Genomic DNA, 144,179 nt, shown 5'->3' with positions numbered 1-144,179 from the left:
AAATGATATCTCTTATTATCACATCAGAGCCTTACATAGGGGTCAACTTTTCTTAGCTGGCACGGGCCTAATTCCTGCTCTCTCTGGCCCTGGCCTCACCTGGAGTACTGTATTCAGTTCTGGAGCCCATATCTCAAAAAAGAATAGAGACAGGAGGAGGTGGACCAGAGAAGGGCAACCAAAACAGTGTGGGATCTGCATTGAAAGACTTATGAGGAGAGGCTGAAGGCTCTGAGTATATACAGTATATCCTGAAAGAGGTGTATGGGGGGGGATATGATACAGACCTTGAAATATTTGAAAGGTTTGAATGATGCACGAGCTTCAAACCTTTTCCGTTGGAAAGGAAGCACTACACCTAGGGGTCACAATAATAAACTCCAGGGAGGGATGGCTTAGAACCAACATCAGGAAATATTTCTTCACGGAGAGGGTGGTGGATGCCTGGAAGAGGTGGTAAGGATGAAAACGGTAAACAAATTAAAAAAAGGCATAGGATAAACACTTTGCATCCCTAAAGGGTATTTATTCATATATTTATTCATTCATTTATATACACCGTCATTCGGAGGCAGAATCACGGTGGTTTAGAAAATCAATGTGCATAAAATAAAAATAGATCACCAAGCAAAACAGAGAACAAAAACACACTGAGGGGTAAATCCAGTAAGGCAGGGGTGTGTCAGGCGAGGTAGAACATTTACAGGCACAAGACTGACATGCTATTCAAATCTTGGCTGAAAAAAGATTTTGTAACCCTGTATCCCTGAACATACACACGGAGGTTTTTGTAACTTTGTATCTTGGACTGTGCATACGGAGATTTGCTTGTTCTGATATTATTGAAGATCTCTTTGATCTACTGCTCTTTCTATCCAATGCAGCCAGTGCGAAACAAGACCCGTGTCAGGGGGATCCACAATGTTTCTACCATAAACTGTTCCATTGCTCTAATCTGCAAGATACGTCTGCCTGAAAATATTGTTGATCGAATGAAAAACTATCTACTTTAGTACGGCTCTTGTGTCTGTAGATGTTCTACCTCACCTGACTGACACACCCTCGCCTTATTGGGCATAAAATAAAAATAACATACATAAGTAATTAAAGATGTTCAATGACATATAAAATACAATTCCTCTACATAGGCATCTCAAATGCAGTAGAAGGAATTATAGACGTCCTTATAATTCAATAAACTCCATCTCTAAATGGTACCTAAGAAGTTTAATTATTCTCATTTGCCACTTTTGAAAGGATGAGAATGGAAAAGAAAAAAAAGGTGCATGGGGATAACCTACATGGTGTAGCAGATTGGTGAAACCGAATGGCGGTATACAAAACATGTAAACTAACTAACTAACTAACTAACTAAATAAATAAATGGAGGATTACTACTCTTAAACAGTCTTGATGCTTTAGATGCAACTGCAACATCGCTCTCTACTTCAGTGGCGGGGGGAGGAGGGGATTTGGATTCAGACGACAACCAATTAGGCCCATTCAATAAAGTCCGCGGGAGAGCTGGCGCTCCAAGGCGAGTGCCCAGTCTCCCGACGCATGCCCAGGCACCTCTCCTGGGAGCGCGATTCTTTATTTAAATTAGGGCCCACGCAAATAAAGAGGCGCTAGGGACACTAGTGCATCCCTAGCGCCTCCTTATTGGTGGAAGTGGCGGCTGTCAGCGGGATGCATGCTGGGATGTAAAAATCCACGGTGCTCATCAGCCCAAAGTGCAAAAGCCAGCTATAAGAACATAAGAAGTGCCAGGCTGAGTCAGATCAAAGAACATTGAGCCCTGCAACCTGTCTCCCACAGTGGCTAGACCGGGTCACAAGTACCCCGCGTATCCCCCAATACTTGATCTATTTCTTGTATCTCACTCCCAGGGATAAGAGCTGGTTTTCCTCTGTCTGGCTAATAAACTCTCAGCCATCTCAGGTGTGACCGCCTCCTCTCACACATCTATAATTAACCCCACCCTTGGTCCATGTTCTTGTTATATTTGTAAGAAACAACTCTGTCAGTCCATTATTTGAAAAGACGATCTTTATTGGATGTATATGGCCGCAGCATAGGTCATTGCCTGCAACAATTAAATTATATTTATATTTTATATTATATTATTATTTTATTATTATATTATATTTATTTATATTATATTTATATTTATTGATACGTTAAACAGTTAAACTGTCTTTATAAAATATTATATTGCTTTATTTATTTCCAGTTAAACTATTATTACTTTATTTAGCACTATGTTAAATTGTCAATCAGTTATACTGTTCCATATGTTCCTCGGTTCCATGTAAAGCTCCGCTCTCTGTTGAGCAGTTCTTCGTTTTATGTAAACCGGATTGATTTGTAGTCCCTACAGGAACTTCGGTATATAAAAATTAAAAATAAATAAATAAATACAAAACAATTACTAACATTCATTCAATTACAAAAACATCCATTACTAATATGTTCTCAATCCCCAGGGATGACCACGCCCTCACCTGCTGAATTTCAATTCATTAAATGCTCCATGGGATCCTGCCCCTGCAATGCAGCACCATTGTGGACACAGGGCCATTGACACCGTGCTCCAATTAATTTCACAAGTGCTCTATAGTATCATGAAACTGCAATGTAGCACCATTAGGAGACCGAGACACAGGACCATTGAAACCTGATTACAGATGAAGTTCTCTGCAGTGCGATGAAGTCTTGTTCTGTAAAAGAGCAGGAGTCACTCATTAAGCATGCCAACCCAATTTTGGGTGATGCACAGGCCAATCTTGGCTGTCAAAGCTAAAGACTTGACAGTCAATCCCACTGATGCAAAGTAGGTTCAGGAATAGCATGCTGCTTGGTATTCTGTACTCAGCCAGCTTTTCTCATCTTCTTCTACGACGGATCGTCCATCACCCAGAGGCCGTGCCCAAGTCCAGCCGGCCCCGGCACCCAAGGGCTCAACCTGCGGGAAAAGTGGGCTGGTATTGGTGAAGTCCTTGTTGGGCCTCTGCTCCAGCCAGCTCTGCCTGCTGATGGTGAGGACCTGCAGGGCTCCTCCCTGCGGGTAGCGCTAACCTCACCTCGGTCCAAGGCTCCACAAGCGCAACAGTGACTGCTGATGGGCTTTCAGTTTTGTCCGGGGCTAAGTGCGATGTCTTGGCAATGATTTGAAAGGATGCCAGGAGGTGGCTGCACTCGCCTGTGTTTCTGCCAATGAAGAGAAAGAGCGTCCAAGTAGTGAATGATGTTTTGCAACCCTGAAGGTTTTTCAGCAACCTAATGGAGAAAAGCACTGGAGTTCTCAAAGTAGGTGCAAGAAAATGAAAATCCTATGGGTACGCACTTGTAAAAATATTCCCCTCTTCCCTCCCTCCTCTCCCCCCCTTCCCCCTGCGAGGGCTGCCTGTTGTCGCCTATGTTGTGCCCTGCTCCTGTGATGCTGTCCTGTCGTAGGGGGGGGGGGTTTAAATTACTATGATAGTATGTTACATTTACAGTAAAATGACCTCCCTTTGCTTTTCTGCTAGATCCTTGTCCTTACTGAGCAAGCCTTTATTCCCTCGGTCATCTAGCGACCAAACTGACTCTCAGAGGCTTCCTACTTGAACGTAATTGAAAATGTTTTTACAACTTGTTACACAGTACATTTATGACAAACTTCTTTTCAAATTCTCTCAGCCTGCTTAATTACTTTTTTACATATAATTTGCTTTTTTGCTTTCCATTTTTTTGAATGATGCCCTTTTGGCTTTAATTACCTTGTTCACCTCACTATTAATCCATGCTGGCAAGTCGTTTGGTTTTCCTTCCGCTTTTTTTAATGCATGGAATACATTTTGTCTGGGCTGCAAGGATGGTAATTCTAAACAACGTCCACACCTCCTGCAAGATTTTAACCTTGTAAATTGCTGTTTTTAGTTTTTTTTTGTAACAAATTTCCTCATTTTATCATAGTCTCCCTTATTATAGTTAAATGCTACTGCAGAGGTTTTCCTTACTATTTGCCTACAGTGATTATGTCAAATTTAATTACATTTTGATCAATGTTGCCAAGTGATCTACCACGTTTATATCTTGCACTAGGTCCTGTTTTCCACTGAGAACTAGTTTTTTGGTTCCATGACCAACTGCTGCATGAAATAGTCACTGATGGTATCTAGGGACTTAACTGCCCTTGCATGTCCTGATGTGATATTTACCCAATCAATACTCAATAATTTGTCTCCCATTATTATTGTGCAACAGTGATCATAACATGATCAAATTTAAACTAATAAGTGGAAGGGGGACAAAGTAAATCTGCAGCTCTAACACTAAATTTTCAAACGGGAAACTTTGATAAAATGAGGAAAATAGAAAAAAACTGAAAGGTGCAGCTGCAAAGGTTAAAAGTGTTCAACAGGCATGGACATTGTTTAAAAATACAATCTTAGAGGCACAGTCCTTATGTATTCCACACGTTAAGAAAGGTGGAAGGAAGGCAAAACGATTACCGTTACGGTTAAAACGTGAGGTGAAAGAGGCTATTTTAGCCAAAAAATCATCCTTCAAAAATTGGAAGAAAGATCCATCTGAAGAAAATAGGATAAAACATAAGCATTGTCAAGTTAAATGTAAAACATTGATAAGACAGGCGAAGAGAGAATTTGAAATGAAGTTGTCCATAGAGGCAAAAACTCATAACAAAAACTTTTAAAAATATATCCCAAGCAAGAAACCTGTGAGGGAGTCGGTTGGACCATTAGATGACCGAGGGGGTTAAAGGGGTTCTTAGGGAAGATAAGGCCATTGCAGAAAGACTAAATGAATTCTTTGCTTCCGTGTTTACTAATGAGGATGTTGGGGAGATACCAGTTCCGGAGATGGTTTTCAGGGGTGATGAGTCAGACGAACTGAACCTGGAAGATGTAGTAGGCCAGATTGACAAACTAAAGAGTAGGAAATCACCTGGACTGGATGGTATGCATCCTAGGGTACTGAAGTAAATAAAAAATGAAATTTCTGATCTATTAGTTAAAATTTGTAACCTATCATTAAAATCATCCATTGTACCTGAAGACTGGAGGTGGTAACCCAATATTTAAAAAAGGCTCCAGGGGTGATCTGGGTAACTATAGACCAGTGAGCCTGACTTCAGTGCTGGGAAAAATAGTGGAAACTATTCTCAAGATCAAAATCGTAGAGCATATAGAAAGACATGGAACACAGTCAACACGGATTTAACTAAGGGAAGTCTTGCCTAACAAATCTGCTTCATATTTTGAAGGGGTTAATAAACATGTGGATAAAGGTGAACCAATAGATGTAGTGTATTTGGATTTTCAGAAGGCATTTGACAAAGTCCCTCATGAGAGGCTTCTAAGAAAACTAAAAAGTCATGGGATAGGAGATGATGTCCTTTTGTGGATTACAAACTGGTTAAAAGACAGGAAACAGAGAGTAGCATTAAATGGTCAATTTTCTCAGAGGAAAAGGGTAAACAGTGGAGTGCCTCAGGGATCTGTAATTGGACTGGTGCTTTTCAATATATATATAAATGATCTGGAAAGGAATACGACGAGTGAGGTTATCAAATTTGCGGATTATACAACATTATTCAGAGTAGTTAAATCACAAGCGGATTGTGATACATTACAGGAGGACCTTGCAAGACTGGAAGATTGGGCATCCAAATGGCAGATGAAATTTAATGTGGGCAAGTGCAAGGTGTTGCAAATAGGGAAAAATAACCCTTGCTGTAGTTTCACGATGTTAGGTTCCATATTAGGAGCTACCATCCAGGAAAAAGAATCAGGCATCATAGTGGATAATACTTTAAAATCGTTGGCTCAGTGTGCTGCAGCAGTGAAAAAAGCAAACAGGATGTTAGGAATTATTAGGAAGGGAATGGTTAATAAAACAGAAAATGTCATAATGCCTCTGAATCGCTCCATGGTGAGACTGCACCTTGAATACTGTGTACAATTCTGGTCACAGCATCTCAAAAAGGATATAGTTGCGATGGAGAAGGTACAGAGAAGGGCAACCAAAATGATAAAGGGGTGGAACAGCTCCCCTATGAGGAAAGGCTGAAGAGGTTAGGGCTGTTCAGCATGGAGAGGAGACAGCTGAGGGGGGATAAGATAGAGGTCTTTAAGATCATGAGAGATCTTGAACGAGTAGATATGAATCGGTTATTTACACTTTCAGATAATAGAAGGACTAGGGGGCATTCCATGAAGCTAGCAAGTAGCACATTTAAGACTAATCGAATAAAATTCTTTTTCACTCAACGTACAATTAAGCTCTGGAATTTGTTGCCAGAGGATGTGGTTAGTGCAGTTAGTGTAGCTGGGTTCAAAAAAGGTTTGGAATTGTTCTTGGAGGAGAAGTCCATTAACTGCTATTAATCAAGTTTAGTTAGGGAATAGCCACTGCTATTAATTGCATCAGTAGCATGGGATCTTCTTGGTGTTTGGGTAATTGCCAGGTTCTTGTGGCTTGGTTTGGCTTCTGTTGGAAACAGGATGCTGGGCTTGATGGACCCTTGGTCTGACCCAGCATGGCAATTTCTTATGTTCTTATGTCCCCCTAGTGTAGATATTCTAGCATGTAGGAAGGCTGTGGAGGGAGATAGATACTCCAGGAGGCCATACAAGACTTCATTATTTTCTTTAAGAAATTAAATTAATTATTTGGCTGTTTTTGATGTACTAAACAATATTTTATTCTCATTTTCAAATGTCTGATTTGCCGTCTGTTAGTCATATTAATGTTAAATTATCATGTTAATTATAATGATCCAAGCAAAGAAATAAAGAAAGAATATTGGCTTGCTAAGGTCAGTAGACTTACAGCAAATTTTCTGGGAATGGCAGGAGCTGTAGTACCCCGAGCACAAAAGCTGCTGGGAATTCCACAAGAATCTCTGGAATCTCTGGATAGCGGAGGGAAGGGACTCTATTTAAAGCAACGAGTTACTGTTGACTTCTCCCACAGCTGCCCGTGGATCCCTTTAAGCTGGCTTGTGGAAATCCACAGCTGTTTCTAGGTCTGCCCTTCGCTTCATGTCACACTAATTTATTAGGGAACACTCTAGCACTGGCACTTGGATCCTGCCATGCAGCTTTTGCAACCTGTGGTGTTGCTTGACACATAGGTCCACTGCCTCTGCAGCTCCTGCGGAGCAAGGAGTAAATCATCCTGGGACCGTCAGCCCTTTCTGCTGAGGCATGCGGTAAGGAGCCTTTAAGCAACTCTGTAATGCTCCATCTTTAGTTTATTGCAGTGGAGACACAAGGGTAGCCCGACTGGCCGAGTTTCGCCGTTTCATGTTTGCCTTTGCTAGTGGAGTTCTGCTATCGCGAACGCTTCAAGACGCAACATAAGAGATCATACAGCTCTTTATATGATCACACTATATTCTTAGTCGATATATAACTAATGAATTCAAGAAGATTATTGTAAGCCCCTGAGGCAGCTGTTTTGAAACGGCGAAACTCGGCCAGAGTCGGGCTACCCTTGTGTCTCCACTGCAATAAAGGATTGTTTTAAGACTACAGGCATCTATTTCTCTTCTTTCATGCTCCATCTTTAGTGCAGGAATGCCACTAAGCAACTAAATTCTAGGGTGTGAAGGACCTCAAGAATCACGATCATCGTCAAGAAACTTTCTCTGTTCTTTTAAATATGAGCCCGAGGCAGGGTTTATAGTTTTCATGAAAGATATTAATGACTTTTAATCTGGAAAGTCTAGATTGGACATTATAAGGTTCATAACAATGCTTCTGCTTATTTTGAACTTTCTTTATAATGTGTTTTTTGTACTTCATCTTGGGGCTGGCGTTACAGTTTCCAGGAAACCCAGAATGCACAAAAACAAAGCTGGGAAAAGGATTTTTACAACATTAAAGCAATATTAAACTGAGCAGGGCAGGGAGAGGAATGACTTTCAGAAAAGGTTGTGGAGGGGTGGGCGAATAGGGGTGACTGATCTGATCCTCACACTTTGAAAGCGCCATCCAGTGTTCCAGGGCCTCCCTGCAGATGATTCACCTGGAGCTCCGCACCCTCCTAAGGTCAGCCCTGGACTCAAGTTTTAGAAGTTTGACAAGGTCCATAGGCAGCACCACTTGTCAGACTTAGTCAGATAAATTGCAGGGTTTCAAAATCCTGCCATGCTGACTAGTCCTGACACAACCGGATAACTCCTTATCTGGGTAAAAAGTAATCCGGCTAGCTCGGGGCGGGACGGGGTATTCCGGGGTGAAGCGGGCTATCTAGCCAAAGAAGCACTGATTGATTTTCATAGTTATCCAGCTAACTTTAACATAGTCAGGTATACTCCGTGGTGTGTCCATGCCGCTAAATATTGCTACAAAGTTATCCAGATAAGTTTACCCAGCTAACTTTGCTAGCTGGATAGCAGCTGAATAAAGAATGTTTTATATTCTCAGGGTTGCTTTAAGATGTTTTGCAAAAAACAATGGGCCCAATGTTCAAAGACAAACATTTATGTAAATTAACCAGATAAGATTTATCCAGCTAATTTACATGGGATATTCTGCAGCATGGATATGCCACTGAGTATTCTAGTCAAAACTGCCCCTTAGCCGGGATAAGTTAGAGCTACTCTTAGTATAAGAACATAAGAACATGCCATACTGGGTCAGACCGAGGGTCCATCAAGCCCAGCATCCTGTTTCCAACAGTGGCCAATCCAGGCCATAAGAACCTGGCAAGTACCCAAAAACTAAGACTATTCCATGTTACCGTTGCTAGTAATTGTTGCGGTCTCCACCGCTTCCCCCCGCTTAGGGCTCAACCCTGCCTACCTCCGCTTCAGGAATCGCCGCGTTTCGCCCGCTCTGGACCCCGGGGGCTTCTCTCACTCCACGTGGCGGCCGCCATTACGTGCCTGCTTCTCCTCTGTCTCGCGCGCGAGGACGCCCATCTTGAGCGCTCAACTCCCGGAAGCCTGGCCCCGCCCATGCTGCTGACGTCACGCCCAAGTCCCGATATAACCGGCGCTCAAACTCTCTCTCATTGCCTTGCAACGAGATTCACAACTGCATAGTTGTTCTTAGTTGCGTTCCTGATGATCTCCACGTTTCCTGCCTCTGACCCCGGTTTGCTTCCGACTCCGCTTCAGCCTGCTGCCTGCCTCTGACCCCGGTTTGCTTCCGACTCCGCTTCAGCCTGCTGCCTGCCTCTGACCCCGGTTTGCTTCCGACTCCGCTTCAGCCTGCTGCCTGCCTCTGACTCCGGTTTGCTTCCGACTCCGCTTCAGCCTGCAGCCAGCCTCTGACCTCAGCCTGCTTCAGCTCCGGTTTGCCACAGACTCCGCTTCAGCCTACAGCCTGCTCCAGCTCCAGTTTGCTACAGACTCCGCTTCAGCTTACAGCCTGCTTCAGCCTCCGGTTTGCTACAGACTCCGCTTCAGCCTACAGCCTGCTCCAGTTCCGGTTTGCTACAGACCCCGCTTCAGCTTACAGCCTGCTTCAGCGTCCGGTTTGCTACAGATTCTGCTGCCGCCCGCTGCCCTGTCTTCAGCTGGCCCTCGGCCCTGTACAGCCGGTTCCCTGCTTCCCGGGTACCTTGGACTTCCTATCCTTCCTGTTTACTCTGGTCCCGGCCTAAGCCCATCTCTGCCTCTGGACTCTCTGCCTATACTCCAAGTCCCGAGGTCCCAGTGCCCTATGGGCTCCTCCTGGGGGGTTCCTGGTTCCCGGGTGAACACCTCCTGCCTGTGGCTCCGCCTCCCGGCCTACCCCGTCACCCTAGGTAGGCTGGCCCAAGGGTCCACTACCTCGCCAGCAGTGTCCGACTGCAACAAGTAATAGTGGCTATTTTCCAAGTCAACTTAATTAATAGGAGGTAATGGACTTCTCCTCCAAGAACTTATCCAATCCTTTTTTAAACACAGCTATACTAACTGCACTAATCACATCCTCTGGCAACAAATTCCAGAGTTTAATTGTGCGTTGAGTAAAAAAGAACTTTCTCCAATTAGTTTTAAATGTGCCACCTGCTAACTTCATGGAGTGCCCCCTAGTCTTTCTATTATCCGAAAGAGTAAATAACATATATGACAAGAACAACACAATATTCCTCTTCTTTAAACAAGGTTATTTTTTTTTAAGGTTTCCTACTGAACCTGTTCCTTCCACTGAATAGAAGCTTGAATGCTTTGACCAAAAATATAATCCAGTACAGAATTTCCCAGGTCTGTTTCAAGCTACTGCTAACTACTGTGTAAATTCTACATGCATTAACTAACTTCTCTTTTAAATTGATTTTTATTAGGTTCTCCTTTGCAGGTGAACTCATTTATTTTCTCTCTTTTGGCTTTTATAACATTTCACAATCTACAGATATATATAAAATGTAATTGTAAAGCAAAAATACATTGACTTGTAATTGCTTATCACCAACTGCAGCGGTGGAAGAGAAATTCTCACCCCCCCATCTGATTCTCCCAGGGCCATGGCCCTTGTCACAAACTGGTCCGCCAGGGGCTGGAGAGGATTCAATACCTTGACCTCCTCTTCCTCTTGACCTTAAATGGTGATGTGGGACTCTGCTCAGGGGTATTGGAACAAGCCTGCTGAGAACTCGGGCAGAACTGTCTAAACCCACAAATGCCATCTTGGAGCCCAGTGAACTCTTTTCTACTAACTCTCAGAAACTGTTCACAGCAACTTATACATCAGGTACGTTTAATAGCAATTTCAACTTTTCCTTTCTTTCACCCCTCCTCAAGAAGAATATTTAAATGTGATTACTATGGACTCATTAATTCTTATCAGAATTATTATTATTATTGGAGTATTAAGCTCATGTGACACATGAGCTGTCCCTCTGGTCCCTGATGAGCACAGCCAGAATTACCTTTTAAGTTCTCTTAGGCTCAGGAGTGAAGTGTGAGTGTGTGTGGGGCTGGGAGGAAGGGCTCCTCTCTGAGGATGCAGCCAGTGGTGAGCATGGAGGTGAGGGGGTGGTCTTCCTGTGAACATGCATTGCTGAAAAGGATGCCAGCTCTTCTCCTCCTCTCCCTTGCAAGCATTGCTCAGCCAGCCTGATTGGCAATGTGCCATCAGACGCCCTCCCTTGAAGGCACGGGGCAGGCCGATGGAGATTCTCTGAATGCTGCTTTAAAGGGTTGGGTCTGACGGGGCTCTGTGGTGGGTCTGACGGGGCTCTGCAGCACTCAGGCTAAGTGGCACTTGGGAGAAAGTGCCACCGAGGCAGAGGAGGTGGCACCCTTTCAGCCCAGCAGCCCTTGGCAGCTGCCCGTTTCACCTAGTGGGGAAACCCAGGCCTGCTGAGGAGTGACCCTCCTAGTCTGAGAGGTGCTTGAACTTAGTAGAACTTTCCTGCCTACCAAAATGTAGCTGAACCCGTTTGTAAATTGCCCTCCCCATATGCAATATATATATATATCAACTGGTGAATGTGCTTCAACACAATGTTTATGCTTTTCACTGACTTAAAAAAGTGCCTTCAGTGGGTTTTATAGTTTTCAGACAAAATGAGTTTGAAACACAAATTTAAACTGATTATTATAAATAAACATGTATATGAGATTGCCTGAAAGAGCAGAATTTACCAAAAGAAATAATTCATGCTCTTCTAATTTGTCTTTAACAATTCTCCTTGGTTAGGCGAAACATTCTTTTTTATGTTAGAAAGCTTTTCCACTCTTTTCTCCAGCTTAAAATGGTATCCTGCGCGTGTATGCATGGTGCTGGTGTTACTCTATCCTGGGAGTTTATGCATATCGCTGGTGGTATTGCATACTGCTCGTGTATATGTGGTGCTGGTGGTACTGTATCTTGCGCGTGTATTCGTGGCGCTGGTGGTACTGTATCCTGGGCGTGTATATGTGGCGCTGGTGGTACTGTATCCTGCGCATGTATTCGTGGTGCTGGTGGTACTGTATTTTGCATATGTATATGTGGTGCTGGTGGTACTGTATTTTGCGTGTGTATGCGTGCTGCTGATGCTACTGTATCCTGCACATGTATGTGTGGTGCTGGTGGTACTGTATCCTGCGCGTGTATGCGTGCTGCTGGTGGTACTGTATCCTGCACATGTATGTGTGGTGCTGGTGGTACTGTATCCTGCGTGTGTATGCATGGTGCTGGTGGTACAGTATCCTGCACGTGTATGTGTGGTGCTGATGGTACTGTATCCTGCGCGTGTATGCGTGGTGCTGGTGGTACTGTATCCTGCGCGTGTATGCGTGGTGCTGGTGGTACTGTATCCTGTGCGTGTATGTGTGGTGCTGGTGGTACAGTATCCTGCGCGTGTATATGTGGTGGTGGTAGTGTATCCTGCGCATGTATGTGGTACTGTATCCTGCGTGTGTATGTGTGGTGCTGGTAACATGGGTATTACTCTTTTCAGGCAGAAAATAGAACACTTATTGCAGGAACAATATTAAAAGCATGCGTGATCCATCTAATAACAAATGGAAGCTGCTGTTAGCTAAGAGGCGACTCAAAAAGGGATAAAAGGCAGCTGACTAAGGTTTCTGAGACTGGGGAGGGGGGGAAGAAGCGCCCCCTGCCCCCCCCAGGAGCTAAGTAAGGTGCAGAAGAGAAGAGAAAGGTAGGTAGTGAGAGGGAGCTGGGTGAGAGGATAGGTGAAAGATGACGAGGGAGGCCGGGGTGGGGGCAGGGAAGGATCAGGCAGGTGTAAACCTCTCCCCTATTGCTTTCTCAGCCCTGCTCTATAATTACTGCTCTACAGACTAAGGCTACGAAGAAACGCTCCAATCTACATACACGCGCAGGATACTGTACCATCTGCAACTGTATTTTCCTTTGTGGTTGCAGCCATGTGGCTGGGGTAAGAACCTCACCTCATTGCTATGTCCTTCTGTCTTTTCTCGCTCTACTGTCTGATGGTATACAAAAGACAACCTTTCTTTCAAACATAATTAAAAAGGTTCATTAGCAATCAATCCCCTGCTCCTCATTGGCTCTGGTCCGGGATTGCACCCCCAAGAACTGCCATAGGTCCATTCAACTCAAAATGTTCCTTCTGTGGAAGTATCCATTTAATCCTAGCAAGTGTAGCCTGGGCCACTTGGTGTCATTGCAGTTCAGGGGATGATATCACTGGCTTCCAGCCATGGCACCCCCCCCCCTCCTTTGTAATGGAGCCAGAGGGTAATTTAACATATGCATAGGTGTGAAGGACTTCTGCAGGCTTCAAAGGAAAGCATTTGCATTGGCCCCTCTCTGTCTGACCAAGCAAGGTCCTGCCAGTTAATTCACAGGTCACCATTTGCTAGTCAAAGCAAGAACAATATCTTAAGCTTCTCGCTTACACAACAGACGGGCCGATTCAGTAAAGTCCGCGGGAGAGCGGGCGAACGCCTGCTCTCCCGCCGCGCGCAAGGCCACTCGCCTGTGCGCGCGATTCAGTATTTAAATGAGGCCCGATGGTAGAAACGGGCAAAAGGAGGCACTAGGGACACTAGCGCGTCCCTAGCGTCTCCTTTTGGCCCGGAGCGGCGGCTGTCAGCGGGTTTGACAGCCGATGCTCAATTTTGCCGGCGTCGGTTCTCGAGCCCGCTGACAGCCACGGGCTCAGAAACTGGACGCCGGCAAAATTGAGCGTCCGGTTTTCGACCCGACAGCCGCGGGCCGACTTCAAATTTTTTTTTTTAACTTTTTTTTACCCTTCGGGGCCTCCGACTTAATATCGCCATGATATTAAGTCGGAGGGTGCACACTTTCCCGGTGCCCGAAGAAATTAGCGCCGACCTTTGGGTAGGCGCTAATTTCTGAAAGTAAAATGTGTGGCTTGGCTGTACATTTTACTTTCTGTATCACGGGGAATACCTAATAGGGCCATCAACATGCATTTGCATGTTGAGGGCGCTATTAGGTTCGGCGGGTTGGACGCGCGTTTTCCGCCCCTTACTGAATAAGGGGTAAGGGAAAACGCGCGTCCAATGGCAGGAGCGCACTGTGCTGTATCGGCCCAAGAGAGAATAGAAGAGAGGCGGGACCTGCAAGGAAGAAGATGGGACACATTTTGGGTGCTGCAGTGACAGAAGCCCTTTCGTTTATTAGTTTACTGTTTTTAAAACCTTTATTACTTGTGCCCTCCAAAGTTCAGGGCAGGCTATAGCAAAACAGATATAAGATCATCAAATGTACATACAACAGGGAAATCAGTTACAAAATATGTCCTGCACCTCCCGAATTGTCGAAAGTGCTGGTGAAATAAGAGGCAACTTGCAGCCTGCAGAAACTGCTGAATTATTCCAAACCAAAAATCAAAGCAAATGCCAGCTGGAAAACAGCCGAAGAGCTGTGGCTTCTGCTCTGAAGGAAAAGGGGCTGCCAACAAAGATCCTTTCAAAACCGACTCAAAGGTTGAGGATATTGATGAGTGCCATCTATCTACCTATCTATCTATCTCTGTCTATCTGTCTGACTGGCTATGGCTATCTATCTATACGTCCAGCTGTCTATCTATCTTTGGCTTCCAGATGTGTCCTTTTGTTTCTACATGGCATGATTTCCTCAATGAGTGCCGACATACATCTGTACTCTGAATGCTGGTAGCAGGAGGAGTGCAGAGGCAACGTTCAATGTTGCTAGAAGGGCGGAAGGTTGGTGGGAGGGGAACCTTGGAACCAGGGAGGGGGCAGGAGGACAGGGACAGGTTGACCTGTGGACACCAACACATCATTTTAATGAACCTTTGGAGGGGTTTGGTAGGGTGAGGGGTGAGACCATTTGTAAATTATTGGGGGTGGGGGGGGGGTGAGGATGTGGGAATCAGGCCACAGGCCCACACGTCATTTTTTTTTTTTAAAACAAAAAAGTGCCGCTTAATCAACTATATTCTTCCTCCGTTTGAGCTTGAGCGACATACGTTAAACTTCACTTCTCATGTTTGTCATCTTGGTGTGCTTTTAGATCCTAAACTATCATTAAAAATGCATAAGAACATAAGAAATTGCCATGCTGGGTCAGACCAAGGGTCCATCAAGCCCAGCATCCTGTTTCCAACAGAGGCCAAACCATTGATCATCTAATAAAAGTGGGCTATTTTAAACTAAGAATGTTACAATATTTGAAGCCCCTTCTAGCCTGAGGAATTTCATACTGGTCCTTCAAACCTTTTTATTTTCAAGGATGGGTTAATGTAACTTATTGATGCTCGGCCTTTCGGATAGCACTTTAAGCACTTTGCAGATCTTTCAGAATTCTTCCGCTCAGATCCTGACCATCTAACTCCAACTCTGTGTCCCTTCCACCGGTTACCTGTCTGCTGGAGAATTAAATTCAAGGTCTTAATGCTGATTCATAACCTATCATTAGCATGGTTCGGCATTATAATTACATGTGCACATCCCTGCGTGCTCTCTTAGATGGGCTAATGGAAGCCTTCTAGAAATTCCGATCATACATCAACCGCACCTTGTGGAAACCAGGGACTGTGCTTTCTCTGCCTCTGGACCCATTTTATGGAACTTAATGCCTGAACAATTATGGACAATGTCAAATACCAGTGATTTTAAAAAGGCCTCAAAACTTGGCTTTCAAGCAAGCATTTCTGCTTTGATAACTAATACGCTTTTCTTGTGGCAGATTTTATATCTGAGCCCTAATTTATTATTTTTAAATGCTCAGTTCTTATTGTTTTATGTTTTTATCCTTATATAATGTCCATTATGCTATTTAAAAAAAAATGATGTGTGTTTTTAAATACTATAAGCTGCCACAATCTTTTGGAATGTACTGTTGACAAATAATTTTAAATAAATAAATGAATATAGCTGGTTAAGGCTTAAGTTATCCGGTCCCACCTGGCCAGATAAATGTAAAACCTAACTGGTTATTTTCAGACATAGCCAGTTAGGATTTTAAGGTCATCCAGCTCCTTGTAGCTGAATAACAATTGGTGAGTATAATTGCGTGGGACGTTTATCCCACTGAATATCCGGGACAATTTATCTGGCTAACTTTTGCCAGATGTCTTGTCTGCTCACCATTTTTAGTGAATATTGGACTCACAAATGCTGTTATCTATCTTGGCCTTTGCATTTTAACTGTGCAAAGAACTAATATATGCCTTAATCTCCTAAATAATAATACCTTATTCACTCCTTCTAGGCAACAGCACAATATGGTGTCAACGGTGGTATATATCCCTTCAGACCTCTTGCGAGTACAGGATTAACTGGAAGATATCAGATTCGCTTGATGTCTTTTCCCACCCCCCCCCCTTTCCCCTTTCGATCACCTCTTTCCCCTTCACAAATGACAGGAATCTTTGTTTGGAACAATAAAGGCCGCAGTTTATTAACCCTACCCGAGCCCTCAACCCATTAATACAATACAAACCCCCATTCTTACACATGTTATTGTGCCCCCCACCTCTTCCAGTGGTAGAGCTTACACAATCCTCTGAGCATCGGCCCCCCTCCTGCTCATTGACAATCTCGTGTAGCAGCCCCCCCCGCACCACACGAGATTCCCCCTTCTTCCAACTTTTAACCATAACATAACTTCAAAACCTTATGGGCTCGGGTTTACCGCCATAGGAACAATGCTGATTCTCATTTCATTGTTCCCCCCCCCACTGCGGCCTCCTGTTTAATTATCATTTGTTCCAAACCCTCCTGTATGTCATTATTGAACAGATCAATACCTATATCAGATAAATGCACCCCATCCGCCCGGAAGAAACCCGGAATCACCTCCCAAGCCCATTCATGTCGCACCCAAAACCCCCCTTGCTGCACCACCCATTTCCCAATTTGCTTGTTCATCTTCTTAACACACTTGCACCACAACGGTATTCCCATAAATTTGATTCTCACAATGATGTCAGACCATCCCAATTGCGTTTCATGCATCACGTTGAACAACGTACTAAAGTCCTTCTTGATCTTTGCAATCAAGTCCTTGCATGTCCCCCTACCAATATCATTGCCCCCCAGATGTATTAACAACAACTTCGGCATCGTCATCTCCAAAATGCAGTTCTGTAAGAAAGGTAACAGTCCATCCCATGTCATCCCCCGACGACTGAGCCATCTGACTTTCCAATGCCGTCTGTCCAACTCCAAATGTGTTCCATAAGGTCGCTGTTCGGCTCTATGTTGTGCCCAATGAATAAAGGAATGGCCCACAACCCAGGCCCATTCGCAATCCCCCCGACGCTTTGTTGACTCTGCAAGAAACACAGCGATATTAATACCAGCTCACAGAATTGATTTCCAGTTCCCTTTTTCCTTTTTTGATCACCGCTTATTGATCACCCCGGACATAAGTCAAAAATGCATTGGACTTCCAGCGCCCTATCGATTGTATGGCACTGCCAGTAAGACCCCTTTCCGCCGCCGATGTCGCCGCCCCAATCCTAAACAAATGGGAAGTATACCTCTGTTCATCCCATCCTACAAACCGCAACACTTTTTTCAGAACCTGTACAAATTGGTAAACCGTAACCGGCGAACCATCCTGGTGTAACAACAGTAAACCGCCCACCCGAGGCCTTACTGCCACAAAGCGCTGCAGACTCCGTACAGGGCACACCAATTCGTCCACCGCTGGCACTAATGTCACTACTTGCCCTTTTCCTAACTGGTCCACCTTCGAGCGATGAATGCAAATTGTCACTGACGTATGACAAATCCACACGTTCTCAGATAACAATCCCGTTCTAGAATCTCTCCATTTAGACGTGGCAACCAACTCATTCACCCGCATAGCTCCAAAAAACGCTAACACAAACGCGGACTGAAATAGTAGCGCTTCATAACTAGACACACAAACCGCCGACAAACTACCTACCAAAACTCTCAAATCCTCATAACGAATCGGGAGTCTTCTATCTGTCGACCTTCCCTTCTCTCTTTTCCACCCTCTTAACACCCGTTGTAAAAGAAAACTCCCTCCGGGATTCCCCCATCCCTTTAACTTTTGAAAAAATGAAAAACCCGCCAAATATGAATGTACTGCTGCCAACGAATATCCTCTAGCCTTTGCCCATAATACAAATTCCACCATGACCCTCTCGTGTACTGGACCACCCCCCCATCCCCTGCTTTCCAAATATTGACATATCTCTCCACATCCTCTCTGATAAGCTTTCCAAGTAGCTGGAGCCAACGACGTCTCAATCAGCGTCCACGCGGAAACCTTCCCAGCCTCCACCGGTGCTCTGGGAACTGCTCCCCTTCGGACCGAGCTCCCAGCGCTAGCGTTCTGACTACCTGCCACTTGAAACAAGAGAGTGCATCCGCCATTACATTCCGCTCACCCGGCACGTACTGTGCTCTAATCGTGACATGCAAAGTCAAACATTGGAAAACAAATTCCCTCACTAATTCCGATACTCATAAAAGCTCTGCCCATTGGGATCACTCTACAAGCGAAGTTCGATGCCCCTATCAAGGACTGCATCCCACGTAGCGTAACCTCTTTTTTTTTTTTTTATCTTTGCCTCTTATCTCGACGTAAGGCTGCAACTCGAACGGCCCCGCCACTCCCCCTAATCTAATTTCCGTCGCTATTCTACCCGAACTATCGCAGCATATGTTCTGGCAAACCTAGCATTCCTACCCCTACCCCCCAACTCGAACCCGCAAATGGGATCACAAAACCTTCTTTAAACCCTTCCCGTAAAAATTGCCCTACCCTACCCCTGGGATACTTCAACCATGGCCACCTTGCCTTCCATGATACTGGCGAAACGGCCACCCCACTCAAACCCTCAAATCTTTCCAATTTTTCCTGGTAACCCGCTTGCTTGTCCACATCTGAGTGCAGAATGAGCTCCTCCGCAAGTAGCACATACGTGTCTGAACTTGCAGTCTGGGAATAAGCAGGCTGCCCTATTAAATCTCCAGCACACGTCATTCCCACCCGCCTTAAACCTAACTCCCGGCGAGCCTTTCCCTGCCAATCCCCCCGTCTGAAAGGACTGCCCAGCCCCGCTAATACCTCGAAGCTCCTTAACCTCGCTACCGCCGCTATTCCCTAAACCAAACTCCTTCTGACCCCTCATACCCTTATAGGACATTTGTGTTAACCACAAATTAATATCTTGCGATCCCCACGACATTGCCCTATTCCCTGCCATCTTGTCCCGGAATTTCTCATCATAGTTGAGCCAGGCCCAACCTTCATAATCCCGGAACGCTCCCAATATGCTGTCAGCGTAAGCTAACAAAGACCCATACTGGGAAGCATCATAATGCCCCACTACGCTTGCCAACCTTAAGAATCCCCTAACCCAATTAACGATATTCTTCGCCACTTTAACTCCCCCCGACTTCTTTTGTTTCTTTTTATCCTTCTTTTTACTCTTCTTCACACCTCTCCTCCCTTCCAATAACCTAAAAATATTAACATATCTTCTCTTCCGAATCCGTCTCCTCATTTTTCTAGGAATTCCTTCCCACAGCTCCGCTAAAGTCGCACACCCTGTCTGCCCTGCCCCATGTAAGGGCCTTTCTGCCAACGCCGCCTGATATTTCGGACCTGACTCCGAAGACTCCTCAGACGAATCTGATTCACTATTAGACGAACTACTTGAAGCCAGCGCCTTTCTCTTCTTTGCCTTCCCCTTGTTGGACTCTGTCTGTTTTAAAGCCTCACCTGAACCTTGCGCTGCCTCACCCACTCGCTGAGCCATTGTATCCCGACTTCCCCTCTCCGGTCCTGCGCCTCGTCCGGCTTCGTCCTCGTCGAAATCCCTGTCCCTCCATTCTTCTTGCCTCGAAGTCCCTGGTCTTACATCTTCCTCCAGCTCTGAAAGACAAAATACCTCCCTTCCTCTCCAATTACTAGGCCCTGTCACACTCCAACCCTTCACCTCCCTATTACCCCCTCTACTAATGTTAACCTTGAATGACGAGCCTTCCAAACCCTCCTGTGTTGCTAAGCCCACCGGACCACTGCTGGGCACATGTGCCCTAGGCCTTGCGCTATTCTGTTCCCATGCCAGCCAGCCCCCAAAATCGTGTCCTCCATAACTAGTACTATCGTCCTGCGCCTCTACCCCCTGTTCCCCAGACGGAACATCCCCTACCTGACTGTCCTCATAAAATCTTCCCCACCTACTCCTTATTTCCTTCTCCTTCGTTCCTCGTAAGCCAACCCCCGCACTACTCACCAAACGCTTCTTGGGACCAGCTCCCGATAACTAGCTAGAGAGGTATGCCCCCTCCCCCACCCGAGACAGCACAGGTCTGCTGGCCATTCCCCTACCCCTAGGGCTAACCCCGAGCGCCCCGCGGGGCAAGGATGCCGAAGCACCACGGGCGGAACCGCCTCGCCACCCACAGGCAGCGCCCCGAGCTCTCCCCCTCCCCCTACCAACTGAACGGACCCGAAGAGAGACCGGAGGCGCAGGCGCAAGACACGCCGGCGGGAGGCCGGCCCCTGGAGCACGCACAGGCATCGCGCGGGCGGGGCCGAGCGCAGGAACGAGAGCTGCCCCGGCGAGGTGCCTATCCTGGGAGCAGGAAGGCTCCTCGGAATCCAAGAAACTGAACGACAAAGCGGAGGCGTTCAGGGACACCTCCGCTATGTCATCACCCTCAGCAGGCACGGGGGGGCGGGGACAAGTCGGTAGCGGCGGCGCGGACGTCGACGTCCTCGGGCTCGGGACCGCTCTCCCCGGAATCAGCTGCGGCCTTCTGAAAACATTCTATGGAGGAGGCCGGCGGACCGGCAAAGGCAGGCCTAGGGGGAGCATGAAAAGTAAGCAACGCTCGCGGGCACGGGGGGGGGGGGGGGGGGAAGCGGGGGGTGTGCGCAGGCTGGGAAGGGAGGGCTGGGGCGGCAGGCTCAGCTGCCTGGGGGAGGGCACTGGTAGACCGGGGGGAAACCCGACCTCGACCTGGGGCCTTCTTAGGCATGCTACGGGGCGGGGGCAACAGGGGAACGGGGGGGGGGGGGGGGGGAATAAGCTAACTAGCTCTAGAATACTGTATATATATATTTTTCTGAATATTATATCTAATTATTCTTTATTTATTGTTTTAATGTTGACAACACAACACGGGCAGTTCCCTTGTAAATATACTAGAGTTGGAACTCCACAATAGCATAAGGTATCCCCTATAATTATTATTGATTACTTTCAACAAAGGTGCCTACTATCAAATTGCCTCAACGCAGCTCACTACCACAAAAGCCTCTGCCCGCTGCCTCAGCCGTTCCTCTCAGCCTGAGGCGCGAAACCGCTTTCCCCTAATATCCTCCCCCTTCCACCAATCCCTGTCTCGCAATTCAAAATACCCCTCTTCTATTGGCCAGCTTCACATTACCCTTCCTTTATCCCTACCCTGACCTTTTCAACTCAAATTATTAACCCTTCCCGCTCACTTTCCTTCAGTTACTAGCGTGGAGCTAGACGAGCTAACTCCACTTCATGAGGAAGAACCAACAATAAAATCACACCAACCAGATTAGTAAGATTGTGAATATAAATGGGTCACATCAGGAAGTATGTTGATCTTTCCAAAACCCTCAAGGCGTCTCTTCTTTTCTGAAACAAACTAATAACTTTGAACTTTCCAAATGGTCACATTGAAAACTGTGACTTGTCAAACTATTCATCATGGATGAGGCCAGATTTATGTCAGGTGTGCCCCTAGGCATGGGTCAGGGGGGCCCTCTGAAGCTGAAGTACCCTCAGAAGCTGCGTCATCAGCTTGAGGGGGGGGGGGCCACCAAATATGCATTGTGACCAATGGGTGCCACCTCTCGCTTCCTCTGGGCAACCAGACCTCCCCTCTTAAAGGTACACAGTGCCCTTCAGATGCAAGGTACCCCTGGGCAGGTGCCTACTGTCAAGGGATATCTGGCTCTGTTTGTGGCCATCAGGTGTCCACCAAGTCTTTCTTCCTGCATAAAAGCAGAGGGCCGGATTTTCAAAGCTCTACGCACGTAAATCCAGAGGATTTACACGCATTGGAGGGGGGGGGGGGGGGTTACCCATGCCGGGCCTATTTTATAAAGGCCCGGCGACGTGTGTAAAGCCCCAGGACGTGTCTAAGCCCCGGGGCTTCGAAAAAGGAGTGGGGTGGGGCGGTGCGGTCTGGGGGGCGGGGGCGGGTGGGGCCAGAGGCCTCCAATACAGCGGCCATTTGCCGCTGTGTTGGAGGATCGCATGCCGGCAGGCTGCCGGCGCGTGCAAAAGGTACAACAGAGGTCGGGGGGGGGGGGGGGGGTGTTAGAATAGGCCTAGGGGATGGGAAGGTTAGGGGAAGGGGTGGGAAGGATAGAGTAGGGGGGACGGAATGGATGAAGGCTGCGGGTGTCGGCGGGCGCAGTTGCACAATTGTGCACTCCCTTGCGCGCGCCGACCCCTGATTTTATAACATGCGCGCACCTGCTTGCTCATGTTATAAAATCGGACAGCCATGTACGCGCGCCGGGTAGCGCGCGCACACGAACGCCTGCACGCTTCTTTTAAAATCTACCCCTGAAAGCGTAACAGGTGGAATGGAAAAGAAAGCTGTTGCACAAGGTAATTAGAACTGGTTATTATATGCTCATTAGTGTGTCTGGTGTCCTTCACAGTGAAATCCTCTGATGAGACCCTGGCAGTCCTGAAAGCACATTCATTACGTAGGCCATCTGAAATTGTCCAGAGATTATAGTTCAACGCGAGGGATCCATGACTTCATGAAAGTGTTGCGGCTCACATCGCTGAACAACACTGCTGACCGTCGGAACCTCACTGTTTTGGCAATGATTTAGAAGTGAATCTGAAACACTGTCTTGTCTGCGGAGTCGATGCTGCCTCCTCGCTGAGACTGCTGTAATAATATTCTCAGTCGCTCAAGAGCAGGCTGTTGCAGCCGAGGCCGTGTCACAGCCCACAAACGCAAAACATGTGGCCTTATCGGTGGAAATATGTCAAGTTCACTGTGACTGCAGATCAAGTGGAACATCAATCCTCAAACCAAGAGAGCCGACAAATCCATGTACAAACCTGCCCCTCCTCCTCCTCCTCCAGCTTCCCTCCTTCTCACCCATCCTGAATGCAACAATACCAGGCAGAAGCAAGAGACAGAGAGCGAAGGGTTAAAGAGAAGAGGCAGAACAGTAAAGTACAGTGTCAAAACTCTCGACATACATGAGGGCAACACAGCAAGAACTTTAATGACATACATGACAAAACTCTCGACATACATGAGGGCAATACAGCTTTAATTAACAGTAAACACAAAAAGAACTGAAATCGTGTGGCTAAAGAGAAACTCTTCTATAGTTAAACCGCCACCTCTAGACCTGGGTAATTTTCAGATCACACCCTCTGAACAAGTAGGAGACTGATGGATGAGAACATCACAATGAAAAAATCACATAAACTAATTAAAACAGGATACTCCAAGCTGAGAATATTACAGCAACCTTTACTAACATTCCAGGACTTCTGCACTGTTTTACAAACACTAATATTCTCAAACCTAGATTACTGCAACTCCCTATTACTAGGCCTATCTTCAGGATTTTTAAAACCACTACAGTTACTGCAAAATGCCTCAGAAAGACTTTTATTAGGGACTAGGAAATTTGACCACATCACCCCCTCCCCCCCTCACTGATAGATCTGTGCTGGCTGCCAGTACAATCCAAAATCCATTATAAAGTACCAACACTAATTTTTAACATCATCAACAAAAACCCCTGCTTAATAGGTGTGAATCTGCAACCATACAAACCACAGTGAACACTAAGATTGCAAAACAAAGGACCGGCACGCACAGGGACAGGAAGAGGAAAGGGCAGAAGAGTCGCCGAGCCCGTCCGTCCCTCCGCCGCCAGGGACGGGCTCAGGCTGTTAACATGTCGGAGGAGCCGTAGGGACGGCCGGACCGGCACGCACAGGGACAGGAGGAGGAAAGGGCAGAAGAGTCGCCGAGCCCGTCCGTCTCTCCGCCGCCGGGGACGGGCTCAGGCTGTTAACATGTCGGAGGAGCCGTAGGGACGGCCGGACCGGCACGCACAGGGACAGGAAGAGGAAAGGGCAGAAGAGTCGCCGAGCCCGTCCGTCCCTCCGCCGCCGGGGACGGGCTCAGGCTGTTAACATGTCGGAGGAGCCGTAGGGACGGCCGGACCGGCACGCACAGGGACAGGAAGAGGAAAGGGCAGAAGAGTCGCCGAGCCCGTCCGTCCCTCCGCCGCCGGGGGCGGGCTCAGGCTGTTAACATGTCGGAGGAGCCGTAGGGACGGCCGGACCGGCACGCACAGGGACAGGAGGAGGAAAGGGCAGAAGAGTCGCCGAGCCCGTCCGTCCGTCTGCCAACGGGGAAGGGGGGAGGGAGATGGGACGGCTGGAGCAGATCTAAATCTCGCCCGTTTTAACCGTCACGCAAAGGGACAACAGCCGGCCCTGTAGAAGAGAAAAAGAGGGAATGGAGGAGGGCTGAGGGAGAGGGAAGGGGTTGTGGCTGAGGTGAGAGGGGAAGGAAAGGGAAGATGAGAGGAGATGGAAGGAAAAGGGAAGAGGATATGAGTAATTGGGAAGCGTAAGAAGTTGTACAGAAGAGAAAAAGAGGGAGTGGAGGAGGGCTGAGGGAGAGGGAAGGGGTTGTGGATGAGGTGAGAGGGGAAGGAAAGGGAAGATGAGAGGGGATGGAAGGAAAAGGGAAGAGGATATAAGTTCGTAAGTGGGAAGGGTAAGAGGTTCTGGAGAAGAAAGGAGAAGAGAGCGGCTCTGACCGACAGAATCTCGCCCGTTTGAACAGGCCTAGCGGCTTGTGGTATATAAAACGCACAAATAACTAACTAACTAACTAACTAAATAAATAAATAAATAAAGTGAGAAGAAATAAACAAAGATAGAAAACTTTAATTTTGGGCCAACGCAGTGGCTTGGTGACAGTGCTGCATGCTGCTGTGTAGAAGGAATTGAGTTTGAATCCCTGCCCAGATATTTCACTCCCTAGGTTGACCCAGAAGAGGTGGTGAAGACAAGAATGTGAATGGAATTCAAAAGGGCGTGGGATAAACACTGACAATCCCGGATTACTAAAGGATGGAAAAAAAGAAAAGAGGTAACAGAGTGGCAGTTATTACCCTTAGCAAAAGGCGTGGGGGTTAATCTGTATGGAGTGGCACTGACTACCCTAGGCAACTTGCCTGGCAGACTGGGTGGACCACTTTGGGGTTTTTTCTGCCGTTACGTACTATCAGGCCAATACTGAACGGTGCGCTTGGCCGAGCGCACCGTTAGCCGCCGTTTGTACGCACATTTTTGACGTGCTATTATTACCCCTTATACAGTAAGGGGGTAATAGCGCGTGGAAAACGCGGCCAACACCCCCCCCCCCCCCCGAAACTAATAGCACTCATCACATGCAAATGCATGTTGATGAGCCTATTAGGTATTCGGTATTCACCCGCAATACAGAAAGCAAAATGTGCGGCCAAGCCAAGCCGCACATTTTACTTTCAGAAATTCAGACGGCACCAGGCAAGTGTATAGAAAAGCAGAAAAAACTGCTTTTCTGTATACCCTCCGACTTAATATCATAGCGATATTAAGTCAGAGGCTACAAAAAAAAAAAAAAAAAATCTGTCCGCGGCCCGTGGGTTGGAAAACGGATGCTCAATTTTACCGGCGTCCGTTTTCCGAACCCATGGCTGTCAGCGGGTTTGACAATCGATGCCGGTAAAATTAAGCGTTGACTGTCAGACCCGCTGACAGTCGCTGCTTCCGCCAATAAGCGCGTTCCTAGCGCCTCCTAATTAGCACGGGCCCTAATTTAAATAGTGAATCAAGTGCCCAGGAGAGGTGCCTGGGCGCGCGTCAGGAGAGCGGGCACTTTACCGTATGGGCCTGTATATTACTATGTTATATTGTGGTCTGGTATTGTTGCATTCAGGGTGGGTGAGGAGGGAAGCTGGAGGAGGAGGGGCAGGCCACATATTTTGTGTTTGTGGGCCGTGACACGGTCTCGGCTGCAACAGCCTGCTCTTGAGCGACTGGGAATATTATTACAGTAGTCTCAGCGAGGAGGCAGCATTGACTCCACAGAGAAGACAATGTTTCAGATTCACTTCTAAACATTTGCCAAAACTGTGAGGTTCCGACGTCCAGCAACGTTCTTCAGTGATGTGAGCTGCAGGACTATAATAATCTCTGCTCAAATTCTCTGCATTAGAACGAAGAGGGTCACCTTTAAAACTCTGCCTGTCTTTCCCTTGGAGATCTTTAGTTGCTTTAACGTCTGTGTTTGGCAGCTGCATTGCCTGAGTGTGTGTATGTGTGGGAGGTGGCAGAGGTGGGAGTGAGGGCTTGGGTGCTTAGAGCTGAATAAATGGACAGTAACATGCTGGAGCCTGGACAATGGCGTTACTGTTCACAAGCTCAGATGTCCCACGTTCGAATTTTTGACTTCAGGGTGATGGGGGAAGGGGATTGTGTGTTGAAGGGAACAGAAAGAAATACAATTTACTGCATGTGACCCCCCCAGCCGTCTCTGAAAATCCCTGCCAGAAATAGTATTTGGTAAATGTTACAGGAGACAGCTCTGACAAGAGAAAAGCAGTGCAAATATACTTTTAAAAATAAAGTTAAGAATTCATCTAATATGTAATAATTTCAAACTTTCAAAGGTAACATGAGCTAACGTTCAGGGCCTTATTCATTAAGACTTTTCCCATTGTTTTTGTTTTTTTTTAAAGACTTTGATGAAATTAAATGTTAACTTTTTTTTTCTCTTGTTGCCTTTGGACTTCCAGTTCAATTGGGACCAGGCAGGGGTAGGGAATCTTCCGTCCCCATGAACAGCAGTCTGCTTGGGATGGCACGCTGCTTCACAGATATTACCTCCTGCATATTGGTTAGGGATATCCTGACAACCCAAGCAGAGAGATGGTCACTGGGGCTGGAGGCTGGAATACAGCACCATAAACCTTCCTTGGCGAGTAGCTGGGGAGTTTTCACATCCCCTCCCACTTGCTTTGGTAGAGTTTGCAGGGACAGTTCTTGGCGGGGGGGGGGGGGGGGGGGCCAGGCAGCAGTCTCAGTCTGGAACCTTGCAGTCATGCACCCTAAATCCAACCACTAGATGTCACCATTGTGCGATGACGTCCTCTCCCTCCTGCCAGGAGCTGTGAACGCTGCCCCTGCAGTCTCCCTAGCCCCCGCCAACCCAGGGCGTGGAAGACCTGTGCAGGGAATCAAACTCAAACCTTTCTACATGGCAGTACACAGAGCCGCCCCCAAAATTAAGGATACTATTCTTGTTTCCTTTTTGCTCACCCTTTTTTTCTCTAAGTCTCACTTCTATTATCTATTTTTCCTCTCCCTATCTCTGACATATGCTCTATCTTTTATGTAACCTTTTCTCTTCTTTGCCTTTTTTCCTCCATCACCACCTTTTTACTTGACTCTTTCTTTCCTCATATCTCCCTTTCTCAGTTAACCATATCTCCTTCCAGTCCTCCATCACCAGCTCGCCGTCTCTAACTTTCCTCCCAGCCCTCCATTTTCCCTTTCTTCATGTCTCCCTTGTTATTCAGTCTCTTTTAGCCCTCCAGTTCTCCCCTTTATTGTCTCTCATTCTCTTTCCAGGCCCTTCTTTACCTCTTTGTCTCTCACCTTAGCATCCATCTTCTTACATCTTCTGTCTTTCTCCTCTTCCCTCAAACCTATATTTCCCACTCTCCCCATATCCCATCTCCTCTCCATTTTTACCATCTTAGCTTCCCACTGTCTCTCACTTTCCAGAATAGCAGCAAAAACGAGTGCATGGCATAAGGAAAGCCAAAGCGTGAGAGCTCTCTGACCCAGCGCTCGCCCTTCCTCTCTGTGTAGCATGCTGCTTGCCTTTTAGTAGAAGGACGGGGGAGGGGGGTCAGTTGCACAGGTCGGAGCGTGCGCAATGCAGCTTGGCATTGTCATTCCAGGAAGGAAGAGGAGAGGCCGTCATGTGACATGCTGCCGCTGATCTGGATCCTGCAGCGCTAGCGTCTGACCGGAGAGACCCGGGAGCTGGGAATCCAGCAGGGGGGGGGGGACCTTGTAGCCCAGGACACTAAGGCTGCCTCCAAACCTGTGCTATTTGGACAGTTTTTCTTCTGTAGATAGACCGGACTGAAAGGTTACGCGAACCGCACACTGTAGACATTTATAAGAAATGCTTTGCTGCCATCTCGTGGACAATAGACCACATCATTATCGCAACACCTAACAGATTGTGAGAGCTAGGGAAATTACTCCGTTTCAGGTTGACTTTTTTAGTCCAAAAATTGTGACTAAATTCCTAGAACTAAGCAGGCACAGGTAATTATGTAATTATAATTGTGTAAGCCTTAAGTGAAACTGCACCTGGAGCTTTGATTTCTGTCTTTAGCAAGGATGTAGCAGAACTGGAGAAAGTCCAGCAAAGAGAAACTGAGTTAATTAGGGGACTGGAGTATTTACCATATGAGGAAAGTCTTGTCCAGCAAAATATGTTTATCTTGAGTATAAATAGCTAAAGCAGCATGGCACATGTTCTCGTAGTTTGGTTAATTTTGGATAAGGCATAGACTTTCCTTGGTGTACACCAAGCTCCGAATCACAGAGAATAATGTGATTTTATTCTCCTCCCTCCATGCACACAATTTTTTTTTAAACAGTACATGGTGCGGTACTGTAGTGATAACCACCCTTGAGAGTGTTTCATTCTTTTAGTGAGGCTGAAGTACTTAGTTAACCTCTATCTTTCTGCCCCCAAAGTCTGTTTTCATAGCTTACTTCTCAGTTGGGAAGAAGGCTCATGAGATCACCGTATCTCTGTGTTTCTCCATGTGTCCCTCACCCTAATAACTTCTGTATCTAGTGTCCTATCCACACCAAATTTTCAGTGCATGTCAGCGGATCTTAGTGGGGGTTTGTTTTTTTTGGGTCTACTCCTATGTGTGAACATGCGTGTGTGTCTTGGAAGCAGGAACTCCTTGCCGGAGACCTTCCCATGCTAGGTTGTATGGACTCTTACACACACCCCTATGTCACCCTTTGCCCTGCCCTTCCCATTTCTTTTAGTAATTTCCCTTATCTTTTGTCCTTCCCAGGCCAGAGTAGGCAGCTGTTTGCAGCATGTCACAGATTGTTTAGGATTATGGGTAGTAAGAAGCAAGCTGTATAGAACTTAATTTCCATTTCTTTAACCTTTTCCTGAAAACAACATTAAAATGTAAGGGTTATTTGTGGGGGTTCAGGAGGAGTGATGTTAACATGTCTAAATTTGTTGAGTTTCGTAATGCTTATTTCTATTTACCAAAAGTCGTATAAGACAACCGGTAAGTAGGACACTGCAGCTTGTGTGTGCAGGTACCGGATGATTTCGTACACCTCAGCATCAAAGCACTGCAGATGTGATACCTCGATCCAAGGATCTGCTTGACTGAGGCTCTCATCTCATTCTGTGGCAAATTTTCAAAAGGTGTTACTTGTGTAACTGCTTAGTTACCCAGGTAAATCTTACCAGGTGAAGATTGCCCTCCCCCCATCTGCAGATAAAAGTACCTGCATTGTTTCAAAGTGTGGCTTATTTCACCTGCACCGCAAAGGGGCAGTTGGACGGTACGGAGAAGGTGGGGCCAGCAAGCAACGTGCAGAGGGTTTCATTATAAATCTGCTCTTAGGCCACATGGCACCAGCTTTGCATCTGTTGTATGGCACATGCAATGTCCACAGGTGTGGAAAGACCCATTGGTATTGGACATCCCCTGAATTTTCAATGGAAAAATCCTTAGGAAATTTCACTTTGAAAATGTGCTTATAGGACCACTGGTACAAAGCACCTGCTGGCCTGCTGTCACAGCTGTGACATACTGGGGGAGGAGGGTCCTAGGGCTGCAGTGAGGATCCAAGCAGGATATTAAGAATAATAAAATGAAATGAAAATCCAGGGCACAAGACAACCTCCAACGGAGATAGGTAGGCTCTCACAGGTTGCAGCTGATGGGTGGGACCCTGAGACACAGTGCATTAGCAAGAGGCAGAGGAGTAGTCAGACCGGCTGAGGTTGGAACAGGCAGTGTACATACACAGGTGAGGGTAAGACCGAGGTCAGGGCAGGCAGCGTTCATGCACAGGCAAAAGACAATCCAAAGTCAGGGCAGGCAGTGAGCAGCATGAGGTCAGAAACAAGGCCAGGTCACAAGGAGTAGGCAGAAACAGGAACAGCAAAGAGACTCGGGAGCAGAAGCAACTCACCTGTGGCTAAAGCACCTGGTGAGTGGATCGGGCTTCTATATATACTAGAGGTGTTCAGTTGTTTTTATGAATTAGAAAATGGCAAAAAAATTGTGTACTTCATCCTGTTTTGGTAAGGCCGTAAAACAAAAAAAAAAAAAGAAATTTCATAAAAATTGGTATTTTGTGTTATTGTGCACTAATAGGACTTAGTGCATGCTAACTGAAAAAATATCAATTGGGGGAGCAGTTTATTAGCTAGAGGTATGATTCTGCATTCCCATTGGCTGTCTCCTTAGTTACTTGTTTGTATGGCCAAGGTTGCAAGATTATGGGAGGAGGGCCAGTGCCTAGTAACAAATGTAAACAAACAAGTGATGTAATATTACCATCAAGTTCTATTTAAAAAAAAAAAAAAAAATCAAAGCATGTAATGCAAATGCATATTTTGAATTTGCCAATCCCTTTGTCTTTTAGGAAAGGGACCCTGGCATTTTGAGATATGCATACTTTGAATTCCCCTGATGGATATAGGGGTCACTGGTGAGATGGTGAGTGACTGGGTTAACTGTATGGGTTGACAGGTGTGAGAGAGACTGGTTGGAGTGGTGATTGGTGAGAGAAGCAATCTGCTGTGTGTGTGGGGGTGAGAGGAACAATGACTGAGGTGACTATGAAGTGACAAGTGGGAGAGAGACTGGTTGGAGTGGTGACTGGTGAGAAAGAGACAGCCTGAAGTGTGTGGGGATGACTGGTGAGAGAGGGTGTGATGGGTGATTCCATGGGGTGACAGGTTGGAGAGAGACTGGTTGGAGTGGTGAATATTGACTGGTGACAGAGAGAGGCAGCCTGGTATGTGGGCAGTGACTGGTGAGAAGGGTAGTGAATGGTGGATGACTGTATGGGGTGACAGGTGGGAGACAGACTGGTTGAGGTGAGAGAGAGGGTATGTGGGGGGGGGGGGTGACTGGTGAGAGGGGGAATGACTAAGGTGACTGTATGACTTGAAAGATGGCATCGAGACTGAGGTGGTGACTAATGAGAGAGGCAGCCTTTTGTGTGTGTGTGTGTGTGTGCTTTTGCTGATTAGAATTTGATGCTATTATTATATCACTTGTTTGTTTACACATATTACTAGGCACTGACCATCCCCAAACATCACCTTGCAACCTTGGCAACACAAACAAGTAATTAAAGAGACAGCCAATGGGAATGCAGAGTCATCCATCTATCTAACGAACTGCGCCCCCAATTGATACTTTTTAACATACTGGTAACTTTTTCAGTTAGTGCGCACTAAGTCCCTTTAGTGCGCATTAACTCCAAAATTAGGGAATCCCGAAATAAACACACCCTGAACTATTTTAAAAACAAAATCAAACAGATATATATATTGGAGTAATACTGAGAAAGGAACGTAAGTTTGCCATATTGGGTCAGACCTAGGTCCATCAAGCACAGCATCCTGTCAAACAGTGGCCAATCCAAGCCACAAGTACCTGGCAGGATTCCTAAGGTCAATAGATTCCATGCAGTGGATTTCCCCAAATCCACCTTAATAGTTTATGTACTTTTCTCCCAGTAATTGGTCCAAGCCTTTTTTAAACTCAGCTAAACTAATAGCGCTTACCACATCCTCCAGCAACGAATTCCAGAGACATCATCAGCCAGCACCACATAACGTTCAAGAAGCCTCCAGGTCTACAAAACCCTGAAATAGCTGAGCTCCCTAGATAGAGTGGGATGTTGAGGAGAAGCCCAATGCCAGGAGCCATGCTGGAGGATGTCAACAGGCGACAGGATTCAGCAGCAGGACCTGGATCACAAGGCAGGAACATGTGGTCAATGGTATGTTATCCCCTACAAACAAAGTGGGAACTTTAAAAATTGCCCTCTCTAGGTCTATGGAGAAAAACACTTGGTGAACCAAGCCCTGAATGTAACGGTCTAACCTGTATGAGTCAAGTACATAAGAACATAAGATTTGCCATACTGGGTCAGATCAAGGGTCCATGAAGCTCAGCATCCTGTTTCCAGCAGTGGCCAAGCCAGGTCACAAGTACCTGGTAGGATCCCAAAAGTAAAAAGATTCCTTGCTGCATATCCCAGGGATAAACAGTGGATTTCTCCAAGTCCACCTTAATAATGGTTTATGGACTTTCCCTCCAGGAACTTGTCCAAACTTTTTTTTAAACCCAGTTACACTAATAGCTTTCACCATGTCCTGTGACAATGAGTGAAAAAACATTTTCTCCTATTTGTTTTAAATGTACTACTTAGTAACTTCACAGCATGTTCCCTTGTCTTTATAGTTTTTGAAAGAAATAACTGTTCCATTCTGCTCATTATTTTATAGACTATATTGTGGTTAGCATAATATCTATCATTTGCAATCTTATGATATCAGACTAGAAAGCTGCCTCCTGGTTTTTGCATGACATTAGTGGGACGGGCCAGATAACACAAACCTTCTGCACTCATATGACACTTGACAGATAATTTTTCTTTCTATTGCTGTAGCCTCTGTAGATCATACAGGCCTATTTCCCCAAATCTGCATTTACTTTTGGGGTTAAATCACTACCCCCACCTGCTAGGAGCTGAATAACAGCCACATATTGGATTCTGTTGAATATCAACTGCTGTAAAAAGGAATATAGGTGTGTTTTCAAGCTCTCAAAAAAGTATTTGTAAAGGCTCAAATAAAGATATTTAGAGAAGGGGTATGGGTGATTTAGATGTGGGTGGGAGGGTTTATGGAGTAGGGTATTGAATAGTTGCATGTTATCTCCTTGCTAAAGCCTTGTATGTATAAGTAACATGCCATGTTACAAGAAAAGGACTGGAAGTAAAAGATATTTAGAGAAATCAGGAGATGGAGCCTGCCTGTGCTTTATATCATCTGGCTCTACTCCGGCCTCCTAGTGGCTTATGGAGTGGAGGAGAAGCCGTGGCAGCCAGTGTTCAAATCCCACTGCTGCTTCTTGCGACCTTGGGCAAGTCATGTTACCTCTGCTTCTTGTGACCTTGGACACATTTAGACTGTGAGTTTTCTGTGGACTACTTGAATATAATCTGCTTTAAAGAGCCAAAAAGCAGAATATAAATAAAAAATATATTCACCCACCTAGATATGTAATATTTTTTCATTCCCCCTCTCTCCCTACTCTCCAAGGCCTTTACTCCAAATATATTTTGCTTTTGCTCAGAGCAGGAGCTAGTCCAGCTGGCATCTTTTGCTTTTTTTAACTCCAATTATTCCCTATGGGAAGAAAAGTTTTTTTTTTTTCTTATCCTCCCAAAGAAAAATGTTAGAACCTAGCCATGCTATTGTTTACTTTTATATTTTTTTTCTGATTCAGTTGGAATGTAATCAGAAAAAAGTGCCAGAGGTAAGATGGGAAAAGTTCCATTTGCAACCTCCTTGCTTCTTTTAAAGAGACAGTAATGTGATTGATGCAGCACCTAGTCTGGAGGAAAGGAGGTGGTCACTCGACACATTTCTTACATTTAACAGCACCCTGTATAAAAAGGGCATACCCCGGTGCCCTTTTTATACGGTAAGAGACATGTACTGCTTTCTGCATATTACAGGACATGCTGAGCATCCTGCAGGAAAATATTCTACCTCTGGGCAAATGTAAAGGAACTGACTGAGTGCACCTGAGTAGATTCAACCTGAACAAAGCTGCCAACACCCAATTGTGTAACAAGATGCGTGGCCGTGTGACCTCTCAGAAAGGCCACCCTTACAGCTTGCTTGGTAAGGTGAAAGTGATGACTGATCTGCATTATTTGGCTACTGACTCCTTCCAGAAAATAGCAGGAGCCATGACTGGCATTAGTTAGTCCTCTCTCTCTTTATATACGTCAACTCTTCTTTTTGGTTCACGCTTAATTATGTAACCCCTTTTCAGTGGGTTTCCTGCACACAGAGGTGCACTTTTTGTCCTGGGGCCACAAACTCCCTCTTTCTCTGCTCACAGTCTATGGGCCCCATGGGTCCTTGTCATGATGCTCATATATTAAGCCAGAGCCCCCTTTGGTCAGGAGTTGGGGGTTGTACTGCATGGGTGCTGGAGTTATTGTCGTCTTTGATGCTACTGATGTCTTCATAGCGTCTAACATTTAATGGGTATCCATTGTTGGCCTGACTGCTAACTCCCTTCCTTCATCCTTCCCTTTATCCCTTCTCTGCTCCTCACTCCATCAGCTCCCTATTTAAGTACACCTTTAGCCTGCTAAAAAGCCAACTTCACTCTGCAGATTACACCAGAGGCTTCCTGGCCCTTGCACCAGTAAAGGTCAGCACAAATTTGTGTTCCTTGGGATCTTCCCAGGCTGGAAGAGGTAACTGTAAGCAGACAGACAGAGAGGAAGAAGCTGAGGATGGAGAGGGGGCCACTGAAGGTGCAGTGTCCCCAAGAGCTTGAAGATTGTCCCAATACTTTAAGAGGTCTTTAGAAGGTGTGTAGTGTGTAAGTGTTGTTATGACAAAGCTGATGCAATTTTTAGATGTTGAGTGTTTGTGTGGTTGACCTGCTGTGACAGTACTTTGTGGTCCTATTTTTCAGGAGCTTCAAGTTAAGGTGTCCCCTGGTATTACCATATGGGGCAAATATGGCACCTTTGCATCCTGCCTTTATGTTTCTGATGCTAGTCTTCCCTTGGTTAAATGTATGTGAACTGCAAGCTACCCCAGCATTGGAAAAGTGGAGTGGCCTTCCTTGAATTCACAGAAAGGTGTGTTTAACCAGCTGACTATGGCATATTACACCTTTGTGATCAGGACAGATACAGTGATGGTAGAGTCGGGCTTTGTAAAGACTGTAGCCTATCATGCTTCTTCCCAAGTGACTGATGGTAATGTTTGCCCTTTAACAAGTGGTTTTATCACGCGTGTATGAGTGATGGGGTTTTCCCTATTGATTCCTATGGAGCTGGGTAGAAAGGATAGTATGCAAATTAGGTGGTGTGGAGACAGAAAGGTGGGCAGGAACTTTTGACGGTTTTTTAAAATTCTTTATTTATATAAATTTACTACAAATTTTCAAGAAAACAATCTTGATGAGAAAAAGAAAGAAGATCAAAAACATTGCATACTTATACATAGTATAGGAAACTGAATACATGCTTCTTCAATTCTACAAGTCCACAATATAGGATCCAATTACAAAAAAGGAAATGAAAAAGAAATTTCCCAAAGGGAATTTAGGAAAAAGCAGTGTTTAAACAGCGAGTGTATTATACTTAATAGGGCACACACCGCACAGGAGGAGGAACAAAACTAAAGCTTCGATTCCCATTACTCTGCACAGTTACTTTATCACTTAGGAAAAAAGTTAATTGAGGAGGGGAAAAAAAAAGACATATTAAAGCCCCTTATATTTAATGTCACATTTACATGGGCATTTCAGGACAAACAAAGCCCCTGTCTGCAAAACTCTGGGTCTCAATAGAAGAAACTGCTGTCTCCTCTTCTGCGTTTGTTTAGTAACATCAGGGTAGACTCTTAACTTTTAAGTGGAAAAATTCTTCAGTACGATGTTTAAAGAAGAATCTCAAAACCCAGTCCCGATGAGGTTCAAGTGTAAAGGTAACCAACATTGTGGCTGCCCTCACCATTTCACTATCTGATGTTTCCAATAACTGGGATATATCCAGATTCGAAATTAAACAATCCGTCTCCTGAACTCCATCTTGGGGAACTTTTGACTTCTAATCTTTAAATTGCGTTGACGTTATGGCCCAAAGAGTTTCCTAGTTTTTTTTCTAGAGGGGACTGAAGTCACTGGAGAGACTTTGTTTATCCTAAAAAGGATAATGAGACTCAGGCAGATGGAAATGAGCAGAGCTGGCCCGAAATGCCCCAATTATGTGCCCATTTGTGCCTGGTTCAGCCTCCAACGTAACCTCTTCTCCATCTTTGATTATTGTTATTCACCATGTTGCACTCAGCCTTCGCTCCAGCTTCAAAATGAGCAAATCGGCAACTTAGACACTGGAGCCTAAGCACTGAAACTAAATTTGTGCTAGAAATTGTTTTGTGTGTGCTTGCTAAAAAAATTTAAATTAGCTGGGGTAGATGCAAAGTATACAGGAACTGTTTTTATTATGTGTCATTGTGCTACATTAATTGCTGAGCCTCACTTGGAGCATCTCTGATGTACAAACAGGTTACAAGCTAAATAAATAAATAAAGTTGTAGTGCACATTCTTTATGCAAATTTTCATAGAGAAACTACCTCTGTTACTTCTCTTTAAAACTTTGCAAGTTCGCACAGTAAAAATGCCCGTGTACTTTGCACCTCCTCTTTTGTGCAGGAGGCAGGGAGGGGTTGTGTGCATGCAGTGTCCCTCTCCCGAGCTAAGCATGTCTCTAGGGACGTCTTCATATAGTTCAGCTAAGTGTGCACCCGCTATAAAGATAACTGCATCTGCTTTCAGCTGGCCAGGGGAGGGCAGCTTGTAGACAAGCTACTTTTCCCAGGCAAATTGATGTTTACCTGGGGAAATGATTTTGAAAATTGCCCTCTTATGGGCCAACTGTACGAGCAGGTGCAAAGTCCTAACTTCAACTGCAGATCTTTCACTAATTTGCAAAGGGAATGAATGCATGTACTTTCTCTTTGGAAATCGCCCAAGGAAAAAGAACCTGCAGATTTGCACCTGCTTTTTCTGTGGATATTTTTCTCCTGAAAAGCAATTCACATGGATTTGAAAATGCAAAGCTGCGAGTCTTATTGCCTCCCCCTGTTCTGACCCCACCCATAGGAATACCTTTATGAAAATGCAGGGAAAATTAAGCACGTAACATGCATACTTCTACCCTCATACAGGATGTGCAGCCTTCCAAAAGCTCTTTTACCTGGCTAAATTTAGCTACTGGGGTAGATGCAAAGTGTATATGGCTTTTGAAAAATGCCTTCTTAATGTGCATGCTAAATTGCCACTTAATGAGCCATTCACTAAATTTTAGTGGGTACAGGACAAAAAAAAACCCCAGCCTCAGTAATATGTGCATGACACATTAACCCCAAAATGCATAGCATGTGGCTCTCAAACTCCCGCATGCTAACCAGCCTACATGGTAAGTGCAGCACTAGGAAACTTGGACTTCTTTTGCTATTGTTCGAAATAACGGCGTGAAAGATGTCTCTCATCATTAAGAGGGTAATTTCCTAATCGCCCATATTGGTGCAAAGTCTGCAGGTACGTTTTTACCCATGTGGACCTTGCACACATTTTCAAAACTGAAAATATGGGCATTCTTTCCCCTGGAAAACTATCTGTACACATTTGCACCTGCTAATTTGTGTGGGTAGTTTGTCTGAGACAAAATTACATGCATGCGTCTGATCTTTCAAGAGTTGTACGCACAAGTGCAACCCCCTCCCCTCCCCCGCTCTCAGCGTGCAGTGACTAAGTGTGCAGGTTCACCGGCACACAAGTCCATTTTCAAGAGTATAGCATAGGAATGGCTGTGAAATAAGCCTGGGAATTAAGAAATACTCTTCAAAAAAATGCAGGGAGACTCCTGGTGGCACCAGTGGAGTTACTGAAAAGTGCCATTTGTGCCGGCGCATATTCCTTGTAATAATTATCAGTGGGGTTTTTTTTGCTACAAACTCATAAAAGCTAAGGGCCAGATTTTTAAACTTATGCGCGGGCGTAGATTTGTTCGCGCAACCTGGCGAACAAATGTCACAAGCCTCAGCAGTGATGCCGCATTATGTTCCTGAGCACTTGCCTTTTTTTTTTTTTTTTAAAGCACAAAATTTCTCACCAGATTTTTGTGTGTCAGACAATTTTGTGATTAAATCGTTTGACAAAAGTTGTTCCTGCTCAGCAAAAGTTGATGATTTCTGGAGAGCTTATCTGGAAAATGTACAATTTAGTTTTCATACATCTTTCTCACCAACTAATGTTGTATAATGATCGAGAACTTTAAATTCTGATCTGAAATGCTTTTAAGCTTTAATCGATAAGTTGTAATAGATGCAGCCAATGCCATCAAATTATCTTCTGAGCCATGTTGGCAGTGGAGCCAAGAATTAATTGTGTGATAACAGTGGGCAGCAGGAGCATCCTCTGGCTGACCCTGCTAGACAGTGTTGAGTTCTCAAGATGAAGTCCAGAGTCCTTAACTCATCAGAGCACTAATAGCAAGAAACTCTGGTCCTTTTTATTACTGTTTAACCCCCCCTTCCACACTGCAAATATCTGTAGTCGGGCCCCCAGATAGACCCTGTGTCACAGAAGGTTCTTCAGAAAGGATTTTGGGTGGGGAAGATCCCCCCCAGAATCTCTGCTTGGGTTTTGATGCAAATTTTGGGAGAAAGTGTGTGATTATACTCTAAGGTGGTAACTTTTAAACATCCACATGGGCGTCTGTGTGTGCGTGGTTGTCGGCACTCGCACATGGACGCGCCAATTTTATATTGGCGTGCGCATGTGTACGTAAGTGCCATCTCGCGGGTGTATATGGGGGGAATTAAGTAGATGCACGCGGCAACGCAATAGGCCTTTTCCCTAGTTCCCTCCCAGTCCGCTCCAGTAAAGGAGGGAACTTTCTAAACCTCTTTGCTAACCTGCCTCCCTTTTACCCTATCTGCCCTGATGCCTAATACCCTGCTGAGTACTCTTGCTTTCTTTGTTTTTTTACTTACCCGCAGTCCATTGTTCCCAGCACGTGCTTCAGCAGGACAGAGCCTTAATGGTGCTGTCCCGGCCTGCACGCCCTGCCCAGACCTTGCCTCCGGCCCACCCCTTTTTTGAAAACCCTTTCTTCTGTGCATACTGGGAGATACACGCGTGGCCGCAGGCGTTTGAAAATCCGCATGGCGCGCTTCCTGGCCACGCGTGTATCTCCCAGTATAGGCGCATTTAGACCTTTGAAAATTCGGCCTTCAGAGTTGTTCATCACTGCTCAGTGTATAGGATGGAAAGTGTAGTATTTTGCATGGCCACTAGATGGCACACTTTCTGGTGAAATTAAATGATGCATTTGTATGATATCAATGTGGGAAGAGTGTATAATGGCTTGTATGAGGAATGTCTCCTTCAAGAAGGATGGGGAGAAGAGTCCTGTAGAGGGCTTGTTCCTAGGGCATAAAATGCTCTGTTTTGAGGTTTGGCAGACGGAGATGGAGAGAGCCCATCTGAGGAGTGGGTACTCCCAAGATATCCTTTCTTGTGAGAAGGCCTTGCAGGGGCTTTCTTTTTCAGGGCAGAGGCCCACGTTAGAGAGATGTTTTTCTTCAAAAGGAAATAACCAGGGGACCTGATCTGAGTATGGGAGATGGTGGAGTTGGGAGAGTCTATGGGAAGGAGTTAGAGTGAGTAGTCCAGGAAAGGTTAGAGTCAGAAGAACCAGGGACGTTCTTGCTATTGTCTGGATGAGTGTTGAGAGGAAACTGTTGAAAGGTTATAGAGTTTCTGATGGTGTTGAAGGGAATTATTATGAGTCCAGTAAGTTGAGAACTAAACGTGTGATATATTTTATGCTAAGACTGTGAGAGTCAAGGTCTAGTGGGAAAAGGGGGTTTGAGGGGGAATTCATTTTCCCTAGGGTATTTTTGACCAAGTGGAGAGGAGAGAGGGAAGGATGTTTTGAAAACAGTTCCTTTTACCAAGGGGAAAGTGTATATAATTGTTGAAATGTTATTATGTTGAACTCTTCCTGCCTAGTTCAGCTGTGTGAGCCTATTTATCCTGATTTAATCAGTGATTTTCACTTTACGTTACATACTCTAACTGCAAATAAGTAAAAGCTTTGTTTTGCTGGAATATATCCTTGGAATGAATCTCTATTTTCTGGTTACTGTGAGTGTCGGGGTAGTGAGGAGACAAGAGGGGGGTCATAGAGGGGATTCTCAAAGAAAAAGATCCCCATCCAGCTCAGCCGTTCTACATAATCCTCCCTGCCTTTGGGCCTGGGTGCACTACACCATCTACTTGACCCACATCCTACTGAAAGACTGGCACTCAGCTTGCTCAGACCCTCTCACATTTTATGTGCCCTGTCTGGGTGGGATCACATATTTGACTCAAATAGAGCTAATTAATTTTAAAACTATTTATGTACATCCCCTGTTTATTTCAAAGGACCTTACCAGTGAGCTAATGATCCACTATGTGAAACAATGCTGGGTAGGAGCCAAACAGGATGCCGACGTCTCCCCCCAGTCTTCAAGGTCACGCCTGTTATGGTGAAAATTTGAAATTGGTCTTCATGGTACTGAAATGTAATTTTGTTGTGCCCTATGCTGGGCTGCATAGGGAGAGGAATATCTAGTGAAAAAAAAGGAAGTGATAATCCTGGAGGAAAGCAGGAGCAGAGGAGATATGATACAGACCTTCAGATTCTTGAAAGGTTTTAATAATGCACGATCAACAACAAATCTTTTCCACTGGAAAGAATCCAATAGAACCAGGGGTCACGAAATGAAACTCCGGGGAGGACGACTCAGAACCAATGTTAGGAAATATTTCTTCACGGAGAGGGTGGTGGATGCCTGGAATGCCCTGCCGGAGGGAGGTGGTGAAGATTTCAAAAGGGCAAGGGATAAACACTGTGGATCCCTAAAGGCAAGGGGGAGGGGAATGAAGTAAGAGGCATCGGGGTATCTTGCTGGTGTGGAAGGTACTACCTTTGCAAATAGACTTCAAAGTGTGATACCACTCCATCATTGCTCACTGCTTCAATGGCAGGGAGAAAAGAGGAAAGGAGGAACTGGATTCAGATAGCAACCAACAAAGACATGAACTGTAGGGGTCTGGGAAAACACATGAGCATGGGGGTAACTTGCTTGGTGGGGGGTAACTTGCTTGATGCAGCGGTTGCTACCCTTAATCAAATGCCTGATACTACACTTCTGATGCAACTCCAACATTGCACATTGCTCTCTGCTTCATCGGCAGGGGGTGAAAGGAAATTGAACTTAAACAGTAACCAACAAGAGCCCTGACCGTGGCAGTCTGAGAAACTGATAGGTATGGGAGCTTGCTGGGCAGACTGGCTGGGCCGTAGGGTCCTTTTCTGCTGTCACTTTCTATGTTGTGATGGAGGAGCAGCAGGTTATACTGTGTTACAGGCACAGCAGAAACAGCTAGAAAAAGGCCATGCTGTTTAAGAGTTACAGTAGAAACACGGGAAGGTGACACGGGCTCAGACTTTCCTCCTGCTACTGGAAGGGATGGCACGGATGGTTCCTTTGGCGCTGCTTTTGCTGATGCCGAAACTAAATGTAACCGGCCAGGATCCAAAATCCAGGAAGGAGGTAAAATGGTAAATGCCCTCTCCCCATCCCCCTCAAACAATGCCAGGGCAACAAGGAGAAGAAGAGAGTGCTTTTTTTCATTGGTGGACCTTGTCCCGATCTCCTCCTGGGGGGCGGGGGTGGGTTCTCATTTTGATCAATGCACTGTTTCTGGTCTCAATGCAAAGGTTCGAAGCAGGAAGATTTGCGCTGAGACACCCAAGTGGGGTACATGAATATTGTCCAGTTTCTTTCAAAGATAGTGTTGCCCCTCTCAAAAATATGGTAGTCAGTGCCACCATTTCAGTGGGTAATAACCTGGGCCTGGCACAGTTTACCTGGGCTCTGCCAGTACTGACCTGAAGCTTTGATGATGAAGATGCTCAGAATAATAGTCAGTGCTGCATTTCCTGTAGTGGCCACGGCTCAGGTCTTGGTGATATTACCAGCTTAGAATGACTCTAGGTTTCCTAACCAGTGGCTGCTGTTCAATAATAATAATAATATCTTCCTATCCCGATTCTTTAGCTGCGTCCCACGCTCTGCATAATGTCTTGGACGTGAATAGACCGGTGCAGACTTGCTAAGTTTCTTTTCACACTCTTGCACCACAATTTTTATTTTTTTTTTTTGTAATGATATTTTAAAGGTAAAGAGGTAGGTTAGAGAAGACCTGATTTCGATGAAGCTTGAAAGAGAGAGAATCGTTCTTAAAGCATGTTCATTGCGTAACCAAAGTGAATTGGTATGGGCTACACCCAGTGCTTCAGGCAAACCATTATGTTTGTGACCAGGTTGCTAAAAAGGATCTACTTTTGCAAATTTTTTCACCATGGAATTTAAAGGAAAAAGTTTTTTGTTTTTTTTGCTTTAATGAACAGGGCAGCGTTTCACTACACTCACAAGCCACTCTTTTTTTTTGTCTTTTAAACTGGTGAAGCACTGCAGAACAGTGGAATTTCATGTTTTTCTGCCTTTAGTTTGATAATTCTCTTATTAAGGTGCATTGGTGAATAGTTTTGTGACTGGAAATTTTGCGAGAACTATTCACAAAATGAAAAGTTTACTCATTGCACAGCCTTATTCGTGATTCTTTAGCTATATTGTGATCATGGAGCTGGGCTGACAAAATAAAACCAAATCCTAAATGTAATAGGCTGCTGGACTAGAGCATTTGATGGCAAAGCATTTGTTTACTTCCGGTATAACCTGTTGTATGTAAAGCCTGTTGCTAATTTATTGTTTACTGTAAACCGAGGTGATGTATATCTATACGTACCGCGGTATATAAGAATCTCTAAATAAATAAATAAATAAAGCACCAAAGTACTAAACTGTCTTTGAATAAAGTTACTAGAAACATGAGACAAACCAGGAGACAGGGGTTAGCCTTACTGTGGTTCTAATCAAAAGTAGCATTAAAGGGTTTGATATTCAAATCTTCCTGGACATGTAACTTAGCTGGATATGACCTATCCGGCTAAGTTACAAGAAATATTCATTGGCACAGTTATGCCTCTGAATATCCACATATAAGCCGCTACTCATCCAGGTGTTATATCCTGTTCATTGGCAGGTCTAACATAGCCAAATATGTTATCCTGCTAAGGCTGAATATTGCCAGTTAGCTGGCTAATTTATTCGGCTAACTTATTTCGCTAAGTATCACCACCCCGATCCATCCATTGCCACCTCACAAATTGACCGGCTAAAAGATAGCCCAATAAGTGGCTTATCAGGCTTATCTAGTGGCCACTGAATCTAACTGGATATTCAGTGCCCCACTAGATAGCTGGATAAATCCTACTTATCCGGCTATCGAGTGCTGAACACGCTTTGGATTATGGGCTCACCATTTTCAGAGCGCACCAACTGGTGCTCACTAAAGACCCAGATGTATGAAGCATTTTTTCCATAGACACTAAGGGATGAAGTCACTAAACTGCGGAAATGTTAATGCACACAACAACGTGCTTTCATGTTCAGTACCTACTATCAATTCAGGGGAGAAAACCTGCGTATTGAATGACTGTAGCTACAGTTTAGTTCTGGAAATAAGATAATGAGCTTATTATTATTATTTTATTTATTTGTTCTTTCTGTAAGTGTGGATAATTAAATGTAATAAAATCTATAAAAATTAAATAGAACTCCCACCAAAAATTGTAGAATTAAATATAATAAAATCACATAGGCCAAAGGCCTGATAGGGACCCAAGACTTCAAGCCAATTCATCCTTCATAATTCATCCAAATCAAAAAACTAAAACATATAAGGAAAGATACATTGCGAAATTAGTTCATTATCACCTTATTTGCATTTCTACACAAAATGTTTTCCTCCATGTGTTAAGGTGGAGCCAAGGAGTTACTATGGAAAAACTGCGGCATTAGCTCCTGCCATCTCTCCAATGCCATTGAAAGCCCCTCTCCAAGCTACTAACATCCCCGATTCCTTTCAGTGCAAAACCGACTTCCGACACAATCACCTCTCCTGGGCGCCCAGTGCAGTAAGCAAATGAGCTGCCGTGCTAAAATGGATACGCTAGGGATAAATTAATTGTGTGTCCCTAGTGCATCCATGCTATCCGGCGTGCAGGAGATGTGGCTGAGCGTGGGTTAGGAAAATGGGCACTCAATTTACGAGTGTCCCTTTTATCCCGCGGCAGCTAATTTACTGGCACAATACACACACACACACAAGGTGCACGGCCCAGAGTGTGTACATTGTGGGTCTATATTGTGCACCCCCCAATTTTTTTATTTTTTTTTTTTTACATCAAGTCATTTTTTTGCATGGTGCAGCTTTCTGTGGTTCCTCCTACTTGGTATTATGATAATACCAAGTAGGAGGAAGCACAGAAAAGCAGGTTTTTTTTTAAATTTTTAAGTTAAGCCTTGATGCGCGGGAAAACTTTACGCCTGCTCCAGGGCAGGTGTAACATTTTATGGGTTAAAAAGTGCGCCTTGGATGCACGGGGATTTTTTGCACCTCAGGGTAATATCTAATAGCCTCATCTACGTGGAATTTACATGTGATGAGCGCTGTTAGCTACGTGTGAGTTTGGACGTGCGTCATGGATACACCGATTCCCTTATTGCATCAGGAGTTATGGATGCGCATCCAAAATGTGTGTCCAAACGCTCATTAACCTGTGCGCTGGGCTGGGTGCCCTTTATTGCATTGGCCCCAGAAATCATGGGCAGGGCACCTCCTTATCTGCTGAAGTTAGTAACTTTTAAACCAGCCTGCTTTCAAAGCAGACTCTTAGGACCTTATTTTCTAAGGCTATCGCAGGTAGCTCACGCCTGCACAACCTACATCGAGGTGGAGTCGGCCCCGGAAGAGGAGGAGTCAGGGTGTCACCGGGGCCGACTCCACGAAGACGGTGCCCAATAACTACACCTTCTATGGTGGAGTTATTGGGTGCGATGCCGGCAGCGATCGCACCGTGGAGGTGCGATCGCTGCCGGCTAGCGCAGGACCGCCCCCCCGTTTCGGCCCCCCGCCCCTCATTGCCGCATTTTTCTAAAGTACCGCAGGCCTGCGGTACTTTAGAAAATGAGGCCCTTAATTTGCTTTATTGACTCTGCTCTTAAAATTAAAATAACATTCTAGTAATCTGGTTTAAAGAAGCAGAACAAACGTTATTTATTTATTTATTTATTTTTTTAATAGAAATGTTCCACTCCGTGAAGGCTACTTCCAAGCAGAAATATAAGCTTTAGGTGTACGGGTAAAGTAACCCCATTTGTCCATCCCCACTAGCTAGACAATGGAAACGAACACATGAATAACTTTTCAATTACACCTACGGTTTACATTTCTGCTTGGGGGTAACCTGCATGGAGCGGCAGTTGGTACTATCCTAAAAATAAAATAAAATAAAACTTCCTGGGCAGACTGGATGGACCAGTTTGGTCTTTATCTGCCATCATTCACTATGTAAACCTTAGAGAAGCCAGGATGAACTCAAGTGGAATTGTAAAAGTAAGCATTTATGTTTCATCTTAGCTTCTTAAAGAAAGCTTGTTTAGGTTAGTTTAAGTATAGAAAGCAGTGACTGGAAACAAAATGCACAGAAGCCATTCAAAGTCTCAGATGCTTTTAATATCAGTAGTTAGGCAATGAAAGAAAAATGCACGGAAAATGTCATTTCTAGTCTACAGTATGTGCTTCTGCCACAATAAGATGGTTAAGGAGTGCGTGGTGTTTATATGTTGTAATTAGTGTAAGGGAAAACATGGCAGAGCCACCATGATAGTACACGTTCCTTCAAAGTGCAAGAATGAAATTTGGGGTAGCCCATGACCACCAACCTATAAGCCTTCACCTGGAAAAGTCTTGAGGTTTCCAAGACTGGGAGAATGGATACCCTAAGTTGAATTAACAGTAGCCACAGCATTGCTAACGCAAGTCCATGCCATCTGGAGTTGCTGTGTTATCCTGTGTTTTGCAGGGTATTAAGTACTGAAAGCTCATTAGGATGGGGCTAGGTCAGATTCTAATCCAAGGACTGGATCAACATCTGAAGATAAGAACTACCAAAGTGAGGCAGACCAAAGGTCTCTCTAGCCCAGTGTTCAGCCCCCAACTGCGGCAAATAGCAGGTGCTTAAGGGAAATGCATAAGGAACAGGGCATGTGTAGGGAGGTCCATCGCTTGTCACACCCTCCAGCTTCCAGCAGACATGGATCAATGATGCGGGAAACCCAGGGTACCATCCTTGACTCTTAAATAACTTACGATTTTGCTTGGCAAGACAGACTCCCCACAATAGAAATCTTTGTAAATTTACTTTCTTAACTCTAGGAGAAGGACTTTACTTATAGTATTGAGGATCTTGGCCTGGGGAAAAATTACCAAACCTCTAACAAGATAACTGTGACACTGTCAGTTCCAAACTGCGATGCCACTTTCTTGTCAGTCTTCTAAAGGAAGTCCATCCAAAATGGAGAGAGAGAGAGAGAAATCACCTAGGAGGGGATGATGTTGGGGCAATGGTAGTGGTGTTATACAGGCCTATTAAATTTGAGACAACTCCTTCTTTCCTCCTTGCTGTTTGCATGTCATTTTGGTAGCTTTTTGCAGCGTTAAAAGTTTGAAAGCTTAAATACTTTTCAGTATGTAATTGGGCAACACGAGTCTATGAACCATAGCAGAGAATGTAATTGGAAATGTTTTTCACTGCCAACATGGTTTCTTTACAAGTTGGCTTTATTCTAGACTCAGGGAGGAGGAAGCCATATTTCCCTTTGTCACGAAGTTCAAATGTGAAGGAGTACTTGATTCCTTCGTCATAAGCCCAGTCATCAGATGATCCGGCCGTAGGGTCTGAAACACAAGAGCGTTAAAGAAGAAATACTGTAGATTAACATCAAACAGATGCAGAGTTGGATGAAGGCAGCAGAGGTGAGAGGAAGACTGGAGAAGTAAGGGCTCAGGGAGCTGCAGGCTATTTACTATCAGCACGCGCAAACAAAAGTACTTTATGGAGAAACACAGACACACCAGAACCCCTCCAACCCCCCCCTGAAAGAAACAGAAAGCTAATAGATGGAGCTATATTGGATAATAAGAGGGACTGAAAGGAATGATGAATTAGTTGATATTATATGATACACTAGATGCACAGTAACAAAATTAATCTATGAGCAAGGAGGGCAGCTCTCCTACTCGCTGTGGTAGGAGGGGTACTGGGGATACTATAAACGTCCTTCTGTAAAAGAAAATGTTCTGTACTATGCTGCACCTTAAAAGCACCCGCAATCTGTACGTCTTGCAATGGCAACCTGCAAACGGCCGCACAGACTTTAGTGGAGGTTTTGCAAGTTGCCATGGCAGCCCACCGGAAATCCCCAGGGCCCCAGTGGATTGCTGGCAACTTAAGATGCTGATACTGAACGCATATTCCTCAGAGGAGCTAGGGTTAATATTTAAATGTTGACATGGTTTATGTGAGGGGGGGGGGATGGCAGGAAGGTCGAGAATTTAGGAGGGAAAGTTAAAAGCAGCCATCTACTTAAGCCATGAGGCAGAAGGCGACTTGCTTTTCTTAAATGGGAGCTTGTGCCATGTACGTGCGCTTCAAAGTTTCAGAGGTACCACACAGCGAGGAGTAATACCATCCACCGCTGCTCAGTGCCCTGCGGAGGTCCTGGGCTCGATTCTGTTGTCATTGTTTCTTACATTCTTTTTGTTGCTTCTCTATTTCTCTTGCTCACGTCTGCTGGCAGAGAGACTTGGAAGAGCTTAAAAAATGACTTCCCCCTAGAATGGCAGCCGATTGATTCGTGCTACATGGATGATGTCATTTGTGATAGCATGGCTAACTTTATTTACTTATTTATACAACATGTCATCTCTTTTCCAAGACAGTCTGCTCAAAGGGGGATGTCTAAAAATTAGATATCCAAATAACCTTAAAAATCTGGATACTGTTGGTATTATTTGACTCCTTTGCTAACATGCGTGCGCCATCAGCTACAAAGAATTTCAGAGGAGCTGCTTAAAAAAACATTAAAAATAATGATTTTAGCAGACATAATTAATGGACGCAGGTCTTCTGTAATGGACGCAGGTCTTCTGTATTTGAAAGGCAGCACAGGAATCAGAGTATAATTTTCTTCTAAAGAGAGGCTACTCTAGGCCCTACTGCAGCCCCACTCCACAGCCAACCAAAAGGTCACCATGTGGAAGTGCTTAGCCTTGGGTATCTATTGGTGCTATCTGGCACTGGGAAGCATTTGATGGTGAAGATTTATTAAAAGCAAAATTAAAAAAAAATGTTTGTTTACATTTTTACTTGCTTAAAATGCTGCAACATTTGTGATCTGAGGGCCAAGTACTGTTTGGCATCTGATCCTTTTTCGGGTTGTATCATGGATCAGCTCATGGAGTGTAATAACCCTGTCAGGGCTCTGTAAGTGGATACGGAGTCGGTGGATATAGAGGGGAGGCAGTGCATCCAGTATATGCTTGTGGTAACAAGAACGTTCCTTTAGCTAACTTTGCCTCCAGCAGGTGTCATGTGCTCTATCATAGCACTATGCACCTACAGTGGTGCATTGCCTAACTAAGGGCCTGATTCTGTGTCTATAGGAAAAGTGATTAGTAAATGAGGCCCTAACATTGATAAGCTGTGTCAATATGTTGCTTTGACCAAATGGGAACTGAAAACATGGCTCTTTATCAAAGCTTATAATCTAACATAAACCGACAACGTCACAATCAGATCTTTAAACAATATTAGTAAACTGAGTAAAAAGAATCGAACAGTATTAAGTGTAAATAAAAGTCTACAGCATGAGCATGGTACATAGGGTAATGAGCTGAAATAGCACCTTAATTAACGCATATTTGATGATATTGTGTTGACCTAGAATTAGTATTTATAACTGTAAGAAACTAGATAATGCACGAAACTAGATAATGTATGAATATGACCTCGACTATGTATTAACTGTTTGTATTAATCCCAGAACATGAATGCTGACCTAAAATGGGAATGTTGACCCAGAAACCAAACGATAACTTTGTAAACCATTGTGATCTTATTTTGGAACCACGGTATATAAAACACCTAAATAAATAAATGACTACTTTACAAATTGTTGGTATTTGTCCAAATTATCCTGTTTAAAATACAAAGCAAGAAACTTAGGCAAAGGTAAAATGCGGAACAGATTTCTAAGTTCCTCTTAGATATTTAGTTTAAGATTTGATGTCTTTTGATGACATTGCAAATCTGGTTTTTTTTTAAACCCAAAATCTGGATGCAAAATAAAGTGCATACATTTCCCAGAGATTCTGTCTCCTGACTAACTACCTGAGCTTCCATGGAAGGACTTTGAGCTTAACCTCTGAACTCTATTCACTGTAAATTGGATTCTAACTGTAAAGTCGTTTCAAATGCTACTGATTTAATTTTGTTGTAATAGGCTTTGAGGCCATTCTTGGAAAAAGGTGGAATATCAAATATAAATAAATAATAACTGCATTACTTTTAGCTAGCCTGAATGTACTAGCATTTCATAACATATTTTAAAATTTAAACAAAATCTTACATATCGTAGATGCAGATGGCCCATATTTATAAGTTGTATTGTACAGACTCGACAAAGCATCCACTGCTGACTTTGCAACTTTATTCTGATATAAGGAGAAAAAGATCTCATTATTTGAAAAGTGAAATAGCCAACCATAGTTAGAAGATCTTTTTAAATATTATAAACACCAGAAATTAATATGAAAGATGTCATTCATAAGTACAGTCCCTGTGGCACATTTGTATAAATTTGTATATTAAATAATGACAATTTTTGCTTTATAAAAATAAAGTTACTTTTCATATGTATCTGGTTAATTAATTTTATTCCTTTTTAAATTATTTTTTGGGTGGGGAAAGGAATCTTAGTGATTGGTTCAGGTAAGGTAGGAAGGGCATCAGCACTGGAATCGTATCTCTAGGATGGGGAAGAGAGAGGTAGAAGGAGAGGGGATCTCAGGGATGGGGAGAGTGAGAGGTAGAAGGAGAGGAGATCTCAGGGATGGGGAGGGTGAGATAGAGAGTGAAGGTGAGAGAGGGAGGATCAGAGGGGCAGAAGAAGAGAGGAGGATCTGAGATGGGGAGAGGAGAGCAGGGGGAAGGATTGGAAATGGGGGGATGTGGGGAAGGAGATGGAAGGAGGACAGGGTCAAAGGAAGGATTGGGGGGGGGGGGGAGGGATCCAGGGTTGGATCTGGAGAAGGAAGGAGGATCCCTTCTTTCACTGCCTCTCCCCACCTGGAACAAATTCCCTCTCTCTCTCACACATACATCCTTATGCTGATTACCTCTCTCTCTCTCTCCCTTATGTGCACACACCTAGCATTGATTCTTTTCTCTCTCTCTCGCTCACACAGTGCCAATTCCTTTTCTTCTTCCTGACTCCACCTCAACCCTGGTGCTGATCCATTTTCTCCCACTCATATCTATAGACTCCTCTCTCATACACATACCCACATCCAGTGCTGATTACTCCTCTCTCACCTACACCCTTACACTCCCCCCCATCTCGTTGCTGATTTCCCCCCCTCTCTCTTGTCTCCCATTGCTCTGGCATTGATCTCCTCTCTTGTACATACCCCCACCTGCCCTGCCCACCCACTATCTTTTTACTCTCACACACACACTCACATATACATACTCACATACACAAACTACCTGTTCCCATGTTCTCTCTCAGCTACCCCCTAGTACCAATCTTTTCTCATTTCCTCTTCTCCCAGTCAATCCCCTCTCTCACCCTCTCAATTGGGTTCCCCTCTGTTATTCACTCCCCTCCCCCCCCAGCCTCTCTCTCATTTCACTATGATCCTATATCTAATCGGTCCTCCTGCTGAATTCGTTCTAGCCCTCTTCCCATGCCGATTGACTCTCTGCCAAGCTGTGCCATGGTATCTATGGCTGCATCCTCTACTACGTGGGAACTTCTGTAGCAAGGCTGAGATTTTGCAGCCACTGTTGAAGTACCGCATCACTGAAGACCAGTGACTCTGTTTATAAGCTCTGAGCACAATAGAACCCTTTTTTTTTCACAGTAATTCACTATGTATAAAATATTATAGTTTTCTATAAGAAAAAAAGTATTTTTAAAAAAATTAAATGTCAGGTTGTAAAAGTCTGTATCATTGTGCCTTTACATCATAAAACCTTTTGAAATATTAACTGAATCATTAGTTGAAGCATGGATCTACATTGAATAGTTTGTGTTCAGTGCTGCACCCACCACCAAACCTGAGTCGAATGGACGATCAGTCAGAAAATCTTTGGTGCAGACAAAAGGATTCAGATCTCACACTGAATTATTCCAGTCAATTTTTGAGTGATTAGATTTTTGAGGCCCTTCAGGCCTGTTACTATAGATCAAACATAAGCTCCTAAGGCAATCATTCATGGCCAATGGAGTTGCTAGCTGAATTTTAAGCAGAACACTCAACCTGCTTCGTAAACCGCTTTGGTGTTTTTTTTTTATATGTCATATTATCCTATTTATTAGACTTTGTAAACTGTTTTGAAGTTTTGCGGGACTTCAGTTAATCAAGCCAATACTGCACTAGTGAATTCATACAATAATGTACACGATATTGCATTCATACATATGTGAAATCCCATAATACATACATTCCAAAATGTGCATGGAATTTATTCATACTGAAATATACATGTTATGCTTGCCAGCCACGGTGCCATGGTGAAGCCTACCCTGGCTCCCTCGTGGCGGCGGGGAGTCACTGCTGACATAGTGCTCCTCCTTCGCAGCCCTGAGTGCTGCTGTGCTTCGGGTGCTGCCGACGCTGCCGTCTCCATACATCACGGAATGCCGCCAGCACTGCCATGCTCCCTCTCTGCGGCAGCAGGAAGCCGCCGACTCTGCTCCTGCAGTGGGATTTCCCATTGCGCCCCTCCTCCAGATTTAAAGGGCCCGTGGTGGGAAATGCTCCACGGCCCTCCTTGCTGATATCATCGGTTCTACAGTATATAAGGACTTCCTGCACACCCCTCCAGTGCCTTGGCAATAGGTCTCCTCGCTCAGAGTAGTGGATTGCCATTCCTGCTTTCCTGTTTTCCTGTATTCCTGAATTCTTGCGTTCCAGAGTTCCTGGAATCCAGCATTTCTGCCTCCTGTGTTCCTTGTCCTCCTTCATTCCTTGGACTGATTTTGGCTTTGACTTCAGGTTGGACCTTGACATGAGCTACGCTGCCTGCCACAAACTTTGCCTGGACCTTGACACAAGCCACGCTGCCTGTCTCGACCGTTGCCTGACCTATGACCATTAAGCTACTGCCTGCTCCTGTCTCCAACCTGTGCATCAGCTTCATCTCTTCACCCGGACTTCCATTGCTGCAGAGGCCCCACCTAAGTCCAGCTGGCCCTGGCACCTGAGGGCTCAACCTTAGGGGAACGTGGGCTGGAAGTGGTGAAGCTCCAACTGGGACTGCTCTCCACCAGCCTCGCCTACTGACGGTGGGGACCTGTGGGGCTCCTCCCCACAGGTAGTGCCAACTTCCCCTTGGTCCAAGGGGCCACCTGCACAACAATACAGCCAAATATCTGCTGTATAGGATATTTAGAATGAAAGGGGCAGCTTAATTTGCTGATTCAGACTGAGTAAAGCATCCTGTGGATCAATCAGCTAAATATCTCTAGATGAATCGGGCCTTGGAGGTTTGTATAGACATTTCTTTTAGAAAGATGTGGTGGGGAGGCCAAAGTAGATTAGGACAGGACTGTTTACTCATTAGTTTTGCTGAATTTTCTTCTTTCTGTAGCCAGCAGAAACGCGGCCTCTTCACTATTCTCAATATTGCACCTCCTCATAAACGCCACCAGAGCAGTTTGAGGAAAGCTTGAATCTCACCCAGCAAGCATCATGGGTTAATAATAAAAAAATGGGACATTAAAACCTAGGCCCAGACTGCCTTTCTTTTTCTAGTTACCAGTTCTTCATGAGTTGGTGCCAGATCATAAGTGTAGCTGTAAGGATAGAGTAACATCTGAGAATAGGCGTGGAATGTGAGATATGCCTTGATGGAATGGAGGTTGTCGCGAATAAAAGCAGCAACAGCCTTTGTCTCCTTTTCAGATTCAGCAGCACATCCACAGTAGATTTCAGAACATGGGTTTTTTGATGAACCAACAGCTGCAAGTAAGATTTTTCACTTTGGTCAATTCTTGACTAACACCCCAACTGGATAATATAATAAAAAGGACCTTAATCACAGTGGGCCGGGTTTTAAAAGCTCTACGCGCGTAAATCTCCTTACGTGCGCCGGGCCTAGTTTCAAAAGGCCCGGCGATGCGTGTAAAGCCCTGGGACACGTGTAAGTCCCGGGGCTTGCAAAAAGGGGAGGGGGCGGGGTGGAGTGGTCCAGGGGGCGGAGTCAGAGGCTCCCGGCACAGCGGCCATGACTGCCAGCGCGAACAACTTACTTCAGCCCCAGGGCTGAAGTAAGTTTTCAAACAAGCAAAAAATAAATGAAAAAGGGAGGGGAAGGGAAGGGGGGGGTGGGGGTGGGGGGGGGGGTAGGAAACGGGGAAGGCAGCATGGCCTGGAGCGGGCTTGGCGTGCAAGGTGCACAATTGTGCACCCCCTTGTGTGCACCGACCCCTGATTTTATAAGATGCGCGTGTATCTATTAAAATCTACCCCAGTATGCATCTACTTTAAAATCTGTATAATACTTTTTAGCATACATCTAGATCTGCTATTATAGTAAACATGCTTTTATAGTTGCAGTTTCCTTCTTTATGTGAAATTAAGCTGTAATAATAGATCTGTCTAATCAATGATAATACCTCACAGCTTCTAGGTACAAATGCATTTTGTAGTGATGGGTAATTTACTGCACTGAGTATGCCATTAGTCTGGTTGTGCTTCCTACATTGTAATGTACTGATTTATCAGTTAATGCAAACTTGTCCATAACATTTCCCACTGTAAGTCTGGCGTTCAGTTCTTCTTGGATAGACATGATACATACTGCACCACGCAACATCAAAGTTCCTGTTGAGGTCGGTGCCAATGCAATCGTTTTTGGAATTTTTGGACCGATTCTTTCTCCACATGCGATCCTGAAAACAAACAAACAAACAAACAAACAAAATAACATAGGACAAGTAGGCAAGGTTTGCCCTGACCAGGTTGGCTACTTAGACTATTTTTTTTATCGGAGTTCAGATTGAGTGAAAATAACGTCTTCGCAGTGCTGGGTTTCAGATTCAGATGTGGAAATGCGATGTTCACGCCTGACTGCAGAAGCAGGGGGGACATGAGCTGTCGGAAGCAGGAGGGGGTGTGCCCAAGGCTGGAGCTGCTGAACAAAAAGCAAGCCACTCCCCTGGTCTGAACCCTGGAGAATGCCAATGCATCCAAAGAGGTTTGCATGAAGGAAGGGGTGGGAAGGGTCATCGGAGATGGAGAGGAAGAACAAGAGGAAGAAGAAGAGAGAGTTATTTGAATCTAAATGAATTTGCTTCTAAAGATATATTTTTTGTTAATTAATGAAAGGTCAAACTTGCTATGAAACTGCAATATCAGGCAGAGAGAACTTCAAAAGCTTAATAAATAAGAAATACTTGGATGGATACATTACAGTGGTCCATGTCCAGACGTAGCCATCAATGTTTAACACAGGCAGGACATAGAAAGTCAGGCTGTTCAATAGTTTGGTCATAAGCTTGTCCTTTCTATAGGTTTTAATAGCCTGGAAAAGAGAGATAGGAGCAATGTGCTCAATACCATAGAAACACCAGATCCTTTGAGATACTGCGCACATCAGAGATCAAAAACAGACATTAACAGCATAAATACTAAAACATTTACCTAGCTGAGGGGAAAATGCAAATAAACATATCCCAAAACTGATCCTCCACAAAGCAAACTGCTTTATTCTATTGACCAGGGGTGGGCAATTCCAGTCCTCGAGGGCTGCGAACCAGTCGGGTTTTCAGGATATCCCCAATGAATATGCATGAGCGAGATTTGCATGCACTCTACCTCAGGGGTATGCAGATCTATTTCATGCATATTCATTAGGGATATCCTGAAAACCCGTCTGGTTTTCGGCCCTCGAGGACTGGAATTGCCCACCCCTGCTATTGACCATAAAGCCAATAGGATCAAAACTGTCGTGGTCGATATTCAGCACCACTCAGCTGGATAAGTTCCGCCTTGTCTGACTAAGCAGCATGGTTTAGATATTCGGCCGTGGTCAGGGGCTGCCACTTAGTTGGATAAGCTAAATATTTATCCAGCTAAATGGTGGAAGGGAAATGGGCTTAATGAGGAGGAACTAAACTAGCTGGATAGTTGCTCCATAGACCTGTCCTAAAGTTAACCGGATAAACTTATCCAGCTAACTTCAGGATAGCTGGATATAGACCTCAAAACTTTTTAAAAAAGGTTTAAAAACCTGGCTTTTTAAACAAGCCTTTTACAAAGAGAACGGAGAATTGAAAGTAAAAAAAAAAACCGGCAAAGGAACATCAGCACACGGCGCTTTTTTTTTTTCCAACACGTGCGTTTTTTATTAGTTTATTATTTTAACTCACCGCTAACATAATAGAAATACACAGAGCATGAGAATTATACTTGTAAACAAAGTATGATACATGTATGAAAGGACAAGACTTATCACACTCATCAAATAATATTTATTAGGAAATGATGTAACCGAACCTTAATGGCACTTGTTAGAATGTACTGCCCGACACATTTACCAACTTTCATTTATGTGCCTGTATGTAAACCGTTGTGATGGTATATAACTTAGCGACGGTATAGAAAAGATTTAAAATAAATAAAAAAATATATTCAGCAGTGCGGCCAAGCTGCTGAAATTATAGGCTAAGTTAGTCAGATAAGCATATCCAGCATCTGGGAGCACAGCTAGATTTATATCCCCAGCCCACTAGGTATTGCTGCTGATTTCCTACCATGGGAACCTATGAAGGCCAGGCTGTCATGTGCATGTGCAGCCTAGGGAGCAGTGTGGTGCAGCTGGGAGAGCCAGCAATGGCAGCATTCTTGTCACGAAGGAGTCCAGGCAATGTTGGGGAGGGTCAGCAGTGTTCAAGATGAGTGTGGCCTGTCGCAGGGCTATTCTGCGGTTGACCAAACATTACAGTACCTACCCTCCTAATCTCCCTCCCCAAGGTTCTGGGTTTGGGCTTATGTAGGAAGAGGTGATGAGTTAATAAGGCGGAGAGCTTGGAAATCGGTAGCTGGTACCCCCAAGAGTCTTCTTCGGAGCCATTTTCATGAGATAAAGATATTGTAGCTTGCCTCAGATGCGACTGGAGTTCAAGATGGCTTCAACTTCATACTGCATATCCTATTCAAAAATTACCTCCATAGATTTGAGAGGTGATCATGAAGGCCATGGTAAAAGGTAAAGGTTAAGAAGTAACACATGGAAAACACTATGGACCTTGAGGGTTGGCAGCAGTTTTAACTGCTATGCCAATAGTCCAATCTACCACATGATAGGAAATGGCCCAATGAAACAAGGTGATAATTTAATAGAATGATTTTTTAGCCATAGGTCGTGAGTGTTGAGTCATACCAAATCCCCTGGTTTGAGATGAGGTGCTGGCTGGCATCTTTTGTTGGCATGTTTCTTATATTTTTCAATGGCTGTGGTGAGTCTTTTGCCACAACTCCTTAAGATCTTGCACATTCTCTTGGATCGAGGAGTGCAATTTATAGTACAACTGAGGAGCCTGTGCAGGAATTTGGAATTTCTTTGGACTTCTTCTCTGCGTACCATCCTCAAAACAATGGGTAGATGGAAAGAACCAACCAAATCCTCAATCCTGCGGCATTAGCAGCAGGGCATGGTACTGTTATTGGTACAAGAAATGGTACCCGAGGGTGTCTGAGGTACAAGATCTGGAATGGAGAGGACTCTGTGGAGTCTCCAACATGATTGTTATAGCAGAATTCTGCCCAGGGAAGGAAGGAGGAGCAATCATCCTATCATTCATTTACATAGGCCCTTAGAAATCACTTGAGGATTTGGTTGGTTCTTTCCATCTACCCATTGTTTTGAGGATGGTACGCAGAGAAGAAGTCCAAAGAAATTCCAAATTCCTGCACAGGCTCCTCAGTTGTACTATAAATTGCATTCCTCGATCCAAGAGAATGTGTTCAGGTAAGCCATGGAGATATGCTGGAAAAAGACAAGCCAGTTCTGGGGCTGAAGAAAGTCTGGGGCGTGGTATAAAATGGGCCATTTTTGAGAATTGGTTCACCACAACCCAGATGGAAGTACAGCCATTAGAGAGAGGTAGGTCTGTGACGAAGTCTATGGCCACAAGGGTCCATGGTTTCTTGGGGGCTGGCAATGGCTGAAACAACCCCCAAGGGTGACCATGGGAGCTCTTATTAATTACACAGTTGGAGCAGGACACCATGTAGCTTCATACATCATGTCTCATTTGAGTCCACCAATAGTGATGGAGGAGTAGTTCCGTGGTTTTAGCTACTCCAGGATGGTCTGCTAGGTGGGATTTGTGGGCCCACTTGAGTACCTTGTCCCGGAAACATTTGGGAACCACTGTCTTCCCTGGTGGTATGGGGACTGCTTCGGCTATCATAATTTTTGCAGGATCGACGATGTGTCGAGGTGGTTCTTTCAAGTCATTTGTTTCAAAGGATCACAAAAGGTCACCAGCCCATTGATTCTTCTCTCAAATTCAAAGTGGATAAAAAATAGAGACCATTGAGCTTGGTGTGAGTTTATCTGCTATGCTTGTTGAAGGTACTGTAAGTTTTTATGATCAGTGAAGTCTGTGACTGGGTGTCTCACACCCTCCAGTAAGTAGCGCCATTCCTTCAGAGCCAGTTTCATTGCTAGAATTTTTCCATCTCCAGTGTTTTAATTTCTTTACATGGGAGTGAACTTTTTAGAAAAGAAGAAGCAAGACAAGAGAGTCCTTTTATTGTTGTACTGTGCGAGGATAGCCCCTATCCCAATGGTAGAGGCATCTACCTCTACGATAAAGGTTCTAGATGGATCCAGGTGTTGGAGATAGGGATTATTGAGGAATGCTTGCTTGAGGCAGTGGAAGGCTTGGATAGCATCTTTGGACCAATTTCTGGTATTTTTACCTTTCTTTGTAAGAGCAGTGAGAGGAGCTGCCAGTGAGGAGTATCCTTGTACGAACTGCTGGTAATAATTGACAAAGCCAAGAAAATCTTTGCAAAGCCTTGAGCCCCACTTTCTGAGGCCAGTCCTGAATGACCTTCACTTTCTCAGGGTTCATGTGTTAGCCACAATGGGAGATAATATAGCCCAGGAAAGGCAACTCCTTCTGCTCAAAGGTACACTTTTTGGGTTTGGCATATAAGTGATTCTCCTGGAGCTTCTGCAGTACTTGCTTCACATGCTCCCAATGTTGTGCCAGTGAACGAGAAAAGATGAGAATATCATCCAGGTAGACTAAGACATGAGCGTAGAGGAGGTCTCTAACTATCTCATTGACCATGTGTTGGAAGTCAGCAGGGGCATTGTAAAGGTTGAATGGCATGACCAGATATTCATAATGCCCACCATGGGAGTAGAATGCATCTTCCACACTTCCCCCTCCTGTATTTGTATGAGGTTCTAGGCTCCCCTAAGTTCCAGTATAGTGAATACTTGTTCTCACACAGGCGGTCAAAGAGTTCCTTAATTAAGGGCAGGGGATATCTGTTCTTGCGGATTATACAATTGAGGCCCCTATAATCAATGCATGGTTGGAGGGAGCTATCCTTCTTACCGACAAAGAAAAATCCATCCCCTGTAGGAGATGAAGAAGGGCAGGTAAGCCCTCGCTCCAGGTTTTCTTGTATGTAACTTGACATGGTCACCATTTTGGGGCCGGATAGTGGGTATACCCTTTTCCCTAGGGGGCATCGATCAGACAGTCACAAGACCTGTGGGGTGACAGTGTCTCTGCTTGCTTTTTACTAAAGATATCTGTAAATGCTGCATACTGAGGAGGGAGGCCCAGGAGGTCAGTGATCTGGGTCCATTTCAGAGGCCCTGGTGGAATGACTTGAATGAGACATTTTTGCTGGCAGGAGGGCCACCAGTGAGTGATTTGCAGAGTCTAACAGTCTATAGCAGGGTTATGTAGCATCAGGCGAGGTAAGCCAAAGATGACTGGATTAACTGGCTTGCATAGTACATAAAGGGATATGTTTTCCCAGTATAAGAACTCAGCTTGAAGCATGAGAGGCGGGGTGACCAAGGATAGTTGACCAGGGAGGGGTTCGTCATAAACAGAGGATATGGTAACAGGCTTGTATAAGGTCGCTGTGGAAATGTTGTGTGGGTGAACCAAGGCTTCGTTGATAAAGTTGCCACTGTCACCAGAGTCCAGGAATGCCTCAGTATGCAACTTGGTCTCATGGGAAATGAGACACACTGGCACGAGCAACTGAGGAGAGGATGAGGGATGGCCTAGGGTTGCCTCTCCAACCAAGCCTAGGCTTGGAAGTTTTCCACCTTCTTGGGACAACGGCCAGCAAAATGCCCCTGGGCGGCACAATAGAGGCAGAGCTTGAGCTGCCAATGCCTCTGGGCAGGCAAAAAGCAATCAGTATCCAGGTTCAGGCCAAGATCAGGGCAGGCAGTGAGTAGGCAGGTCAAGGTCCAAACTGGGGTCAGGACAGGTGGCAGTCCAGAAGAGTAGTCAATATCCATAGTTAGGCAGAGACAGGCGGTCAAGAAAATACAGGACACAGAGACCAAGACACAGGCAGGACGGACAGGGCAAGGTAACAGAGAGGCAGGGCAAGGCAAGATAACAAGAAGACAAGGCAGGAAGGTAATAAGGCTTCGCAAGAAAGCAAGGAGGTAGGACAAGGCAAAAGATACAGAGACAAGTAGTAAAATGCACTGCAATGCAGGAGGACGTTGCAAAGGCAGCATCTGGGAGCACATCTTGGGTGAATGCAACCATCCTGCGGCCAGCCAAACATTTCATTTGCTGCCATAATGTGTGGATACTCTTTGTGGATGATCTTCAAAAATGATATGTGCCAAGGATACACCAGACTGTGTACATGTAGTGAATATCTTTCAGGTGTTGCTGTCCATTAGACAATATCAGCAAGCCGGCCAGTGACAATGTTAAACAAGTAAAGTTACCCAGATAACTTCAGCCAAATATTCCACTGAATGTACTCAACCAAAGTTACCCAGATAAAGTTATCTGGGAAACTTTAGCTGATTGCAGGATTAACTTATCCAGTTAGCACTGAAAATCAGTGCTGACTCCCTAAGTACAAACTGTACAGCATGAACCCTCTTCCCACCATGCCCCTCCTCATCCCCCTCACTCTGCTTTAAAAAAATAAAAGAAGTTGTCAGCCTTCCAGGGGCCTATGAGCACGTCCCTTCACCACCCAGTGCCTTTGGCCAAATTAAAAAGAAGGATCGCTGCCCCCTCCCCAAAAACCTACCCCAATCTTACCTTGCCACAGCATTAACCCCCATCCCCTTTCTTGCTTCCCCTAACCCCCAAGGGCCTAAGATTTCCTCTGGGCTCTTACTCTCCACCCTTGTATGAAGAAGTTGCAGTCAGTGGATGAGGCAGGCGGCGCTCATCCCCCTCAGTGTCCTGTTGCTCTGTCAATGGATTGTGTTTCAGAGTAATGCAGGACACTGCCTCTTCCTCCGCTGGATTCAACTTCTGTTTAATTGGTACTTGGCAGGTCTGGAGGGTGGGAGGTTAACGTCAGGAGGGAAATGGCGACTCTTGGTGGGTAGGTAAACCAGGGAGGGGGATGGCGGGTGGGGGGTTGATGCTGTACCAAGGAGAGATTGTCTTCCAATTTAAGAGGACAGGGGTAGGCTTCTATCAGACAGCGGTGCTTCTTTTTAATTTGGTCAGGGGCATTGGGCAGTGATGGGGGGGTTGTGAGGGGCTACTATTAGCTCCTTGTTAAATGTTTTTTCATTTAGCTGACTGACCTTCGGGCTGCTAAAAAGTGGTCCTAAAGTTAGCTGGATAAAGTAATTCTGCCCTACAATGCACACAGAATGCCTCTTTTTTTTTTATCTAGCTAAATTTTAGCCAGATAAGTAGCAGAAATATTCAAATGTCAGCATTTAGCTGAATAACTCAGAAATTACCAGGCTAAATGCCTTTGAATATGGAATTACCAGGCTAAATGCCTTTGAATATGGAGCCCTCAAAATATGGCCTCAAGTTCAGTTCTATGTAAACTGGTGCGATATGTATCCTATACAGGAACATCGGTATATCAAAGTTATAAATAAATAAATAAATAAATAAATAAATAAATAAGATCTGATGGTGCTGTGATGCGGCAAGGTCATACCCCTGAATGGGGATATCTACTTAGGTAAATAATCTGGAGAACAACAGAACAGGTAGCCCTGTTGTACAAAAACTTGTTCGGCCCTAGTACAAATGAAGAAGGAATATTGTAGATTATAATTTTTTTCACCTGCACAGACCTAGCAGAAAAATTGCTAAATGAAAACCTGACCTTCTTGGGCACCATCAGGACAAACAAGACTGACATTCCAAATGAAATGCAAACTGATTCCTCAAGAGAGAAATTTTCATCTATATTTGCTTTTGATGGGAATCTCACTGTAATCTGATATGTAGCTAGGAAGTTTAAAGCGGTAGTGTTGCATCATCAATTTACTATGACATGATGGTAGCTGAAGAAGAAAGAAAACCACTTATCATTATGGGTTATAACAAAACCAAAGATGGGGTGAATGACCTGCATCACTTAGTACATATGGAAGTCAATATTCAAAGGCATTTATGTGGATACATTTTTTGTTATCTAGATAACTGCCTACTTTTGAATATCCCCAGAGTTTATCTGTTTAAATTTTAGATAGATAAGTCATTATCCAGCTAAAATGTTATCGGATAATATAGGGGCATTTTGAGGGTATTCCAAGGGTAGAGCTGAGATAGATGAATAACTTATTTGTTGCGATCCCCCCTGCTGCTGCGCTGCAGGAGGTCTCTTACCTACCTCCCAGAGGCCGCTCTGAAGCCAGGGCCTCGCCTGCGCATCATCCAGGACTTGCTCCAGGGCCTGAGAGGCCTAGCTGTGCCTGTGGCTTGCATGCCTCAGCGTTTGGACTTCCTGTTTGGCGACGCCCTTCCCTAGGGGCTGGCCCGCAGCTCTCTACCCTAGTTATAGGACCAGTGGTGGGCGGTCCTGGCAAGCTCCTCCCAGGGAGTTGCCTTCTACCTCCAGTATTTAAGGACTTTCTGTTCACTGTGTCTTTGCCTTCGGATTGGGTTACACAGTTGCCTGTGGCCTCCCCTGATCCAGGTCCTCCATGACTCTGACTCCTGCTTGTCGTCAGCCTGCCTTGACTCCAGTCCGTGACTCCGACTCCTGCTTGTCTTCAGCCTGCCTTGACTCCGGTCCGTGACTCCGACTCCTGCTTGTCTTCAGCCTGCCTTGACTCCGGTCCGTGACTCCGACTCCTGCTTGTCTTCAGCCTGCCTTGACTCCGGTCCGTGACTCCGACTCCTGCTTGTCTTCAGCCTGCCTTGACTCCGGTCCGTGACTCCGACTCCTGCTTGTCTTCAGCCTGCCTTGACTCCGGTCCGTGACTCCGACTCCTGCTTGTCTTCAGCCTGCCTTGACTCCGGTCTGTGACTCCGACTCCTGCTTGTCTTCGGCCTGCAGATTGTGCATTACAGTTGTCTGTAACCTTGCCGGTCCAGGTCCTCCATGTTTCCTGATGTCTGCCTAGACGTGTTTCCTGATGTCTGCCTTGACGTGTGCCTAGTTGTTTGTTCCTGTGCCTGCCAGCCGTAAGGACTTCGGATGTGAGTATCCCAGCATCGGAGTTCCTGTTCGCCTGGGTCTTCCCGCGCCCTCCTTCTCAGCGTGGTCCGCGACCAGCCTTCCTAGGCTGTGTAAGGCGCGTCTGGGACAGGGTGGTCCGCGACTCAGTCCCACGGGTGGGCTGAGTAGGGCGCCCTGATGGACAGTGCAATGTTCCCGTCCAGCCTTGTCTTCAGTGTCTGCTTCAGCCCTTCTCCGGATGTCTACCTGTCTCTGCCTTGACCTGGTTCCTGAGCCTTCTGTCCTGTTGGGTCCTGGAGTGGCCAACAGGAGGGATTCGTCCCACGGGCTCTTGAGCTTCTGCCAGCCGAGGGGGCTTCGGATGTGAGTATCCCAGCATCGGAGTTCCTGCTCGCCTGGGCCTTTTCTGTGTCTCGCTTCAGCCCTTGACCTGATGTCTCCGTCTTGCTTCAGCCTGCTTCTGCCCCGTTTGATGTCTTCTGTTTAAGGACTCTGTCTGCCCTCGCCTCTGTCCGGCCTGCTGCCCATTGCCGTTCCCTGCGGCAGGTCCGAAAGGGCCGGGAACAGTCGGAGGACCGTTCATTAGTCAACTTCCCCGTGTTGGCTACCATGGGCATGCAGGTCCGGCTGAGGGTCGGACTCCCTGCTTCTGTTCCTGCCTGCCTGGCTCACCATGCCTGCTCAGCTCACCTCCCACGGTGTGGCCTTGGGCTCCTCCTGGGGTCCTGCCGTGGCCCAAGGGCTCACCACCCGCCCGAGACGACCGCGCCCGCGCGCGCTCGTAACATTATTCACCTAATTTTGATAAGTTATTCGGCTCTGTCCAGACGTGAGAGGGAGGAAGTTTAAAGCTATCCGGGAATGTGTTCCTGGATAACTTTAATTTAACTGGTGATATAGATTTCACAGACCAATTCTCCATTGATCATGCCAAAGATTCCCAAGCCCCCCTGAGCCTTCCAAAATGAGAACGAAAGTTTCAGGCCTTTAGGCCTGAAAGCAGTTTGCTCCTTCCCCTCCTCCCTCCAAAGATAAAAAATTTTTGTAAGGGCTGCAGCATGGGAAGCTTCTCCCTCCCCTCCCACTCCCACTAAGTTCCCTCTTACCCTCCCACCTCACCCTCAACTCCCCAAACCTTTACTGGAAGCCTGAATTTTAAATCTTGTGTCTGGATCCTGGCGTGTCCAGCATTGCTCTGACAGTGAAGAGGTAGAGGAGGTAGTGGTTGTTTACCATAGATGATTTGACAGGGTGAGGAACCTGTAGCAGTGCAAGGATGAGTATTATGAGAGAACTCTGCCCAAGGAAGCAGAGCCACCCAGTTATCTTGGTGGGTGTTGACATAAGCCCATAAGAAGTTTTTAAATGTCCTATTGGTTCGTTCGGACTGATCATTTGCTTGCGGGTGATAGGGTGTGGTGAAGTCCAACGTAATCTTGAATTTCTTGCATAAGGATTGCCAGTGCCATGCAGTGAACTGGCTACCATGATCCGAGATTATGTGTTTGCAAAGTCTGTGGAGTCGGAACATATGCTGGATGAAGAGTTGGGCCAACTCTGGAGCCGTGGGGAGACCTGGCAGTGGTGTGAAGTGAGCTATTTTAGAGAAATGGTCAACTACTACCCAGATGACTGTATTGCAGTTAGAGGGAGAAGATCCACAACAAATTTGGTGGACAGATGGGTCCAGGGTTCCTTGGGAGATGACAACAGATGTAAAAGCTTCCAAGGTTGTCCTGCCAATGGTTTCTGCTGCGCGCAGGTGGGAAAAGAAACCACATAAGTATAAATGTCTTTCTGCATGTGAGGCCACCAGTAGAATTGCTAGAGTAATGCAAGTGTCTGAGCTTGTCCAGGGTGGCCTGCGATGTAGGAATCGTGGGACCATCTTAACACTTTTTCATGGTGCTTGCAAGGAAGAACTGTCTTCCCTGGAGGGTCGGATATGGTGGAAGTGAGGAGGACCTGGCCGGGTCAATGATGTGTTGAAGTGGTTCAGTGGTGACCTGAATCAGAAATGAACAAGAAAGAGCATCTGCCCAGAAGTTTTTGGCTGTGGGCCTCTATCTAAGTTCAAAGTCGAAGCGGGTAAAAAATAGTGACCAGTGTGCCTGCCAAGGATTCAGCTGCTGGGCTTGGTGGAGGTGCTCCAAGTTCTTATGGTCAGTATAGATGGTTAAATGATGTTGTGCCCCCTCCAACCAATAGCACCATTCCTCCAGCACTAGCTTGATTGCCAATAACTCCTTGTCGCCGATCCCATAATTACGCTTGGCTGGGGTGAATTTCTTTGCGAAAAAGGAGCAAGGATTCAAGGTTCCAGTGGAAGTGTACTGGCTCAAAATGACCCCTACCCCTTTTGGAAGAGACATTCACTTCGGCAATAAAAGGACGCTGTGGGTGACAGAGGCAAGGTTCCCGGAGAAAGGTGGCCTTTAACTCTTGAAAGGTCACAGCCTCCGTCGTCGACAGTTTGGGGTTGGCCCCCTTACGAGTAAGGGCCATGAGTGGAGCTCCCACTTTGTAGAAATTGTATATAAAGGCCGATAATAATTAGCGAAGCCCAGAAATATCTGGAGGGCTCAATTTTGTATACACTTGAGTTTGTCAGGGTCCATGTGGAAACCCCGGCTGGAGACAATGTAACCCAAGAACGGGAGGTTCTATCTTTCGAATAAACACTTATCGAGTTTGGCATAAAGTCAATTGTCATGGAGACGTTTGAGTACCCGGGAGACATCTTGGCGATGGGTAACCAGATCCTTGGAGAAAACTTATATGTCATCCAGGTATACCACTATGCACTCATAGAGGAGGTCCAGAAAGATCTCATTCATTATGTTTTAGAACACGGCTGGTGCGTTGCACAATCCTAATGGCATAACTAAGTACTCGTAATGGCCATCTTTGGTGGTGAAAGCCATTTCCATTCATCACCATTTTGGATCTGAATTAAATTGTATGCCCCCCTAGGAGGTCCAGTTTAGAAAAGATCTTTGCTCCTTGCAGACGGTCAAATAACTCTGAGATCAGAGGCAAGGGGTAACGGTCCTTCCAGATAATTGCGTTCAAGCCTCGATAGTCTATACATGGATGGAGGGTCCCATCCTTCTTTGCCAAGAAAGAAAAACACTGCACCTGTTGAGGAAGTGGACCGACAGATGAACCCCTGGTCCAGGTTTTTGTTGTATATATTTTGACATGGCCTTTGTCTCATGTAGGGACAAGGGGTAACCCTTCCCCAAGGAGGCTTGGCACCAGGTAGCAAATCCCTCTGTGAGGGAGCAAGGTGCATACTGCAGAGGAAGACCAGCTGGAACAACGGGAGCAGAAAGACATTGCTGGATAGCTACCCTCTCTAAACAGTTAGTATGGTAGTTGAGACCCCACTGGGACAGCTAAAGTGATGCCCAGTCAAACTGAGGAGAATGCTGCTGGAGCTAGGGAAATCCCAGGACCAAGGGACATATAGCTTTATTGATGACATGGAAGGCCAGGTGATCTACATGAAGAGAGCCAGTATGGAGCTTTAATGGAGCTGTGATGTGGGTAATTTTCTCCGGGAGATTATCCTTGTGGATGGAGGAAAGGACCAATGGAACCAGGCAGAGAAGCATGGGAATTTGGAGGTGTTCCACAAGAACCTTCATAAGAAAGTTCCCTCCAGCCCCCGGAATCCTGTAGGGCTAGTGTGGTGAAGTTCTGATTGCCTACTGAGAATGTCACTGGAAGTGTTAATGGGGGAGCTGGACAGGTGAGACCTAGGATCAGTCCCCCACTGAGTCCTAGGCCCAAGAGTTTACCAGCCTTACTGGGCAGCGGGCTATTAAGTGACCCACCTCACCACAGTAGAGAAACTCTAGCCTGGTGGCATCGGAGGTGCTTTTCCGGGGTTAGCCACTTGTGGTCCAGCTGCATAGGTTCTTCTGTCGAGGTTCCAGAAGGAAAGGAGACTTCCAGAGGAGAAGAGGAATGCCGGGGGCGGATGGGGGCAGCCATATGTCTCTTGGAGAATTGCAGCTCTCGGTTCTGCTCCTGGAGTTGATGGTTAATCTTTCTGGTCAACTAAATGAGAGAGTCTAGGGAGTCAGGAAGCTCACAAGCCGCCAGTTTGTCTTTAATTCAGGGTGACAGCATCCAAGAAGATGGAGTGAAGACAGTCCTCTCCCCAATGGAGTTCCATAGCCAAGGTCTGGAATTCAATGGTACAGTTGGAGAGGGAGTGACTGCCCTGATAGATGTATAGGAGATACGAACTAGAGGCTGCCTGATGGCCTGGGTCATCGAATACCATCTTGAAGAGTTCCAAAAACTGCTGGAGGTTCCGAAGAATGGGTTTGGAATGCTTCCACAAAGGAAAGGCCCAGGCTACTGGTTGATGCTACCTGTAGGGAGGAGCCACACAGGTCCCCACCGTTAGTAGGCAAAGCTGTTGAAAGCAGAGGTCCTGCAGGAGCTTCACCAATACCAGCCAGAATTCCACTTAGGTTGAGCCCTTGGGTGCTGGGGCTGGCTGGTCTTAGATGGGGCCTCTGTGAAGGTGGAAGTCCAGGTAGTCAGAACTTTGTGGGCAGCATGCCGACGGGTCAGCAGAGGAACAGCCTGGGGTTTAGCGAAATTGTTCAGAGTCTGTAATGGTTGAGGTGGGTGGTGAGAAGTACAAGGTTGATGTTCAGACCGGTGTCAAGCCAAGATCAATCCGAAGGGAAGGAAGGAGAAGGTGAGGACCATGGGAGACAGGAACTAACTGAAAAGCCAAGGAACTCATGAACTCAGGCAAAGCATTACTCCACTGGAGTTGACCTATTGCCAAGACTGGAAGCAGGAGCTGGCCTTAAATGGTCTTGGGGCAGTGTGGTCATCAATGGGCGCCGGGTCTCGTTTCCCACCACTGGCCCTTTAAGAAGGGCAGGATCAGCCGTGTGTGCACCTAGGTGAGTGGCGCATCAGGAGTGGTGAGATCGCAGCGGCAGTCGCGCCAGCAGGAGGAGGTCTGTATTCGGAGCTTAGTTGGGATGGGAAGGGTGGAGAGGCTTCCAATGCTGCGGCCCTTCCACATTTTTTTAACTTTGGGGTGAAGGGGAAGGGGCAAAAAGCTTTTCAGGCTGTTAGAATATCTTCCAGCATTATTATCAGAATAATACTGGAAGGGCCCAGATTCACATTGTACTGTGATCCAGCATACAAATAGGGGGACCCAGATACAGGTACTCGGTGGATGGGAGGGCTTCTGGGGGAGTGTGGTGGTATGGGGAGGAGGGGGGAAGAAGGTCAGATTTAGTAGGAAGGGAAGGGGAGGGATGGAGTAGCACTGATATTAGCAGCTGTAAAATTGTGCAAGTTGGCAAATCTACATGCATAAATGTCTTTTAAATTAGCAAAGTTGTAAATGTTGGCCCTGTCCCAAAATGTCCCTTTTTACATGTGTATATGTGCATGCGAAAGCAAAAATACGCATATATCTTTGAAGTCTATATAGTAGCATGTTCACGAGTAGATGCTACTTACACACATATATGCTTTTTATGTGCGAACGTCTTTGAAAATTCACTTGTATCTATGCTAAATATAATTATATGTCAGCCATTTTTATTTCTTATACTTACAGTCTAGGCTACATAATCATTTGTATGTTATGTGTTGTCATTTACTTTGCTTTAGACAACTGATTCCTAGTCTTATACTCACCTTTGATGCAACTCCAACATTACTCTCTGCATCAATGACAGTGTTGTGGTTGTGACATGGTTGTGGTCCCTTGGTTGCTGTGTCGATTCCTCCCACGGGGAGGGGCCCTGTGAGGAAACACAGCAATAGGCTGAATCTACAGTAAGCAACACAATGAGGGTGGAAGCTTTATTATACAGCAAAAGTAATGCCCGTGGAGCAGTCAGTTATTCTCAGCCACAGAGTTGTCTCAGATGACAGTCCAGGCACTGATGGCTTGAGTGCAGAGAAGGTCTCACCTGATGCTGGGAAGTGAAGGGTCCGGTAGTGGTCCGCGGAGCGGGGTAGGCCAAGAATCCAATCACAGGTGATGGAGCCAGCGGTGACAGATCTGGTAGTAGTCCGCGGAGCAGAGTACGCCGAGAATCTGGTATGTGGTGAGACAAGGTAGAGAGACTGAAGAGTAAGGAACTCACAAGGCTGGTAATGCTGTCGGAGATATGGCTTCCACAGAGCGAAGGTAGAAAGGCCAGCCTGGAACGCCAGTGCCGTGGTGTCCTTGAAGATCAGGTTAACCCAGGAAGTAATCAGGAGCGGAGCAAGGCCCTCGTGGAGCGAGTACCTTAGGCATCCCACGGTGCAGGATAATCTGGAGAGGAAATAGGAGTGAAGAAAGGCCCCGAGGAGCGGGTGTCTTGAGCATCCTTCCTGAATGAGAAATCCCCGGAGGGAAGGTAGGAGTGGCAGGGCCCCCGAGGAGCAGGTATCCGGAGCGTCCTTAGAATCAGCGTAACCCCGGAGGGTTGGTAGGAGTAGGTACTCAGAGCGAGCGTCTCTGAAGCGGTAGAAATTAGCTGGACCGGAATCCTTGCTAACGTAGCTGGATTGGAATTCGGAGGCTAAGTACCCATAGGTAGTGACGTCATGCGGTGGGGACGCCTCCGAGGTTCCCGCCATGACGTATTCAAAGGAGGGGGTGACGTGAGTGCGTGTGCCCTAGGAAATCTCAGTGCAAGCATGGCAAATGCAATTGCCTATGCCGGTCCAGGGACGCTGGAGAGTTCGGCGAGGTGAGGCGGAGGCAGCCATCTTGCCCAGGGGAGAGGAAAGAGAGAAAAAAGAGGTGAGACAGAGAGTGCGCAGCCGTCTGCGACCGACGGATGCAACAGACAGGGGACGGCAGGAAATTTGAATCAAACAGTTACCAACAAGGGCCCTGAACATGGTGGTTGATGAAACAGAAGTATGGGAAAATAAGTGTGGAAGCTTGCTGGGCAGACTGGATGGGCCGATTGGTCTTTTTCTACCGTCATTTCTATGTTTCCATGTTTCTATGTTTAATAGTGTCAGTGCAGAAATGATAACTTGTCTGTCTCCTTTTCAGCTGCTATTGGTCAGAATTTGGGTTGGTTCTCGGGGGAAGAGTTTCCTCTTTGAAAGTGGTGACCATGTCCCCTTTCCAGCCTGAGTGGACGGGCGTGCATAGAGTCTGGAGAGAGGGTGCTTATTTGCTATTCTTCTTTTCCTGCTTATCGGTCAAGGTGATAGGGAGGAGGACTGAACGCTGTTTAGCTGTCCCTTTTCCCAAAAAACAAATGCCTTGCATTTTCTCACTGTTCACTTGTTTTAGGGAGGTTTGAACTGAGAGAAAGTTGTACATCTTGCTCTTTTAAATATTATTGAAATAAAACCAAAATGCTGTTAAAAACCATCAAGGTCATTAGGCAGAGTAAAATTAATGTTTTTAGTTTTCCTATTACAATGACCTCTTGCTGACTGGAGGGAAGACCACACGATAAATAGAAATATGTTACAAACTGAAATGAGACGTTTTTTATTGACAAGTCTAAAATATTCTACTTTTCCATCCTACAATCTGTATAGATTTCCTATATATTTTCATTTTGCCTACTAACTTCAAAACGAGTAAATTATCATACAGTAATAATCCAAACGAGGCTATAAACTCTTCTTAGACTGCACAATCCTAGCATCAAAAAGCAGCGGTACTTGACTAAAAAGATTTTAAATCAATTATCTCTTCTTTTACCTTTCTGTGAAACTTAAAAACATTTTGGAAACCAATTTTTATTTTTTTCACTTTCGCTTTCTAATTGATTTGATTTATATATATATTTATATTAGGGTGGCCCTTATTTTTCAGCTTTTGAAATTCTTTGCTCCAAACACCTAATCTTGCTCCAATATTTGCAAAATTTCAGTTCAAAGGCCTTAAAGTTTGAAATTTCACTGTAAATAAGCATTTCTTATTTAAATCATTTGTATTTCATTTTCAAATATTGTTTGGGAAAATAATAGTCAAGAATAATCGAAAGACAATTTTATTTATAACAATTTTCTTCATATAGTTATTTACACGAAATAAAAATTAGCCAAGATATTGAGCGATCATGCCAGCCATGGATCCTGGTTGTCCTTTCATGCCTTGCAATAATAAAAACTGCTTATCCTTTTCGTTCTTAATGATATTTAACGCATTCTCATGTGCAACATCGAATAAATCATCTAATTTATCCAGGAATTTCATTCATTTTTTCACTTCTACATTTGAGTCTCTATCCAACTGCTTCTGTAAATCTTGTCAATCTTTATGTAGTGATATAACTTTTTCAACGCAATGATCAGTTCATTTTGGGGGAATTTGTCCCTTTTCCCAAAAAAACAAGAACTTCTTTTACAACTAAGGTTGCACTTTCTTTGATAATTTAACATGAACACCGAGTACTTACCGATTTGAAGGTAGTTTCGCTCCTACAATTTGGTTTGTTATGTTCCCGATGATACTACATTTGTGAACTTTCCATAAGAGGCACAAAATTCTTGAAGTGGACTTTGATGTTGATGATGCCATTATATCACACAAATGAACTACACTTTGCAAAGCACAAACTCACTAATATGAGTAATTAATAGAATTGTACCTTGAAATCTGTGTCTGAACTTAGAAAGCTGCCTACTGGCTATAAGACTTGAATTGAACTGACTGAGAGTTGTTGAGTGACACCATCTATATATAGGCCTCAGAACTTTCTTGATGGTTGTAGTACCTTCCACAACCTATAAGCTTTCAGAAGCCTTTTTTTATTGCAAATTAAATTGTCTTTCAATCATATTCTATACTCCTTTCAAAAAAAAGTATGATAAAGAAGATAAAAATAGTTTAATATAAAAATATATTGATTTTGTTAGTCTGAAACTTCAGGGCCTTTGGGAGCCATTTTAATATTATCTGATTGAGCTGAAATTTTACAGTACTTTTATACAGATTGGAAAAATTTTGGGGGTTGGAAGATGAAAAATATTTCAGTTCACAAAACTGTATACAACTAAGGGCCACCCTAATATATATATATATATATATATATATATATATATATATATATTAGGGTGGCCCTTATATATATAGGCCGCCCCCTATTCCCTCCAGTCTACCACTTACCCTTACGCCTCCAGTCCTCCCTTTAAATAATCTCTTTCCGAGTGAATTCCTGAGTGAATTCCGTCGCCTAGTTAATACTGCAGTCATTCAACTCTTCATTAGTTCCCTCTTAAGTTAATGAAACCTGTACTGGTACCTATTCTTTAAGTTAATGACTCCTGTACATTTTTCTCATCTGTACATAGTTTTTCCCTCTATTCTTATTTAATTTGTTTTTTACTTCATCTTCCTTTCTGCCTTGTCCCCTTCCCCTCCTCATCCCCTCATATGGTTAATTGTTGTTGTTATTTATTATTATTGTTATTAATATTTTTATTGTTATACTGTATTTTCCACCTGAGTTCATTGTAAACCGGCATGATGTGCTTCACGAATGTCGGTAAATAAAAGTTAGTAAATAAATAAATAAATATATATATATATATATATATATATATATATATATATATATATAAATAAAATTTTGTAAAGGTAAGATCAACACCTGTGATTGTACCTTTGCTTATCAACATCAGAATCCAATACTGATCTGAATTCTGTTTAATGACCTATCATGCAAATGTTTGTAAGTTTTAAACAAAGAGTCCAAATAAGGATGAAGGTAAAGGCTACATATCTTTGACTGGATAGACTGTCAATCGTTTAGAATTTTGGTTTACATGATTCCCTGTTTACTGACCTCTTTTACAAACCATTGGCAGAATGCAGGAGAGATCCATTCTCGGGCATGAATACCACAGTCTATAAAAATGGCTTTCCTCTTCAAATTTTGTTTCCCAAGCTTTAAAACATAACATGAAACTCTGTTGTTTAGAAGCTCATTATACCAATCTTTATTCTATAGTATGTATAGTATTTATTAGTCGTTATATATTTGTGATATAACATATAAAATGGATAGGATAAATGGTCCATTGTGCTCATCTCTAATAGAAAGGTGGTTACAACTCGGCAAAAATACTCTGAGGACAATATTCAAAAGAAAATGTCTATATATACATTAGCTGCATAAGATTTATCCGGCTAACTTACATGTGATATTCCGCAAATATCCCCATGTTTGCTGCTACTTAGCTGAATAAGTTATATCTGGTTAAGTTGGACCTGCTCTATGGCAGGTCTAACTTATGCTTTTAACTTAACCAGGTAAGTATGAATATCGTTACTTATCCTGTTGTTAGCTGGATATGTAGAGCCGTCCCAATCTGCCCAATGCCAGCCCACTAGATATTTGGCTATTTACTTAGCCAGATAAGTAACTTATCTGGCTAAATGGTGGCCACCGAATGTAGCTGAATATTGGGTCCTCTGTGCTTGTGTGATAGTTTAAAGTACATATATCATGTATAATGCTATAAAGTCTGGCATTGTGGGTGTGGATGATGCATACTAAAGAATGCTCTCATAGATACGACACAGAAGAAACCTTGTCACACATCTGACAGTGAGTCAAATAAAGCGTCAACAAGCATTGAGAATCGTCATTACTCCATTTTTATATTTCTCAATATATAATCAAAGTTTCTAAGAGGCCAATTTTTAACCTCCTACAAACTCATTTTCAAAGGGAAACTCCGGCCCAAAGAGCGCACATGAGTTATTTTGTTCATAGTTATAGCAAGCATATGTCAATCGCTGAAAAACTATATCCTCACAGGAAATTCATGGAAGGCCAGAAGTAGCTCTATTTCATTTCAAGGAAATGCCTGCAGATTTTTCATGTCCACCAGTGGATTTTATTCACTTACCAAGAGCATTTTAGCAACCAAAATGTATCTTCAAATGTTAGGATAAGAGGACGTCCTATCTCACCTTTAATGCATATGCTGCCCTGGCTCATTTTTTAACATGAGGCAGACGTTGGAGTTTTTAGCCATTAGGCGGTGGTGGGAGTAAACGCTAGAGCCTTCAGTGGTTGAACATGTACTCTTGTATCTCCAATCAGTATCACAAACAAAATACAACACACTGGCCTGATGCCCCAAAAGACTTCTCCTTTTAATTAGAGGTAAATAAGTATTTACAACAGAGTACACGTTTCTTCCTCATCTATGTTAGATGGTGCTTTTGCACAAATGTCTCTATAAATGCATCAAAGATACTACTTGAATAGGAAAGTCCTTCTCTTTCTCCATTATCTCCACCAATTCCTAATCAGTCTGTTGTTTTCAGTAGAATATTATCCTTGACTCACCATATATACTCTTGGGTCTTTACTCTCTTCCCAAGCCAATATGTACATTGGGTTCCAAAAGATTTGGATTCCCACAAGATATTTACTTACAGGGCCTGAACTGAAGAAATCATAAAGGTGTTTGTTGTGCCAAAAGTATGGACGGCAACATCTGGAGTCATTAGAAATACTGATGCAGAGCTGGACTTACGTCCTATCTTTCAAATTTCCGGTGCAAAATTACTCTGCTTCACTCATAGGGAAGATCAAGAAAGATACCTACCGGGGATCTCCATGCCCTCTACTGGCATAATCCAGCTATTACACGCCCATTGGGGTGCACAGGAATGTACGACTCACTGAAACTTATATATCAAATGGCAAAGACTTTTGCTGAAATGAGCCAGCAGTATGGGAAACCTTTTTTTTGTGGTGCTGGCTCATTTTAATATTAAATAAACTTTTTAGTGAATAGTGTGTGTTCTGGAATTATTTTAAATAAAGTAAATACCTACACTACCAAGAGCTAAGCTCTGTCGCTGGACAATTAAATAAACTTTTTAGTGAATAGTGTGTGTTCTGGAATTATTTTAAATAAAGTAAATACCTACACTGATTGTTTTTGTTTAGTACAGCAGTTCGCGGCACAGGTGTATCTTTTGATATTGATTTCATTTTAATATTAGGCAAATTGCTTCTTAAATGTAAAATTTGCAAAACATCCATACAAACTTGCAGACTTTTTTGTTAAAAAATTTTAACTACAGCTTTCTTAATTATTGGTACTTATTGTATGCTTTATTTTCTAAATTCTAGCGCTTTAGGTAATACTGCCTATCGTATGCTGTATCGTGCAGTTGTTCTATGCTTCTTCAGTGTAAGTGATGGGGGGGGGGCAGGTTGGTTGATTGCTTTCTATATACACTTGAGATGAAAATGGGTGTATTTATGTGCATGTTCTCTTATATATGTGTTTATGCCGTATCATCCAATAAACATTTTCAATTAAAAAAATTTTTTTTTAACTACAGTTGAAACACTAATCAGCTAATTTGCCTGATTTTTCAACTTATTAGTGATTTAGCATAAATTTTGCAAATGGTTTTAAAAATACAAAATGATGCACATTATAAAGGCAAAAAGCCCAAATTAAATTTTACATATATGATTACATATGCTTTTTGCCATTTTAACATGCATAAATGCATTTGCGAAGCCATTCACAGCTTGATACTTCAGCCTCTTTTTGCTAAAGAAAATTGTTACCCTTTCAGTAAGGCAGAGAGCTTCATTACTGGATACTCACTCCATAACTGAGAACACGGCATCCTCTTGGTACCTTTGAATGTGTTCATTATAATCACCCATGACAGTATAGCAAATCCACTAATGAAAATATTTGTCAATTAAATAATAATTTATTTATTTATTATTCCATCTTTCGTGACTGGTCACCCATTTATAGTGGATTACACTGAGGTACAGTAAGTATTTATCTTTCCCTAGGGGGCTTACAGCAGGGCTTCTCAAACTTTTAGCCAACGACCATATTTTAACATTTGAACATTCACATGATAAGAACATAAGAACATAAGGAATTGCCATACTGGGTCAGACCAAGGGTCCATCAAGCCCAGCATCCTGTGTCCAACAGTGGCCAATCCAGGCTACAAGTACCTGGGAAGCGAAAACACAAGAATAGCCTCTGCTATTACTGGCATGCTACTGATGCCAGTAATAGCAGAGGCTATTCTCTAAGACAACTTGATTAACAGCAGTTAATGGACTTCTCCTCCAAGCACTTTTCAAACCTTTTTTAAACCCAGCTACACTAACTGCACTAACCACATCCCCTGGCAACAAATTCCAAAGCTTAATTGTGCATTGAGTGAAAAAGACTTTTCTCTGATTAGTCTTAAATGTGCTACATGCTAACTTCATGGAATGCCCCCCCAGGCCTTCTATTATCCATAAAATAACCGATTCACATTTATCTGTTCTAGACCTTTCATGATTTTAAAGACCTCTATCATATCCCCCCTCATCCGTCTCTTCTCCAAGCTGAATAGCCCTAACCTCTTCAGCCTTTCCTCATAGGGGAGGTGTTCCATCTCCTTTATCATTTTGGCTGCCCTTCTCTGTACCTTCTCCATTGCAACTACATTTTTTTTGAGATGCAGTGATCACAATTGTACACAGTACTCAGGATACGGTCTCACCATGGAACGATAAAGAGGTATTATGCCATTTTCTGTTTTATTCACTATTCCCTTCCTAATAACTCCTAACATTCTGTTTGCTTTTTTGACTGCTGCAGCACACTGAGTCGACGATTTCAATGTATTATCCACTATGATGCCTAGATCTTTTTCTTGGGTGGTAGCTCCTAATACGGAACCTAACATCGTGTAACTACAGCCTGGATTATTTTTCCCTATATGCATCACCCTGCACTTGTCCACATTAAATTTCATCTGCCCTTTGGATGCCCAATCTTCCAGTCTCGCAAATTCCTCCTGCAATTTATCATAATCTGCTTGCGATTTAACTACTCTGAATAATTTTGTATCATCTGCAAATTTGATTACCTCATTCATCGTATTCCTTTCCAAATCATTTATAAATATATTGAAAAACACTGATCCAAGTACAGATCCCTGAGGCACTCCACTGTTTACTCTTTTCCACTGAGAAAATTGACCATTTAATCCTACTATGTTTCCTGTCTTTTAACCAGTTTGTAATCCACAAAAGGACACCGCCTCCTATCCCATGACTTTTAGTTTCCTTAGAAGCCTCTCATGAGGGACTTTGTCAAATGCCTTCTGAAAATCCAAATACACTACAACTACTGGCTCAACTTTATGTTGTGCCCATCGGTCGCAGATGGCTGCGCCCTCTGTTGCTCAACTTTCTTCTGTCTAATCCTTCAACTCTGGGTAAGATGGCTGCCTCCACCTCTGAATGCCGACCTCCCCGGTGTCCCCGGGACAGCGTGGGCAATTACATTTGCCATTTTGCTCCTGCAATCATCTAGGGCACATGTGCGGCACCAGCCCTCCTCTTATGCGCGTCATGGCGGGAGCCTCGGGGGCATCCCCTCCGCATGACATCACTGCCTTCCTCTATATAGTCTCTCCTCTCAATTCCTTCTACGAGTTACCAAGGATTCCCTTCCTGCTGATTTCGCCTTGTTACAGAGGCTTTCTGCTCTGTGTTTCTGCTTCGGATGCTCAGGTACCTGCTCCTCGGGGGCCTTGCCATGCTCTGAATCTACCCTTTGGGATCAGCCTGCTTCCAGCTAGGACGCCTAAAGGTACCCACTTTTCGGGGGCCTTGTCACGTCCCGGACCTCCGCTCCACGGAGGTTCCTCTCTACAACTGCCTACAGTTTCAGAGTGAGTACCCCTGCTCTCCAGCCTGTCTCTTTTTCTCTCTCACCATCTACAGTGTGGATTCATGGCGTACCCTGCTCTGCGGACCAATACTGGATCTACCTCTCTCTGGCCTACCATCTGTGAGTGGATTCACAGCATACCCCGCTCTGCGGATCACTACCAAGTCCACCTCCTTCCTAACACCTGGTGAGAATCCACCTTCGCGTTACCCACGCTACAGAGTACAGACAGAATATAATCTGGGACCCTCCTCCTCTGGGCTGAGGTTCTCTGCCTGCTTCTCGGGTCATATTCATCTCTTGCTGTACAATAAAGACTCTCTATACTCTGTGTATGTTACTACTAAGAGCCAGCCTATTGCAGCAAGTCTCCACAGCCATCTCTTGTTGCAACCAAGGGCCCACGATTCAAGTCAAATTATAACACTTTATCCACATGTTTATTAACCCCTTCAAAAAAACTGAAACAGATTTGTGAGGCAAGACTTGATGGGTAAATCCATGCTGACTGTGTTCCATTAAACCATGTCTTTCTATATGCTCTGTGATTTTGATCTTTAGAATAGTTTCCACTATTTTTCCCGGCACTGAAGTCAGGCTCACTGCTTTCCTGGATCGCCCCTGGGGCCCTTTTTAAATATTTGGGTTACATTGGCCACCCTCCAGTCTTCAGGTGCAATGGATGATTTTAATGATAGGTTACAAATTTTAACTAATACATCAGAAATTTCATTTCTGAGTTCCTTCAGAACCCTGGGATGCATACCATCCGGTCCAGATAATTTGCTATTCTTTAGTTTGTCAATCTGGCCTTCTACATCTTCCAGATTTACAGTGATTTGGTTCAGTTCATCTGAATCATCACCCTTGAAAAACCATCTCCAGAACTGTTATCTCTCCAACAGCCTCATTAGTAATCACAGAAGCAAAGAATACATTTAGTCTTTCTGCAATGGCCTTTTCTTCCCTAAGAGCTCCTTTAACCTCTTGGTCATCTAACGGTCCAACTGATTCCCTCACAGGTTTCTTGTTTTGGATATATTTAAAAATGATATTATTAGAAGTTTTTGCCTTTACGGCCAACTTCATTTCAAATTCTCTCTTAGCCTGCCTTATCAATGTTTTCCACTTAACTTGACAATGTTTATGATTTTTCCTATTTTCTTCAGATGGATCCTTCTTCCAATTTTAAAGGATGGGTTTTTTTGGCTAAAATAGCCTCTTTCACCTCACCTTTAAAAATGCCGATAATCATTTTGCCTTCCTCCCACCTTTCTTAATGCATGGAATACATCTGGATTGTGCTTCTAAGACTGTATTTTTAAACAATGTCCATGCCTGTTGTACACCTTTGCAGCTGCACCTTTCAGTTTTTTCTATTTTCCTCATTTTATCAAAGTTTAGTATCTGAGCTGTAGATTTACATATTGACCCTCTTCCAGTCATTAGTTCAAATTTAATCATGTTATGATCACTATTGCTAAGTGGCCCCACCACCGCTACCTCTCTCACCAAATCCTGCATTCCACTAAGAATTAAATCTAAAATAACTCCCTCTCTTTGGTTCCTGAACCAATTGCTCCATGAAACAATCATTTATTCCATCCAGGAATTTTATGTCTCTAGTATGTCCTGATGTTACATTTACCCAGTCATTATTGCGCTCCATTGCACATATGAGAAGGTATGTAGTCTTACCTGTATATATTTATTGGCCTTTTTCATCACCTCCATGTAGTGATTTTATACATTTTGTTTATATTCTAGATTTAAATGTGCGTGCTGGTCCCTCCCGATGCAGCCTAGCGAAACACGGTCCGTGTCGGGGGATCGCTTTAAATGATATACTATGTAACTTGTGGAGTTGCCGTTTCAACATTGTTTCACTTTACTTGAAACATTAAATAAAAATCTCTTTTCGAATCTCTCGGTGGTGATACATTTTACCCTGCACCAGTGTATATTGGTAATTGAAATCTCCCATTCTTACTGCACTGCCAAATTGGTTAGCTTCCCTGATCTCGTTTAGCATTTCATCATCTGTCTGATCATTTTGGCCAGGTGGACGGTAGTATACTCCTATCACTATACTCTTACCCAACACACATGGGATTTCTACTCATATGGATTCTACTGAGCATTTAGTCTCTTGTATGATCTTTATCATGTTGGACTCTGTATCCTTCCAGACATAAAGTGCTACACCCCCACCAAGTTGATCCTTCATATCATTGCGGTATAATTTGTACCCTGATATAGCACTGTCCCATTGGTTATCCTCCTTCCACCAGGTCTCTGAGATGCCAATTATGTTTATCTCATCATTCATTGCTATACATTCTAACCCTCCCATCTTACTTCTTAGACGTCTGGCATTGGCATACAGACATTTCAAAGTGCATTTTTTGTTTGTATTAACAATCTTATTTTCATTTGATAAAATTTTGTTTAACTGATTCTTTACTTATAGGCACATGGGCTACGTTTGCATTTATTGGGATGCCCAAACTGTCCTGTTTCATTAGTATTCTTCAAAGGTACATTTATCTAAACCATGCACTGCTTAGTGACTGTCGGCTTTCCGCCTTGTTCTAGTTTAAAAGCTGCTCTTTTTCCTTTTTGAAAGTGCTAGCAGCCTGGTTCCATTTTGGTTAAGGTGGAGCCTGTCCTTTCGGAAAAGTCTCCCCCTTCCCCAAAAGGTTGTCCAGTTCTTTACAAAACTGAATCCCTCTTCACTGCACCATCATCTCATCCATGCATTGAGACTCTGGAGCCCTGCCTGCCTCTGGGGACCTGCATGTGGAACAGGAAGCATTTCAGATAATGTCATCTTGGAGGTTCTGGATTTCAGCTTTCTACCTAAAATCCTAAATTTGGCTTCCAGAATCTCCCTCCTACATTTTCCAATGTCATTGGTGCCCACATGTACCATGACAGCTGGCTCCTCCCCAGCACTGTCTATAATCTTATCTAAGTGATGCATGAGGTCTGCCACCTTCACATCAGACAGGAAAGTTACCAGGCGGTCCTAAAGTCTACCAGCTACCCAGCTATCTACATTTCTAATACTCAAATCACCAACTATTATGGCTGACCTAACCCTTCTTTCCTGGGCAGTAGCCCTGGGAGACGTCCTCAGTGTGAGAGGACAACACATCACCTGGAGAGCAGGTCCTTGATACAGGATCACTTCCTGCTACACCAGGGAAATGCTTTCCAACTGGGAGACCTTTCTGATCCAAGACAGCACTGGGGTTGCAAGACTGGATTTGGGACTTGGCTACTATGTCCCTGAAGGTCTCATCAACGTACATCTCTGTCTGCCTCAGCTCATCCAGTTCTCCAGAGATCGGACTCATTCTCTGAGAGCCAGGAGCTCTTTTCACTGGTGCACACAATCGATCTCTTACCAGCGGGTAAAAATCATACATATGACACTCAATGCAAAAGACTGAAAAACCCCCCTCTTGCTGCTGGACTGCTGCCTTCATCTTAATTTTGTGGAGTTCTTAGTTAAGTTTAGGTTGCTATGGGAGTTGGAATGTATTCAATTAGAGTCCTTTAAATTTATAGGTGTATTTACTAATTAATCTGCTAGTGACCTACAAGGGGATGATTAAACTCTCAATAAGGGCTGGTGCAATAGATTTAGAAAAGAGCCTGATTGATTTTTTTTTTAAATAATTTTATTTGTATTGGAAATTTACAGCAAACACAAGTGTAGCTTGTACCAGTAAATGAGGATTACATAAGTACTTGAATATAATAATATCAAGTGAGAGAAAAGAAAAATATATTCCTTATTACAATAAGAAATAGGGAGGAGACCAAGAAAGAAAAAAGAGTGGAATATCAATGTATCAAATGAAAAAGAAATATGAAGCATCTAACCACCGCCTTTCAAATAATGCCAATCAACATGAGTGAACCTTATGTGTGCGAGTCCAGGAAAGACTGCAATTGTGATGGTTCTAAAAAGACATAATTGGTATTTTGATATTTCAATACACATTTACATGGATAGCGTAGTACAAATTGGGCACCACATGACAATGCTTCAGATCTCATCGATAGATATTTTTTCCTTCGTTCCTTGGTTATCCTAGTAATGTCTGGATAAATCCAAATCTTCTGTCCATGAAATAAGAGACTTCTATTTCTAAAGAAAAACCTAAGGACAGTATTTCTGTTGTTCATGAAAGCGAAAATCACTAGCATAGTCCCTCTTTGTAGAATTTCAGTTTCTTGAGTCAGTTCCAGTACAGCAGTAATATTCATAGATCGATGAGCTTGAGACAAATTTCCAGGAGAATCCAATTCCCTTACAGGCAAGTAATATGCTTTAGTTACAATAGCCATTGCTTCTAGCGGTATCTTTAATACTTTAATAAGATAACTCTTAAAGAAATCTGCCAAAGACATCATTTTAACAATCAGAAAATTAAGAACCCTTAGATTTAAACACCTAAGAGAGTTCTCTACATTCTCAAGCTTTTTTGCATGAATAATTTCAGTGAACCAATCCTTGTTGGATTTTCTCCAAGGAAGACATCTTCTTTTCTATAGAGTTCAATCTAGTTTCATGAGATGAAACCAGTTTTTCCATTTCCAGCCCACGTTTGTTAGAATCATGTAATACTCGAGTCAGTGAAACAATAGCTGCTTCTATAGATACTAAAGCGTTCCAGACACTATCCAACGTAATAACAACAGGTTTTGTTAATGTTGGTAAAACACCTGAAACTCCCGGAATCACAACACCTTTGCTCACAGAGATGTTAATGTCCAAGAACCCCATTGGAATCTTTCCTGCAATACTCACAGAAGACTCTTTATCCATAAAGCCATTGCCAATGGCAGTAATACTTGCTGTGACTGGAACAGTGACCGGGGATGTTCCTGTGGCCTCCAATCCTTCTTGCTGAAAAGCAGGTTTTCCCCTATCATCCGAGGGGGAAGCCAGAGTTAATTCTAGGCTCACAGGAGCCAAGCCACATGGAGGAGACGGTGCTACTGGCATGCCGGGACTGAGCGAGATCTCCTTGGCCAAAGGGGGTGGCATCCGCTCTGTGCCCACCCCCTCAGCGGCCTCACTCCCGGCAATGTCGGCGTGGAGTGAGGTACAGTAGCATTCTCTCAGTTTAGCCTTTTGTTTAGTATGAGGCATGATGTTAGAAACAATCAGGAAATATCAAAGAAAAAAGATCAAACACGGAGAGAGAGAGCTCTCAGCTTGCTTCTTAATCAGCAGCCATTTTGGTCAGCCTGATTTTTACTGAGAAAGTGTCTCTTGCCTAAAAATTAAGGGTTGAGCTAGGGGTGGGTGGGAGGGAAAGACAGACACTAGAATTAACTCCCTCTGGCTTGCTTATTATCTCAGAAACACACAAACTCTAAAGAATATATCCCACTATTAAACCTGTCTCCAAACTTTTTAAGTCCTAAGAATTTCCAAGGCTAGACTTACCAATCCTCTTCAACCACCATTAAATTGATCTTCACTCAAAGAATTGAGAGGTTTGAGATTTGTGCACCTAGCGGTGCGTGCTTCCGGTTCTCTTCTACTGCAAAATGTGTGGGGCCTCTGGAAGCTGGGGCTCTGGAGTTCAAAACCTGAATCGCTCACTGTGATCTCTGGAGTCCTCTCCCTGGGGATGCTGGGAGCTGTATGCAGATGAGCCTTCTGGTCCTCTTCTACTGCAAAGTGTGCAGGGCTTCTGGTAACTGGGGCTGTGGAGTTCGAAACTTGGATCGCTCGCTGTGACCTCTGGAGTCCTCTCCTGGGGGATGCTGGGAGCAGTATTCAGATGAGCCTGGTCCCCTTCTACTGCAAAGAGTGTGGGGCCTCTGGAAGCTGGGACTGTGGAGTTTGAAACCTGAATCGCTCACTTTGACCTCTGGAGTCCACTCCCAGGGGATGCTGGGAGCAATATGCAGATGAGCCTTCTGGTCCTCTCCTCGTTCCCAAATAGAAATTGAAACAAACTAGCACGGGTGTGATACCTCTCCAATAATCACTCCACTCTCACCCCCACCCCAACCCAGCTGAACCCGTTTCTCATCCTCAACCCCCTCCAGTCAATCCTTTCTGTCAAGCTCCCCCCCCCTCAAGAAGACCTCCTCTTCCCCTCCAACATACCAGTTCTTTCAACCTCTGCCCCTCCAGCTGATATCTTCTTACATCCCCCAGTTTCTCTCACTTTCCCAGCCAACCTCCTCTCTCTCTCCTCCTTCAGCCCTTTTTACATCCTCCAGCTGATCCTCTTTCACCGCAAGCTTTTTTTATAACCCTTCTGTCATCCTTTCATCTCCCCATTCCCTCCTTACTATCATCTCCATCCCTCCCCTCCTTCCTTCAACCCTTCTTACACATCCCCCAATTGATCCCCTCTCAAAAACTTTCGCATCTCCAGTCAGTCTTTTGTTCTCCTTTTCTTTCCCTCCACAGCTAATCCCTCTTCAGCTGATCCCTTGTGCATCCAATCACTCTCTTCAAAATGGCCTCTTCTCTAAACATCCCCCTCTCCAGGGTCAGTGGCAACATTTTCCTTTAGGTCCCAGACCAAAGGTGGGTGACAATTGGTGAAAAAAAAGGAAAGACTGATGATAGAAGTAACATAATTCTCTTGGGAAGTTACAGTGGTGAGTGAGGGGAGAGGAGCCGAGGCAATCTCCAGCAGACCATGCACATGCAGCCTCCCCCTCCCCTCATGGTTAGTCCTAAGCCAGACTGTGATCTGTAAGTGGCAGCATCATTAGTAATGAAAGTCAGCACACAGGGCCAATGAGCTCTGCAGTGGTCCCAGACCCTCCTTGTGCAGGGCTTCCTGTTACCACAGAAACCCACGTAAGGGGCAGTGCCACTGCAGGGCCTGTGAGTGCATGCTGGCTCACAGGCCGCACACATTGACTTCCACTACTAATGTTGCTGGTGCCTAAAGGGTGCTGCCATTTGAGGCACTTGGGACCCCATTTGGAGTGCAGACCCACAGCTTGGGAAGCCCTGGTTTACAATCAGGCAGTGCAATTTTATAATTGTGTCACGCAGAGACTTTGTCCCAGATTTTTAAAGTGCATTTTATCATATAAGTCTGCTTTGAAAATTAGGGCTGTGAAAATGAGAACAGGTTTATCCGCTTACATTTCCACCTGCCCCGGAGTGCGTGCGACTGCATTTACGTGCATACTTCTGAAAACTGAAAGTACTTGAATGAATGATTTCTGCACCCTAATTCCATCTTGCAGAATGCCTTGTTTTTGTGTGTGTAAGAAATGCACGTGTTAAGTTCTGAATATATTTTTATGTGCTCAGCCCCCCTGGCAATTTTCAAAAGCCCAATTACATGGATAAACCCTTTTGAAAATCAATTTGTTCCTGAGGCAGCGGAGGGTGAAGTGACTTGTTCAGCTCAAGGTCACCGGGAGCGTCAGCAATATTTGAACCTGGCTCCCCATGTTTGCAGCCTGCTGCACTAATTACTAGCAGGCCGATACACTACAGTGCTCTCCGGCGGAATGCACTGTTAACCCGCGATTGGACGCGTGTTTTTGACGAGCTAGCATTACCCCTTATTCAGTAAGGGGTCTAAAACGCCCTCTGATATTAAGTTACCCTCTGACTTAATATCATGGCAATATTAAGTCGGAGGTCCCAAAAGTTACAAAAAGTTAAAAAAAAAAAAATTTTATAGTCGGCCTGCGGCTTGTGGGTTAAAAATCGGATGCTCGATTTTGCCGGTGTCCGGTTTCCGAACACGTGGCTGTCAGAGGGTTTGAGAACCGACGCTGGCAAAATTGAGCGTTGGCTGTCAAACCCGCTGACAGCCACTGCTCCTGTCCAAAAAGAGGAGCTAGGGATGTGCTAGTGTCCCTAGCGCCTCTTTTTACTGCCGGCCCTAATTTGAATACTGAATCGCGCATTCGCCCGCTCTCCCGCGACTTTTACTATATCGGCCCGTAGGTTAGTAAGCCTGTACTTATATTTATAAACACCATGCACAGCACTACCATCATTGTTTTCATATCCTATAGCTGATTTTAAATTTAGGTTGTCATCTTCCAGGAAGTGCAGGATCCTTTATAAATGCATCTGTAGGTCATAAGGTCATCACTACAGATTATTTGAAAGAGCAAAATGTACATAAGAACATAAGAAAATGCCATACTGGGTCAGACCAAGGGTCCATCAAGCCCAGCATCCTGTTTCCAACAGTGGCCAATCCAGGCCATAAGAACCTGGCAAGTACCCAAACACTAAGTCTATTCCATGTTACCATTGCTAATGGCAGTGGCTATTCTCTAAGTGAACTTAATAGCAGGTAATGGACTTCTCCTCCAAGAACTTATCCAATCCTTTTTTAAACACAGCTATACTAACTGCACTAACCACATCCTCTGGTAACAAATTCCAGAGTTTAATTGTGCGTTGAGTAAAAAAGAACTTTCTCCGATTAGTTTTAAATGTGCCCCATGCTAACTTCATGGAGTGCCCCCTAGTCTTTCTACCATCCGAAAGAGTAAATAATAAATTCACATCTACCCGTTCTAGACCTCTCATGATTTTAAACACCTCTATCATATCCCCCCTCAGTCGTCTCTTCTCCAAGCTGAAAAGTCCTAACCTCTTTAGTTTTTCCTCATAGGGGAGTTGTTCCATTCCCCTTATCATTTTGGTAGCCCTTCTCTGTACCTTCTCCATCGCAATTATATCTTTTTTGAGATGCGGCGACCAGAATTGTACACAGTATTCAAGGTGAGGTCTCACAATGGAGCGATAAAGAGGCATTATGACATTTTCCATTTTATTCACCATTCCCTTTCTAATAATTCCCAACATTCTGTTTGCTTTTTTGACTGCCGCAGCACACTGTACCGACGATTTCAATGTGTTATCCACTATGACACCTAGATCTCTTTCTTGGGTTGTGGCACCTAATATGGAACCCAACATTGTGTAATTATAGCATGGGTTATTTTTCCCTATATGCATCACCTTGCACTTATTCACATTAAATTTCATCTGCCATTTGGATGCCCAATTTTCCAATCTCACAAGGTCTTCCTGCAATTTATCACAATCTGCTTGTGATTTAACTACTTTGAACAATTTTGTGTCATCTGCAAATCTGATTATCTCACTCGTCGTATTTCTTTCCAGATCATTTATAAATATATTGAAAAGTAAGGGTCCCAATACAGATCCCTGAGGCACTCCACTGTCCACTCCCTTCCACTGAGAAAATTGCCCATTTAATCCTACTCTCTGTTTCCTGTCTTTTAGCCAGTTTACAATCCATGAAAGGACATCGCCACCTATCCCATGACTTTTTACTTTTCCTAGAAGCCTCTCATGAGGAACTTTGTCAAACGCCTTCTGAAAATCCAAGTATACTATATCTACTGGTTCACCTTTATCCACATGTTTATTAACACCTTCAAAAAAGTGAAGCAGATTTGTGAGGCAAGACTTGCCCTGGGTAAAGCCATGCTGACTTTGTTCCATTAAACCATGTCTTTCTAAATGTTCTATAATTTTGATGTTTAGAACACTTTCCACTATTTTTCCTGGCACTGAAGTCAGGCTAACCGGTCTGTAGTTTCCCAGATCACCCCTGGAGCCCTTCTTAAATATTGGGGATACATTTGCTATCCTCCAGTCTTCAGGTACAATGGATGATTTTAATGATAAGTTACAAATTTTTACTAATAGGTCTGAAATTTCATTTTTTAGTTCCTTCAGAACTCTGGGGTGTATACCATCCGGTCCAGGTGATTTACTACTCTTCAGTTTGTCAATCAGGCCTACCACATCTTCTAGGTTCACCGTGATTTGATTCAGTCCATCTGAATCATTACCCATGAAAACCTTCTCCATTAAGGGTACCTCCCCAACATCCTCTTCAGTAAACACCGAAGCAAAGAAATCATTTAATCTTTCCGCGTTGGCCTTATCTTCTCTAAGTGCCCCTTTAACCCCTTGATCATCTAACGGTCCAACTGACTCCCTCACAGGCTTTCTGCTTCAGATATATTTTAAAAAGTTTTTACTGTGAGTTTTTGCCTCTACAGCCAACTTCTTTTCAAATTCTTTCTTAGCCTGTCTTATCAATGTCTTACTTTTAACTTGCCAATGCTTATGCTTTATCCTATTTTCTTCTGTTGGATCCTTCTTCCAATTTTTTAATGAAGATCTTTTGGCTAAAATAGCTTCTTTCACTTCCCCTTTTAACCATGCCGGTAATCATTTTGCCTTCTTTCCACCTTTCTTAATGTCCCTAAGAGATTACTGTGCTGACTGCTGCACACATTTCTGTCCAATTCTTAAAAAATCATGAATTCTAGCAGCCTAACACAGTTATTTCATAAAATAAAGCATTTTATGTACAGGGGTGTTTACTGGCAGAGAGAACCCCCTTTCAAAATTGCCTCCCCCACCCCCTCTCCGCTGTGGGGAAAATTGCTCTTGCTATCCACGGCACACACACACTATTTTCCCTGTGGGAAATTGGGGTGAGGGCAGGGCTGGGATAGTGCAAGGGCCGTACCAGCATACAGGAGTGTATTTGCAATTCCCTGAGCATATTTCCCACTGGGGATCATCGCTGTGTATGTAAACGCAGCGTCTGCAGGTGAAAACTCCCTGCTGGGAAAGAGGTTTTCAAAGGCAAACTCCTTGGGGAGTTTGCCTTTGAAAATGAGTTTGCAGGCTCAGGGATACAAAATACCCATGGGTCTGCAATCTCTACAGGGAGATTAAAAATTGGCCTCTTAGAAACTTTGATAATATCTTGAGAAATATAAAAATGGAGTAATAATGACTCTAGGTGCCTGTTGACTCTTTATTTGACTCGCTGTCCCATGTATGAAAATACTTCTTTTTTGTCGTATCTATGGGAGCAATCTTTAGTGTGTATGGCTTAATGTTGCATGGTAGTCAACTGACGATAAACTATTCTTCCTGACAACTCATCATTTTACCTTTAGTAGGTACATTGGACGCTCTTCAGTAGTTGTTCCAATTTGGATGCGAGAGACTAGTTTTGGATATTTTGTAGCAATTTTAGCAGTCCAGGCAGCAATCTTTAAATTAAGCAATAGTTTTTCAGTCACTGAAAGAGTTAAATGTTCAGTTTAAATTAGAAATGCATTTAAGAAAGACACAGGTTTGGATGAAGATGGGGGGGATGGAGAGAAGGTACAGACTGACATGTAGAGTGTTCATGTATCAATAATTAAATCTTCTTTCCTATACCTTTTCCCACGTATTGTATTTTGTGTAACTGTATCTTCTACTGGAGAAATTCAGTTTTCCTTCAAGCTGGTTTTCAATCCCCTCTTGCAGATTTTGAAATAAGATTCTGTTTGACAGAAGAATGATAAAAAATTCACTTTGTCGATATGGTACCTGGACTGGATAACCCATTTTTGATCTCTTCTTCAATGCAAACAGTCTGCGTGTTTACTGCCCTAGCAGCCTTTTTCAATAATTGTGGACTCCAGGCTCACCTCTTCTGAATTACTAAATCCATGACTGACAAGACTGATATATATGTTAAACAAAACTTAAATTATGCTTGTGCTAGCAGATTGGTTGACAAAGTCTGAAAATATACCATAGAAATTAAATCATAAAGCCAGTACAACAGTTATATTTACATTAATAGATGTAATATAAAGGCTGGTGAACAATGCTTGTAAAATCATAAAAAGTTTGAGTCTCACCGGGAAGATACACAATATTCATTCGCTTGAAAGAAAGCTCCAGAGAAGAAGCCTTGCCCCCGAGAAGGGTTTGTCACTGACAAATCTAGTAGACACAGCATGTCTACTAGATTCTACCCTGTGAAGGTCAAAGGGTGACAGAGGGCATAATACATCAGGTGATTCATAAGGCCAATGTGATTTATGGGTCCATGAATCAAATGGAAATCTCTGAATTGTACTTGCTAACTGACCAAATACATAAAATGGTGTATTTGCCCTATTAATCTACTTTGATACATAGAAAGAAAGGTCAGCAAACAAGCAGTCTGTGATATCTTTTTATTGTACTAACATGTAGAGAGCAGTACAGTGTCTTAGTAGGAATATACCAAGGTCCAGATTTTCTAACATACGCGTGGGCGTAGATTTGTGCACGCAACCCAGCGCGCACAAATCTACGCCTGATTTTATAACATGTGCGCGCAGCCGCATGCATCTTATAAAATCCAGGGTTGGTGCGCGCAAGGGGGTGCACACTTGTGAACCTTGCGCGCGCCGAGCCCTAGGGGAGCCCCAATGGCTTTCCCCATTCCCTCCGAGGCCACTCCGAAATTGGAGCGGCCTCGGAAGGAGCTTTCCTTCTGCCCCCCCCCCCCACCTTCCCCTTCCTTTCCCTATCTAACCCGCCCCCCAGCCCTACCTAAATCCCCCTAACCTTTATTTCTTTATTTACGCCTGCATCTGGGCAGGCGTAGGTTGCGTGCACCGGCACGACCGCTGTGCCGGAGGCCTCGGTGCCACCCCCGGCCTGCCCCGCCCCCGGCCCGCCCACTCCCCGCCCATTTCTTCAAGTCCTGGGACATATGCACGTCCCAGGGCTTGCGTGCATCACCGAGCCTATGCAAAATAGGCTCGATGCACGCAGGAGGGTTTTAGAAGGGTTAATCACGTAATCCTTTTAAAATCCGCCCCCAAATGTGTAGGTAGAAGAGAAGTATCTTTAGTTGATGTACAGCTCCCCCATGTGGGCTGCTGTGTTGGTTGCTCACTGCTACTATAAAAAGGAGAAATATCTAGAGGGGGTGTGGATTTTTCATTTGACCTTTGAGGAGGCAGGTTGGAGTATTCCTTTTTTTTTTATTTAGAAGGGACCTTAGGAGTAAGGCCCGGATTAGAAAGCGGAAAGGGGATCTCATCTTCACTTCTGAGAAACTGTTTTACTTTCTTTTTGAACTTTGTATTGGAGGAAGTTTTATCCAACCTTCCTTCACCTTTTTCTTCTTCTTTCTGGAAGTCTGGATTGTTTTGTTTGATCCAGCAACTACATTTGCCACAGACCTAGGGAATTTGGTCACGTTTAGGGAGAAAGGAGTTTTTCAGGAGTCTCTCATGCAGAGAGAGATCAGAGGACTCATCAAAGGCCTACGGAAGGAGTGGATTCACATTCATTCCTGGGAGGAGGAGAGAAAATGAACGGAGGGCACCTGCCTGGTGTTAACCACCACATATTATCAGGATACACTGGAGGAGTTTGGATGAGGCACCTGAATCAAGGTATGACAAGTGGGATTGTAATGTATGCCATCTAAATTTAGTGAAGACTCCTATTCCACCAATTCTAGGAGGGAGCTCCAAAACTACCCTTGCAATTGGAAGGGGATATGGAACACCAAAAAATTAAACCATCAATAAAGAATTACAGAATTATTGGAAGAGGATTATGTAATGGAAAGTATTTTGAACCATCAACTATCAATAAAGTTACATTGGAACATCATCTATTGTCTAGCGTGGTTATTATTACTATACATGTTAAAGACTTTTGAGCAACACCCGGGGCCTTGGAGATCTGTCTCCCCCTTGACAGGGAATCCTGGAAAACTTTATTGAGGCTTTTCATGAAAATTCTGTTTGACAATTGTAACAAATTATTTTAATTGTTCTATGTTTTATGTTCATGTCATGTATGTTTTTACCATTGCATTTTATGTTTTACTGTAACCCACTGAGCATAACAATGTTATTATCAGTGGGACATAAATATGGTAAATAAATAAATAAAAACCGTACGGGAAGTTTGGATATCTTAAGCCCTTGGAATTAAGGGTGGTTTGTGGACTTCTTAGTGAGGACCTCAACCCAGGAGTTACATTTGTGGTTAGCTTTTGCGAGCTATGCTTACTTCCTTGGGTCAGTGCAATATCTGCTCATGACCATGGTGTGTTTGACTATACATTGGTTTTCTCACTCAAATCCAGATTTGGAGCTTATGCAAGAAAATTTAAGCATGTTCGTTAAGGACCTCTAGTACATGCTAAAAATGGCATGCTATGCAATGAGGCTTTAACTTGCACTTTAAAGTGCTCCAGAAAGATGTGAGTCTGAGCACATTAACATGAGCATGCCTGTGCATGTAAATGAGTATCATATGCAAATGAGAGCTTAGCATGTGCAAAGTAAGTAAGGTGGCATGCTCACCCTGTACATTTCTTACCAAGCACTCACTAATGGCACGTTATTTAATACCTGACTTGTACCGGGTGATAACTTGCTAACATGCATTGCTATTGAGAGGGCTCAGTTAACTGCAAACAGAGGTCCTGAAAAATGAAGGCCATGTACAGATTTCACAGTAAAACTATACCAATAAAAAGTGCTGGGGCCAGCTTTTTCTGCACCCGGGGCAGATAATCAGAACATAAGAACATTTTTTTTGCCATGCTGGGTCAGACCAAGGGTCCATCAAGCCCAGCATCCTGTTTCTAACAGAGGTCAAACCAGGCCACAAGAACCTGGCAAGTACCCAAATACCAAGAAGATCCCATGCTACTGATGCAATTAATAGCAGTAGCTATTACCTAAGTAAACTTGATTAATAGCAGTTAATGGACTTCTCCAAGAACTTATCCAAACCTTTTTTGAACCCAGCTACACTAACTGCACTAACCACATCCACTGGTAACAAATTCCAGAGCTTAATTCTGCGTTGAATGAAAAATAATTTTCTCTGATTAGTCTTAAATGTGCTATTTGCTAACTTCATGGAATGCCCCCTGGTCCTTCTATTATCCGAAAGTGTAAATAACTGATTCACATCTACTTGTTCAAGACCTCTCATGATTTTAAAGACCTCTATCATATCCCCCCTCAGTCGTCTCTTCTCCAAGCTGAACAGCCCTAATGTCTTCAGCCTTTCCTCATAGGGGAGCTGTTCCATTCCCTTTATCATTTTGTTTGCCCTTCTCTGTACTTTCTCCATTGCAACTATATCTTTTTTGAGATGTGGCAACCAGAATTGTACACAGTATTCAAGGTGCGGTCTCACCATGGAGCGATACAGAGCCATTATGACATTTTCTGTTTTATTCACCATTCCCTTCCTAATAATTCCTAACATTCTGTTTGCTTTTTTGACTGCTGCAGCACACTGAGCTGACAATTTCAATGTATTATCCACTTTGATGCCTAGATCTTTTTCCTGGGTGGTAGCTCCTAATATGGAACCTAACATTGTGTAACTACAGCAAGGGTTATTTTTCCCTATAAGCATCACCTTGCACTTGACACATTAAATTTCATCTGCCATTTGGATGCCCAATCTTCCAGTCTTGCAAGGTCCTCCTGTAATGTATCACAATCCGCTTGTGATTTAACTACTCCGAATAATTTTGTATCATCCGCAAATTTGATAACCTCACTTGTCGTATTCCTTTCCAGATCATATATCTATATGTTAGCTGTTAAGCCCATAACAACGGGCTACATTAAAAACATTTTTTCGGTCCATTTTTGAACACAGCACCCTTCTACACTTTTTCTCCCTCACTCCCCCTTCCCCTCGCTCATTCACTTCGGTCACTCATCTTCCTCCCCCTCGGTCACTCACCCCTTCCCTCCTCTCAGTCTTACTCACCCTCTGACTCCCACTGCCTCCCTCCCCTCATTCTCACTTCCCCCTCCCTCCCCTTCTCTCAGTCACTCCCCACCTTTCTCAATCCCATCCCTCAATCTCATTCCCTCCAATCCCCTCTCAGCTCATCCACCCCTTCCCTCTCCCTCAGCCCTCCTCCACTCACTCTTTTTCTCTTCTCTACAACTTCTTACCCTTCTCACTTACCCACTCACATCCCTCTGTCTCCCACTGCCCTCCTCCCCTCACCTCCCCACCTCACCCCTCATTCTCCCTCCCCTCCCCCCTCATTCTCTCTCCCACTCCCTCCCCCGCATTCTCCCCCCTCATTCTCCCTTCTCTACTCCCTCCCCCTCATTCTCCCTCCCCCTCATTCTCTCTTCCCAGTCCCTCCCCCTCATTCTCCCTTCCACCTCCCCTCCCCATTCTCCCTCCCACCTCTATTCTCCCTCCCACTCCCTCTCACCTCCCCCCTCTATTCTCCCTCCCTCTCACCTTCCCCCCTCCCCTCAGTCACTCCCCCTCCCTTCAGTCACTCCTCCTCCCCTCCCCTCAGTCACTCCCCTTCTCCCAATCCCATCCCCTTCCCTCGGATGGCACAGACGGAAGATCTCCGGGGGGTCCCTCCCTCGTGTGCGCCGCTGCCGCCGCTACTGCTCCTCGCCACTGCTCCTTGCTGCCGCCGGCACTACAGACATAGCAAATTTGCCATACCAAAACTGCATGAGCTCCCAAAATTCAAACAGCCACAACGCATTTCCTTGCTAGAGATCTTTCCTTTTTCCCCATGCACTTTTTGACCTTCCCTATGATTTTTACCCATCCTAAGTGCTGGGATTGATCTGGTTCCCCCTATTTACAGGGCCGGAAGCAGCCTAGGGCGCCAGGGTCCCAAGGGTAGCAGCCGTGGCAGAGATGACCGATGAGTGACCCGTCCGTCCTCACCCGACCCAGCACTTCTCTCTCCCTCGCAGGCACTGATAGCTCGCCAGCCATGCAGTAACCTGGTCCTCCCCTCACGTCAACTGTGGCGGTTCCCTCAGGTCTCCCGCCATCTTTCTTTGGCTTTCTCCTCGCGGAGGAGTGGGAGAGAGTGTGTGAGCCCAGGCGGGGTGGGCAGAAGATGCCCTAGGGCATCTAATACCCTTGCACCGACCCTGCCCATATACAGTAAATTCTGGGTTAAGCACGTGCAATGTGTGTTTGGTAGCAATTTGGTTTTTGTAAAGCGTGGAGTGGTGTCGGTGGTTCCCTAAATTCAGGTCGCACAGCCTGCGACTTTGCCTTTCTTGCCAGTGCCTTCGTAGACCTGGAAGAAGGACTGCCCTGTGTGACGAGAAGAGGTCTTGTCATTTGAGCGTTGTTGGTTTTGTTTTGACCTGTTCCTAGCTCAGGAGGGCTATCACCCCCTGCCCGAGGGGACTGGGACAGGGGACTACTTTGCCCTGCATCCTGTAAAGTGGGGACTGTGGTTGCCAGAATTGTTTTGAAGAAGTTGTTTGTTTTTCCTATTTTTAAGGGAGAAAGTCTTCTAACCACCACCTTCCTACCCACTTTTTGGAGGAGAAAATGTTATTACTTTCCTGCCATCAGGAACGGACATTGAAGAAAGAAAGCGATTAAGGCACTTGGAGTTTCATCCTTTCGGTATCACATACTTTTCTGTTTTGTGACTGTTGCCTTTTTGGATTGTGATCAAGTTTTCCTAACTTGCAGTAAAGCTTTATTTGAGCTCCACTCCAAGTGTCCTGCCTGCTAGTTCCAGGTTCAAGGACATGCCAGCTGAGACTATAAGGAGTGAGCTCCTCTGAGAAAGTGATGGTGGCGTGTGAGAGACCGTTCCAGGGTTCCCGCCGCTCTGAGCCTAGGCACCCCTGTGGCCTCCTGTGAAGTTTTGGTCTGTGTCATATCAGCGAGGTCTGGGAGAGATAGTGGCCTGGGGGACCGTTGTGTGTCCCTACACTCCAGGAGTCAACCGAAGAGCAGGTCACACTGCAAATATTCCATCTGACTCTAAAATACCAATACGATTTCTAGTGGGTGAATAGCAAAAGCTGGACTGCTACAGGTCCTACACAGAACGTATATGATAGCAGAATACCTCACCTCGCTCTCACATGCAGAATAAAGGATCACAAATTAGAAATAGAAACATGCAGACAAAAACTGAATTCTTATTTGTTCTGCTATCCACTTCAGCTTCTCACACACACACTCTCTCCCTTGCCCTTCCGCTTCCTACTTCCTGTTTCCTGGAGACAGAAGTGGGAGAACAAGAGAAAGGGGTGGATTAGGGAAGGGAGGGCTTTTTTTTTTTGCTTTGCACTGCACTCTGTCTTGTTACGCCCGTCAGTCGCAGATGGCTGTGACCACTTGGGCTCACCCCTTTCTTTGCTGCACCATCAATCCTAGGAAGAATGGCGGCCTCCGCCAACCACTCCCGACCTGCCTGGCGTTTCCAGGACAGTGTGGGCGCTGCTGACTGCCATCTTGTTTCAGGAATTACCTAGCTGCGCGTGCGCAAGGGCCACCTTTGTACACGTCATGGCGGGAACCTCGGGGGCGTCCCCTCCGAATGACATCATCTCGCTTCCGTACTTAAGCTGATTGGCCCTATGCTTCGACGAGTTAGAAAGGAGTTTCCTTATTGCTGAATCCGCTCCATCCTTGGACTTCCGGTTCCAGTTTAATTCCTTGGCGTGTGACGCTCTGGGTATCCGCTCCTTGGGGGCCTTTCCGCGTTCCTGGTTCTCCGCTCCTCGGAGGGCCTTCCTGCCTTGGACTGCTACCTGTCCTGCTCCCCGGGACACTCTCCTGGAACTACCTTTTGTGAGTAGATGACTACGGACCAACTATACCTAAACCTATTGTGGATTCTCTGAGGTGTACCCCGTGCCTCGGGCCACTACCGTATCCTCCCCAGTAGGAATTGCTCTGGTATACCCTGCGCCGCAGGTTATTACCACACCAACTACAGGATCCTCATCCGGGTTCCTGCACCTTGGACTACCTTCTCATCATCTCCGCAGAATAGACATCTTCGGCGTACCCTGCTCTGCAGGCCACTACCGGATCTGCACGTCTGAGGTATTTGCTACACTTCTAAAGAGACTTTCTGGCATATCCTGCTCTGCGGGCCACTACCGGCTCTTCACATCGGGGGTATACCCTCAGTTCAAGAACTGTTCTTTATCACCTCCTGCTCCGCGGGCTTTGCTTTTCCTTCCTTATAATAAAGTCTCCACTATACAGCTGTGTTCGAGACCTCTGAGAGTGCTGTTTTCTGCTGCCTGACAGTCAGAGCATTGGCTAATAGAGTCATCAGGGCAGAGCCTTGTGTGCCTATGCCCACAGGTAAAAGCAGTCCTGCTGATAGCGCCCCCTTATGCTTGACATCCAGGGCAGCTGCCCCACTTGCTGTCCTGCCCGCCCCACCCCAGACCCTGCCCTGCCAATAAGCCCTCAAGAGTTAATACATTTGGCCACATTCCTCTTTGCCAAAACAGAACACAGCCAACAAATACTTTTTTCAGTAGTAGTTCATATTACAAATATGTCTTCTCAAACAAAACAGTTTCATATCACAGAGGTTCTTCAAGCCTTGCTGCACACATCATCATGTGCAAAGCACAGAGCTTTCATAGTGCTGTGTAAAAGGACAGTCCCCAAGGTGTTGGCATGATTGTCAGGATCATTGCTGTCCTCGCTGTGGTTGGTCTGGTTAGTGAGCACTGCAGGAGCTCAGAGATTTGACCCTGAGCAAAGTTTGTGTGCCATGCCCCTTCCTCTGGCTGGTCACAAAACTGGTGAGCTATTTCCAGGGGGGTGGGGGGGGGGGGTTGCCTCAGGGGTAAGTAATTAGCCCCACTCTCCACAGGCCACCAGAAGGAGGGAAAGAGAGAGGGGAGAGAAAGAAGTGGTAACAGAGGAAACACACTGACACTTACTTGAGTACTTTGAAAATAAATCTGCCTTTGTTTACACAAGACAAATATATTTCAAAGGAATAGGCTAAAAGAATACAAAGGTCTTTACTGTCATTGACATTGTCATTGTAGCAAAAAGCCACCATGGGTGTTCAGTGGCTTGAGGGTGAACAGCAGTCTGAGCCTCAAAAGCTTCTGAATACAGAGAATCCTTAGAGCAAGTACATGGTAATGAAGCACTGGGATAGCCTGCATGGAGCAGTGGTATGACTGCAATGTGCTTTCAAAAAGGCAGTAACATGAGTGTGTTGTGCTTTCATGAAGCAAAGTTGAAGATGTCAAAGCCTGAAATGGCCAATCAGTAGAGGTAGTAGATGCCATCACTGTAACCTTAGCCTGGACTCAACCACTCTTGCCTGCAGCCTACCTCTAACTCTTGCCCTGATATTGATCATTCTTGCCTGCCGCCCTTGCCTGGACACAGACTCTCCTAGTTTGCTGCTTGCCTCTGACCCTAGCCTGATATTGGATCTACATTTATGCCTATTCCATAGAGACTCTCGCCTAAGATTTCCCAGGCTCCAGAACCCAAGGCCTCCACCTGAGGGGAAAGGGGTTGGTATAGGTGAAGTTCCTGATTCATCTTTTCCCTGCATAATCAGCCAGCTTTCAAGGAGGACTTATGAGGCCTTTCCTGTAGGTTGAGCCAACCTCACCACAGCACAAGGGTCCACGATTTTTACACAGTGTTGATGGTTGTCCTCTATTTCTAAAAATAGAGATGGAAGAGATGGGGCCAGGAAGTTGAAAAATGAAAGAATGTTCTCTGTTATGATATCCTGTTTGGTTGACAAGGAGTTGCTTTTCTATATTTACTCTATTATATTGGCTATATATTCCTTTACTATGGTTTGTACTCTCTTCCTTTTTGATAATAAAAATTATTTTGCACAAAAAAAAGAAAAAAAAAGAAAGAATGCTTAGACAATTTGAGCTGTCCTGGAAAGCAGATCAAATAGAGCGGGCATCATTCCAGATTGCATGATTTATGTTGAGAAGTGACACAGTTATCCCCAGCAATAACAAGAATAAGGATGAGGTAGGCTAAATTATAAAGAACGCAACTAGCACCAAAACTGGGGATGAGGGACAATTAACTAGGGATGAGGGACAATTTAAAATGATAATGTTTGTTTCTGTGACTCAGAGTGGCTGATGCAGATCCCGGTTTTAGCAGTGAGGGTGTACGTAAGACTCTGTGGATAGAGCCATGTTAGGGAGGCAGATACCACCCTTGTGTCAGTCACTACAAATTAATTCTGTCACAGAGATCACTGGCATGACTTTTTCATGTGATGTTTTGGTTTTGATTATCATCTTGTACCAGACTTCTCCCACGTTACCAGTGTGAGCCTGTGTGTTCAGATCAAATAGGGTTTATCTATGACTGGCACCAAACATAACTCTCATTTAAAAGGAAGTTACAAATAATTTAAGCTTAAATGGTTGGTTTAAAGCAAAAACAGGCAATTTTCAGAAAGATTTACATGCTTAAAACTGGACTTTATAGGTGTGAATGCACTTTAATCATGTAAATGGGCTTTTGAAAATTACCTGCATACATACACATTTAAAAAATTACCCCCTTGTGCAGTTAAAAATATATGTGCTGTTTCCGCAGATATAAAAGGGTCAGAAAAGTGAAAGTACATTCGAAATTTGCATCTGTATCCATGCAGTTACAAAGTATGTGGGTGCAAAAATACCAGTGTTGCATGCGCTGGTCGCATTTTCAAAGGGGAAACTCCAGCGGAATATAAATTAAATATAATAAATAATACATATAAATAGCCATGGAGTTTCCCTTTGGAAATGAGCTAGCAGTTCCCCAGGTGCAAAGTACCCACAAAGGCCATGCCAGCTCCATGGGCCAACTTAAAATTGCCCTCTCAAGCTTTAAACAAAACTTTATGGATGAACCTAGTGCTTGTGGAAGATTCCAGACTGATCACACTGGAAACAAGTCCTCCATTTATTTATACGGCAAATATATTGTAGCACAGGTAGTGGAAGTGCAAACTTTCCCAACTTTGCCCTGCCAATATGTCTGAACCTGCAGCAGCCACTTCTCAGGGGCATGAGGGTACTTCAGCCTTTCCGCCTTTGATGTCTGTGCTAAGACTGTAAACAAGCATGGAGTTACAGACCATGATGGCCTGTTTTCTAGGGATGTGTGTAGGGATGTCCACAAAACTGGATTTTAACCAGCACCTCATCTCATACAAAGTGGCTAGAAGATGGGTAATGACTTGTTACTATTGAACTGGATTAAAACCAGTGATAAGAAGAGAAATGTTCTGTAATCCTGTGCCAATCCCTTGCACCACCTAGCCTCACACTCCATTATTTCAAATTTACCGTCGAGATAGCAGAAAACAAGATGTGAGGTCCAGAAGTACAAATTGAACCACCCCTTGTATGTTCTGCAGAAAATCAAAATTGTTGGAGGTTTCAGTTCTGGTCGAATGTTTGAGCAAGGCATTAAATGGAATAAAATGCACCATCAACTCACACCTATCAGTCTAATATGTATAAATGACAACTAAAGACTTACTCATATTGCATATCATTCTGTTCCAGAAGGGTCTGGACGGTTTCAGTCTGATCTGCTTCAACATGGAAATCCACTTCCATCTGGGCAACAACTCCATGAACTGAATCTGGGTGCCAGAAATCGAGCTGCAACAGAGGAATTCAGTGTGGCTCACAGCTGTTCTTTGCAGGTTGGGATACCTTTGATTGAACCATCACAAGAATAACCAAAGATATGCTTGAGCTTTCGGGACCAGCTAAGTCATGAAAGTTCCTCTATGACTGCTTTTGGATGCTTCTTTTTGTCAGTCCAATAAATGGTGTCACAGCAGAGGCTTTTATATTCTCTGGGAACAACAGGGCCAGAGGAATTGTGAAACATAAGCAAGAACTCACTTGCAGCTAAGGGATCATGCGCCAATATGTAACTTAAATAAGGTTTAGAGCTGAAAAAGTGTGAAGGCAGACCCCACCATGTCATAGACATCACAAGCTTGAAGGCACCTTACCTGGACAATGCTGGACAGGTATTTCAGAAACTCTATTTGATTTTCATCCTGTGGCTTGACTCGCACTACCTTGTCTCTGCAAATGAGGAAAAGTAATCACATCTATAAATCTATCTATCTATCAATCTATCTATCTATCTATATCTTTTAAATGCAGTGCTGGTAGAAAGGTGTCTAGCCGCCTTTGGTGGTGATGTCATTACTTGATGTCCTCACATGATCTCTCTCTCTCTCTCTCTCAAATCACACATGACCCCAGCTCCTCAAAGAAGTACATGCCCAAATACGGAAAACGCCTTCCAGCTCCCTGTCTCACCCGTGCCTCACCCGTCCTTTCAAAACTGCTGCCCTTACTGGCTACTCACTTCTGGCACCCTAGGCCACCACCTACCTTGCCTAATGCTTCCACCAGCCCTGGTTAAATGTCACTGAAAGAGATTTCACCTTTCAAAATGCCGAGCAAGAGCAGCTGCAATCAGAGCCCAGAGTAGCATGTGCTTCATGTCTCTCCTGTCTCCAGCTGGAAGCTCCTTCCACGCTTATAACTGTGTTTCTTATCACTCGGCAAGCAACTGACATCCTCTCAGCTGATATCAGATACTTTTTTCTTTTCTGTCTCCTGCATTTAATAACTTTTTATTCACTCACATGTCAGCATGAGCAAACGAGCCTGTACATTTCAGAACATGTACAGTACATTACAGCACTGCAAAACACGAACTAAGAGGACGTGTGCTCACCGCCCATATTTAACTGAGAAATCTTCCCATATACAGCAGGCATGTGTACAGGCATTTTTGTCAACTCATTTCGTTGTTCAGTTTTTGGTTTCGTTTATTTTTATTTATTTCAAATGAAGCAAAAAAACAAAAGAAAAAGAAGAAAAAAAATAGGAAAGGAAAAAGAAAAGTGAGGTCCACAGCCAAACCCCTTCCCCAATCCTGGGCTCTCCCCAGCCCCTCCCTGGACCCTTTTACCCTCTTATAAATTTCTTCATGGGGGCGAGCTGTTCAACATTGCTCCTGCCCTGCAGCTGCCACTATTGCTGTGTTATTATTTGTGATAATTGTGGGTGAATCCTTGTGTCAGTGGCAGATGACCACACCCCCGGGGAAGATCCCGAGAGGGACCACCGGTCAGGCTCAGAGTTAGGAGACAGACTCACGCTAGTTCTTTTATTAGACAGTATACTGAACCACCAGAGGTGGCAGTAGTGAGCTGGAATTCCTGGCTGGGCTGAAGTCCCTCAGATACTGGAACAGTGATCCCTGGATGGCTGAGCTGTAGAGAAACTGAATATAGTGAGTAGGCAGAGTATGCAGAGTTCAGGAACCGAACCTTGATGGTAACACTCACACAGTAGTCTCTTGAAGCAGCCCAGGAGCTGGAATGAAGTAGGCCCTTGAGGAGCGAGTACCTGGTTCCAGGGAAAGTTCTGAGAGAGAGATGGTAACTCACTGGTGTTGTAGGCAGCAGTGACTTCCTGGCAGAAGTAGTATCCAGTAGCAGGTCCAGGAACGTGGGCCCTCGAGGAGCGAGTACCGGTTCCAGGCTGCGACCTAAAAAGCAAGAGAGAGAGCGAGGCCCCTGAGGAGTGGGTACCCCTGGTAAAGTCCGAGGAGGCAGAGTAGCAAGGTATGCGGAGAGCGAATCCCATCTGCAGCGATACCTGGAGGAAGCTAGGTAGGAAACCTGTTGCTAACTCGAATAGCTAGCAAAACGAGAGACCTTAAGTATCCGGTGAGGATGACGTCATCTCAGGGGGACGCCCCTGAGGTTCGCGCCACAGCTAGTACTTGAGTCGGGGCCACGCCACGCGCGCGCCCTTAGGCTTCAGGAGAACTTGGCAGAAGGCAGCGTCTAGCCGGTCCGGGGACGCCGGAGGGTTGGCAAAATGACGCCGCGGCAGCTAAACTTCCATCAACCAAAGAGGGAGTCACAAAAGAGGTAAGGTGGGCGGAGTGGAGATGTCGGGCAGTGACGGTCGCAACATGCTGGCAGACTGAAGTTGGAGCCATATAAATGTCTGCTGTACAAAATGGTGTCGGCCTTTTCCGTACCAGATTTCTGGAAGGGCGGACAGGCCAGAGTGCCGGGCTGCCCTAATGTAATGGGTTCATCAGGCGAGCTTTTACGGCTTCATGCCAGAAGGGAGGGAGGGCGTGAAAGGGGGGTCATGCGGCAGTATATTTAATTTTGAATGATACTCCCATCATGGCCCCGTCCTATTGAGTGGGTGCCGTGGGGAGTATCGGGAGGTAAGGAAAGTATTTAAGGAAGGCGGGACTGGGGGGGGGGGCTCTCTTCCTGCTCCGAGGGTCCCGGCTGAACGGCATCCCTTCCTCTCGCCCTTATGTTTGTGTTTTGGTAATCTGGAAGATTAGGTTGCTGTTGCAGCTTGGTGTGGGTGGTTTGCTCGAGCCTCATTAATGCAGTGTAGTGGCTCGACGGTTAATCAGTTTGGGCATTAACTGGCCGGGGCAATACCCATCTGCTGAATGGTTGTTCTGGGCTTGGCTCCTTGCTGGCTGGTGGTGGGGGCTGGAGGTTAGGTGGCGGGATGCTTCCTAACCAGGAGTAGGCCGGTTGGCCTGTGGAAGGGTTATCTTGCTGGCTTGTGGCAGATAACCGTCTGTTTCATCATTATAAATCTGCGGCCTGTTGATTCCCATCTCTAAGTGTGGAGAGCTATTGTAAAAGGGAGGAGAGAGAGATGAAGTGAAGTCCTGGCTTTGTCTGTTATATCTAAAACGTAATTCATACATCATACATCATAAGAAAAACAGACTCAGTTTTACATCTTTTACTCTCACTACTAACTAGTGGCATTTTCTGTGGGTTAATGGCCAGAATTTTGCAAACGTTTGCCATGAATGCAAGGAATGTTATCAGAGAAATGGACTGATAGCAAGTATTAACCGCTCAAGATGAGGGTTTTTTTGGTTTTTTTTAAATAGGATGAATTGAAGCACATTTCCAAGCTGATGGTAAACTGCTGTCAGATAAACATAAATTGACGTGTAGCAAGGGCTTCACTAAATGAATCCCTTAGAACTTTACAGGGGAATGTAGATGCAATGGACATGATGTGTTATTAACCTGGCTGTGATAGTGAATGATCTCAAAGCGAGTGACTCCTTCACATGCCCTCAAGTCTTGTCATAAATTTGTTCTGAGAAAAACTGAAAATTGAAGCTGGTTGGAAACTGACAGATTAAATCTGTGAACTTTTCATGATCTCTCATTCTCTATGGCAGCTGACTATACATAACCAGTATTTCCCAGATCATGGGGTTGAGTCAGCTGCTTGACAAATGTGAAATAACTCATCAGAAGATTGTGGTGGCAAAAGACTTCCTTTACATTTCTTCTGTGAGCATTTATGTAAAGACAACTTAGAAGGTACAATATTTTTAAGAATTAATCTTCTGCCAATGGCGTCCAGCTTGTCCTAACAGTATCTTCTCTTCTCAAAGCTCTTTACAAAACCTGGGGGACTCATGACGTCTTCTGGGAGGAAATGATTTCAGAGGAGCCGTTTTATCCAGTGAATTTATCGGCGTTTGTATTCCTAATTGGCGCACAGCCACGGGTTTGGAAAACAGATGCTGGTTAACTGGTTACTGAACCTGACCTCCAGCACTTTTTAAAAAATGTTTTTTTTAATCTTTTGTTCCTCCTACTTAATATCGCCATGACATTAAGTCAGAGGAACATTTCTGAGCGCAAAAATGTGTGTATTTGATGCACATTTTTTTTACTGCATGTAGCGCAAATAACTAATAGCCGCATTGACAAGCATTTGCATGTGATGAGCGCTATTAATTTCCCAGCCAAGCGCACTGCATTGCATCGACCCCAGTGTGTCCATGCATTCTCCAACCTGGCCAATAGCGGCCCAATCTTCCCCCAACATGGGGAAATAGCGCAGCATGCAGGTAAAGGGGAACCCGGAATTTAATCATGGACTGACAAGCCTGTCCTTGACTCCTTGCAGCAGCACTGGAAACATTTTAATTAGTTAAATGCCTAAATGCTATTATTCTATGTACCGTTTAATCATTATATTATGTCCTTAGGGGCATATTTTAAAAGGTTGCGCACGGGCGTACATGTGCGCGCGCTACCCGGCGCGCTCACATGTACGCCCGATTTTATAACTTATGCATGCTACCCTGCTACCCTGGGCAGAATTTTTACTAATTCCCACGTCTGCGAATTCACTGGAGCCTCACTGTTCTCTGTTGTCTATGGCCAACAACCACAGCCTCCTCTGCCTATATAACTATCTGTCTCTTCTCCTGTGGCCCAAGCCACTGCCCAAGCCCTACATGCGGTATGGGTTCGTACGACTAAGATGCTCCAAGAGGCTGCCAACCATGCCAAGAAAACCACAGACGCTCACCATAGACCAGCACCAGTCTTCCACCCAGGAGATAAAATGTGGCTGAACACACGCTACATTCGCCTGAAACTGCCTTCGCAGCAGTTGGCACCCAAGTACATTGGTCCATTCTCAGTTGCCAGATGCATAGGACCAGTCTCCTACCAGTTCCGTCTCCCATACTCCTTACGAATCCACAACATATTCCACGTTTCGTTACTCAAGCTGCTGGTCCTATTGTGGCCATCTCACAAACCTCCCGAACCTCCTCCACTGTCCTCAGACCCGGACCTTATCTACCAGGTTCAAGAGGTCTTCGACATCTGGAAGAGAGGGCAAAGTTGGGAGTACCTTCTCTCCTGCGATGGATACAGTCCCGAAGAGAACTTTTGAGACAATTCCACGCAGCTCATCCCGGTAAGCCCAAACCTCCCGGGGAGGCCATAAGGGGGGGTACTGTTACAACTCCTGGTCTCAGGAAACCTGTTCTTACCTCCCAGCACCGGGCCCGGGCAAGGCCCTTCTCTCTTCGGCCACACCTGGAGGTCGCCACTGTGGTCCTGCCGCCTCCTGGCTCCCCTGCTCGGCCTGGGACTGCTCCTCGCTCTCCCCTCCTTGGCGGAGGATTTTGCCACTTCAACCTCTGCATGGGCCATCTCCCAGCCGTAGCAAGGGAATGACACCATGTCGCCTACGTCATCGCAGCCACCCTGCTTGGCTACTGCTCTTAGGCAGCGCACGCGCCACTGGCCAGGATTTAAAGGAGCCGCGGGGGGAAAAGCTCCCACGGCCCCTAGTGATGACGTTTCGTTTCCAGCCTTGGGTATATAAGGCAAGCTCTTACAGTTAGAGCTTGCCTTGGCAATGGGTCTCCTCACTCTTGTTTGCTCGAGTTCCAGAGTTGCTGTTCCAGTTCCTGCATTCCTGTTCCTGCACCCGTCTTCGGCTCCTGCTTCTGCATCTGGATCTCCTCGCTCCAGTTCCCACTTGTTCCTTGCTTCCTCAGACAGACCTCCTCCTGCTCGACCTCTGGACCAGACCTTACCATGCATTCTGCTGCCTGCCTCTGACCTCTGGAGCGGACTTGACCATGCATTCTGCTGCCTGCCTCCAATCTCTGGACTGGATCTGACTCTGCTCTTGGCTTCGGCCTCAGGCTTCTCTCTCTCCTAGTTGCCAGCGTGCTCTCTCGCCAACTCCCTGGGATCATCCACGCAGAGGCCCACCTAAGACCAGCCGACCCTGGTATCCAAGGGCTCAACCTGTGGGGAACGTGGGCTGGAGTGGCGAAGCTCCATCTGGTCTCTGCTTCCCATCCGGCCTTGCCACCCGATGGTGGGGACCTGTGAGGGCTGCCCTCACAGGTGGAGCCACCACCACCTTGGGCCAAGGGTCCACGAATGCAACAGTAGTTCCTTACAGCTCAGATAATAATAACTTAGTCTTTTTGCTTGTAAAATTGGTTTTAATATTTTACCTAGTATTCTTTACTGGCTAACACTAATACGTTTACTTTTTACTTCAAATACCTATTAAAAATCTTTGCTATAACCTAAATTTTACCCTACCTTATCTATATGATTTAAGGAATTAGTGATAATTTAATACAATGTCTTTCATTCAATGCAACAATTGTGGTGCTTATGTCCTCTATCATTTGGAGAATCAAAGGTTGTCCCTTTTGCCTTCAGCTATTTGCAAATAAAATGGAGCTAATTCATCTAAGGAAGAAATTGTCCAGGTTTCAATTAAACTCCCTTTCCTTGAACCATTCAGTACCTCTTGCCCATCTCCCACAGAGGTTGCAGAAACCCAGGAAAAAATGGTTTACAGTGGGTTCTGATAGCACAAGACATGTGACAAACAGACAGCCACCTTCCCCAACTTTACAGCATCCTGTGCATCAACCTCCACTCCCACAGAGATGTCAGACATCCAGGATTCAAAAAGCTAAGAACAATTGGATATCAGTGGACTCTGGCAGAATAAGGCCGGTGATGAAGAGACATCCACTCTTCCCACTGTTACCCCTACAAAATGCTTTTTGTGCATTGGAGAACAAAGAAACCTCAGCAATAGATATTGCAATTATTTCTAAAAGTAAAGTAACCCAGTGCACCCAGAAGCCCTTCAACAGTATCAAATGACATAAAAGAAAGCTGCTTCTGCTGGGAGACTCGATCATCAGAGGAACCAATTTGGGAGCACATTTTGATGGTGACACAACAGTTAAATACCTTCCAGGATCCTCAGCTAGTAGAAATGCAAACCAGATAGTCTAAGTCTTTGAAGAAGAAAGTAGGAACTTTGATATCAGTGTTATTATCCATCTGGGGACCAATGACCTCAATAGAAATGGTATTCATGTACAGAAAGATTTCCAAAATCTAGGAAAGATAAAACACTCTGCCTTTTCGGAAATATTACCTGTTCATGGAAGCAGAAATGGAGAAGTTATGCCATGTAAATAATTTCAATTCCTGGCTCAAAACCTGGTGTACAGAAAGTGGTTTTGAATACATTGGAGGCTGGGGTCGTGCATGGAGCAGTAAAAGGCTACCTGGTAAGGATGGCCTGCATTTGTCTGTAATAGGAAGGAGGAGAGTGCTAAGTGAGAAATTCAGATAATATATTATCAGACATTTAAACTAAAGAAATGGCCAATGAAACTGACATGTCACCCCCAAGCAATACAGGAAGTGGGAGGAGAAAATAATAAAATCAATCAGCTCAAAAAAACAAAAAAGGTACCTAGGAAGTGCAACAAATCAAGGGAGAAAAATTGGAAAGCCATGACTACAAATGCTCGTAGTTTGGGCAATAAAATCCCAGACCTGCAGGACCTAATAGTGAAGGTGGACTTGGACATTGTTGAAGTTACGGAGGCATGGTTCACAGACTCTCATGATTGGGATATGGACATACAATATATTATTAAGGAAGGACAAAGAGGACAGAAAAGAGGGAGGAGTAGCTCTTAATGTCAAAAGCAATATCTAAGCAACCAAACTGCAAAGAATGTGGGATAGAGAAGAAGCATTATGGGATATCCTAAAAAAGATGATGGTGCATTCATTTTTACTGGTGTAGTTTACAGACCTCCGATTCAAATGGAAGAACTAGCCAGAGATCTGGTCAAAGACATTCAAAAGGAGGAGAAGAAGGGAAAAGTATTGAATGTTGGAGACATTAATCTGCCGGACATAGACTGGAGAATAGGGATGTGCAGACAAAATGTTTTCGTCGATAAGTTGATAAGTTGAAGTTGAGGGTCGATTTCGTTCAATATGGACATATGGAGAATTCCATAAGTTGAGGGTCTGTCCATACATTCACCGGTTCCCTAAATAAAAATTTAAACCCCTCACCCTCCTTAATCCCCCCCCCCAAGACTTACCAAAACTCCCTGGTGGTCCAGCGGGGAGTTAGGAAGCCATCCCTGCACTCGTCTGCGATTTCCTCATGGCACCAATAGCCTGTGTCACAGGGGCTGCCGTGCCATTGGTCAGCCCCTGTCACATGGTCACCGGCGCCATCTTGTACTCCTACCACGTGACAGGTAGGTCATGTGGCAGGAAGTCGCTCCGGGACCCCCGTTGGACCCAACCGGAACTTTTGGCCAGCTTGTTGGCCAGTGACGTGGACGTCACTGGCCAACTTTTGGCCAGTGACGTCCGCGTCACTCCGACGTGATGCCGACGTCACGTGCTCCTCCGCACGTCCGCTCCCGGACCCCCGCTGGACCCAACTGTAACTTTTGGCGAGCTTGGGGGGGGCCTCCTGACCACCAGCAGTCAGGAATGAGATTCTGCACACCGGCAGTCAGGAACAGGGTACTGCACACAAACATCAGGAAACATCAGGAACAGGCGAGACACAGGACATGGAGCTCCAACAAAGAACAAAGGACCTGGAAGAGCACTGGAAGATGGAACATCCAGGAACAGGAACTCCGATGCAAGGCTATGCATGAGTGCTGGGGAAGAGCTTTTATACCTCAGGAGCAGGCAACTCCCTGGGAGGAGTCAAGATGGGCTGCACCTCACTGGCCCTACAAGAGTGGGGAAAAGCTGCGGGCCCGCCCCATAGGAGAAGGGCGTGGCACACACCAAGGCATCCAGGCTGCAGAGGAGGCCCTGATGACACCAAAGGCTTCCCAGGCTGTGGAGCAAGATCGGACAATCCTCAAGCAAGGCCCCAGCTTTGGAGCAGCCTCCAGAAAAAGGTGAGAGGCCTCCCGTGGCACAGCTACGGGAGGAATCGTAACAGATTAAGTTCCAAAAACTGGGACCAGACTAAACAAAAGCTGTTTTGAGAGAAGTTTCTAGTTTTATCTGAGAACGAGGGGGGAACTTGAAGTAAAGTTTGTTGGGAAGAACATAGAATACTGAAAGGTTTATAAGTAGACAACAAATCCTGAAAATGGACCAGACAATTTTGAACATTTGTATGCAAACTGAAGGATCTTAAATTTGATTTGGGAATCAACCAGTGTAGTCCTCTCAATACAGGAGATACATGTTGCTGACTTGAGCATTAGATAGAATTCTATATGCAATATTTTGGTGCAAGGATTTACTGTGGTAGGGCTGCTAAGCAATAGCAATTATAATTTATTTATTTATTTATTTAACAGTTTTATATACCAAATTTCTTGTAACAGGTTACAAATCAAAACGGTTTACATAATAACAATAACAGTGCCTCAAATAGTGCAATTACATAAAACAGAGGAATACAGAACTAGGATCATGAAACTGTTGAAACAAACCAGGGTATATATATATCGAACTATGATACATGGCTGGTAGAGAATGGTTAGGTTAAGACCATGGTATTGGCAAAGGGCCTTGGGAATTGGGGCTAAAGTAGGACATATAGCATTTGACTGAATCGAGAGAAAGCAGGCAAGAAAGAAAAGAAAAAAAGCAGGCAAGAAAGAAAAGAAAGAAAAGAAAAAAGAAAAGAAAAGAAAAAAAAAGCAGGCAAGAAAGAAAAGAAAAAAGAAAAAAGAAAGAAAAGAAAAAAGCAGGTGAGAAAGAAAAGAAAGAAAGCAAGAAAGCAGGCAAGAAAGAAGGCAAAAAAAAAATAATGCACTCAAATTTGACATAATCATAGGAGGGAGAGTATTAACTAGTGCAGTAGCATATAACTTTAAAAAGAGAGACTATGATAGAATGAAGAAATTAGAAAAAAGCTAAAAGGAGGGTTGAAAAGGTTAAAATTTTGCATGAGGTGCAGTCATTGTTTAAAAACATCATTTTGGAAGCCCAGATAAAATGTATTCCATGCAGTAAAAAAGGTCAACGAGAGACCAAATGACTGCCAGGATGGAGAGGTAAATAAGGCAATTAAAACTAAAAGAACATTGTTCAAAACATGGAAATGAGATCCAAATAATGAAAATAGGCAAGAGCATAAGTGTAGGCAAGAGCATAAGCACTGGCAAGTTAGATGTAAAACAGTAGTAATACAGGCCAAGAGAGAAATTGAAAAGAAGTTTGCCAATGAAGCAAAACCTAATGAGACTGTGGGACATCCAGAGATGTTTGAGCATTCACTGAGTCCAGATACACTTCCAGCAGCAATGGCATTTAGATCTGATGCTATTTCTTCTTCATAACTTCAGGAGTTTGCTATGTCAGCAGATTTTCGGAAGTTGCAGGAACCAACAGAGCTGGTGTCTGGTGAGTAAAAACCAACTACCACATCCAGGAGCTGCTTGCAATCAAAAAGTCCTTGGCAAATTTTAGACCCAGAGGATAAAATTACTCTAGGGTCTGTTTGGCAGGCAGTTATGGACTGATCAAAGAAAGAGGCACTATTTTATCACGCAGAAAAAAATCCGAAAGAAAAAAGAAAGAAAAGCAAAAGAGATAACAATTTAAAACCTTAATTATAAGAATAAGGGAAGGTAAAACTACATATTAACAAAATACATTTAATAATTAAATAAAAATAAGACAATGCAAAAACAATATACAATAAATAACACTGATCCCAAGGGAACTAAAGTCACAGAAACCTGCTTGTATGAAAAGTAAATACAAATAACATATTCAACAATTAAAACTGAAGTCCCAATTGGGCCATGTTTTGGCACAAATGTCTGCTTCTAATGAAAATAAAAATGGTAAAGCCTGCAATGGGAAATGCTTATTTTAAGTGTTTATGAAACCTCAAGCAACACACTGAAGAGTTTTCAGACTGATAGATGACCTACTATGGCCCCCATATGACGAAGGAATTCTTCACAGGAAGGAAAATCCTTACTTCATTTCAAAGGAATATAAAGTCACAATCTTTCATATGAAAAGTTTAAAAAGTTGTTTTTAAAGGTCTGGGAGGGAATGAGGGAATGCAGTGCCGCTTGGAGTGTGCTCGGTGCGCACAAGTTGCGCCCAATTGTCCTGTCGCTTTAGAGTAAGCCCTCAGGAAGGTTTTCAGGGAGCGATTGGTGTGCTCTGTCTGTCCATTCGCTTGAGGATGGTATGCGGTGGTGAGGCATAACTTTACCTAGACCTTCTGGCAGAGGGCCCACCAGTACCAGGCTACAAACTGGGGCCTGCGGTCAGAGGTGATATACTTGGGCAGGCCATGTAGCCGGAAGATGTGGATAAAGGAGAAGCTAGCCAATTCGGGAGCAGATGGTAGAGTGGGAAGAGGGTCAAAATGGGCCATCTTAGAAAAGTTGTCCATGATTACCCAGATCATTGTTTGGCCATCAGACTTAGGGAGGTCTACCACGAAGTCCATGGATATATGAACCCAAGGAGCCTTTGGAATGGGTAAGGGTTGGAGGAGCCCCCATGGCCGACCCACGGGCACATGGGGTGCAGGAATCCACATAGGCTCGGGCGTCTTGGATCATGTTGAGCTGCTGTTAGTTTTTGCGGACCCAAGTGGTAGAGTAACAGCCTTACCTGACTCAGTCGGGGTAAGCAAAATCTTGTGCTCTGCAAAGGGTAGTCCAGATCCACAAGGGTGGACGGCAGGCCAGGTAATCCCAGAGACAGTCCGCATTCAAGGGCAGGCGGCAGGCAAGGTAATTCCAGAGACAGTCCGAGTCCAAGGCAGGCGGCAGGCAAGGTTAACCGAAGGCAATCCAAATCAAGAGGCAGGCAGCAGACAAGGCAATCTGTAGACAATCCAAATCAAGAGGCAGGCAGCAGACAAGGCAAACCATAGACAGGCCAGATCCAATCGAGAAAGCAGCGAAATCTGGAGGAAGCACCAGAGCAAGTAAGCCTGTAGCTGAGGCAAGGGCTTGTGCTGGGCTGTCAGTTTAAGTACTGTTTTTTTCCTGTGCTATATGTGGGGAGTGACGGGAGGAACATTAACGTAAGGGGAGGAGCCTGGCTGCATTGGCCTGCGCAGTGCGCCGCGGCGTGTGGCCATGCCGGAAGTGGCCCTGATTGTGTCGGGAGGTTGACAGCAAAATGGAGGTACGGATTTGTCTTCTAATAGTACCACCTCTGCAAGGGTCTCTCCCCAATTTCTGAGGCCTGGGCTTCAGAGGAAACATAAATAGAATTTGTGAATTAATTGAGGAGGCCTGGATGTTCTTGGCTGGCTCCCAGGAATACTCTTCTGGGCCAATTTTTCCAAGATATTAAATACTGATATGCCCTTTTCATCTGACATCCAATATCTCCTCAATGTCTTCTTCCACTATGTCTTCTTCCACTATGACGGCTGAATCTTGCTTAGGTGTTCTAGAAGACCAAGATGATATTGCTGGTTTCAGAAGCGATATATGAAAGACATAAGAACATGCCATACTGGGTCAGACCAAGCGTCCATCAAGCCATCAAGCCCAGCATCCTGTCTCCAACAGTGGCCAATCCAGGCCAGAAGAACTTGGCAAGTACCCAAAATCTAAGTAGATCCCATGTTACTGTTGCTAGCAATAGCAGTGGCTATTTTCTAAGTCAACTTAAGGACTTCTCCTCCAAAAAACGTATCCAATCCTTTTTTAAACCCAGCTATATTAACTGTACTAACCACATCCCCTGGCAACAAATTCCAGAGTTTAATTGTGCGTTGTTTTAAATGTGCTACATGCTAACTTCATGGAGTGCCCCCTAGTTGTTCTATTATCGGAAAGAGTAAATAACCGATTCACATTTACCCGTTCTAAACCTCTCATGATTTTAAACACCTCTATCATATCCCCCCCTCAGCCATCTCTTCTCCAAGCTGAACAGTCATAACCTCTTTAGTCTTTCCTCATAGGGGAGCTGTTCCATCCCCTTTATCATTTTGGTCACCCTTCTCTGTACCTTCTCCATCGCAACTATATCTTTTTTTAGATGTGGCGACCAGAATTGTACACAGTATTCAAGGTGGGGTCTCACCATGGAGCGATATAGAGGCATTATGACACTTTCTGTTTTATTCACCATTCCCTTTCTAATAATTCCCAACATTCTGTTTGCTTTTTTGACTGCCGCAGCACACTGAACCGACGATTTCAATGTGTTATCCATTATGACGCCTAGATCTCTTTCGTGGGTGGTAGCTCCTAATATGGAACCTAACATTATGTAACTATAGCATGGGTTATTTTTACCTATATGCATCACCTTGCACTTATCCACAATATATTTCAGCTGCCAGTGGATGCCCATTTTTCCAGTCTCACAAGGTCTTCCTGCAATTTATCTCAATCCACTTGTGATTTAACTACTCTGAATTATTTTGGATCATCTACAAATTTGATTACCTCACTCATCGTATTCCTTTCCAGATCATTTATAAATATATTGAAAAGTAAGGGTCCTAATACAGATCCCTGAGGCACTCCACTGCCCACTCCCCTCCACTGAGAAAATTGTCCATTGAACCCTACACTCTGTTTCCTGTCTTTTAGCCAGTTTGTAATCCATGAAAGGACATCACCACCTATCCCATGACTTTTTACTTTTCCTCAAAGCCTCTCATGAGGAATTTTGTCAAATGCCTCTGAAAATCCAAATACACTACATCTACTGGTTCACCTTTATCTACATGTTTATTAACCCCTTCAAAAAAGTGAAGCAGATTTGTGAGGCAAGACTTGCCTTGGGTAATGTTGTGTTGGAGGTGGATTCTTGGGCTGAGGTGGTGCAATTCGTAGGCAAGGTCCCACGGGTCCCCACCGTCAGCAGGTTGAGTGGGCTGAAGCTAGAGGCCACTGGAGCTTCACCTATACCAGTCCACGGTCCCCTATGGTTGTGCCTTTGGGTGCCGGGGCCGGCAGGACAGGTGGGCCTCGAGATAGAACAGTCAATAGGTGGTTCAGCCCAGAGACAACAGCCAGCAGATGGCGTAGTTCTACCCAAGACGGGTTGCAGAACAGGAACCCAAGCACCATGGAACTAGAAGAGACTGAGGGAGCTTGAGCACAGAGGGGCCGAAGCCCTAAGAGACGATGTCCCAAGGATAGAGTCCACAAGATGAGAGAAGGACCTGAGCTGAGGCTGGCAGCCAAGGAAACTGTAGTAGGCAGCATGGAACTCAGAATGTATCAGAGTCTAAAGCGAAGTCAAATGTAGCATTGGTCTGGGTGCGGAGAAGACAGGCATGGTCAGGCGTAGCAATGGTCAATGCACAGAGGAGACAATCATAGTCAGGCGTAGCAAAGATCAGTGCACGAAGAAGGCAATCGTAGGCGAGCAGAGGTCAGGCTTGGAGAAAGGCAATGTGGTCAGGCAGGCAGAGGTCAGGCATGGAGAGTAGCGACATGGTCAGGCAGGCAGAGGTCGGCATCAGGTACACGAACACAGGAACTCACGAACACAGGAACTGGGAACCGGAGACACTGGAACAGGCCCGAAGACACAGCAAAGCAACGAGCATTTGGAACTAAGGACAGGTGAACCAAGGAGTCCTGTTGCAAGGCAAAGCTTCTGTGGATAACCAGGGAATTTATACTAGGCCAGGATGACGTCAACATCTGGGGTCCACGGCCTGGTTCCCACCGCTGGCCCTTTAAAAGTCTCACTGAAGCGCACGCGCCTAGAGGGAGGCACTGTGCTGCAGGAGGCTCGTCCAGCAGAGGCATCCTGGCTGGAAGGCCCGGGACGCGATGCAAGGCCCAAGGTGCTGGCAAGGGCATCCCAGCTAGAGGGCCAGGGATGTGACGCAAGGCCCGAGGTGCTGGCAAGAGCGTCCGAGCTGGAGGGCCGGGACAAGGTCCAGAGTCAGATGCACTGATGGAGGTTCACGGTCAGAGCTGGCGGCCCGCTGCTGCCATGGAAGCAGAACTGGGTCCCGCGGGCTATGCAGCAAGGTACAAGGACCGTACCGCAGGGTTGCCATGGGCAGTGAGCGTAACAGGTAAAGCCATACTGACTTTGATCCATTAAACCATGTCTTTCTATAAGTTCTATGATTTTGATATTTAGAACATTTTCCACTATTTTTCCTGGCAATGAAGTCAGGCTCACTGATCTGAAGTTTCCTGGATTGCCCCTGCAGCCCTTTTTAAATATTGGGGTTACATTAGCCACCCTCTAGTCTTCAGGTACAATGGAAGATTTTAATGATAAGTTACAAATTTTTAATAATAGATCTGAAATTTCATTTTTGAGTTCCTTCAGAACCCTGGGGTGTATACCATCTGGTCCATGTGATTTACTACTCTTCAGTTTGTCAATCAGGTCTACAACATCTTCGAGGTTAACCGTGATTTGATTCAGTCCATCTGAATCATTACCCATGAAAACCTTCTCCGGAACAGGTATCTCCCCAACATCCTCTTCAGTAAACACCAAAGCAAAGAAATTGTTTAATCTTTCCGCGATGGCCTTATCTTCTTTAAGTGCCCCTTTAACCCCTCGATGGTTCAACTGACTCCCTCATAGGCTTTCTGCTTCAGATATATTTTTAAAATTTTTTACTGTGAGTTTTTGTCTCTACGGCCAACTTCTTTTCATATTCTCTCTTCACCTGTCTTATCAATGTCTTACTTTTAACTTGCCAATGCTTATGCTTTATCCTATTTTCTTCTGTTGGATCCTTCTTACAATTTTTGAATGAAGATCTTTTGGCTAAAATAGCCTCTTTTACCTCACCTTTTAACCATGCCGGTAATCATTTTGCCTTCCTTCCACCTTTCATAATGTGTGGAATACATCTGGACTGTGCTTCTAGGATGGTACTTTTTAACAATGTCCACGCCTCTTACACACTTTTTACCTTTGTAGCTGCTCCTTTCAGTTTTTTTCTAACTATTTTCTCATTTTATCAAAGTTTCCCTTTTGAAAGTTTAGCACTAGAGCCAGTCATTAATTCAAATTTGATAATATTATGATCACTATTACCAAGTGGCCCCACTACCATTACCTCTTTCACCAAATCCTGTGCTCCACTGAGAATTAGATCTAAAATTGCTCCCTCTCTCGTCAGTTCCTGAACCAATTGCTCCATAAAACTGTCATTTATTCCATCCAGGAACTTTATCTCTCTATCATGTCCCGATGATACATTTACCCAGTCAGTATTGGGGTAATTGAAATCTACCATTATTACTGCACTACCAATTTGGTTAGCTTCCTTAATTTCTCTTAGCATTTTACTGTCAGTCTCACCATCTTGACCAGGTGGATGGTAGTATACTCCTATCACTATACTTTTCCCCAATACACAAGGGATTTCTACCCATAAAGATTCGATGTGCACTTAGTATCATGCAGGCTGTTTATCCTGTTGGACTCTATGACATCCCAGACATAAAGCGTTGAAATTGCCTAATTCGGGAAAAACGATTGCACATACCTACTGTCCCATTGGTTATCTTCCTTCCACCATGTTTCTCAGATGCCAATTAAGTCTATGTCATCATTCATTGCTATACATTTTAATTCACCCATCTTACTTCTTAGACTTCTAGCATTAGTATACAAACATTTCAAAATCTGTTTTTTGTTTGTAATTTCATTCTGCATTTTAATTGATAGAGATAAGTTAGAATTATTTAGCTCAGGTGAGTTTTTAGATACAGGCACTTGGACTACTTTTCTTATTATTGGAACCTCACTTTTGGGATGTCCTGATTCTAATGTGTCATTAGTATCCTTTGAAGATACTTCCCTCCGAACCATGTGCTGCTGAGCGACTGTCGGCTTTCCCCTTTGTTCTAGTTTAAAAGCTGCTTTTTAAAGGTTAGCGCCAGCAGTCTGGTTCCACCCTGGTTAAGGTGGAGCCCATCCCTTCGGAAGAGACTTCTCCTTTCCCAAAAGGTTCCCCAGTTCCTTACAAAACTGAATCCCTCTTTCTTGTAGCATCGTCTCATCCATGCATTGAGACTCCGGAGCTCTGCCTGCCTCTGGGTACCTGTGTGTGGAACAGGGAGCATTTCAGAGAATGCTACCCTGGAGGTTCTGGATTTAAGCCTTCTACATAAGAAGCCTAAATTTGGCTTCCAGAACCTCCCTCCCACATTTTCCTATGTCATTGGTGCCCACTGAACCACAACAGCTGGCTCCTTCCCAGTACTGTCTAAAATCCTATCTAGGTGACGTGTGAGGTCCATCACCTTTGCACCAGGTAGGCATGTTACCAGGAGATCCTCATGACCACCAGCTACCCGGCTATCTACATTCCTAATAATCGAGACACATTCTTGGTGCGAAAGGACAATGCATCACCTGGAGAGCAGATCCTTGCTACATGATCCTTTCCTGCTGCACCAGGTTGATGCTATCCGATCATGAGACCTTCTTCTTCCAAGGCAGCACCAGGGTTGCCAGTCTGAAGTTGGGACTTGGCTACTATGTCCCTGAAGGTCTCATCTATATACCTCTCTGTCTGCTTCAGCTCCTCCAGTTCTTCCACTCTAGCCTACAGAGATTGGACATTCTCTGAGAGACAGGAGCTCTTTGCATCGCATGCACATGTACAATTTCTTACCGGTGGGTAAAAATCATATATGTGACACTTGATGTAAAAGACTGGGAAGCCCCCCTCTTGCTGTTGGACTGCTGCCTTCATCTCAAATCTTTTCAGTTCCTAGTTAAGTTTTAGGTTGCTATAGGAGTAGGAATGTGTCTAATTAGTGTCCTTTAAATGTATTAGTGAATTCATATCATGAATATAGAGTGTGGGAGGTAAACGTAATTTATAGGTAACCTCCCTGATCTGCTTATCGATAGGAAAGGGTCCCAAGAAAAGAGGAGCAAACTTTAGGGATGGCATACGTAATCTAAAGATGTGGGTGCTCAACCAGACTAAATCTCCAGGATGAAACTGTGGAGCTGGTCTTCGCTTATCCACCTGTCTTTTAGCTTTGATTGCTGCTTGCTGTAAGAGAACGCTCATGTCTCTCCACAATTCTTTCAGGTCCTGGATGGTCAACTCTACAGCAGGACAGGCTGAGAATGTCCCGACAGGTAGTGGTATCCGAGAGTGTAGTCCAAAGACCATATATAAGGAGGAGGACCCAGTGGCCTGCCTGTGATGATTGTTATGACAGATCTCTGCCCAGGGAAGTAGCGAAGACCAGTTGTCCTGTTGTTAGTTTACATAGCAATGTAAGAAGATTTTAAGAGACTGATTAGTCCGTTCTGCCAGACCATTTGTCTGGGGGTGGTATGCTGAAGAAAAGTCAAGTTGTATACCAAATTTTTTACATAGGTTCTTCTAATATCGTGCTGTAAATTGTACTCCTCTATCCGAAAGGACATGTTAAGGTAGTCCATGAATTTGGAAGATGTGCTGCACGAAGAGCTGGGCTAATTTTGAAGCCGAGGGTAGACCAGGAAGAGGGATGAAGTGGGCCATTTTAGAAAACCTGTCTACCACGACCCAGATGGTGTTATTTCCTTTAGATAGGGTAGATCTGTGATAAAGTCAGTGGCAATGTGAGTCCAGGGTTTGTCAGGTATGGGTAAAGGTTGAAGTAGGCCCCAAGGTTTAGTCCGGGGAGTTTTGTGAGCAGCGCAAATGGGGCAGGACTGCTGCGCCGGAGGTGGACCCTTGGGCTGCGGTGGGGTTGACGCTACCCGTAGTAGGGATCCTGCGGGTCCCCACTGTTGGCAGGCAGAGTGGGCTGATGGACGGAGGCCAGCTGGCGATTCACCAATACCAGCCCTTGTTCCCCACGGGTTGATCCTTTGAGTGCCAGAGCCGGCTGGACTTAGGTGGACCTCCGTATGTTGACATCAATGGAAGGATCGAGAGGTCAGCCCAGAGGCAGCAACAGTGAAGAGAAGATGTCTGTGCTGGACGAGGCGGAGTCCCAGATACCCGGGCGACAATAGAACCTGTCAGACATGGCGCGCCCGAGCAAGAGCAGGCCGAAGACTGAATAGGCCAAGTCCAGGATGTAGACTGAAGAAGCTTCATAGGGCAAGCTGGAGTCAGGGCCGGCGGCAATCTGGAAGCAGTGGTAAGCAAGGCTGAGGACTGGATGAGGAGAGAGTCAAGAGCGTAGTCTGGCAATGCAGAGGTCTTGGCTTGAAGAGGCAATGGCGTGGTCAGGCAAAGCAGAGGTCCGGACCTGGAGAGAGTCAATGGCGTGGTCAGGCAAAGCAGAAGTCGTAATCCGAGGAGGCATCTGAGGTCGGGTTTCCAGGTGTAAGTCAGGGCAGGCGGCAGATCTTCAGGTCGGGAGGCGAAGCGAGGGTCGGAATCCGGAAGGTCAATGAACAGGAACTCTGGCAAGGGCACGATCCTCCACAGAGGAACAGGAAACTAGACCTTAAAAGCAGAAGCCAAGGCAAGGTCTGAGAGCCTGATCTTGCCTTAAGTAGGAAAAGGCTGGGCAGGGCAAGAGGAGGGGCCGAGGAAATTTCCTGTCATGGTCCCTTTAAATCCTGAACAGGAACATGCGTGTGGGCCTAGAAAGGAGGGGGCGCCCAGGTGTGGGGAGCCACGGCCAGCTACCCTAACAGTACTCCCCCCTTTAGGCCTCTGCCTTGAAGGTCTGGACTTACCGGGATGATCAATATGGAACTGTTTAATAAGATTCTTGTTGAGCATATTAGTGGAGGAGGGTTTTGGCCCTCCCTAGCCTGGGAGGGCCAAAACCCTCCCATTTGCAACCCCGCTTCCTAACATCAAGAACCTCTCGGACTTGATATGTGGTCTCATCTTTGGCGGTCAACTGTGGAACTTCAGGAATCTTCCAAAAAGGCCAGGAGAGAACTAGAGGTTTTAGCAAGGAGATGTGGAAGGAATTATGTATCTTCAGGGAGGTAGGTAAGCGGAGTTGATAAGTCACAGGTCCAAGCTGCCAGAGTACCGTGAAGAGACCAATATAGCATGGAGCCAGGTGCATGGATGGTACCAGTAGGCGGATGTACCGGGTGCTAAGCCACAACTCTTCCTGTCGAAATAGGGGAGCCGGTCTTTGATGAAGATCCGCAAATCTTTTAGCTGACTGAGCTGCCTCCCGAATCCATAGTCCTTTGAGTTTCGCTGCTGTCAATTGTACTGCAGGAGACGGGATGGACAGTGGAAGGGGCAGGGGGGGATTGGGTTGTTTCCCATAAACGATTTGAAAGGGGGAAGCCCCAGTGGCAGTACAGAAATGAGAGTTGTGAGAAAACTCAGCCCAGGGAAGGAGACAGGCCCAGTCATCCTGAAGAGCGTTGACGTATGATCTAAGAAATTGTTTCAAGGTGCGGTTAGTTCTCTCAGCCTGACCATTGGCTTGCGGGTGGTAGGCAGTAGTAAAGTCTAAAGAGATATGAAATTTTTTGCAGAGATTCTGCCAGTATTTGACAGTAAATTGGGAGCCTCGGTCCGAGGAGATATGCTGTGGCAAGCTATGGAGATGGAAAATGTGTCATATACATAATTGGGCCAGTTGAGGAGCAGATGGAAGGCCGGGTGACGGCGTGAAGTGTGCCATTTTTGAAAAGCGATCGAACACCACCCAGATCACTGTGTAGCCTTCGGAGGCAGGGAGGTCCTGTTGGTGTTTGAGGTAGTTGTGGGTGGATCCTTGGGCTGGTGGCAGATGACCACGCCCCGGGGGAAGATCCCGAGAGGGACCACTGGTCAGGCTCAGAGTATGGAGACAGACACACACTAGTTCTTTTATTAAAAAGTATATTGAACCACCAGAGGTGGCAGTAGTGAGCTGGAAGTGCCCGGCAGGGCTGTAGTCCCTCAGATACTAGAACAGCGATCCTGGATAACTCACCTGTAGAGAAACTGAATATAATGAGTAGGCAGAGTATGCAGAGTTCAGGAACAGAACCTTGATAGTAACACTCACACAATAGTCTCTAGAAGTAATCCAGATGTTGGAATGAGTTAGGCCCTCGAGGAGCGAGTACCTGGTTTCAGGGAAAGCTCTGAGAGAGAGATGGTAACTCACTGGTGTAGTAGGCAGTGATGACTTCCAAGCAGAGTAAGTATTCAGCAACCAGTCTGGGAACATGGGCCCTTGAGGAGCGCGTGCCGGTTCCTGACTGTGACCTGAAAAACAAAGAGAGAGCGAGGCCCCTGAGGAGCGGGTACCCCTGGTAAGTCAGAGGAGGCAGAGTAGCTAGGAGAGTGTGAAACTGGTCCTTGCTAACTCGATTAGTTAGCGATTTCTGAGACCTTGTATATCCGGTATGGATGACATCATCTCAGGGGGATGCCCCCGAGGTTCGCGCCACTGCTGGTACATCAGTTGGGGCTGCGCCGCGCGCGCCCTTAGGCACTTGTGAATCATGGTGGATCGCAGCATCGAGCCGCTCCGGGGATGCCGGGAGGAGTTGGCAGAATGACGTCGCAGCAGCCAACCTTCCACTTGGCTCGAGGTGGTGTTGGCGCCACCTGTGGGGGGAGCTGCCACAGGTCCCCACCATCGGTGGCAAGCCCGGATGGGAAGCAGAGGCCAGCTGGAGCTTCACAACTACCAGCCCACGTTCCCCGCAGGTTGATCCCTTGGGTATCGGGGCTGGCTGGTTTTAGGTGGACCTTTGTGTGGATGATCCCAGGGAGTTGGCGAGAGAGCACGCTGGCAGCCAGGAGAGAGAGGCCCGAGGCCAAAGCCAAGAACAGAGTCATATCCCGTCCACAGGTCGGAGGCAGGAAGCAGAATGCGTGGTCAAGTCAGGTCCAGAGGTCAGAGACAGGCAGCAGAATGCGTGGTCGAGTCAGGTCCAGAGGTCAGAGGCAGGCAGCAGAATGTGTGGTCAGGTCTGGTCGTCGAGCAGGAGGAGGTCTGTCCAAGGAAACAAGGAACGAGTGGGAACTGGAATGAGGAGATCCAGAGCAGAAGCAGGAGCTGGAGATGGGTGCAGGAACAGGAATGCAAGAACTGGAACAGCAACTCTGGAACTCGAGTAAACAAGAGCAAGGAGGCCATTGCCAAAGCAAGCTCTGACTGTCAGAGCTTGCCTTATATACCTAAGGCTGAAAACGTCATCACTGGGGGCCGTGGGAACTTTTCTCGCCGCGGCCCCTTTAAATCCCGGCCGGTGGCGGGCACGCACGCCTAGGTGCAGGGGCAAAGTAGGACAGCTGCAATGGCATGGGCGGCATGGTGTCGTTCCCTCACCATGGCTGGGAATTTCCCATGCGGAGATTGAAGCGGCGGCATCCCTCTGCTGCGGAGGGGAGAGCAAGGAGCAGCCCCGGGTTGAGCCGGGGAGCCAGGAGGGGGCAGGACTGTAGTGGCGACCGCCAGGTATGGCCGAAGAAAGAAGGGCTGCGGCCCGGGCCCAGTGCTTGAAGGTAAGAGCAGGCTTCCTGAGACCAGGAGTTGTAACAACTACTATGTAATGGGAGATGAAGTAATTGAAGCTAATTAACTAGGAGTCCAGGGAATACTATATAAGAAAAGTAAACTCAGAGGCGGGTGGGTAGAGGGGTAGGGAGGGAGGGAAATAAACAGTTGAGATTACTAACAGATTATTTTAGACTTTTAACCTTAGAAGATGCGGGACTCAGGTAAAAATGTTTTTATTGTTTTTATTTGGATATTTTTATATACCGTTGTTTGGTATTGGCCTTCACAATGGTTTACAAGTATAACAGCAATACATATAACATTTTTATGTATAACAAATGGGGAGATACAATCTGTGGTCAGTTCATAACGGTTTACAAGTAATACAACAATATATATGACATTTTTATGAATAACGAAAGAATATATGGAGGGATATAATCTGTGGTCAGTTCAGAGGGTTACAACAAAAGTATCTTGGAAGTTTTCAAATTGTACAGTAAACCAGAGAATAGATAATAATACTAAGGTCTTGTAAAATCTTATGGAATGAAACTAAATGGGATTGGTTTGAATGAATCAGAGAGAGTCATGTTAGAGCGGGATAAAGGGGATATTAGAATCATCTGTTTTTTCTGTTTAGTAATAGGAATGGAAAAGTGACAACGGATCACTAAGGACTTTATAACCAGAACTTATTTACAATATATAACAGCGGCTTAGTTAGAATGATGGACTGAAGCTGGAGAGTGTGATGGGAGGAAATAGTGTTGGTGTTGTTTAGCCTATGCCGTCTCTATATGTTTGTTGGAACAGCCAGATTTTGAGGTGTTTTTAAAATAGTTTTATATTACTCTGGAGTCTTAGGGGTTCGGGGAGTGTATTCTATAGATTTGGGCTGGCCAGTGATATCGCTCCCTCCCATACCATATTGAGTTTGGCTGTTGCGACTTTGGGGATGGCTAATGCCTTATTAGCTGATCTCATGTTCTGTAGTGGTGTTTGTAGCTGGATTATATTATTTAGCCATTCTATTTCCTTCCGATATATTGATTTGTGAAGCAAGGATAGTAATTTGAACTCTATCCGTTTGTCGATGGGGAGCCAGTGAAGTGGTTTTAGTACTGGTGTGATATGTTCTGTTTTTTTATGACCTGTTAGGATTCTAGCTGCCGCGTTCTGCAAGATTTGGAGGGGTCATGTAGTTGATTTGGGTAAGCCTAACATCAGGGAGTTACAGTAGTCGAAGCTTGTAAAGATCAGGGATTGCAGTATGGTTCTGAAGTCATTTTGGTTTAGCAGTGGTTTTAATCATTTCATTTTTTGTGATTCTTTAATTGTTTCCTGTGATGATTGGAGGGGAGATTCAGAGTGGGACAGAGAATATTCCTCAGCTGTTGGCTTTATCAACTGAGGAATATAAACAGCTTCATTGTGGCGTTCAGTTTGCCTTGGCAACAGACTTCAACGGGATAAGGCTGGTATTTATTTTGTGCTCCTTGTCTGTTGCTTTTGTTGTTTTACTTCAATTATTTTAACTACAAGTTAATATTTTATTCCTTGAATAGGAGTTTTTGCTTGTTAAGATATTTTAGTAATTAGTAGAATTTATAAATGATTATATTTTTGTTCTGAAGAAAGTATTTTTCTAAGACTTATAAAGACTGCAGTCAGATTCTTGGATTTATTTTACATCATTGGTACGTTTTCTGACTGTTCTGTTTTTAACTTCGTGTATGAGTAAGGTTTCTGTGCTAAAGTGTTGTCGGAAACCGTGTTGTGCTGGGTATAGTATGTTATTCTGTTATAATTTGTTTGAGTACTATCTTTTCAGTTAGTTTGGCGAGAAGGGATAAGTTTGAGATGGGCCGATAATTATTAAGCTCTATGGGATCTAGGTTCTTTTTTTAAAAAAATGGGTTTGATTATAACGATTTTTAGGCAGTCAGGCAATGCTCCTTCTTCCAGAAATTTGTTTATGATGTTTGTGAATACTGGGGTGATGGTATGGGATATTTTTTTAGGGTGTGTATTGGGATTTTGTCGAGGTCATGGATGGCAGGATTTAGGGATTTAATTAGTCCGTCTATTTCTGTGGTCGAGACATAATCGAATGTGGACCATGGGCTTACATCTTTCGTGAATAGAGTTATGTTTTGGAGAAGGCTTTTGTTTATGTTTTCAGTTATTTTATTGATTTTATTTTTTAAATATTTGGCTAGGTCTTGACATAGATTTTTATTTGTGCAGGAGGTTGTCGGGTTCATATCAGTAATAAGCTTATTCACTATGTTGAATAGAGTCTTCGGATTGTGAGAGAAGTTTTGTATTTTTTTGCCATAATATTCTCGTTTGGTTTTGTTTATCAAATTTTTGTAGGAAGCTAAAGAGTTGCGGTAGTTTGCTCAATGCTCAGCCAGGTCACAATGTGCTTTGAAATACTGGCTCTAACTAGATTAGAGCCAGTATTAGAGCAAGAGCGAGAAGCTTAGGAGTGAGTGCCGAGGTGGTGACCTGGATTGCAAATTGGTTGACGGACAGAAGACAATGTGTGATGGTAAATGGAACCTTCTCTGAAGAGAGAGCGGTTTTAAGTGGTGTACCGCAAGGATCGGTGTTGGGACCGGTCCTGTTCAATATCTTTGTGAGCGACATTGCGGACGGGATAGAAGGCAAGGTTTGTCTTTTCGCGGATGACACTAAGATCTGCAACAGAGTGGACACGCCGGAAGGAGTGGAGAGAATGAGACGGGATCTAAGGAAACTGGAAGAGTGGTCGAAGATATGGCAGCTGAGATTCAATGCCAAGAAGTGCAAAGTCATGCATATGGGGAGTGGAAATCCGAATGAACTGTATTCGATGAGGGGGGGGGGGGGGGGAAAGGCTGATGTGCACGGAGCAGGAGAGGGACCTTGGGGTGATAGTGTCTAATGATATGAAGTCTGCGAAACAATGCGACAAGGCTATAGCAAAAGCCAGAAGAATCCTGGGCTGCATAGAGAGAGGAATATCGAGTAAGAAAAGGGAAGTGATTATTCCCTTGTACAGGTCCTTGGTGAGGCCTCACCTGGAGTACTGTGTTCAGTTCTGGAGACCGTATCTACAAAAAGACAAAGACAAGATGGAAGCGGTACAGAGAAGTGCGACCGGGAAGGTGGAGGATCTTCATCGGATGACGTACGAGGAGAGATTGAAGAATCTAAATATGTACACCCTGGAGGAAAGGAGGAGCAGAGGCGATATGATACAGACTTTCAGATACTTGAAAGGTTTTAATGATCCAAAGACAACGACAAACCTTTTCCATAGGAAACAAATCAACAGAACCAGGGGTCACAATTTGAAGCTCCAGGGAGGAAGATTCAGAACCAATGTCAGGAAGTATTTCTTCACGGAGAGGGTGGTGGATGCCTGGAATGCCCTTCCGGAGGATGTGGTGAAGACCAGAACTGTAAAGGACTTCAAAGGGGCGTGGGATAAACACTGTGGATCCATAAAGTCAAGAGGCCGCCAATGAAGAGTGGATGACTCGCCAGAATGATGGCTACTGCCTGGAGACAATACCCTTATTCAATAAACGTACACATGCTTACTGTGACTCCAACATCGTTCTAGCTTCAACAGCAAGAGGAAATGTGGAATAAAGGATTTGCACTCACAAAGAGGGGAGTAGCTGGCTTGTTACGGCGGTTACTACCCCAAACCAAATAAGCCTGATACTTCAATTTCTATGCATATACAGAATAGTTCTCTGCTTCAACGGCAGGGGAGAAGAAAAACTGATACTACACACATCCAGCAGAGCTCTCTGCTTCAACGGCAGGGGAGAAGAAAAAAGGGTTCGCACTCACAAAGCGGGGAGTAGCTGGCTTGTTACGGGCGGTTACTACCCCAAACCAAATGTGCCTGATACTTCACTTTCGATGCATATCCAGCATGGCTCTCTGCTTCAACAGCATGGGAGAAGAATAAACTGATACTTCAAGCATATCCAGCATAGCTCCCTGCTTCAACGGCAGGGGAGAAGAAAAACAACCAATAAGGGCTGTATAACATGGTCTGGGTAAAACAAATAAGCGTGGGTGTAGCTTGCTTATTGCGGCGGTTACTACCCCTACTACCCCTAACTAATCAAGCTAGATATTTCACTTGGATGCAGCTCCATCACTGCTTTCTACATTAATGGTGGGGGTGGAAGGGAAATAGAACCAAGAGCTAAGAGAAACAGATAAGTATGAGAGAAAAAAATGTGTGAAGCTTGCTGGGCAGACTGGATGGGCCGTTTGGTCTTCTTCTGCCGTCATTTCTATGTTTCTATGTTTCTATATTATGGCTACCTCTAGCTGTGCAATAGCTTTAAATCACCCCAATATCTAGTAGATACCAGTGCTCTGGGTTCTTCACTTAAATAACAGACTTGGAAATTAGAATAACTAGCAAATATATTTCCACCTAGAAAGCAACCCCAAAAACAAATACAAGACAAATTTGTTTTCTTGCACATCTTGAATCAATATAGACTAAGAACTATCCAAAGATCAATAGAAAAAAGTTAAAATGGGTTTTGAATTCTATGTTAGGACTGTTCAGCTTGGCAAGGAGATGGCTGAGGGGGGTATGATAGAGGTCTTTAAAATCATGAGAGGTCTAGAACAGGTAAATGTGAATTGGTTATTTACTCTTTCGGATAATAGAAGGACAAGGGGGCACTCCATGAAGTTAGCATGTAGCATATTTAAAACTAATCGGAGAAAATTCTTTTTCACTCAACACTCAATTAAGCTCTGGAATTTGTTGCCAGGGGATGTGGTTAGTGCAGTTAGTGTAGCTGGGTTTAAAAAAGGTTTGGATAAGTTCTTGGTGGAGAAGTCCATTACCTGCTATTAATTGTTGACTTAGAAAATAGCCACTGCTATTACTAGCATCAGTAGTATGGGTTATTCTTGGTTTTTGGTGCTTGCCGGGTGCTTGTAGCCTGGATTGGCCACTGTTGGGGGTGGGATGCTGGGCTTGATGGACCCTTGGTCTGACCCAGTATGGCAATTTCTTATGTTTCATATGTAGAAAGTTTTTAAAATTGTAACTGTTCCAAAATGGTTTTTTTTAATAAAGCGGCTTATATGTTGAAATAAATGCACTGGTGGGAGAAGGACCCACCACTGCATTTACTCAGTGTCCCAGAACTGACCCGAGAAGACATGCTGAAAGAAAGAGGGGCATGGTGCTCAGCTAATCTCTGAGCAACTAGACAATAAATAAAATCATGTGATAGGAAACCTTTTGAGGGACCTTTTCACACAGCTGATACTGAAAATGTTATAATGCAAATCAATAAAGAAGTGTGATATGACTTTCTTCTTGCTTGGCCCAGCTAAGATATATTTGTCCTTGATTTACAAATCTATGACTTTTTTATGAGTATCTACCTTATAAATGGCCTGTGACCGACGGCCCGCAAATGCGCAGTAGAGCGCAGCTCTACTGCGCATGTGCGGGCAAGGATGTCGATCAGAAAAAAAAATGGCGGTGGGGCCGCAGGAGCGGGAGGAGAAGCAGCGGCGCCGCGCGCGCGCGCGCGGTGCCGCTGCTTCTCCTCCCCAGATCTGCCGGCAGATCTCGGGGGGGTCACTGCCGCGCGCGCGGGAGTGACCCCCCCCGAGATCTGCCGGCAGGAGCGGGAGGAGTTAATGGAGCCGGGTGAGGGTTGCGGGAAGTCGCGCTTACGGCGCCGGGAGGAAATGGAGGTGGGTGAAGGGAGGGAGAGGGGGACTGAGTGAGTGGGAGGGAGAGGGGGACTGAGTGAGTGGGAGGGAGGGAGGGAGAGGGGGACTGAGTGAGTGGGAGGGAGGGAGAGGGGGGACTGATGTGGGAGGGAGTGAGGGAGAGGGGGGGACTGAGTGAGAGGAGAGGGAGGGTGGAGAGGAGTGGGTGGGGGGAGGGGGGTGGTGAAGAGTGAGGGGAGAGAGAATGAGGGGGAGGTGAGAGACAGAGGGATGTAGCCCGTTTTAACGGGCTTTACGGCTTGTTGTAGGAGATGCCGAGCCTTACAGAGGAAACAAGTTTGACTCAGACTGGATGTAGGAAAAAGAATTCACGAGTAGGTTCTACCACACTAGACCAGACCTCTCATCTCACAGCTGTACTAGTAGTTGTATAGATGCCGGGATTCCCAATTTTGCACCTTATCCATAGCGGCAAAGGAGTTGACTGGTCTTTTCTACCTTGCTATTTGCTTCTTCCAGAGGGTGATGGAAGATATGCCTTGCATTAGTCAGGGCCCTCTCTCTATAGAAGTCAACTCCTTTATGGATACCGTGGTTGTCTGCATGCTCAATATCTGTGTGTTCAGCAGGAGAAGCAGGAGGTACAAACAGGCGTCTGTGAAATAGCCATCAATAACACTCATGTGGACTTAGATAGTCTCTCTAAAAGTCCACAAAGCTACCTACCATTGGAGTAAGCGGTATGGCATTGAAACGGCTGATGTTAGTTTTAAGTGATTGTTCTCGAAATTAAAATGGAGTGGCATTCAGTTATTAGGGAAATATCTGTCTTGAGAAGTGCCACGGGGGTCCATTTTCTCTACCTTTTAATGTTCCTACTGGCTGATTTGATTATGCAGAGTGATTGCCAATGTTTTAAATTTTCTGATGATTATCAAGTAACAACCCATGCAGCTCAGTGGAATGCTACAATACAGGTATAGAGTATGCATTTGGCTTCTTACAATATAGTATTGATTTGTGGACACAGTATAGTTTTTCTTTCTTTGAATGGCCAATGTATAATGTTTAAGTATGTTGCATGGTTTACAACATGTGTGTTTGGCATTGACCGCCTTGGCCATGGAAGATCCTCTGGAACATAAGAACATATGATATGTCATACTGGGTCAATCAAAGGGTCCATGAAGCCCAGCATCCTGTTTCCAACAGTGGCCAATCCAGGCTACAAGTACCTGGCAAGTACCCAAACATTAAATTGATCTCAAGCTACTATTCCTTATTCATTAATAACCAGTTTATGGATTTTTCCTCTAGGAACTTATCCAAATCTTTTTAAAACCCAGTTAGACTAACTGCCATAACCACATCCTCTGGCAATGAATTCCAGTACTTAATTATGCGCTGAGTGAAAAAGAATTTTCTTTGATTTGTTTTAAATGAGCTACTTACTAACTTCATGCCCCCTAATAACTAATTTACATCAACCTGTTCAAGTCCTTTCATGATTTTATAGGCCTCTACCATATTCCTCCCTCAGACATTGTTGGGTCCGTCGGTGCTAGATGACTTAACCCCATTTACCTCACCTTGTTCATGGCTTCTCCCGCTCCCTTAGGAAAGATGGCTACCACCGCATCTACAAGCCGACTACTTCGGCGTCCCTGGAACGGCTATGGCGCTGCCTCCCGCCATGCTCCTCCCAAAGGGCCCACTAGGGTGCACACACCACACTCATCTTTATTGCAGCAATGGCGCGAACCTCGGGGGCGTTCCCCTACGATGACATCACGCCCTCCAGATATTTAAGCCTGTACTTTTGCTACCTGTAATCGAGTTAGCAATGGATTGGTTAGCGCCGGTCTGAGCTACTCTGTCGCTTCTGTGCTGCTGCTGGAAGCTCTTTCTCTGCCCTTCAGGGTATTGCTAACCTGGGTACTCGCTCCTCGGGGGCCCTCTGCTTTATTTCAGGTGCCTTACAGGAATCAGGTACTCGCTCCTCGAGGGCCTGCTCTTCCTGCCTCGGTGCCAACTACCAACTTCTCCAACTTGGTGGAATCGCATACCAACAGCTACCATCTAGTGAGTACTCTTTCTCAATCTATCTCCTCCACAGTGTCTCCCTGCTGGGAAACCTACAATGGATGTCTCATACATCAACGGAGTGAGAGGAGATCCCCCTGCTGGGGGACTTGAGACTGCTACTTCCAGACTGACTCACTACTGCCACCTCTGGTGGTATCTCTCAAGCTGTTTAATAAAAGAACTATCTGTGTTTGTGCGTCTGCGTTTAGCCTGGTGCTGTGGCGCCTCATGGGGCTCCTCCCCGTGGGCGTGGTCATCAGCAACAGAGCCTAAGAATCCACTCAAACACCACTAAACCATAACAGATTGCTAACTCCATGGATTCGGCTCAACTCGCTGCCCTGCAGGCCATTCCAGGCCTGGCCCAACATATCGCCGAACAGCAAACCACACTGGAGAGTCTGAGGACAGCATTTAACTTGTTGCACACACAGAAGAATCGATCCACCACTTCAGGAGAAGAAGTTCCACCGCCAGAAGTGACGGTCAAGACAATTGTACCTCTGTCTACTCCTACACGCTTCTCGGGAGAACTCTGGAGATGCAGAGGTTTCCTTAATCAGAATTGCATGCATTTCGCCCTGCAACCTAGCCACTTCCCCACAACTTATGCCAAGACCACCTATATCCTGTCTTACCTTGACGGAAGAGCATTAGTCTGGGCTTCCTTGCTGTGGGAATGTGAGGATCCTATTCTACATGATATTGAAGGATTCCTCGAACTATTCAAGTCGATCTTTGACGATCCTGCCCGGTATACCACTGCAGGATCTTCGCTGGTCACCTGAAGCAAGGTAACCAACCTTTAGCTGACTTCGCTATCGAGTTCAAGACATTGGCGTCAGAACTCCATTGGGACCTGAAATGCCTGAGGACCCTCTTCTTTGAAGGGTTGAACTCGCGCTTGAAGGATGAGCTCGCCACTCACGAGATGCCAGAGACTTTGGCTGAGCTGGTGAAGTTGGCAACAAGAATTGATTGCCGACTTTGTGACAAAGTTCAAGAAACCAAAACTCCTAAAAGACCCTTTCAGGGTGAAAACCGAGTTAAACCTACACCCAGGCCTGTTCCTCCAGTTTCAGTTACAAGCGATGAAGAACCCATGCAATTAGGCTGCAGCCACCTGACAGCCAAAGAGAGAAGAACACGGAAGAAATTGGGACTGTGCATGTACTGTGGACAAGCTGGCCATGCTGTTCAAACATTCCCTATATGTCCGAGAAACTGGCAGACCTAAGTCCTGCTGGAGGACTCTTCTTAGGTCTTACGCCCCCTCTCCTCCGCTCTCTCTTCCTGTGTCCTTGATCTGCGGAGCCTTAGAGTAAGAACATAAGAACATAAGAAAATGCCATACTGGGTCAGACCAAGGGTCCATCAAGCCCAGCATCCTGTTTCTAACAGTGGCCAATCCAGGCCATAAGAGCCTGGCAAGTACCCAAAAACTAAGTCTATTCCATGTAATCATTGCTAATGGCAGTGGCTATTCTCTTAGGGGCAGGAGGTAATTTCCTTCTTAGGGGCAGGAGGTAATTTCATTCTTCAACGATTAGTGGAGCACTTACGGATACCCACTACCAAGATGAAGTCTCCACTCCTCCTGTCTTCAATACATGGAGAGCCCTTGCCGGTGAAATAACCCAACTCACCGAACCAGTATGTCTATGCACTGGTGCTCTTCATTCAGAAGACCTCTCCTTCTTTGTTTTAGAGAAGGCCATGCACCCTATAGTACTGGGGCTACCATGGCTGAAACAGCAAATGCCTCAATTCAATTGGGCTACACTGGAGCTCTCAAGATGGGGTCCAGACTGTCATGGCAAATGCCTGAAGGAAGTTGCTCCTATACCCTGCATGCCAACCACCCCAGTGATGCCGGGGTTGCCACCTCCATATACATCTTTTCAAGATGTGTTTTTAAAAGAAGCTGCAGATGTACTACCACCTCACAGAACCTATGATTGTGCCATAAACCTGAAGCCGAACACTGAACCACCCAAGCGACGGGTGTACCCCCTCTCAGTGGCTGAGAATAAAGCCATGTCTGAGATAATTCAGGAAAACCTTCAGAAAGGCTTCATAAGACCTTCCAAGTCTCCTGCTGTCGCAGGCTTTTTCTTTGTGGGGAAGAAGGATGGAACATTACGTCCCTGTATAGATTACAGGGGTCTTAACGAGATAACAGTGAAAGATCATTACCCGCTACCTCTCATTTCTGAGCTATTCGACAGACTACAAGGAGCCAAGATCTTCTCCAAGCTTTATCTTAAAGGAGCCTATAATTTACTTCGCATTCGCTCAGGCAATGAATGGAAGACAGCCTTCAACACCTGGGACGGTCACTTTGAATATTTAGTGATGCCCTTTGGCCTGTGTAATGCCCCGGCTGTCTTTCAAAATTTAATGAACGACATTTTCAGGGTTCTCCTCTACAAATGTGTCATCATCTACTTAGACGATACCTTGATATTCTCCAAAGACATGACCACTCATCAGGAGGATGTCAAAAGAGTACTGCAAAGACTCCAAGAGAATCATCTCTACGCTAAATTGTCTAAGTGTGAGTTTCACAAAGAATCAGTGCCTTTCCTGGGCTACATAGTATCCAACCAAGGCTTTCAAATGGAGCCACAGAAGCTGGAGAGCATAAAGAAATGGGCTCAACCCACTGGTCTGAAAGCTCTCAGATGTTTCTTAGGTTTCACCAACTATTACAGACCTTTATCAAAAACTACTCCTCACTTAGGGGTAAATTTTCAAATAGCGCGAATTGGCCTACTTTTGCTGGCGCATCAGGCGCAAGCAAAAGTAAGCTGGATTTTAGTAGATACGCGCGGAGCCGCGCGTATCTGCTAAAAACCTGGATCGGCGCGTGCAAGGCTATTGATTTTTATAGCCGGCGCGTGCCGAGCCGCGCAGCCTACCCCCGTTCCCTCCGAGGCCGCTCCGAAATTGGAGCGGCCTCGGAGGGAACTTCCTTTTGCCCTCCCCTCACCTTCCCCTCCCTTCCCCTACCTAACCCACCCACCCGGCCCTGTCTAAGCCCCCCCCTTACCTTTGTCGGGGGATTTACGCCTCCCTCTGGGAGGCGTAAATCCCCGCGCGCCAGCGGGCCTCTTGCGCGCCGGGACGCGACCTGGGGGCGGGTATGGAGGGCGCAGCCACGCCCCCGGACTGCCCCGGGCCATAGCCACGCCCCCCGTACCCGCCCCCAAAACGCTGCCGACACGCCCCGAAAACGCCACTGCGCTCGGTCCCGCCCCCGACACGCCCCCCTCTGAAAACCCCGGGACTTACGCGAGTCCCGGGGCTCTGCGCGCGCCGGTAGGCCTATGTAAAATAGGCTCACCGGCGCGCAGGGCCCTGCTCGCCTAAATCCGCCCGGATTTGGGCGGATTTAGGCGAGCAGGGCTCTGAAAATCCGCCCCTTACTGTTCTGCTGACAGCGATGACGAAGAAGGGTGCCAATGTTGCTAATTGGTCTATGGAGGCTATCACTGCATTTCAGAAACTGAAAGACGCCTTCTCGAGCGAGCCGTGTCTCTGACACCTGGATCCCACGAAACCCTTCATCGTTGAGGTTGATGCCTTGGACGTTGGCGTAGGGGCCATGTTAAGCCAGGCTGGTGACTCCAAGGCTTTACACCCATGTTCGTTCTTCTCTCGTCACTTCACTCCAGCAGAAAGAAATTATGGAATAGGAGATAAAGAGCTCCTGGCTATAAAGATGGCATTCGAAGAATGGCGCCCTTGGCTCGAAGGAGCGCAACATCAAGTCAGTCTTCACAGACCATAAGAACTTGGAATACCTCCACCACACACAACGCCTAAACCACAGGCAAGCTAGATGATCTCTGTTTTTCAACAGATTTGACTTTGTGCTAAAGTACCACCCTGGAGACAAAAACATCAGAGCAGATGCCCTATCTCGCTCATTCCTCTCAGAGGACATTCCAGAGAAACCGCAACACATCATTAACCAAGAAAGGGTTATGTTGGCAGCTATGCACTCCGTACCTGCAGGAAAAACAATTGTGCCAAAGAACCTGAGAAAGAAGTTGTTATCTTGGGCTCACGACTCCAGGTTGGCTGGACATCCTGGTCAATGCCGGACTCTGTCAAAACTGCAACAGTTTTACTGGTGGCCTACCATGAAGGAGGACACATTCTCCTATGTTGCTTCCTGCACTAACTGTGCCAGACAGAAGACACCTCACGGTCGCCCATGGGGCCTTCTTCAATCTTTTCCAGTACCTGATGTTCCATGGACACACATTGCTACAGACTTCGTAGTGGAATTACCTCTCTCAGGAGGCAACAACTGTTGCGACCGTCACTGCTTGACGTCCTCACTCTGCCCTCTTTACCTCTGTGGCGACTCCCTCCGGGTCTGATGGACGGCTGGCTGCCGTGGCGTCTCCATGCCGTCTCCCTCCGGCATCCCCGGACCGACTTGACGTTGCAGATCTGCCATGTTGCCTGAAGCCCTAGGGCGTGCGCGCATGCTCTGATTGAAGTACCAGCAAGGGCGCGAACCTCAGGGGCATCCCCCTGAGATGACGTCATCCGCTTTCAATATTTAAGGGTCTCTATTTCACTAACTGAGGGCCTCATTTTCTAAAGTATCGCAGGCCTGCGATACTTTAGGTAATGAGGGGCGGGGGGCCAAAACGGGGGGCGGTCCTGCGCTAGCCGGCAGCGATCGCACCGTCGCGGTGTGATCGCTGCGGGTTTCGCACCCAAAAGCGCCACCATAGAAGGTGTAGCTATTGGGCGCAAAATAGGACACGAAAAGGCCCTTACCTTTTTGTCTTCCGTGGCGTCTTCGCGGAGTCGGCCCCGGTGACGCCCCCAACTCTTCCTCTTCCGGGGCCGACTCCACACCCATCTTGGTATCGCATGCGATCCGTCTGGTAAATGACCCCCTGAGTTAGCAAGGGGATTGCTTCGGCTACACCTCCCAAGCTACTCTGCCTCCTCGGACTTACCAGAGGTACCTGTTCCTCGGGGGCCTTGCTCTTTTTCTTTACTTTCAGATTACAGATAGGAACCGCTCCTTGAGGGCCCATGTTCCTGGACATTCTGAAGATTCTCTACTGCTTGGAAGCTATCGCTGCTACAAACAATTGTGAGTTACCATCACTCTCTCAGAGCTTTCCCTGGAACCAGGTACTCGCTCTTCGAGGGCCTAAACCTTTCCAGTTCCTGAGCTTCTTTGAGACCTTACGTGAGTTTTGTCATCTAGTTCTGTTCATGAACTCTGTCTACTCTGTCTACTCACTTTCTACAGTTTCTCAACAGCTCAGCCATCCTGGATCATTGTTTCAGTACCTGAGGGACTACAGCCCTGCCGGGCATATCAGCTCACTACTGCCACCTCTGGTGGTTTCAAAAACCTGTTTAATAAAAGAACTAATGTGTGTCTGTCTCCATACGCAAGCCTAACCGGTGGTCCCTCTCGGGATATCCTCCCAGGGGCATGGTCATCTGCCACCGGCCCAGGGATCCACCCACAACTATATCAGATTCATTACAGATTGCTACTCCTTAGCAATATGATATCTGAGACTCTACAAGATTGCTGACTCCTCCTCCTTTAGGAGCCATTAATATCAGATTGCTACTCCTAGCAGCATCTTAATGTCAGAACAATAACAGATTGCTAACTCCTATCTGATTGCTCCACCCATCAGGCAGCAGATCTACATCAGATTGCTAACTCCGCAGTCTAACTCCTAACAGATTGCTAACTCCAGTGGATCCAGCTTAACTTGGGATGTTGTTAACTCCAGTGGATCTGGCTTATACTTTGGCACGTTGTTAACTCTATGGATCTGGCACATCTCTCTGCCTTGCAGGCTATACCGGGCATGGCCCAACGCATCTCACAGCAGCAAGAAACCTTTGGAGAAACTTACTGCAGCATTTCATCAGCTACATACACAGAAGATACAAGGCACAGCTTCTAACCAAGAAGGTCAGTTACAGGAGGTAACTTTAAAGACTGCTGTACCACTGGTGGCTCCTATCCACTTTTCCGGAGATATCCAGAAGACTCGGGGCTTTCTGAACCAGTGCTGCATGCACTTCACCTTACAGCCAACTTTATTTCCCACGGCTCTTTCAAAGACCACCTACATCCTGTCATACTTGGATGGAAGAGCTCTGTCATGGGCATCTACCTTGTGGGAACGCAAGGGCCCTATTTTGCAGGACATAGAAGGATTTATGGACTTGTTTAAATCCGTTTTTGATGACCCTGCTCGTATTTCTGTTGCTGGTTTTGCTTTGGTGGACTTGAAGCAAGGCAACAGATCACTGGCTGAATTCGCCATAGAATACAAGACTCTTGCAGCTTAATGTCAGAACAATAACAGATTGCTAACTCCTATCTGATTGCTCCGCCCATCAAGCAGCAGATCTACATCAGATTGCTAACTCCGCAGTCTAACTCCTAACAACAACACAATTTGGGTAACTGTTGATCGGTTCTCAAAGATGGCTCATTTCCTGGCACTCCCTGGATTTCCGACCGCAATGGAGCTTGCCAAGCTATTCATCAAACATATCTTCCACCTGCACGGCATGCCTAAGCACATAGTCTCCGATCGCAGAGTCCAGTTCACAGCCAAATTCTGGAAAGCATTATGCAAGAAATTTGACATATCTCTCGACTTCACTTCAGCATACCATCCACAATCGATTGGGCAAACAGAAAGGATGAACAGTACACTCAAGCAATTCATCCTTGCCTTTGTGAACCCATGCCAGAATGATTGGGTAGAACTGTTGCCCTGGGCTGAATTCACCATCAATTCACATCCAGCAACATCCTCTGGATCAACACCATTTGAAGTGGTATACAAACGACTTTCATCACCACCACTACCACTTCCTTTATCAGTGTCATCCCCGGCAGCACAAGCCACTGCCAAAGACATCCAACAACTTTGGACTCAGACCAAAGAGATGCTTATTAAAGCAGGAATTCGAGCTAAGAAAGGATATGATACTCACCACTGAAGGGCTCCAGATTTCAAGCCTGGTGATAAAGTCTGGCTATCCACTACGCACTTAAGACTTAAAATACCTTCAGCTCGCTTCGCTCCACGCTTCATTGGACCATTTCCAATTCTCCGACGATTAGGAAATCTCACCTATAGTCTGAAGCTACCACCTACATTGAAGATCCACAATGCATTCCACTTCTCACTATTGAAGCCCTTGAGCCTTAGTGAGTTCTCCAAGACACCTGATCCTACACCAATAGATGCAGAAGATGACATTGAATACAAGGTAGATGCAGTCCTTGATGTACGAAGAAAAGGCAGAATATGGGAATACCATCTGTCATGGGAAGGTTACGGACCTGAAGAAAATTCTTGGACACCTATGGCAAATTTATTTTATTTATTTATTTATTTAACAGTTTTTCTATACCGACATTAAAATACACATCATGTTAGTTTACATGATAACAAAAAGGTGGAAATATATTGGATAAAGAGATGCTACAAGATTTCCATAAGATGCATCCTCAAAAACCAAGACCAGGTAGGAAACAGTCCGGAGGATGCCCTTTGAAGGGGGGTACTGTTGCGTCCGTCGGTGCTAGACAGCTTTGCCCCATTTACCTCACCTTGTTCTCGGCTCCTCTTGCTCCCTTAGGAAAGATGGCTACCGCCGCATCTACAAGCCGACCACTTTGGCGTCCCAGGAACGGCTATGGCGCTGTCTCCTGCCATGCTCCTCCCAAAGGGCCTACTAGAGTGTACGCGTGCACGCCACCCACGTCTTTATTGCAGCAAAAGCGCGAACCTTGGGGGCGTTCCCCTACGATGACGTCACGCCCTCCAGATATATAAGTCTGTACTTTTGCTACCTATAATCGAGTTAGCAATGGATTGGTTAGTGCCGGTCTGAGCTACTCTGTCTCTTCTGTGCTGCCGCTGGAAGCTCTCTCTCTGCCCTTCAGGTATTGCTAACCTGGGTACTCGCTCCTTGGAGGCCATCTGCTTTATTTCAGGTACCTTACAGGAAACAGGTACTCGCTCCTCGAGGGCCTGCTCTTCCTGCCTCGATGCCAACTACCAACTTCTTCAACCTGGTGGAATCGCATACCAACAGCTACCATCTAGTGAGTACTCTATCTCTCAGTCTATCTCCTCCACAGTGTCTCCATGCTGGGAAACCTACAACGGACGTCACATACATCAACGGAGTGAGAAGAGCTCCCCCTGCCAGGGAATCTGAGACTGCTACTTCCAGACTGACTCACTACTGCCACCTCTGGTGGTATCTCTCAAGCTGTTTAATAAAAGAACTATCTGTGTTTGTGCGTCTGCGTTTAGCCTGGCGCTGTGGCGCCTCACGGGGCTTCTTCCTGTGGGCATGGTCATCAGCCACAGAGCCTAAGAATCCACTCAAACACCACTAAACCATAACAGTCATCTCTTCTCCAAACTGAACAGCCCTAACTTCTTTAGCCTTTGTTATGCTCAGGCTTGTGAACCCTTGGACCGACGGGAGGATGGTATACCTTAGGAGGTGGATCTGTAGGTTCTCCCGTCGGGTGGCGAGGCAAAACAGAAGATGCGACTGGCTGACTCTCGGCACTGGAGACTGATGTGGCTGTGGAGGCGGACGAGGAGTCGTGATGTTGAGGAGACAACTGAGTCTTCACCACTGGAAGCCCACGGTCCCCCCCGGGAGGAGCCCATAGGGACCCGGGCCGCTGGGCCTTAGGTGGGCCCTTGGAGACGATGGTCCAGAAGAAGTCCAAGGTCAAGTGCCAGAGGGTCATCGCTTACCAGTCAGAGGTCACACACCAGGAATCATCACTTGCCAGTCCGAAGTCACACACCAGGAATCACCGCTTGCCAATCCGAAGTCAGGAACCAGGAATCACTAAGACGAGACAGGAACCAAGAAGCAAGGATCCAAAGCACAAGAAGACTCACCAAAGCAAGCAGACCTGACCAATGAAGGATGTTGCCAAGTCAAGGAACGAGCAAAGGAAGTCTCCTTTTATACTTCCTCTGCTCTGGCTCATTGAGAACAGCTGTGAGTAGTTAAAGGGACGAGGTCATGTCTTTAGGTAGTTCTTTTGGGTGTGATATGCGAGAGTATATATATATATATATATACATATATGCAAGGTACTTCTGTTTTGTTGTGTGTTTTAGGTCATAGACTATTGAAGGTTGGGAAAGGTTCTGTTTAGAGCTGAATGTTCCTCCTTGATGCACATTGCTACTGCTAAGGAAATGAGCAATCTATAAGAAGCCATATTTGTTCTTTTGTCTTACTTAACCACGCATATCATATTTCCCTTCATCTAGTATAATATTCTTTGCTATTTCTTTTTAAATATGAAAATATTTGGGAGGAGGAAGGGAGAGAGGAGATAGATCCCGCTGAGTTACCTGCGTGCGATACCGGGGGCTAGAGGGGGAGCCCAACCCCGACGGAGCCTCAACGTGACAGTCTGGAGCCTGATGTCATCCAGGAGGGACGGTTAGAGCATAAAAACTACCCCTCCTGTGGCAATTCCCTTGAGGAGGAAGGAAGAGAGGAGATAGATCCCGCTGAGTTACCTGCGTGCGATACCGGGGGCTAGAGGAGGAGCCCAGCTCCAACGGAGCCTCAAAGTGACAGCCCGGAGCCTGACATCATCCAGGAGGGACGGTTAGAGCATAAAAACCACCCCTCCTGCGGCGATTCACTTGAGGAGCAAGGGAGAGAGGAGATAGATCCTGCTGAGTTACCTGTGTGTGATACTGGGGGCTAGAGGAGGAGCCCAGTCCCAACGGAGCCTCAATGCGACAGCCAGGAGCCTGATGTCATTGAGGAGGGACGGTTAGAGCATAAAAACCGCCGCTCCTGCGGCACGCAGCCGACGCCGGTGTGCTGCCTAAGCCGTGCGCGCCAAAGGGGTGTGCGGCTTGGAAGAACTTTTGGCAGATTTTCTTTATTTCTTATTGGAGGACTTTCAGAAAACTACAATTGGGTATGTTACATTAACTTTTCCTTCTTCCTCTCCCAAGAATCCTCCACTAATAAGGAGTTGTTATTAAATGACTGGTGCTGAGCTGAACTGTATAAGCACTTGGGAGGAAAGGCCCTCTTTATTTTCTTATCATAGTGTTTTCCTTTATTACTGATGCCACATACTAAGAGGAAAGGATGGTTGAGAGGTGAGATTTCCATCTCACCTGCAATCGATCCTCGTCAGCCACAGATCCCCAGGTTCTTTTCAGGAGCTGGAACTATAGTACCAGAGAACACGGTAGCTGGTGGGGTTGGTAGGAGAGCGTATGCTACCCCCCCCGCCCCCCTCCCCGACCTCAGAAGTCACCCTCAGCCCCGGATCTCCGAATAAGCCTTCCCACCCTGGAGATATCAGTTTACTCTCGCTAGTGATGGTGGATGCAATAGAGACCTTACAAATAGCTCGGGCTAGAGCCAATAGTATTATAAGAGAACAAGAACTGAGAGGAACCAGCAACTGAGTATAGGTGATAGAGCTCTGCAATGACCTCTACACCAGTAATTCAGAAACCTGCAAACTTTGTGACATCTTTAAGTATAGAAGGGAAGGGGGGCTACTATTGTAGTGGGGGGAGATGAGCAGCTTAGAGCTCTTACTATTTGTGCAATCACTGAGAAATCTGAAAGTATCACCTCAGAAGGTATATGGTCAATTTTAAAATCTATTGAAAGTTCTATAAAAATTTTGACACAAGTCACATTAGAAACTAAACATCAAACAATGTCTAACAATCAGTTAATTATTAGTTTCAATGTTAAAACGGAAGTACTTGAAAATAGAATTTCCCTTCTTAGGAAAAAACAAGTGAAACTGATTGATTTAGATAGAATTACCTCTAAAAGACTTGAGGCAGTGGAAAATTCATTAAGGGCTCACAACTTGAGAATCCTTAATGATCCTGTTATAAAGACTATTCCCCCATTAAACTTATTTAGGACATATATGCAACAAGTGTTAAAAATCCCTGAATCAGCACTACCAGTAGTGGTTAAAGCTTATTATTTACATCAGGCTAATCAGATAGAGGAGCAAAATATTTCTTTAAATCTAACAGACATATTAGAGCGATCTCTTGAGTTAGAGGTTGTTCAAACGAAACCATTACTTATTTCTTTTGCTTTCCTATCGGAAAAAAAACCATATACTTCGACTATTTTTTAGAAATAGGTTAAATTTTATGGTTTTCCTATTTGGGTTTACCCAGAAGTAGTAAAACACACACAGCAACGCCGAAAATAATTTTTATTGATGAGAGGAGATGCAATCAAGTTAGGAGCCCGCTTCATACTGAAGTATCCGTGCAAGGCCTTTATAAGTTACATGAGCAATTATATATTCCAGGAACCTGCGCAATTAAAAGAGTTTTTGGTTGCATAACCCCCCCCCCCCCAAGTAACTGTAGCAGAATCAGAGTAGAAAAAAGAACAAAGGGTTCTTAGCACTGCTTAGCATAACTTGTCATGTTATAGATTTTCTCTTTTTTTTCCTTATTGAGATGCTTACATTTCCACCTCCTTATTATCTTATAATAATAGATGTCTAAAATACAATGTAAAGAATTATTTGTAAAATGTATTTCTTCTTGAATTTATCTGTGTTATGACATCAATTTTCTGTATAAGAGTTTATAATCTTGGTATAATTTTCAAAAATTGGAAAATAAAGAATTAAAAATAAATATGAAAATATTTTTTGAGCAGAAAATATATACAATATCTCTGTTTTTCTTTATTCATGTTCTTATTTGAGGCAGTGGGGGATTGAAATGTGGGAAAGCATGTTTGACCTCGTGACGTTAGTGTGAGCTGATATTTCATTTGAAGTATGCCGAGTTCACTTCATATACCCAATTCCATATATTGCTGATACAAGGAGTACAACTTTGCATATAAAAAAAGGAATAATGAAGGTCACATATATTACAATGAAGTCAATAGTGTGTTATATCATTGTGAATGGGAGACCATCTAAAAAGGCACATAAGGTGGTGGTTATGACAATTTTCTGGGCCAGTTATTTTTTATATTGAGGGATACAAATATCTTTGTTCATCAAACTCAGAAAATAACTTTCAGCTACAAAATTTTACAAGTCTGAAATTTGGGTGCATGGAGGCTTATAATTTTTGTGTCAAAGCTGACTAAAAGGGCTGATTTAATAAGGTGCATTGATCCTACCTAGGGGTTTTAACTCCTCTTTTAACATGGGTTTTTCCATGCTAATCTAAACTTGGCATCTATAGGGGTTTTAGCTCCAGAAAAACATGTATTATATAACCCACGGCAAGGTGAGTATGTCTCATGCTAACTGCAGGATAATAATCCTTACTAGCTATTAACATGCAATGCAAAGAGGTGTACTAGTGGGGAGGCTGCCTAACGTGCCTCCTTTTACCACAGGAAATTTAATGTCCGGTAGGAGGGAGGAGTTTATCTTCCTGCAGTAGAGAGGAGGGCATGAAATAATAATTTATTCTTTCCTTCACTGTCTGCCAATTGGTCCCTCCAATGTTAGCTGTCACTGAAAGGACCCTTTCAGAAGCTATCCTTTTAGGATTCTGAAAGGGTATTGGTCCTTTCACTGACATGTGACAGTGGAGGGAGTGCCAATGAGGGAGAGTACTGCTGGAGGAGATAATCCAGCTGGGGTTCACAGGTGGGGGGGAGGATTTGGAGGGCTCTTCTGTTTTAATAGGTAAGAGGGGTTTCTGCTGGGCCCAATTTTATTCCTTAAGATAAGGGAGGGGGCTGGGAGGAGAAGGAAGACCGATTCAGAGCAGGACCCTACCCGATCCTGCCAGGCCCGACTTCATTTTAAGGTGAAAGGGAAGGGGTTCGGCATGATGGGGAGGGAGGGACTTGATGGGCTAACCCACTTGGCCCATTCCTGCTCTGCCACATGGGACCACGCAGGAGGGAGGGAGTGCCAGTGGGGAGGCCAGGGAACTGTTGTTTTTTTTTTTTAGCATGCAAATGGACTATGAGTCAAAAAGAGGGATTTTTTTCAGTTTAGCATAATTTTTTTATTCCTGGTCTATTTGCATGTCATTAGGTTCTTGCATCCTGCGGGCACTGCTTTTTTTTTTTAAACTTGCACGATAAAGAAAACTCACGCTGAAATCTACTCTGATTTTAGCACAGAGGTTATTACATTGGTCTCTGCATTAGCCATTTCTGGAGCACCCAATGAATTCTTCAAGTAACTTTTCTCCTGCTGGAGGTCAGAAAAAAGCATTTGGGATTCAGAACTATTTACAAATTAAGGCCTGGATTTATCAAAATGCACTAAATATTGCATGTGATAGGAAAAGGGGTGTGTTTTATGGTAATAGGCAGTTTATCAAAAAGGGCCTCATTTTCTAAAGTATCGCAGGCCTGCGATACTTTAGAAGATGAGGGGCGGGGGCCCAAATCGGGGGACGGGCCTGCGCTAGCCACAGCGATCACACCATCACGGTGTGGTTGCTGCCGGTTTCGCACCCAATAGTGCCACCATAGGAGGTGTAGCTATTGGGAGCGAAAGCGGACGCGAAAAGGGCCTTACCTTTTCGTCGTCCACGGCGGCTTTGCGGAGTCGGCCCCGGTGACGCCCTGACTCCTCCTCTTCTGGGGCCGACTCCGCCCCCATTTTGGGATCACACGCGAAAAGGGACATTTCGCGTGCGAAACATCCCTTACCGCGTGCGATAGCCTTAGAAAATAAGGCCCAAAGTGTGCTATCTTAGTGCTTTGTAGAGGTATTAGTGCAAACTGCAATAACTTTTTTGTGATGTGCCAGAATTGTATTTCTTACATACAACCATTGGGGGGACCATTTTTAAGGGGAGAGAGAGAGAGAGAGAGAGAGAGAGAGAACCTAGCCATAATGCCCTTATACTGGTAGGTATTTATACCTCTAAATGAGGCCCACCTAGCTACTCGAGGTGAGGTTTAGGTATTAGTGTAGGGGTCATGGGTCACTTTGACATTCAAAGTGAGAAGTACGAACAAAACAGTGCTCTCTTGTGAAGATTTGATGACCTTCAGAGTGAGATTTGTGCAATGTTCTTTCAACCTCTCTCTCTCTCACTCTCTCTCTCTCTCTCTCGTTGTAGGAGGGCCAGGAGCTTAAAACTACTAAAAATTTTATACAAATGAAAAAGGAGTGCAATATGGCTTCGCAAAT

General features: G+C 45.1%; 1 protein-coding gene across 2 annotated transcripts; it reads right to left on the bottom strand.

The window, feature by feature from the left end:
• Window positions 1–45,521: 45,521 nt before the first annotated feature.
• LOC115099236 (mast cell carboxypeptidase A-like) lies at window positions 45,522–100,705 on the bottom strand. Of its 2 annotated transcripts, none has more exons than XM_029616703.1 (11): window positions 100,566–100,705; window positions 100,122–100,197; window positions 99,635–99,759; window positions 88,733–88,838; window positions 88,459–88,560; window positions 72,591–72,692; window positions 54,572–54,682; window positions 53,960–54,050; window positions 52,916–53,118; window positions 49,500–49,584; window positions 45,522–46,767 (listed from the first exon to the last, which is right to left on the bottom strand). In XM_029616703.1, the coding sequence occupies exons 1-11, from the start codon at window positions 100,622–100,624 to the stop codon at window positions 46,580–46,582; spliced, it is 1,248 nt and encodes a 415-aa protein (XP_029472563.1). In that variant the 5' UTR covers window positions 100,625–100,705; the 3' UTR covers window positions 45,522–46,579. The 2 variants fall into 2 exon arrangements, with proteins under 2 accessions (XP_029472563.1, XP_029472564.1); XM_029616704.1 differs by having other exon boundaries at window positions 100,513–100,627.
• Between the last annotated feature and the right edge of the window lie 43,474 nt (window positions 100,706–144,179).

This window comes from Rhinatrema bivittatum, chromosome 9 (assembly GCF_901001135.1).
Source record: "Rhinatrema bivittatum chromosome 9, aRhiBiv1.1, whole genome shotgun sequence".
Classification (NCBI taxonomy): Eukaryota; Metazoa; Chordata; class Amphibia; order Gymnophiona; family Rhinatrematidae; genus Rhinatrema; species Rhinatrema bivittatum.
This window is presented reverse-complemented; position numbering and strand designations above follow the sequence as displayed.

Coding starts and splice junctions, on each gene's coding strand:
- LOC115099236 (XM_029616703.1), bottom strand. CDS start 100,624: ATGAAGCACATGCTACTCTGGGCTCTGATTGCAGCTGCTCTTGCTCGG. Junction 100,198..100,565: donor CTTGCTCGGCATTTTGAAAG/GTGAAATCTCTT, acceptor CCTCATTTGCAG/AGACAAGGTAGTGCGAGTCA. Junction 88,561..88,732: donor AATACAATACGTGGGAAAAG/GTATAGGAAAGA, acceptor CTTAATTTAAAG/ATTGCTGCCTGGACTGCTAA.